General features: G+C 37.6%; 3 protein-coding genes across 7 annotated transcripts; all 3 read left to right on the top strand.

Moving 5' to 3' along the window:
- Window positions 1-50,428: 50,428 nt before the first annotated feature.
- LOC18445674 (G-type lectin S-receptor-like serine/threonine-protein kinase LECRK2) lies at window positions 50,429-52,611 on the top strand. Its single transcript, XM_088858302.1, has one exon. The coding sequence runs from the start codon at window positions 51,338-51,340 to the stop codon at window positions 52,310-52,312; it is 975 nt and encodes a 324-aa protein (XP_088714428.1). The 5' UTR covers window positions 50,429-51,337; the 3' UTR covers window positions 52,313-52,611.
- A 5,374-nt stretch (window positions 52,612-57,985) lies between these two features.
- Window positions 57,986-103,712, top strand: LOC18445675 (ARM repeat superfamily protein). Its single transcript, XM_006855764.4, has 7 exons — window positions 57,986-58,368; window positions 58,650-58,783; window positions 80,722-80,957; window positions 81,048-81,186; window positions 95,685-95,811; window positions 103,160-103,278; window positions 103,444-103,712. The coding sequence occupies exons 1-7, from the start codon at window positions 58,212-58,214 to the stop codon at window positions 103,492-103,494; spliced, it is 963 nt and encodes a 320-aa protein (XP_006855826.1). The 5' UTR covers window positions 57,986-58,211; the 3' UTR covers window positions 103,495-103,712.
- Window positions 103,713-123,804: 20,092 nt separating this feature from the next.
- On the top strand, window positions 123,805-126,576 carry LOC105421542 (uncharacterized). 5 transcript variants are annotated; one of them, XR_016049399.1, is made up of 4 exons: window positions 124,018-124,414; window positions 124,508-124,600; window positions 124,782-124,851; window positions 126,202-126,576. XR_016049399.1 is itself a non-coding variant. In XM_088858301.1 (4 exons), the coding sequence occupies exons 1-4, from the start codon at window positions 124,337-124,339 to the stop codon at window positions 126,353-126,355; spliced, it is 342 nt and encodes a 113-aa protein (XP_088714427.1). In that variant the 5' UTR covers window positions 124,020-124,336; the 3' UTR covers window positions 126,356-126,576. The 5 variants fall into 5 exon arrangements, 1 of the variants encoding a protein (XP_088714427.1); XM_088858301.1 differs by having other exon boundaries at window positions 124,020-124,414; window positions 124,561-124,600; XR_016049397.1 differs by lacking the exon at window positions 124,782-124,851 and having other exon boundaries at window positions 123,805-124,414; window positions 124,508-124,716.
- Window positions 126,577-144,179: the final 17,603 nt, after the last annotated feature.

The raw sequence follows: 144,179 nt of genomic DNA, 5'->3' as shown, positions 1-144,179 counted from the left end.
TCGTGTTCGTCAAATCGGTCCATATTCAATCTAGGCCGTTGGGCTTATACTATTCCATGAGCTAGTGAGCTCACCCAAGATTTTTCCTATATATATATATGGAAAGTCTTTCCAATGCCTATAGGCAAAAATGAATAGTGATTTCGCTTACTCTCATCACTGTCTAAATTTCATCGTGCGGTCACGATTATCTAGTAGTATTTTATTTTTAAATGTTTTTATAAAAATTAAAATGACCTGAAATTTGGAGGGTATGTACATATAACTGAGGCGCATCTAATAAAAATATAAAAAACATTATCCACAAAAACTAAATTGACCAAAATACCTCCAAAACATTTTGGGGGTATTTTGGTCAATAGTTTTCATGCAAAATATTTGTTTTATAATTTTTGAAGATTCCATATTTATAATGAATACAAGTTCCAAATTTTAGATCATTCCGATTTGTAGAAAAAAAATGAAAAATAAAATACTACTGGACAATTGTGACCGCGCTTTGGACGGTGATGGGGGTAGGCAAAATCACTATTCATTTTCGCCTATAGCCGTTGTGTAGTGTTTTTCATATATATATATATATATATGGAAAAGTCCTTCCAACATTTATAGGTGAAAATGAATAGTGATTTTGCCTACCCTCATCACTGTCCAAATTTCATCGCGCAATCACGATTGTTCGATAGTGTTTTATTTTTCATTTTGTTTTTACAAATCAAAATGACCTGAAATTTTGATAGTATGTACATCCTACTTAGGCGCGTCTAATAAAAATATAAAAACAATATCCGCGAATAACAAATTGACCAAAACACTCCTGAAACTTTAAGAGGTATTTTGGTCAATTTTTTTAATGTAAAATATTTTTTTTATATAATTTTCGATGACTCCCCTATTTTTGATGAATACACGCTCCAAATTTTACATCATTCTAATTTTTAGAAAAAAAATGAAAAATTAAACACTACCGGACAATCGTGACCAAGCGATAAATTTTGAACGGTAATGGGGGGTAGGCAAAATCACTGTTCATTTTTACCTATAGGTGTTGCGTAGTATTTTCCCATATATATATATATATATATATATATATATATATATATATATATATATATATATATATATATATATATATATATATATATATATATATATATATAGGAGTGCTAAACAAAAGCTTTAAACTCATTGAAATTTCAACCTACCCCTCTCTTCCCGCTTCCCCTGCTCTGCGAGCTTCCCTCTCTCTCTCTCACCCTCCCCTTTACGAAGCCTCTTATCCTCTCTTGACGAAGCCTTCTGTCTTGCTCGCTTTCCATCTCCGTTGCCCTTTTCTCTCACTGTGAAGCTTGTTGCTGTCAGACCCACAATCTTCAACAAACCATGTGAGTATTTCCTTGCCCTCGCTCTATGCCACACACGCAGTTCTTCTCTATTGCCCAACCCACAGTCTCTCAATAAACTCTAACCCCAAATCAAGAATAAAACCCCATGTTTTCCCAAAACCAAACCAACATTTTTTATTTATATCCCAAAATAAAATGTTCCAATAAAACCCTACGTTTTTTTCCTAATAAAATTCCAAAAATGGGAGTCGAAATTACAGATAGAGAAATAGAAAATAAAACTACATATGGGAGATGAAATTTTGGATTTGGTTTAAAAAAATTAGGTGATTTCAGTTTACCACAATTTAAATAGAACCTTATGACTAATATACACCAAATATTTTCCTTTGATGTCCAAAACAATCCCAAAGTGGAATTTGTGAATGAAGCCCTCTATTTTGTATCATTTTTCAATCAAACTTTCGGGTCTAAAGGCTGGGGAATTCACTTGTTTGATTGGGATTGGAAATGTGCAGACTGGGACTTGAAACTGCAGAAGACCAGCCCAGATTTCCATATTTAAGTTATTTAACTGATTATAGCTTTCAACGCACTATCTTATTATTTGATGTCTTTTCCAATTACCACTATTGACAATTGCATAAGTAAATACCACTGACACTTATTATCAAATGCCTCAAGTGCCTACTGCTGGGAGACATGGGTTGTGAGACTTATATCAAAAAATTAAAGGCAAACATACTTTCAAAAAAGTGTTTCTATTTATTTAAATCAAAATCATAAGAACAGTCAAAGTAACATCCAAGATCAAGCAACATATCACAAGAGCATATGATGTTTATGATCATAAAAAGTGTGTTGCCCATCCAAACTAGAATAAGTAAAAAACCAGTCCCAAAATAATTCAAAATTGAATCAAATCTTCAATTGACTACCAAAGATATTAAATCTTCAACTGACCGCTAAGACACCTCTCTATGAATCTCAAATCTTTAACTGACCCGCTAAAACACCTCACAATGTCTTCGAATTTTTCCTCAATTACTATGCAAAGTAGTGACATCAGAGTATTAATCAATATCACAAGAAAACATGTTGCATTATTGCTGAATTTTGAAGATCAAATATTATCAGCATGATGCACAAAGCAGTTGACTGAGAATTTAATGTTGTCAAAATGAAAAAAGAAATGCATTTTGTAATCTATTCTCATTATTTTATGGATCTTATTAAAGAGATATCACCATTACACAATAACTTATCCATTCAACCAGTAATAACCATTCACCATTAGCATAATCGAACTACTGAAGAAAAATGAATGTAACAAAAAATCCATTCAACCAATAGTAACCATGAGAAATTAATAACTCATAAGAGAGAAATATTAAGCTACGCTCTAATCACACTAGAAAAAGTTTTTCCCCAAAAAACAAAAACAACTCTGAATTGACCATCACACAACAATTATGAGCCCAACAAAAGGAAAAAAAAGAAGAAGATTTAAAGCCCTAAAAAATAAGGCATCTTTCACCCAATATCAAGAATATCTATTTTTAAGTATTCACCGATCAACTAAATATGCACTATTTTATGAGCTTCAAATTTCACAAGCAAAAAATAAATTTCAACAACTTGGGATATGATAATACATTCCCCCATGGTGCAACATGAAGGCATATACAGTACCCCACAATTATTTGGGAAAAGTGTAACAAGTGATTAGCACCATGAATAGAGAAACATAGCCAACGAGGAAAATAGAAGATTAAATAAATTAATCATTGTCACAGATATGAAAACAACACATTCTCACCTATTAGCATGCACGTTGGAAATATTCTCCAAGCATAATCAGGTGAAAGAAAAAACATTGAAGGGGTCAGGTATAGAAAAACATTGAATTTGGCAATGGGAGCAGTTATTCACTTTTGTATCATGGGGTATGCCACTAATTTCACATTTGATTAGCAAAAGCACCAAAGAACATGTTGTGATCAGTATCAAATCCTAAACCTTTCAAAAACGATACTAGGAATACCCCCAAAAAAGTGCCTTCTAATGTGCATTTAAATTATAATTACATGTTTATAGCCAAAGAGTGTAAGATTGCAATGACTCTCAACCAAAAGCCTAAAAATGAACAATTCCATACCCCTAAAATAAAAAAAGGTAATAACCTACAAGACAAAACCCCGAATTCCATTGGAAAATGAACATAATAGTACTAATGATAGTAATAACAATATCAACTTAGAAAAATTAGCTAATTAACAACACCTCCTTGATGGATTCTATAAATTAAAAATATAAATAACATCAAATACAAATACTCCAAAAAAAAATAAAAATAACAGGAAGCATTGTTCATTAAATGCAATGACGTATAAGAGCAAAAGGCTCACCAAATTACTATCGTCTTCGCAAAATCCAAAACCTTGATAGTGATAATCTCATTTAAAGGAAAGCACAATTCCCTAAAAAACATTCTCTCTCCCATTTGTACCCTTTGTAGCATTTTCTATAGCATTCAATTTTTTAATAACAAATTTTACATTGAGGCAGGCCCTTTTGGTGCTTTATTAAGTAAAAAGTTTTTTCTACTCACTGATTTTGTATCTAGCATTGTAAAATAGATGGATTCATTCATTAATTACGCTTTGGGATTGATTTGGACATCAAGGAAAAATATTTTGTCTGTATTTAAATTGTGATAAACTGAAATCACCTATTTTTTTTAAACCAAATCCAAAATTTCATCTCCCATATGTAGTTTTCTCTTTTATTTTCTCTGTCTGTGATTTCCTCTCCTATTTTTGGTGCTTTATTAGAAAAAACATAAAGTTTTATTGGAACATTTCGATTTGGGATTTGAATAAAAACTGTTCATTTGGTTTTGGGAAAAAATGGGGTTTATTCTTGATTTGGGGTTAGAGTTTATTGAGAGATTGTGGGTTGGGCATCAGAGAAAAATTGCATGTGTGGTATAGAGAGAGGGCAAGGAAGAACTCACCTGGTTTGTTGAAGAACTGCGGGTGTGGGTCTGGCAGCAAGAAGCTTCACAGTGAGAGAAGAGAGCAACAGAGACGGGAGCGCGAGCAAGACACAGGGCTTCTTAGAGAGAGGACAAGAGGCTTCGCAGAGCAGAGGGAGGGCGAGCGAGAGAGAGGGAAGCTCGCAGAGCAAGGGAAGCTGAAAAAGAGGGGTAGGTTGAAATTTTAATGAGTTTGAAGCTTTTGTTTCGCAAGCGTGAGTGTTTTTTATTCAATCCCAACCTCTCGTTTCATCCCATTTAAACCAACGATGAATAGAGCAGGGGCGAAATCACTGTTCCCTATAGCCTATGGGCGTTGGGAAGACTTATCCTATATATATATATATATATATATATATATATATATATATATATATATATATATATATATATATATATATATATATATATATATATATATATATATATATATATATATAGGGTGTTGCAACCTTAAACAATCGAATTAAGGTGCACCTTACAATTTTATCATAACATGTAATTTTGTTATAAAAATTATTATTATTGTCTTAAAATCTATTTTCATACCTAATTAGAAAATTTTAAATTCCAAAAATGGTTAAAATCAAGTAGACCTATAAATATATAGAATCTTAAAAAATGGACGGTCTCGATAATATTTTCCAAGATGCACTATTTTCGATATTCAAAAACATTTTTTTTTCATATTCATAGATCTAGATGTTGAGATGATTAATTAGAGAGTTTTTTCAACATTAAAACAACATTTCAGATAGATTTATGAGGTGCATCTGTGATTCTATATTTTAAGGTTGCAACCTTATATAAACTTTTCCCATATATATATATATATATATATATATATATATATATATATATATATATATATATATATATATATATATATATATATATATATATATATATATATATATATATATATACATATTTATATATATATATATATATATATATAAAGATACTACAAAATACCTATAGGAAAGAATGAACAGTGATTTCGCCTACCCTCGTCACCGTCCAAAGTTCATTGTATAGTCATGATTGTCTAGTAGTATTTTATTTTTCATTTTTTGTATAAAAATCGGAATGAACTAAAATTTAGAGCTTGTGTTCATAAAAAATATACAAATCTATAAACAATATCAAAAAAATATTTTAGATGAAAAACTTGACCAAAATACCCCTGAAATATTTTGGAGGTATTTTGGTCAATTTATTTTTTGTGAATTATTATTTTTATATATTTTTATTTGGTGCACCTTACTAAATGTACTCGGGTTTCAAATTTTAGATCATTCTAATTTGTAGAAAAAAAAAAAAATACTACGAGACAATCGTGACCTCGCGATGAACTTTGAACGGTGATGAGGGTAAGCGAAATCACTGTTCATTCTCGCCTATAGGCATTGGAGATGTACACACGCTACAAATTTCAGATCATTCTGACTTTAAAAAAGTCTTTTCATTGGCTATAGGAAAAAATGAACAGTGATTTTGCCTACCCTCATCACCGTTCAAAGTTCATCTCATGATCATGATTGTCTAATAGTATTTTATTTTTCATTTTGTTTCTACAAATCAGAATGATCTGAAATTTGGAAGGTGTATACATCTTAGTGAGGCACACCTAATAAAAATAATTGACAAAAAATAAATTGATCAAAATACCCCGAAAAATTTTCAAGGGTATTTTGATCAATTTTGTTAATGTAAAATATTTTTTTGATATTTTTCGTAGATTCTCCTATCTTTTTTTAACCCAAGCTCCAACTTTCTGATCATTCCGATTTGTAAAAAAAAAATGAAAAATGAAATACTATCAGACAATGGTGACAGTACGATGAACTTTGGACGGTGATGAGAGTAGACGAAATTACTGTTCATTTTCACCTATAGACGTTTTATAGTATCTTCCTACAAAAGAAAAGGTGTATAGTTGCATAAGTAAGTAGAGAATAAGTTCACACGAGGGTGATGCCCTAGACAAACAAATTAAGACCCAGCTCAAAATTGAGGGTAAAAAAAAAGTTACAAGATACACATATTCCACTACTTGCAATCTAATGTTTTCCTTATGTCCATGCGAATTGATTTCAAGATGATCAATTTGAGAATAATTGGCCAAAATAAAAACCTAATCTATACTCTCAATCATCAATGCCCACACCCATCTCTATTTTATTTTATTATCTATTTTATTTTATTATCAATGCCCACACCCATCTCTATTTTATTTTATTATCAATGCCCACACCCATCTCTATTTTATTTTTCTTACAAATTCTCTCTCTCTCTCTCTCTCCCCATATCGCTACCCTCTCTCTATTTTTACTATCTCGTAGCTTTTACCCATCATAGTATAAACCCCTCTCTATTTTTTCTCTCTCCTAGCCTTATCCCCTCACAGTACAAACTTATTCACGGATTTACTGATTTCCATGTTACCACGTCACTTTTCATGCACGTACATAACGCAGTAATGCAAGCTCATATGTACTTTCAACTAATTTTATATCCATTTTTTAAGATTAATGTATGTAAGTTCATCTAAATCCAATGATTGACATTTATATACTTGCATCCTGTCAGCGCACCTGGAATTCATTAAAACATTCAAACTGTTGTTCTAGCTTACAATGCCTTTGGTTGGGAAAATATAAAACGATACGAATTTACATATAATCTGTAGAGCCATTTTAGGTATGTTACAAAAAAATTTACAACCTATGAAATGTAATCAATCATCATTTCGATGAATATTTAATTCACCCGATATTTAATGCATAATTTTTTGATAAGGAGATTATAAATTTTTTTAAGACCAATTATCACATTACATATGTACTTCCATCCTGTCTACCCCACATGGAATACATTTTGAAATTCAAACTGTTGTTCCAGCACAATGGCTTACAATGCCTTTCATGAGCAAATATAAAGCGTTGCTAATTTAGGCTTGTCACAAAAAATTTTACAACCCACAAATGTAATCAAGTGTTATCATTTCAATGAATATTTAATTCATCCAGCATTTAATGCACAATTTTTTGATAAGGAGATTATAGATTTTTTAAGACCAAATGTCACATTACATATGTACTTGTATCATGTCAGCGCTATGTAGATTACATTTGACATTCAAACTGATGTTCCAGCACAATGGCTTACAATGCCTTTGGGTGGGCAAATATAAAATGGTACCAATTTACATATAACCTGCAAGGCCATTTTAGGCATGTTACAAAAAAAATTTATAAGCAATGAATTGTAATCAAGTGTTATCATTTCAATGAATGCTTAATTCACCTAGCATTTGATGCATACTTTTTTGATAAGGAGGGTATAGATTTTTTAACACCAAAGGTCATATTACATATGTACTTGCATCTTGTAAGCGCCACGTGGAATACATTTTGAAATTCAAATTGTTGTTCCATCACAAATATAAAACGATGCCAATTTCGGCATGTTACAAAATTATTTACAACCCATAAAATGTAATCAAGTCTTATCATTTCTATGAATATTTAATTCACCCAGCATTTAATGTACAAGTTTTTTATAAGAGTACTATAGATTTTTTTAAGACCAAATGTGACATTACATATGTATTTTTATTCTGTCAGTGCCACATGAATTACATTTGACATGCAAACTGTTGTTCCAACACAATGGCCTACAATGCCTTTGGGTGGGAAAATATAAAACGATACCAATTTAGTTAGAAAAGTTTTTACAACCCATGAAATGTAATCAAGTGTTATCATTTCAATGAATATTTCATTCACCCGGCATTTCATGCACAATTTCTTGGTAAGGAGAGTATAGATTTTTTAAAGACCAAAGGTCACATTATAATCACTACACCACCTATTGGTAATGTGTGATATATAATAGTGTGGGAGTCATGCCAACTCTTCGATGCCATGTGGCTGTTAACAAAGTACACCACCTTGGCCCATCTCTCACTCTCTCTCTATATATATATATTTTTTCCACTCGCTTACTCTTTCTCTATATTTCTCCACAATTGAAAATTAGAGATCCTTGTAGCTTCCAAATATTGCCATTTTTTAACCTGCATTATGTCAGATGCCACCTAGTATGCATTACGACTGAGAATAACTTTTTTTTTTCAAGAACAATTGACTTGAGCAAAAAAAAAAACGAATGCATTGGTATGGGATCATGCTTGTGAGACTAGGATGCCACTATGTAAAGCTATAAGTTAGATAGTTAATGGATACGAATAACTGTGACCCTGGGGTAATTTGTTTTCCTTGAAAATTTGAAACATAATAAATTTTTCCACATATAAGATATGTAATCATTATCACGAATAACCTTTATATAATATTGTCATGTTGTCTATTTCACGCATCTAGTGTAATTATAGTGCAAGTCAATGCATCTTTCACGCACGTAATGTAAAGACAATATAGGTCATCGTATTTAATGCATAATACTTAATATTATTGTAGATTTTGATTTATATAACATTGTCATGCGATCCTATTCACTCATAAGTATTATATGCATATTAATGGACTTCTATCATTAAATTATTATTTTCGCTCTTTCGTCTTGCATAGTGGTAAGAACAAAATAATTTTGTGATCTCCGAAGGAATACTATGCTCTCTAGCATGCACAAGGGAAAACCTATATATATATTTTTAAATAGTAAAATATAAAAATAAGTTGTTTTTTAATTATTTATGAAGTGAAAAAAAAATTAATAAAAAGTGTTCGATTGAAGACTCTGTTATATAACATGATCTCGTGGTTCCTTGCTTTTCCTTATCCTTAGGAGGATTTAAAAGTGGAGTGTGTTTTAAGAGATTGCACTCATTATTTTGGGAAATACGGACTCATGATCATTTAATGCTATCATTTCATATTTTTTGGGAAAGATATTTTTGGAAATTTAGATATGCATGATTTTGAATTCCTCACGTGCTAAGGAAAAACAAGTTTGTGCACCCGAAGGAGCACAATGCTCTTTAAAATTTACAAAGAAAACCAAGTTTTTTTGTCGATATATGAAAATAATAATAGTATTTTGTTGCTTGCATAGATACGAAGTGAAATATAAAATTAATAAAAAAATGTTTCACTGAATACATTTTTATATAACATGGTCTTGTGGTTCTTCAACATATTTATTAACCTGTATTTTGGGATATTTGGTCTTAGCCGCATTTAATGTCGGTGTGTGTTATGTTCTGGATATATAATCATTTTATTTTTGAAAATTTCAATTTATTCATTAAAATATTTTATTGATAAGTTTCAATCTTTTGCATTTAACAAAGGACCGGGTTTCTATGTGGTCAAACCCGCATATATAGAAATGCGGGCCTCTAAATATATCTATTTTTTAGATGATTTTTTTATTTAATTTTTAAGGATATGTAATCTCTATCATGGAGACCATGAATATGAAAAAATAATTAAATTTTAAATACTATAAATAATAATTTTAGTAAGAAAACATTTGGACCGTTAATTTCCATTGTTTTTAGATAGAACACCTACTTGCATCCATCTTTAAGATGGATGATTTACACTTTTTGGACCACATATGTAGTTATGCAGTCTAGCCCGCATGAGTCATTTTTCCTTTAGGGATGATTTGGCTACCAAGAAATATATTACTAGCGTACTACATTGCTGGTGTAATATGTTACCTACAAATAGATTGTTACTGTTTTGGGTAGTATCTAGATGGAACATGGAAACTTGGTTACATCTAAGAGAAATCTAGGAAGGGGAATGATTTCATACAACTGTTGTATACTGTATTAATTTTATAAATACATTACCGATATTTTGACTAGGGTATACTGTATTAATTTTATCTATAGTAATATGGTTTTTTTATAGATTCTTTTTTTTTTTTGTTGGATAAAATATTAATTAAATCTACTTTATTATCTAATATGTGATTGTGATGTCTACATGGGTTAATTTTATCCTTTTTCTTATAATTATTTCCTTAACAGGTGGATGTCATCACTATTTTCTAAAGAAATAATATAGTCATCATCGCAACTATAGCATTCAAATCTCAATGATCGTTCTTCTCTATTATTAAAATATTATATTCTCTCTCTGATGTATGTCTTGAATAGTATTAATTACAAAATATTTTGTGATACCCAAATGAGTACAATGCTCTTTAGTATGTACAAGGGAAAACTTATATATTTTTTTAAAAATGGTAAAATATAAAAATACATTTTTTTAAAATTATTTATGAAGTGAAAACAAAATTAATAACAAGTGTTCGATTGAAGACTTTGTTATATAACATGGTTTTACGGTTCCACGCTTTTTATTATCCTTAGGAGAATTTAAAGGTGGGTGTATTTTGAGAGATTGCACTCATGGGCATTTAATGCATTTTGAGAAATATTGACTCATGTTCATTTAACGCTGGCAGCGTGTATTAATTTGAGAAAGATATTTTTTGGGAAATATGGACTCATGATCATTTAATACTGGTGTTTCATATTTTTGGGGAAATATATTTTTGAAAATTTGGATATGCATGATTCTGACCTCACATGTTAAGAAAACACAAGTTTGTGCGCCTACAATGCTCTTTAAAATTTACAAAGAAAAACCAAGTTTTTTTGTCAATATATAAAAATAATAATAATATTTTTTTGCTTACTTATATGAAGTGAAATATAAAATTAATAAAAAAAGGTTTCACTGAATATATTTTATATAACATGGTCTTGTGGTTCTTCAACAATATTTCTTAACCTGTATTTTAGGCTATTTGGTTTTAGCCGCATTTAATGCCGGCATGTGTTATGTTTTGGATATGTAATCATTCTATTTTTGGAATTTTCAATTTATTCATTAAAATATTTTATTATGTCATTTGATAAGTTTCAATCTTCACATTTAACGAAGGACCCTGTTTTTATGCAACCAAGCCGCATATGTAGAAATATATTATTGGCGTACTACATTATTGCGCAATACATTACCTACAAATAGATTGTTGCTCTTTTGGGTAGCATCTAGATGCAACATGGAAAATTGTTTGTCTAAGAGAAATCTGGGAAATACATTAGTAGGTAATACTGTATTAATTTTATCTATAGTAATGTTGTTTTTTTTATAGCTTCTCTTTTTTTTTTGTTTTTAGGATAATATATCAATTAGAGGTACTTTATTTCTAATATGTGACTGTAATATCTACATGGTTTAGTTTTAACATTCTCCCTATAAGTATTTTATTAATAGGTGAATGTTTGTCACTATTTTCTAAATAAATAATATAGTCATCATCGCAACTATAGTATTCAAATCTCAATGTTCTTTTTGCTTTATTTTTTTTTTTCCTTTTAGTGTCAATGAACGCCAAACAAATCAACCATCAATAGCCTAAATTAACATAGCAAAAAAAAATAAAAAATTTAAATACACGTGTTAGTCTCTATTTCATATACAAATTTGGATGCAGCATATCGGCATTTTTATGGACAATTTTATACCATCTTATACTTAATATATTCATACAATTTCTTTCTTTAAAAAAAAAAAAAATTTAGTGAGAGAGAGAGTGTCACACATTGCTAGAGAGAGTACAGGTCATGCAAGATGCATGAAGGTGCACTAAGATTCAAATAAATGATTGTGGCTTGTGTCATAGCACAGGTTATGCTATCGATCAATCACTTTTATCTATGTTCAATTTAAGGAACATTCCCCCTTCAATTTAAGGAACATTCCCCCTACATCGTAACTCTCCCTCTAGATTTACTCTCTCGTACCATTTGTCGATCAATCACTTTTATCTTTTAGGGAACATTCCCCCTCCACATCGCAACTCTCCCTCTATTTTTACTCTCTTGTACCCTTTATCCAGGTACCCAGCAACCTAGCAGAGCAACCTCCCTAGTAAGCCCCTCCCTCTCTCTCTCTTCTCTCTCTCTCCTCTCTCTCTCTTCTCTCTCTCCTCTCTCTCTTTGAGCCCTAATGGTCCTCCCTCTTAGCCCCTCCGCTTTTTTTCCTATTCTAAACTTAACACATAACACATTAACAACGATATTTAAAGTCTTTTGCAACCTTGCCTATCCTTTCCATGGCTATACTAGATTCCTCCTCACTCAAGATTTAAAGTCTTTTGCAACCTTGTAATGTATATTTTTCTGAAATCCCATCTGTCTTTTTTTTTTTGATATCATGTTCTTTTTCCTGCATACTTTCTTTGCATTCTGGTAAGATTTCTGTTTTTTTTGTTCTTCTTCCTTATGCAAGGTTGATGCCTTCTTTTTGTTTCTTTTCATAGTTCCAATCATAGTTATTTACATAGTTAGCTATTATACAGGTGGGTTGTGTCTTGTTGCTTATGTTGGTTATCAAACGTAATCAAATGGCTTACGAAACTTTCGTCAGTTTGGTTTGATTTAACTCAATGTATTTTCAGAATTTGTTACAGATGTGGATGGGTCACATTGCCTTTGTGAAAAGAGTTGTCTTCATAAATGTACATAGTGGTGTTTGCCATATCAAGATTGTATCATTACATTGGTAAAAAGAGGTGTTTCAGTTGTCTATCTCTATAGCCATTGAAGAACTGCGGTAGTCTGGACTCTTGAGCCCTTAGCCTTTTTCAACTAAATTCTAATTCCTGGTGCCATATATCTAACAACAAGATTTTCATTTGGACTCTGGAGCCCTTAGCCTTTTTCAACTAAATTCTAATTCCTAGTGCCATATATCTAACAACAAGATTTTCATTTGAACTTTAACATGTTTTACCTTTTTCAATCTCTTTTTGCAAGATATGATTTCAATCCAAGAGCATAGAGGTTGTGAGATTAAATGAGTCAGACTGAATTAGGATAATGTTTTCTTCTCCTAGTTTAGCTACACTTTCCACCAAAGTTCCCTTTTGTGTGAAGTGTAATTTGTAAATTTTCACCAAAGTTCCGTTTCAGGCCCAAAACCCGCTGGTTAGGGTTCGAGCCAGCCGTTTTTTGTCAAACTAGCCGGTTTTGCTGTTAACCGACCGGTTATTGAATACAACGGGTTTTATGAACAAATAACAGTATAGTTAAAATAACAGTTGTTCGACCCCAAACCATCGTACCGGTTGTGAGTTGAAATGATAGATTTTCACACCTTTTGAAATTTCCACCATTTCATTAATAGCTAATGATTTTTGTTGAAATTTGAGGGTTTTTAATCCTAATCGAATCATCTACCATATTTCTCTTTCAATTTATTCAAAAACCAAACTATTGGTTTTGGGTCGAAAAGCTGTTGCTCGAATACCTTGTGTTCGATAACAAAAAACAGATTTTCGATCGATTTTTTGGTCATTTTTTATCAAATTGTTTTGTTTATTTTGATCACCAAGGCTTCATCTGTCACATAAAATAGGTATGCTTATTTATTATTGAGTAAATATTTTTATATGAATTTTTTTCTTACTCGATTTCACATATATGAATTTTTCAAGATTTTTTCAATTGAATAAAAAATACCAAATATCTTTTTTATGATTTTTGATGTATTTGAAAGGATGATCGAAACCTTTACAGGGCTTGTATATTGATTTGTTCGATTATATGAACATTGAAGGTCGTTTCTTGCTTGAAATATTGATCAATTTTAGAAGTTTTTGAGAAAACAATTTTTCAAAAAACAATTATTTTGCTTAATAAAATTAGGGAAAAGTATATATGAGGTTGCAACCTTAAAATGTAGAACTACGGAGGCACCTCAAAAATCCATAAAGATTCTTTTAATGTTGAAAGACCCAAATTGATCATCTGAACATCGAGATGTATGACTATGAGAAAAAAAAGGATTTTGAGCCCCAAAAATGGTGCATCTTACAACACATTATCTAGACCATCCATTTTCAATATTTTTATATGTTTATAGATCTACTTGATTTTAATCATTTTTCAAGTTTAAAATTTTATAATTAGATTTGAAAATAGATTTTGAGATAATCTTAAGAATATTTTACATCAAAATTATATGTTATGAAAAAATTTGAAGGTGAGCCTTAAATGAATTGTTTACAGTTGCAACCTTATGGAAACCACACCCATAAAATTATTATTTTTAGGAATATGAAAAGTGCTTTTCTATTTTTCTTAATAAAATAATATTTTATGATAAAATTATTTATTTTGATAAAAATATGTTGTTTTCATTAATATGACAAAACCTATATGTATTGACCTCTCTCTCTCTAGTGGCCTCTTGTCTTTTACCGATGAATTTTTAGATGGACATGTAAAAGTTGGTAGATCAATTTCTTTTCCATTGTTTCTAATTGTGATTAGTAGTATCTTGAAGTGTTGCAAAACTTGAAACTGGAGTGAGTAAACATATTTGTGTGATTATAACTTTTTTAGGAATAAGCATAGACTAATGTAATGTTTCTGCAATACCTGAATATCTAGAGTGCGTATTTACACTGGGGTAGTACATTTGTGATAATATATTGTAAACTTATTATCAGACTTCATTCTAGGAAACACAAAGATTCATGTGACCTGCTTGGCTAACTTGGGGCAATACATTTGTGGTTTGACGACAAATTCTCCACTTGTATAATAGCTAACTTGGTTTGTCTTCTTTTCAATTGGTGGATCAATTTCTTTTCCATTGTTGGTGGATCAATTTATTTTTCATTGTTTCTAATTGTTATTAATAGTATCTTGTAGTATTATAAAACTTGAAACTGGAGTGCATAAACATACATGTGTGCTTATATTTTTTAGTAATCAGCGTAGACTAATAAAATGTTTCTGCAACACCTTAATATCTTGAGTGCATATTTACAGTGGGGTAATACATTTGTGGTAAGGTGTTGTAAACCTACTACCAGGCTTCATTCTAGGTAATACATTTCATAGTCCAAATCTTAACTTAGTCAGTGTCTTCTTGCTTGAAGGATATGGCTTCTCAAAGGGTGATTATATGGGATGTTAAGAAACATGAGATTTTGCTTCAAGATGCTCAAACTCTCCAGGCATTGGCTCCTGGAATGGTAATGAAGAACTTATCTAAATGGGAATTACAAGTTAACTGGGGTCGTCTGTCTATAAAGATGTCGTCCCAAGCCACTACCCCGGAACATCTTCCCTAAGGTATCGTTTTGGCCCCCTCCCCAGGCATCCCTCCTATATTGGTAACTGAATCCTCTTATGAGGACGAGGACTTCTCTCCTAGATCTCATAACTGGTCCCAAAAGCCATATAGGAGGATGGAGGTCATTAGGAAGAAGGATGAAATACCTAAAGCCATGAAAGTGGAATATACGAGGGCGGTTGTTATGGTGGAGGAAGCTATTGCAGTCAAAGACTTGAACTAGAACCAAGCACCCAGATGAAGGAGGGCTCGAAGGAGAGAAGCCCAAAGATTGCTTGCAAACCCACTGTCTGCTGGAGTCTTTGGGGTCTCCAAGGGTGGGACAGAATTCCACACATACTGAAGATCGCTCTTGGAACATCAGGGGGACTCTAGGAAAAGAGCGCTTTAAGACGTCAATTGGTGGCTTCCAAACCCCATGTCTTGCTTCTTCTAGAATCCACGTTGTATTCCCCTGGTGTAACGGATGTGTGGAGTTGTTCTTATTCCTTCTTTTGGTGCCTAGTGGTTAAACAAGACAAGTCTCAAAACGACTAAGTGTCAGTTTGGATGTACCCAAAATTGTAATATTCTTAGATGCCTAGAAAAAATGATTAAGATAGAAGGTAAGAACTATTTGGATAACCTCATAAAGTTCATCAACACTTTGCCCTAAAAACAACGTATCAAAAAAATTCAAGTGAGACTCAAATCGTTTTTTGCTTTAGTCGCATTTGTTTTTAATCAATAGGAAAGCCAACATAGCAGTGGTTTCTAAGTAGGAAAACCAAGATAAAATAACTGAAGAAAAAACTCTCTTTGTGTGGAAGTTATGGCACGAGTTGTTATTTGGTGTTCTCAGGATCCAAATCGCATTTTTTTTTTCATATTATAATAAACATCCAAACAGTCTATCAACATAATAAAATAAGACGATAATGTTTCTCAATTGAAAAGGAAAAAACATGCAATTTTTTTTGTACGAATAGTTTTTTTTGTGGCATGAGAATGCTAAAAAGCTTACAGTAGATGAACATTGAGTCGTTCACTAACATGAGAATGCTAAAATGATGTGTCCAATTAGTTTCAAAAAAGAAAAAATATATTGTCGAAAAAGTTAAAAATAGTTTGTAAAAAAAAAAACAAACGCAAAAACACAAGCAACTCACAGTGTCAACAAAATGAATTAGTATCAAACAATAGATCACATTATTCCTTCCTCAACAAATATAATATCCAAGGTATATATATATATAAATATATATATATATATATATATATATATATATATACGCTGTGGCCTTGCAATCCCACTATGCTTTTATTTGACAATTCCATTTCATGGCATGCATTGCTTGAACTTAATATTTTGGGGGCCATTTTTATGTGGTACAAAAATTCTGCATTGAACTTTTGATATATATAAGTTTAATTTGGATGTGTAGTATCAAACCTTGTTTTTATCTTCTTATATATGTGTGTGATCATATTTTGAAAATATGATCTCTTTGCTCATACTACTTGCTTTATTTGTTGGAGTTTAGATTTTTCTCCTTATTTCAATTCTCTTGAATCTTGATTATTGGATCTTATTTCTTAGCTTTGTCTTATTTACTCTCTCTATTAGAGTCTTTCTCTCTCCAAGGAAAATCTCTAATTTTTGTGGAAATATTATTTGATTTATTTCACCAAAATTTCATTAGGTTTGGTGTATAGGTTGTTAGATTGCATGGGTCTAAGGCTTTTTTATATTTCAGCAAAATTTCTGCGAGTGAAAATTGGGGGGGCTGTATTTCTTTCAAGTTCTTCTCCTCAAAAAAATCGTGTACATTTGTGATATTCTTCCAGAATTCGTGCATCTATGGTTAATAACTCGTGTACATCTTGATAGGGTAGGATTCAATAGAGTTGAGGATAAGTTCCTATTACCAACTGCAAAGGCTAAAATGACCGTATAACACATGTAATTCATGTTGAGCGGAAAAGAGGAACTTTAGTTTGCAAAAATATTAAACAACGTTGCAATCTTGTATTGTTGGAGTAACGTGCACATAAGGAATAAATCTTAGAGAAGTGCCTCGATGTTGGAGAACATTTTGATTGATCATCTTGACCTTAAGATGTGAGGATATAAACAAATAATAATAAAATTTAAATTCATAACCAAGAATGAAATTGATTTTTAAAACATCATAAGATTTCAGGTACAAACAAATTTTGGTGACGCACATAACTTGTACCGTTCAGCGAGAAAGCCTTGTGCTAACCTCACCTATTAGAGTTTAGCTATGTCTATTTGTTAGAGACACATGGCTTTCTTTAAAGCCAAAAGGTTTCATGCTCCTAGGGGAGCGTATTATCCATTTACTCCCTCTATAAAAACCAAATCTACAATAGGACCCCAAATTTTTGGAGTATAACATCGTCAAGCTATATGCTATAATCATTATAAAAGTTCAAATTACAATCTCTATGGGCTTGAAAGTAAATAATACCTCAAATATGAAGCATCTTGTTGATTTAAAATAACTAACGTACATGCCACGTGTCAACACGAGGAATCATGGTGGGTGCACTAACATATGTACCACAAATTGTTTTGATAGAAAGGTCTGTTGCTGGACTATTAATCTTTAGGAAAGTATTTGATGAATCTAGTAACACCCTCAATTGTTCGAATTTCTTTTAGATTTCGTTTTAGGCTCCATGTCATCAAGATAAATGGTCTTATAGTACAAGATTCATTTTTTTAATAGTAAGTACCAGAGTAAAACGACCAAGGAAAATTGTTTCATGCGGGCTGGACCGCATTTTCATATATGCGGTCCTAAAATAAAAAGCATCTATCTTAAATATGGATCCGCATAGGCGTACCATCTGAAAAACAATTGAAACTAAAGCTTATACAAAAGGAAAACGTTTATACAAGGTTGCAAACTTAAAATGTAGAATTACTGATGCACCTCAAAAATCCATCGGAAAAGGTTGTTTTAATGTTGAAAAACATTCTAATTGATCATCTCGATATCGAGATGTATGAATATGAGAAAAAAAAAAAGATTTTGAGTTCCAAAAATTTTGCATCATGCAACACATTATCTAGACCGTCCATTTTCAAGATTTTCATAGGTTTATAGATCTACTTGAATTTAACCATTTTTTGAGGTTAAATTTTATAATGGAATATGAAAATAGATTTTAGATAATCTTAAAAAAAATTTACACCAAAATTCCATATTATGATAAAATTTTGAGGTGCGCCTTAATTGGATGGTTTAAGGTTGCAACCTTCTAGAAGCCACACCCTATACAAAATTAAGCTCTTTTTTTTTTGTGGAATTACTATAGGCACAATTAAATGCCCATTGCAGGTATGAAGCACCGACTAAATAAATAGACATGGAGTTATGGTCCGAGTTCCTAGGGGTTGCGATCTAGGATTTCATGAATTGAGGACCTTATACTTTCGGCAGTCGGATCCATATTCATCATGATGATCTAGTTTCGAAAACATCGAGATCGCGATCTGAAAATTTTGAGAGCGGGGATCTAATTTCTTCGAGGAACTACATCTACAATGTTACAGAATGCGTTCTTGAGACAATGAGAGCGAGATCTATGAAGTAGAGGGAGAAAACTCCGTTGTGACTGGGATCGAGATCCGTGAATTAACGGGAGCGAGCTCCATTGTGAATAAAAGCGAGATCCTTGAAGTAACAGGAGCGAGCTCTGTTGTGAATGGGAGCGAGATCCATGAAGTAGAGGGAGCGAGCTCCATTATGAAAAAGATCGAGAATCCTAAAAATTGGAGCGAGATCCCAAAAAGTTGGGAACAGGTTCCAGGTGAGATCTCGGCTCCGAAACGTCAGAGTTGGATTTTGGAGCAAGAGCACCACCTTAGGTGGGTGTGTTATACATCATTTTTGACGTACCTTAGTCCCTCAAGAAAATAAAGGAGAGAGCCGGCTACGACCTGGTCGCAGCGGCACGCAAGACACAGCCGTGCGGGAACAGTGGCTGAGAATAAGCCGCGAATAAGGACGATCAAGGGAAAATGCCTGCATATTCAAGAGGCAAAGTCTTATGCCGCCACCGTGTACATAGGAACTAAATAGATACACCAAACGACCGTTATCGTCATCTTCCAAAAGAAGTGGGCTCGGGCTCAGTAGGGTCAACCCAGCAGCACTAAGCCCGGACAATCTCGAAGTAGGGCAGAGGCACGCCTTCGATGTACGACCTCACCAAACCAGTCGACGACCATGGAGATTTCCGGCCACTCCTCAACGAGCTCGCAACTCCTTCCCTGCAGCAGAAGAGTGGCCAAGGCCTCAGATGTCGACGAAGCCTCAACGACACCATCCCCTTAATAAGAAAAAGGTGAAGACAAGTCTGCCCTAAGAAGGAAGAAAGACGGCCTAAATCCATGAACGTCGGAATCTTCAAAATGACATCTTGGCCCTCACAGAGAACTCGACCGCGTGAAAACTAAGACCAAAAGAATACTCCCAGAAAGAAACCCAAGCCAATATGACAAGCGGCGGTCAAAACAAAACAGAAGACGGCCCGAAACTCAAGGTCACAGAAGAAATCAAAATCCCCTATCATCAGAACCCCTTTTCCGGTGATCTCTCGAAAACCTGAAGAATATCACGGAGCAAAGACTGAAAAGCGAACTAAGACCTGTTGCAAAAACACTGAAAAGGCCTTCCCTAGGCTCACAATCAACACAGAAACACTGCAGATCAGAAAAAAACCTTCGAAGAGTTCATAAAACTAACCGGACTCCTTCCTTCATAAAAGAGATTGTCACAGCACGATCAAAAAAAGCTCAAAACGATCACAAGAAAATGAACATCGAGAATATGACAATAGATTGATTGAACTCACGTTGCAAGTACCCGGACAGAGCTCTCAAAGTTTGACAATGGCGGCGGCCACCTCAAGAAAGGACAAGTATGTCATTTTTACAAAAGAGTTTAAAGGATCTTTGGTCATTGTACCCAATTTTGGGACTTTGTTTTAATTATTTTTTATTGTATTTAGGCTTCGTTTTTTAGTATCTAGCCATGTTTGGTGAAAACTCTTTATAAATAAGCTTAAGTCAATTGTAAAAGGGGGATGAAAATTCAATAAAGAAGAGGCACTACGCTTTATTTTGCTTGTCTTTTCTCTTAACCCTAGTATCCCAAAGAGATGAGAGAGAAAACTTTTGTAAGAGAGAGAAATACCCCCAACCGCATGGGTACACACCTCTCGTCCCTTGAAGATATCTAACATCATAGGGACTTTTTCTCTTCCCTTCTAAACACATAATCCCACACACGTGTGAAACCGCGCAAGCGCAAACAAGTCAAAGGGCTCAAACAAACGCATAGATGCTTTAGCCTCCTCTTTTCCCAATTAGTTTAAACGAACAAAGGAAACCCCCCGCTCGCTCGCTCGACCATCCAAAGTGACAACATTGGAAGAAAGTCAACCCATGAGAGAAGAACTGAGACATCCCTTGAAAATTCAAACGTGAGAAAGGAGAAGAAAGTCAATGGCATCTGAAGTGAGTCCCTGACCAAACTGCACTGGTGAACAGCCGGAGGGCTTTCGTAATTGATCTAAAGAGGACAGGCCGCCCAGACGTGTCCCACAAACCCACAACGACAAGGTGAGTAAATTGACCTTCTCTCGTCGTAAAATCTCTCTCGTTGTTGGTAGCCTATCCGAACTCGAGAAAGCACGTGCACTCACGTCACCGAATGCATCACGTGAGCAAGCCTTAGGTGGTTGTTTGAGAGAGGAATTTCTCCTTACGCCCTGTGCGAGGGACCAAGAGAAAATCAGGCCCCAACTAACTGGTGACTTCACTGGGGACACACCACCTTGTAGTTGGCTCGGACTCTTTTCAAACGAAAACCCTCTTCTTGTCTTTCTAAAATTTCAATTAATTCCCACTCTTCTTCTCTCCTCCAAATCGGAGACTTTCTCATCCCCATATCAACGACTCACTCTTTCACGAGTGGGTTAGCTGGTCCTGCTCTCCTGTCCAACCTAGGATGGCTCGGTGTATGGGCACCCATGCCCCTACTCCTTCCTCCTCCCATATATGGAGAGAACCCACTAAGGTTAACTCCAAGGGTTGCGCCGCAGCCACTCCCCCATGTCCTCACAACTGGCATCTTGTCAGCCGTAAACCCAAGCCAGGGCTCCACGCCGCCCTTCCCTGTCACTCGGTGGACCCCAATAGGGCTGCCACCTACACCACTCATAAAGCAGGTCAGCCCATACCACGCGCCATCGGCGCATATCCGTCCTCCTCCACACACACCTACAGCACAGCCAATGGCCTGACCATCGCTCTGACAAATCGGGATAGGTGGCAGCCGGTCTCGATCCCTTCACCCATTGTGGGTCGCCTCAGACCCAAACTCACCACACACGGTCCGCCAACCGCCTGCACGCCACATAATGAACTCACCGCTCAGGACAATTCAGACGGTAGACCCGGGCGAGCACACGACCTTCGGACCTTGCACAAACATGTCGAAGGCCTTAAGGCCCACCAAACCAACCGGGCAGGCATTCTGAGTGCCCAGTCTCATGCAGTACGAAGGGATGGGTCTAGTACCATCCCAAACACACCGATAGATCGCACACACACATGCAGGATCAGGCGCCCCACCAACGATAGGAAGGATACACTGAAGGTCAAAGCTGGCAGCTGAGTACCACCCACAATTTGGCTCTCAAAGAAGTTCCCTACGAGCACGATTCTATCGACTCCATCCATGCTATACATGCAAGATCCCCCTCGGGGGAGGTCTCGGGGCAGGCCACGCACGAAGATTAATAGTCAGCCAGCCCCTGAGTTGAGGAAGCTCTGGCCGCTAAAGACGATTGCACGGCCTTCCCTATCGAAAACCAACCCACTCCCTCAACACAAGCAAGCAATGCGAGTGCAGACCGCCTCACGAGGAGGACAAGCAGAACCTTTGACCACATAAGGTCTGCTAAAGGAAAACCAATTCTATCTGCTATAAGACACGGGAGAGTTCACGATGGATGATGTCGTTGAATGTCACGCCATTGATGTAAGTGAGGACAAGTTCAGCCCACCTGATTCGCAAATCCGTCCGGAATCGAGCAAGTTAATAGATATGGCCCCAACGTTGTCACACGCCCATCCAAGTTGACCAATGGCCTCAAGGGCTCCAAACACTGCGCTCGACAAAGTCTCATCCTCCAAGCCGCCCGAAGCCCGTACTCACATGAGCTACGAGGCAATATTGGGCCCAGGATCACCCCTCTAGCTGAGTCGTCGAGTCCCGGCGAACAGGTCGAAGTAATGGCGGTAAGACATGAAGAAGGGGAACAGGAAAATCCGCTTGAAAGCATCGAAAGTATCCTAAAAGATATCCTTAATAGGATCAAAAGACTGGAGGACACTCGTACCGCGGTGCCTCCCCACCAGGAAGCGAATTCTCCCTGCAGACTCCAATATGATGAAAGAGACAGGTCACAGCCACCTCCCGTAGGCCAGGTATCAACACAATGTGACCCGCACACCTCCTTCCAAGATCAGCATAACACAGCCTCTCAGGCCGCATCAACAACCTTCACTAAAGAAGATGTTCAAAGGATAATCAACAAGTGCATCCAAGGCCTCCATATGTCCAAAGCACCCGAGAGCCCCCAATACAAAAAGCCTTACTCACCTTCAATTGACTAGGTCCCCTTCCCCACTGGACACCAGAAAGGGAAATTGCCAATCTTCCACTGAACGGGATCACCGCAACAACACATAACCCACTTCACATCTGCATGCCAAGAATCAGCTGCATACACTAAACTACTCTTATGACAATTCGTCGAAACACTCGAGGGACTCGCATTCAAATGGTATGCAAGGCTACCACCAAATTTTGTCCACTCTTGGGACAAGATTGAACAACTCTTCTACAAGCGCTTCTTAGAAATCGAGTTGGAAGTCCAAACTATAGAACTCCTAACCATGACGCAAGAGCCAGATGAGTCCATGGGAAAATATATCCAGAGATAGCGTGACCTCACCATGTGCTTGAGCAACCCCATGAGCAAAACGGAGGCCATGCAAACATGTGTAAGGAACATGAAGCGAGAAATCGCCTTACATGTCAATGCTTCTAACCCCACCACCTTCTCCGACATGATCACCAAAGTTGCTAAGATTGAAAGTTTATTAAAGCACCATGGAGGAGATCGAGGCCAAAGCTTAGGCACAAGCCAAGCTCGCAACACTGGGAGTAAAAGGCCGAATCCCCGTACCAACCAACCGAAGAATGTAATCAGTGCTGCTGTCACAACCGCGCCGCTTGGCGCTAAACCTGTAACTAATGTTAACCCTCTGCCATGTCACAAGGGTTACCGGCTAAAGCCCAGACGGACTCACAATAGCAAACCCCTCAGAAACAGAGTTATAATTACATGCCGCCACCACAAAAGTATCACCAAACCGAGGAGTTCTAGTGTAGACTGAATCAAAAGTACAACTTCAATAAGGAGTGGGTCCCGACCCTCCAGAAAATGCTTCCCGAACCAGAGATGTTGGTACTTTCCATCGTCAAGAGACCAGAACAAGCTGAACTCGTTGATAACCCCAAGTATTGTGCTTACCATTGGATGTTAGGGCACCCAGTCCAAGATTGCATCCAGTTGAAAGGGCACATCGAGGCCCTAATCCGAAATGGACAGATCGACCTAGAAAGCCTCAAGAAAGCTTTCGAGGCCCCAGAAGTCACGATCCAGGAGGAGTCAGCCAGCGACTTTCCTACAGCTAAACTTTCCCCAGAGCAGTTTTCTATGATATTCAACATGATGGCCCAGCACGAGATGATAGCGCCTTGTGCTCCTAAAAAATAAGGAACAAACGTTCAAAAAGGCCAAAATCCTTGGTGCAAATACCTCCAACATAAGGGTCATGACTTGGCCAATTGTAGGACATTTCGCTCCATCTTGAAAAACTACATCCAAATTGGTCAGATAGTCCTAATGGGTGAATGGCCATCACCACCACAAAAAAACCAGGAAGGGCAGACTTCCTCATAGCAAGAGTCCCACCCGACTCAAACTCTGCTCTCTACGAGCGGAAAGGTCTGAAGACCTAAGGCCAAATCGATCCTAAAGGCAAGACAAAAAAAATCATCATCGCCATCAAACAAAAACAACTCTTCTTTCATTATAGCCGAAAGGTTACAAAAGGATCAGGGCAGAGCTCAAAAGGCCCATGAAAGAAGAGAAAACAAAAAGAACAAGAAGAGGAGTAAGGAAAGCCCCACGCTTTCAGAAACGATCAAGAAACTCCTCACTCATCGCCTTCAGCTCCTCTACGCACCGAAGCATGACCTGTTTCTCTTCTCGAAGGCGAGATATCACCTGGGTGGTCAAATTGGCCAAGTTGGTGACTGCCACAGAATCAGAATCCAGCTGCTCGAGCTCGCGTGACCGCTAATGTAACGCTTCTCAGTTGGAGTCTCGACGAGAGCTTAATGAGTCCACCCGAGCTTGCAATTTCTCCATCTTAGCCTTCACGGTCTCGAGCTCCCCAGAAAGGCTTGCAACCTCTTCTAAGAAGGAGTCTTGTTCCGAAACAAGCTGAGCCCGCTCTTGTGTGCGCTACCGCACAAGGCCTTGCTGGTCGGTCAAATCCTTCTCCAAGGTATCCAAGCGCCTCTCAAAAGACGCATGTGCTGCTTCTTCACATGAAAGGGCTTCGGTTCCCCAATCACTGAGATCTTGCAGTAGCCCATTAAGGAGGTCGAAGATTTCTCCGTCAAGCCATGCACACCCCTCAAGCTGGCTACACAAGCCCTGAAAACCTCCATCCTTTCCTCAAGGTCCAATAGAGAACACCCCTTTAACCCTTGAAGACTTGAACACAACATCATCCTCACTATCAATGCTTTGGAGCTTGAAGACGGCTGCGGAGCAGCAAGAACGCCAATCACGTCAACAGGAGGCACATCAAGCATAGGATCCCTAGAGGCAAGCGGTGGCATAGCCTTCGAAACAGCATGAAGTCCAAGAGGATTACTTCCCAGAGGAAGGTCAATTCAAGGACTATGCCACCGGCAAACCGGAAGGACGAGCCCTCAAGGTGCTCACTTCTTCCTGTGTAGCTTCTGGATCAGGCATAATGGACACTGCGGGGTGTGCGGGAGCTGTAACATGTCTACTAGTGGTAGGAGTCTCACTGACTTCAACCCTTAGCGTGGGGTTTCTCGAGCCACACCCTGAACCAAGGACGCGCTCGACCACCCAGGCCAACTATCAGCCGGTCACAGTACTATTGTAAGAGTTGAAGATGATGTAGCAGGAGGAGAGTCCAGAGCCCTACGAGCTCAGCTCCAGACCGAGCCCGCCTTGCATGGGATGGCACCGAAGACATCGGTGCTAAAGACAAGTCTTCCTTATTCAAATGGCTCCCTCTTTCCCGAGAAGAAGGGACGAGCGAAGACTCTCTCCCTCTTTTTCTCTCTCTCTCTGTCTCTCTCTCTCTTTCTCTCTCTCTCTCTCTCTCTCTCTCTCTCTCCCCCTATCTTTCCTCTCATTGGGAGGAGCGCTCTTGGGCTTAATGGAAGAAGGGGCCCTTGGAGCACGACTAGCCCGTACGGACGAGCCAAAATGGGATTCACCCTCAACTCGATCAGGCGAAGTCGAGGCAAGCCCTTCTTCACAGGATGGGTTCACACTCCTTTCACTCCGACCAAAAATCACGTCTAGGTTATTAAAGAAAGACCTTGTCTTTCTTTTCAACGAGAGCAACCTCATCACCTCCTCATCCCCGCTTAATGAATGAGGCTTGGCCAGTTCCTGCCAGTTGGCGAGGCAATGATCCAAGCCAAAAATAATGGAGAAAGGAGGAGGAACTAAGCCCCTTCCGGCTCTACCGTCGCGTCTGGAGCCACTGACGACTTTCCATGGGTGAGTCGCTCCCCAATACTCAGCATTAGAGAATCCCACCATCGCTGGTAACAAGCGGTCACGTGACCCATACAGCCATGATCGAGAACCACAAACCTACTCCGCCCAGGGAGAGGAAGACAAGTCTCCCAAGCCATCCGCATGTCGAGGTCAATCCAGACCTCACTGCTCGCGCCAGGGGCCTCATAATCGTGCAACACCCCATTCTTCCCATATTTATTTGAGAAAGAAATGGCGGCGCAATAGCCTTGATCCAGACCATGTTAGCACGCAAAACGGCGAGGGAAGTAACCCTCTAACTTCTTGCACCTCATTCCCCTGAATGGAGGGATGCAACCCCGGACGCTTACGAGGTACTTGGCCTCTTTTGTCTCGGTAACCGCCTTATTGAGCATGAGGCCAAAAGAGTCGATGAAAGTATTGTCAGAGGGGCCACCGATAGGGAAAGGCCTCTCGCGAGCGAAGAAGGATGCATCGGTCAGGATCTCATGAACTGCATATGGCTCCCTAACCGTAGCCTTCATCCCAACCATCTTCAGCAGATGTGGGCATGTGGCCGTTGCGAGGTTCCCATTGAGCATGTGGCCGTTGCGAGGTTCCCATTGAGCTTGTACGCCCCAAGAAAATACGCAGAAAGCCACCTAAAGACATAATTCATAGGGAAGCTCATGGTAAAGCGCCCCGGGAAACCCTCACCCAGCCAGACCTCGTTGTTGTTGCCCTTGGAAGGGACTTTTCCACGGGCAATGGACCCTCCATGAAAGATGCTACAAAAGATCGTTTGGGCCAACACAAAGCCGGTGCCCTGGGCCATCATGCATGCCGCATAGAAGCTACCAGGCCGAATGACATAACCCTTCACCCCCGGAAGAGCAAACTTACACAAGAACAGGGCCAAGTAAGCAGCAAGGTATGCTCGGTCCCAGACATTCCACCTCGGTGGGGCAATCGCCTTCTTCAAAGCCTTGATTGCCGCCTCATGATGAGACTCGTCTGCCAATGAGATGCTTGACCCAATGTCTTCACCCTCTTGGCGGTTACCGTGAAATTAATCTCGCCATGCTTCGAAATGTACCCCACCAATTTTGAGCTGCGACTCTGAGTACAACAGTTGATAAATCTCGAACAACTCGCTGAGACTCGAAAGAGCCCGCTTAATCCTGATGGGCTCGCCCCCAAAGATGGCCCCATTGTTAAGGACAAATTCCTCGTACTCCTCCCCCAGCAAGGGAAGGCCACCTACAAAATACAAATCAAGCAGGGTGATTCCTACCTCACCCTCCTGTAAAAGCCAAATGTTGGTGCGTTAATACCATGTCTCCAGAAGAGCCTTCACGGTGTTTGAGCATTGGTCATAGTAGCCAGCCGAGCATTAACATGTCGTGGCTAGACCACACTCCTTCAAAGTACCAGCAAAAGAGTCCAACACGTCCAACATCCAAGTGTTATACCCGACCAGGTACTGATGCTCCCCTTCAAAACGAAGAGCGCCTGCAGCCCACTGAAGACCGAGCTTCGCCAGCATCCTCTTCCCCAATGTAGGCATACTCTCGTCGAAAGGAGAATGAATGTGCAGAGCATGATAAAGAGCTACACAATCTCTCTGAATGAGGGGTTCCCCATCGACATCACCGTACAGGAAAAGCTCCATGCCCTCTCCTACAAAGGTGATACGAGAGGGCCATGAGATCTCCTGGGTAGGCTCAAGCTCTCCCAAAGAAGCTTCCCTCACCAGAGATACCCTAATGTAGAGGTTCGGCCGTGGTTCACATTAAGGACCCGCACTGCAAAAAAAAAAAACATAAAAGAAAGAGAGAAGGGATAAGACAACCATGCCTGCCAGACCAGGACCAACAAAACGAGGATAAATGGAAAGTTAAGAAAAAAGACCAAGAAAGCCGGGAACATCAAAAGAAAAGAAAAGCCCTACCAGGAGGGGCTGAACTCCTACCAGCCATTGTCGCCGAGAACCTGCAGCACCAAAGATGTCCTCCCTAGAAAAGATGGAGAAGAAAGGAAGGCATGGGACAAAAAAAAATGAGAGGCAAATCTGCAAGAAAAATGAGAGAAAGAAGGGAAAATGGGAATTAATCTTCTTGAGTCGATAGTAAAAATCTTCAGTGAAAGACTGAGAAACACCTCTCCCCGTCCCTCTTACAATCACGAACGAGGAGGGGAATCACCCAAAAATTGGCTACAAGACATGTGTCTCAATCATGAAAGAACAAAAAGCAGCACGCAAGGCGAAATGTCCCACGAAAATGGGAGCCACGAAGTGTCACACGTGCGAAGCGTCACATGGTTCAGGGGTACGGCAGTACTAAAACGCATGCGTAATGAAAGCGTCGCACGAACGAGGAAGATCATGCTCATCCCAAGGAGAGTAACCATCTAGCAATTAAAAGCGTCGTGTTAACCTAGAACACACCATTAACCCAAATCACGAGTATCCCTCGCTCACGACACCCCGAAAGGATGGCATATCCATAACTGGGTCAAATATCATCCAGGTACGCGACATTCTTTCCCCACTCTTCAATGAAATTTCAGACTGCTCTAAGAACACATCGTTTATTTGCATATCCTAGCACACACTCACAAGCGAGGGTACTTTGTTCCTCATGCTGCTCACACACTCAAGAAGGAGGCATCTGAGCCATACAAGATGGGCAAATCATCCCTTTCAAAAAAAAAAAAAAGGCCCAAGAAAAAACAAAATGGGGGAAGAAGTCGACAGAGAAGGAACAAAGAGAAAATACGCTGAAGCCAAAGAGAGAGGATTTACTCATAGATAAAGTACAATTTTTTGTTACAACAAAACCATCTTTGAAATGGCCCTTCATCAGAAAGAAAAAAAATGCTGCTACGTTACGGCTTTGAAAGCTGCTTTGATTTCCTCAAGGCACAAGGGACCAGTCATTCTTTTCGGAAAGGAATCAAACACCAAAAAAAAAAATCAAAGACATAACTCGAGAAGGGCAAGATCGTTTACTCCAAAGCAACTTGGAACACCTAGATAGAAGGACCTCCCTCGTGCGAGCTATGAAGCTGCCCCTTTCTAAGCTAGTAGCTATCTCCAAGGAGAAACCTTGTTCTCTCTACACAAGGCCTTAGAAAAACCAAAGAAAACTCCTTGTTCCTTCTCACGACAAAGTGAAGTTGAAAAAGGGGCACAATCAAAAGAAAGCCAGAACAAGACACCTCTCTAGTTATAACAGGTGCCTTATCCAAGCACGAGACAACAGAAATGACCAAATTCCTCATTTGGTCGATCCTCACCACCAAAGGGATGGTCAAGTCAAAACCATCATGACCCATCCCCGGATGAGCGAGACTGGATCTATGTTCGACGATGCCTATCATGGGGTACACAGTCATAAGCATCATTCTCCAATTCTCTAGAATGCAAAGGCAACTAGAGGGCTTAAACCCACCATCAAAGGTTGGTCTACCCACCGAGCCTCTTAAAAGCAAGCTCAACTCCAAAGCAAAGGGAAACTGCTCGTGCCGACTCTCAGCCTAAACGCCCCCTTTTATTGAGGAACCGTGAGCTCGTCATTAAAAGCCTACCATTTGTAAAGAAAACACCTCGTACAACTACACCGACACGTGTCGTCAAACGATGCCTCAATCCCTCAACAATCAGCGCCTTCGTTGCCATGCCTTCCAGGCCCCATTACCACCAGATCACAAGGCGAATCCCACGTCGCTTCGCCTCCCAAAATGTCACCTCATCAAAGGAAGGCAGGTCACACCTTTCCATCTCCCGTCACCTCTTTCGACCATGTATCGCCCTAGAGTAGTATGCCCTCTGGAGCAAGCAACCAGACCAAGATCTCCCATCCTCGCTTCCTTTCCATGGCCCCTACTGTCATGGTGAGTACAAAAAAATAAAAAAAAATAAAAAATAAATATATAAATAAACGATGATGACAGACGGGCATGGCGAAAACCCAAAAAAAAAGGTGCCATGAGTAAAAATGGAAAGATATCAAAGGTGGACGTGACCTCGAAGTCACAGGTAAAAGCGCCTCAACAAAAAGAAGTCAGTGAAAACCACCATCATGGCACTACTTCTACTCCAAGTGAAAACCCGAAAAAGGCACTTGGAGTAAACAAGGAAGTCAAAAGCAATACACCTATTCACCTGCCCACTCCAAAAGAAACCTTCGACCTTAACGCCACTCCTCCAAAAGAAAACCCCGGCCTTGGTGCCATGCATCAAAAATCTTCAGCCCAGCGCCACTCTAAAATTCTCCAGCCCAACGCCACTCTAAAAATCTCTGGCCTTAGCTCCACTCCTCCAAAAGAAACCCCCGGCCTTAGCACCACTCCTCCAAAAGAAACCCCCAGCCTTAGCACCACTCCTCAAAACTCTTTGGCCTAGCGCCACTCTAAAAATTCCCTGCCTTAACACCACTCCTCAACAGAACTATTCCCCTAACGAGTAAAACGTGAAGACAAGTCTGCCCTGCAAAGGAAGAAATACAGCCTAAATCCATGGATGTCAAAATCTTCAGAAGGACATCTTGGCCCTCACAGAGAACTCGGCCACGTGAAAACTAAGACCAAAGAAACACTCTAAAAACGAAACCAAAGTGAACACGACGAGCGGCGTTCAAAACAAAATAGAAGAGGGCACGAAACCCAAGGTCACAGAAGAAAACAAAATCCCCTGTCGCCGAAACCCCTTTTTCGGTGATCTCACGAAAACCCGAAGAATATCACAGAGAAAAGATTGAAAAGAAAACCTAGACCTGATGCAAAAACACTGAAAAGGCCTTCCCCAGGCTCACAATCAACACAAAAACACTGCAGGTCAAATAAGAAATCATCGAAGATTTCATAAAACTAACCGACTCCTTCCCTCACAAAAGCGATTGCCACAGCACTAAAAAAGAGATCAAAACGATCGTAAGAAAAAGAACGTCAAGAATATGACAAGAAATCGACTGAACTCACGCTGCAAGTACCAGGAGAGAGCTCTCAAAGTTTGACAATGGCAGCGGCCTCCTCAGGAAAGGACAAGTCTGTCATTTGTACAAAAGAGTTTAAGGGCATTTTGGTCATTATACCCAATTTTGGGACTTTGTTTTAAATATTTTTAATTGTATTTAGGCTTACATTTTTAGTATCCACCCATGTTTGGTTAAAATTCTATGTAAACCAGCTCAAGTCTTAAAAGGGGGGATGACAATTCAATAAAGAACAGGCGTTATGCTTGTCTTTTCTTTTAACCCTAATAACCCAAAGGGAGGAGAGACAAAACTTTTGCAAGAGAGGGAAATACCCCCAGCTGCATGGGTGTGCACCTCTCTTCACTTGAATATATCTTTCTCTCTTCCCTTCTAAACACGTAATCCCACACCTGTGTGAAACCGCACGGGCAGAAACAATTCAAGGGCTCAAACCAACGCGCAGTCTCGTCTAGCCTCCTCTTTTCCCAGCTAGTTTAACCGAACCAAAGAAATCCCCCGCTCGCTCGCTCGACCATTTGAAGAGACATCGCTGGAAGAAATTCAACCTAGGAGAGAAGAACTAAGACTATCCATTGAAAATTCAAACTTGAGAAAGTAGAAGGAAGTCAATAGCATCGGAAGAGAGTCCCTGATCAAACCACAATAGCCGGAGGGATTTTGTAATTGATCTAAGAGGGCGGGCCGCCCTCACGTGTCCCGTGAACCCACAACGATGAGGTGAGTAAATTGACCTTCTCTCGTCGTAAAATCTCTCTCTTTGCTAGTAGCCTATCCGCGCTCACGAAAGCATGCACGCTCGCAGCACCGAACGCATCACGCGTGTAAGCCTTCTGCTATTGTTTGAGAGAGGTTTCCTCCTCGCGGCTTATGCGAAGGACCAAGAGAAAAAGAGAAAATCAGGTCCCAACCAGGGTGCTCCCGGTAACTATGATCTTAACCCAAAAAAGGTGGCTCCCACTATAGGGATGGTAATGGGCTGGTTGCCCTAGTCAACGTTGGGCCACATAATGTGGCCCGAGGGCTGGGCCACCACAATTCGAGGATTGTGCCGAGACAAGGGCCAACTTGATTCGGCGCGGCCTGGCCCAGCTCTGCCCTTTCGTTCTTTGTATTTTTTTTAGAAAAGACCAATTTATGTGTTTCCCATTGAGAAGGATGAGATTATGTGGGAACTATCTAACTATGGTATCTTCTTAGTTAAATCTGCATACCAGCTGATTTTTAATTACACTTTCATAATACAAATTACATAAACTATGCCCCAAAGCTTAAATACAACATACAACTACTCCAAAAAAATTCTAGGGAATTAAATAAACTAAAGAGAGAATTAGAATGCCAAATTAAGATCGGGAAGCCATGTGTCGAATCCCTTGTGTTGGGGCTATGCATTCTTATAAGGACTTAATTTTGTCCCTTTGGGTTGTGCAAAAATAGTTCAATCTTATAAAAGATTCTAATCTAAATGGGAATCTATTATACTCTTTAAAAACACTTTTTAACATATCAACAATTGTTATTGTCATCCAAAACATAATGCAAAAGGTTTGAATCAAATCGAATCAAAATCAAAAGAGTTATGACTAAACTACACACGGTGGTCCCTCAGACAACCAAAGCAATCTTGTGTCAAAATTTTATGAACCCTCACAAGTAAAAATGTGATAAAAATCTTATGGAAATTTAGAGATATACTATGACTAAGGTATTTGATGGATTTGAAGTAAAATAATCAAAGGATACTATGCATGATCATGGATTCTCATGCATATGGGCTATAACTCATGAAGCACCACACTATGAATAAGTACAATGAAAATAAATTATCAAACAAGGATTCTAAGATCAATAAAACTATTGTAAATTCAAAACTTCAGCAATTATAGATACTTAAGAATGTGAACTTATGTGAAGAAAAACTTCAATGGAGTTTACCTTGATGAGTGCACACCATGGACTCATACATAAAAAATGATGACCAACATAAAGATCACTAAGCTCATCAATAGAACTCTACAACTCTATGGGAAAATTGAGGTCAAACTCTTTCTTGAACTATCTCTCACAAGGGTGGAAAGAGGGGCACGAATTTTCAATATTTTGATTCCAGTGTTGAGTCTCTTGAGGTTTGAGATATTATGATGTGTTTTTATAATATGAGTGTCAATCAACCTTGATGCACTATTCCAAAAGCACATGAGATGTTAATATATCTAGCCACCCATCCTCATCCAACAACTAGGATGAAGGGATGTGATTTCTGGCTATTATCACTCACACTAACCCTAGTTATGCCACGTTTACCTTTATGTCCTTTTCCCATGTTTTTATTCCAATTGTATCTAATATGCCATTCCAAAAACAACATTGGTTTTTAAATAATATATTAGTGCAGAGATCTACCAAAGGTAATAAACAATATAATAATTGGAAAAGCTCACTCATGTAGAAAAATTGTACTTTATCAAAGCCAATCACCTTATAGATCAAAAATTTCAAACCAACCAATTCAAAACTAATGTCCACTTCACACATGTATGTGAAGATATCTTGAACGCAAAAGAAAAAATTATTTTATCTTTAATATTATTATACAATTTAATTAATCTTCACACACGCTAAGTATGGCACGTGTTTGAGTTAATTAAACATGTGATAAAAAAAGGGGCCCATAAGTTATAACATTATATAACATAATATAACGATATATAAGATAACAACACAAGCCATTATGAAACAAACAAACAAATACAAATCATGTCCCCCCGCTTAGGGATCAATGTCTAGTTGGGCGGTGATCCTAGGTGGGGCCTGGGTTGCCACGTGGCAGCTCTATGGCCACTCGGATGCCACATGGCACTTCCAGGGCAGGACTAATCTGGAACTTAGCCCAAACAATTTGTAAAACCTCATATTTTAAGCAAATACAAATTTTAAAAATTCTCCAAAATTCACAATAAATATTTAAAGTATTTATGAACAATTATTTGGACCTTTATATGATGAATCCTAATCATATCATATCTTCGTATCATGGGGAATATCCGAGCAAGTGTTATCGAGAACCATGCTTGTATGTTAAGACAGTTATCAAGAGTGCATCAAAGGACTTCACTTTATCATATTATCTTCATCAGGAATCGGTTAGAACAATCTTAGTCTTATACATGGTGACTTTGAACGTATTCAATTACCACGGCATATCTTCCGTCCCACGTCTATTAAGACAGCTTATCCAGCATTCATTATGAAACTCACACTTATCCATTGTTCTTTATACAACTCTCGCTTTTATTAATACCTCTATCAATCTTCGGTTCAAATATAGTTAGGTTCATATGAAGATTAGGAGCATACTCAACCCAATGCATATCTTCAAGGTTTTAAGCTTATCAAGCTTATTAAACCATTCATCTGGTGTGTGTTAGCACCTTTGTCTTATAATCACTTCAATTCTTATTGCGCATTTGTTAGAATGCATCTGGTCTTGTGTATGATTAATAGTACACCCAACTCAAGGCTACCTCCATCAATTGTGGGAGGGTATGGTGACCTAGGGGAGAAGGGTTTGTGGTCGTTCTGAGCAGCTCATGTTTGATGGGAATGGGTGGAGATGGTCCGACCTTCTTGAGAAAAGGGGCTTTGCCCTGAGCCTGTCCTTGAGGGCTAGCAGTTGCATGGGATATTTGGGGATATTTTAGCAGAAAACTCAGTGGGAAAGTCTTAGAGTACCACGTGCTCAAGGATTTAGGGGGAGAAGAAGGTTATGAGGCAGAGAGGGCACGTACCACCAGCCTTTGCCCTTAGAGCTCAAGGCGGTATCAGGTCCATGTGTGTGTGCACAGCTTGGGGGGTGCTTCGTGTGGCTTCATAGCCGACCCAACTAGGGGCACATGGTCCATCTTTAGAAATGTTGGCCCTACCTTGGAGTGCCTGTGAGGTTGTAGCCTTGTGACTACCGCTCATAACATGGGCATGCATTTGAGTTTGTGGTTGATGAGCACGTCGCCGGTCATGTGCTCGTTTTGCCATAGCCTTTGAGTTGTCCCATGCAGTGTTAATGTCATGCAACGTGATGAGTGGGGTGGCCTTTAGGCCACCCTTTAGTGTTGGGCCTGGTCCTAGGAGGCCCGGCTTATGTGGGTGAGTCGGGGTGACCTAGGGTTGCCCTGAGATATGGGACTAGCGGGTAGACCATTAGCCCTTGAAGGTGTGTAGGAGGGAGGGACCTTAGTGCCTCCCTTTCGTGCCGACAAGTTGGTCTCTAGTTCGGGGTGACTAAGTGTATGGGGTGCAACCCGACTATGATAGGTCGGCGGACGAACTGCCAGTATGGTGTGTGTGAGGGGTAGGGGCATATGAAGAGCCGACACCCATGTGTGAGACATGGGGGGTCGCCTTTCTACTGCCATAGGAGCAGTGGCAGGCAAACTGCCGATCGCGATAGGAAGAGGAGTGGCCTTTCGGCTGCCCCGAGCATCATGATTGGTGAGTGAGCCACCAGTGGCATGGTGAATGCAAAGGGAGGTGGCCTTTGGACTACTGATGCAAGTGACACCCATGGCGTGGCCATTGATGGCAGAAGATTTGAAGGGAGGGATTTTCACGTCCCTTCTCGCCCAAGACTAGGCAAGAACCCAGTAGCGCACAATCAGGTTTGCATGCAAAATAAAAATGGGAAGCAAGGTTTGTTAAACCCCGTTCCCAGAGGACAACTGGATAGATGTGGGGATCATGAAATCCCCGACCTGAAAGTAGGAGTTGAATAACTCTGAAGCCATATTACTATGTGTGTTAGTTGCAAAGTGTGTGAACACGCGAAGCAAACCGACTTTGGGGTGGTGTGTCCCCAGTGGAGTCACCAGCTAATTAGCCCTTGATCTCGTCACTCCTAAGGACCCAGTGTGGGACCCATCCTGAGATCGCTCTCTGGGATGTTGTGGTGCATGCGAGCTTGCGTGGGCACCTGTGCGGCCAGAACCAACAAAGAGAAAGGTTTGAAAGGGTGCAAGGTCAACCTACATCGCAAACTTGGATTCATGACACCCCCGGGCATGTGAGAAACCCTCTTAGATCACGAAACGGAACGCCCCCAACCTCACGGCTTGGTCCAGATCTAGTTCCCTTGCTTCACATTGTGCCTTGGTAAACACACATGAACAAGATGGCTAAATGATGGTTCAACGACCCTAGTTTGTCCTCGTAGAAAGGTCTTTATAGTTGTGGAGGGATGGTGGAAGGGGTTGGTCAAAAGAGGAAGAGGAGGAGAGGAAAGAGAAGAATTAGGAAGAAAAGACAGGGAGAAGAGCAAAGAGAATAAGAAATAAGCAATTCAATAGCCTTTTAGCGCCACCTCCCCTATGAGGCATCAAAGGAGGTACGAAAAGGCATCAGACCGAAGTCTGAATACCCTGGAGGATGCCTTGAGGATCGAATATTGTGGAACGAGTCCAAACAGGATGAGCCTCGGCAGAGCCTCCTAAGAGTAGTAGAAATATAAAAAAAAGAAGAGGAAGAAGTCGAAGAAGAGAAAAGAGAAGAAATAAATCATTTGACAGCCTTTCGACACCACCTCCACTAGGAGGCATCAACAGCGGTACGGAAAGGCATCATACCATAAGCTGAATACCTCAGAGGATACCTTGAGGATAGAATACTGTGAGACGAGCTCAAACAGGATGAACCTATGCAGAGCCTCCTAAGAGCAATTGAAATACAAAAGAATAAGAAGAGGAAGAGAAGAAGAAGGAGGAAGAAGAGGAGAAAAGAAAATAAGATAGAAGATAGAGAAGAAAGGAGGAGAATGGGCTATAGAAGTGAGAGTGAGAGAAATGGAGAGGTACTCCAAGGGATACACAGAGGGTCTAATATTGTGGGACAAGCAGAAAACAGGAGGACCCCTGACAGAGCCTCATAGGAGTAGTCTAAAAGAGGGACAGAGAGAGAGAGAGAGAGAGAGATGAGCAGTGAGAGAAATGGCGAGGGCCTCCAAGGGATGCACAGGGAGCCTAATATTGTGGGACAACTTGAGAACAAGACGACCCCCAGCAAAGCCTCATAGGAGTAATCTAGAAGATGGAGAGAGACGGGTGAAGAGATGGGGAGTGAGAGATTCAAGGGAGATGAAGAAGTTTCAAGGGAGATAGAGAGAGAGTTTCAAGAGAGAGATACACTTTTAGAATTTAAGATAGAGAGAGAAGTTGAGAATTTAAGAGAGAAAGAGAGAGAGGGTTTCAAGAGAAAAAGAAAGTTTAAGAAAGAAGAAGATTCAAGGGGAAGAGAGAGTTTCATTCAAGAGAAAAGAAAACATAAGAGAAGAATATTTAAGGGAATATATATATATATATATATATATATATATATATATATATATATATATATATATATATATATATATATGAAATATCTTCCCAATGCCTATAGGCGAAAATGAACAGTCATTTTGCCTACCCTCATCACTGTCTAAAGTTCATCACACGGTCACGATTATCCGGTAGTATTTTATTTTTCATTTTTTTTCTACATATTGAAATGATCTAAAATTTGGAGCGTATGTACATCTTAGACAGACGCACCTAATAAAAATATAAAAACAAATTCATTAAAATACCCCTGAAACTTTTTGAGGGTATTTTAGTCAATTATTTTCATGTAAAATACTTTTTTGATATTTTTTCATAGATTTGTCTATTTTTATGAACACACACTCCAAATTTCAGGTCATTCCAATTTGTAGAAAAAAATGAAAAATAAAACACTACCGAACAATTGTAACCGTGTGATGAACTTTAGATGGTGATGAGGGTAGGCGAAATCACTGTTCATTTTCACCTTCAGGCGTTTTGTCTCTTCCATACATATATATATATATATATATATAAGATTCAAGGGAGAATAGAGTTTCATGAATGAGCAGAAAGAATTTAAGAGAAGAAGATTCACGGGAGAAAGAGAGATTCGTTCAAGAGGACGAAGGATTTTAAGAGAAGAAAGTTTGAGAGAGAGAGTTTTATTTGAAAGAGATAGGACTTATGCAAAGAAAATCCAAGGGAGAGAGAGAGAGAGAGAGAGAGAGAGAGAGAGAGAGAGAGAGAAAGAGAGAGAGAGACTCATTCAAGAAGAAGAAGAATTTTAAGAGAGAAGAAGGTTCAAGGGATAGAGTGTTTCATTCAAGAGAAGAGAGGATTTAAGAGTAGAAGATTCAAGGGGAGAGAGAGACAGAGAGAGAGAGAGAGAGAGGGAGAGGGATATATATATATATATATATATATATATATATATATATATATATATATATATATATATTCATGAGAAGAAAGGATTTAAGAATAGAAGATTCAAGGGGGAGAGAGAGATGTAGAGGGATATATATATGTATATTCATGAGAAGAGAGGATTTAAGAGCAGAATATTCAAGGGGGAGAGAGAGAGAGGGAGAGGGATATATATATATTCATTCAAGAAGAAGAAGAATTTTAAAAGAAAAGAACGTTCAACGGAAAGAAAGTTTTTAAAGTCTAAGATTGAGGGAGAAGAGAGTTTGAGAGAAAGAGAGAGGTAGAGATTAACGGAGTTTAAAGAGTTGAAAGAGAAATTGAAGAAAGTTTAAGAGAGAAGGAAAATTTGAGAGTTTAAACTTGAGGGAGAAGAGAGTTTGAGAGAATGAGAGAGGTAGAGATTAAGAGAGTTTAAGAGAGACGAAAGATAGTAGAGAATTTGAGAGAGTAAAAAAGGGAAAGATTAAGAGAGTTTAAGAGCGAAGAAAGTGAGTAGAGAGTTTAAGAGAGAAGAGAGTTTTACGGAGTAAAAGACGGGAAGATTAAGAGAGTTTAAGAGAGAAGAAAGAGAGAAGATAGTCTAAGGGAATAAGAGAGTGAGCGACTAAGAGAGTTTAAGAAAGAAGAGAGGGGAAGAGAGAGAGTATTTAAGGGAGTAAATGGGGGAAAGATTAAGAGAGTTTAAGAGAGAAGAAAGAGCGTAGAGAGTTTATGGGAGTAAGAGAGTGAGAGATTAAGAAAGTTCAAGAGAGAAGAGGGAGAAGGAGAGAGAGAGAGATGTTAAGAGAGAAGAGAGGGGAGGCGAGCCTGGGCCGGCAGCCTGGGCCCCCATAGGGAGAGAAAAAGAGGGTGAGAATGGGGAGAGAAAGAGAGAAAAATTGGGTAGTGTATCCCCAATGGAGTCGTCAGTTGGTCGGGGCCAGGTTTTCTTAGTGAGAGAAAACCTTCTCTCAAGCAACCGCGAGAGGTGCGTGTGTGGGACGCATTTTAGGCATACGCGTGCACTCTACTTTATGTGGATGAGAACCAACAATAAGAGAGATTTTTCGATGAAGAAATCTTTTAGGTGCTTACCTCATCATTTGCAGATTTGTGGATACACTCAGGCGGATGCCTTCTTAGAACAATCACGAAGCCCTCTGGCTATCTGCTAGCACGGTTTGGACACAAACTCTCCTCAAACTTTAAGGCATCGTCTCGTCTCTTTGTTTCTACTCCAGGACTTGTAATGTGCACTTGAAGAGACCCCTCTGTTTTGGTTTGCTCGAACAAGGATAGGCTGACAAAGGAAAGATTGAGGGGAGAAGTAAAGGCAGGAACCTTTCTATCCGCACAAATACTATGGGCTTCAGCGATCAGAGCAGCTAAAGAGTTAGAACTCTCTTGATTACCAACTCAAGAAGACTTCACCCAAGTGAACGAGGCAAGAGCGTGTGTATCTCTCGCGACTCAACTCCACTGTATGGAGAGGAAGTTAGAGTGGTGAGCTTTGAGACTTTGGGATATATCAAATTGGGTGTGTGATAAATATCGGGATGAAGGCAAGAAAGGCGTAGAGAGAGACGGGATCACAGGTCTGCTGCGGTTTCGAGTTACTAGGCAAGGTAAAGAGAGAGACACGGAAAGAGAGACGGGGTTGTAGGTGCTGCGGCTCCGAAACCTATCACACGATGAAGGCAAGAAAGGCATATAGAGAGAGACGGGACTGCAGGTCTGCTATGGTTCCAAGTTATTAATTGAGGAAAAGAGAGAGAGAGACACGGAAAGAGAGACGGGGTCGCAAGTGCTGTGGCACCAAAACCTTCGTGTGACGAAGGTAAGAAAGGCGTAGAGAGAGAGACGGGACCGTAGGTCTGCTGCGATTCTGGGTTACTACATGAGGCGAAAGAGAGAGAAACATGGAAAGAGTGACGGAGTCGCAGGTGCTATGACTCTGAACTCTATCATGCAACCAAAGACAGAAAGAGTGCAGAGAGAAGGGCAGGACCGTAGGTATGCTGAAGGTCACAGCTGGTGCGCGTTAATCGTGGGGTAGGCTAAGGTGCCTGGGCTAAGGATAACTTCTCTCTCTCTAAAATTTTCTATCTCCTCTCTACTGGATCCAAGTAGAAGCGAAGTGGAGCTAATGCCTCAATTTCATTAACGAATAATCCTGCCCTCTTACAATGGACCTAAGCTTGTTTATATGGAGGAGCCACCAAACATGGGTGGAATCTTAAAACTAAGTCAAATTATAATTAAAAGAAATTACAATAAAATCTTGAATTTAGGAATAATGACCAAAATGCCCCTTAAACCTTTTGTGCTAATGACAAAACCATCCCTCTTTGAAGGGCCTCTCGTCATTGCCAAATTTTGGGAGCTTTTTTAGAGTACTTGTGGTAGTGATATGGATGATCCATCATCATAGACTTCAAGCTTGGTTGATTCTGAACACTTCGATGTCGTTTGATCGTCTTGAGGCGGACTTTTCTCGAAGAGTAAAAATCTGACTAGGTTGTAATCCTTAGACCATCAATGCAAAGCGATTCATGGTGTTCTGAATCTTCATTTTGATTGCAAATTAAAGAGGAGACCGTCGCAGTTGCTTTGCACCAACTTTTGTCCAATTTGGTTCTTGCTTGAAGTATTTCTAAATTCAGAAGGTCACCGAAAAAAGGGATTCCAGTGACCAAGAAAATCTTGTCATCTTCAACCTTGGAATTTGTGCTATCCAACTTTCAATTGAGTATAAAAGTTTGTACCAGTTTGTAGCCCTTCGTGACATAGTCGCATCGGACCCGATTTTGCGATGATTCGATACAGATCTCAAGTTATCGCTTCACGAAGCTTGGGATGCCTTTCTTTAAAAACTCTGATTTTCATGAGTTTGAGCTCATCTTCTTTCTAGAAAAGCTTTGGTTCTGGGTCACGTCATGACACGCGTCATATGTCAAAATGACGGGGTCGTCGAGACCTAGCTTGTTTCCGAATTTAAGCTTGTCCTGATTCCAAACGAGTGAACTATGAGCTCTTGAAGATCATCTTGAGACATGGAAACACAGTCCCCAATATTCGAAATTGGTATGGTGAGGCCGCATCTCAATAGTGTAAAACATATCCTTTTGTGGTAATTTGGGCCCAGAACGTTCCTAAGAGGTCCGATTCAACCCAAATTTGGTCCTTGGGGATTTTTTGATGTTCAAAATGCCATGGAAGTGGTCTAGTACTTCTTTTAAGCTCCTAGCATATGGCCGTAGTTATAAGGTCTCCTCACGTCATGATAGGAACTGGTCTTGAGAACCGAATTTTGTCCTGATCATGTCAAACCTTATCAAAATATGACAAAACTTTACGAGTATCCTTTGGGTATCCCAAACTACCATTTTCATACTTTTCAAAGTCGTTCAAGCTCTTTTTCCAAGGTTGCCCAGTTTTAGGCCAATTTTGCAGTGTTTCTATCTGGCGATGTCTTGTGTACCGGCAGGACTAGGTTGTTATTGGCTCTCTCCTTATGTGATTCAGGAATACAAGTACGTCAAAAATGACGTGTAACAACTTGGCTCACCAAATGCTACTCTTCGAGAGAAGTGAGAAGTGTAGAATTCAGAATAAAATTGACCGTCGAAGTTCATCTTTCGAATCCTTACTAAGACGTCTTTATTGCCTCTCAACACTTTTTTTTCTTCTCGCGCACCAGCATTAGCACAACCTTTGAGGATGAGATCATGTCGGGCTTTTTTCTGAAGGGGTGACCGAAATGGACTCTAGCGATCAGGGGGCTTGTTTAAGGGCTTCCTTCCCAATGCTACTGGAATCCTTTATCTGGGAGAGCGTGTTTATGGGGTGCCTCATGAAGGGCTTACCATTCCATGTCAACAACTCTTCTTAATGGACCAGTTAGTGCGTTCCCTTGTTGGGCTTTGCCCCAATCTAGCTGGTGGTGAATTTTGGCTCTAAGTGGGTGCCTTGCTTAAGGGCGTTACCCCACATCAGTGGCTTTCATTTGCAACAACTAAGGCCCTTTGGTGTATGTGACCCTAGTGTGGCGGAAACTTTGTTTTGGATCTGGGGCCTGGCTAGTGGGTTCCCTTGGTGGGCTTTTCCCCAATCTAGCTGATGGAATTCTTTGGCGCTGAGTGGGTGCCTTTCTTAAGGGCGTTACCCCACATCAGTGGCTTTCATTTGCAACAAATAAGGGCCTTAGTGTATGTGACCCCGGAGTGGCGGAAACTTTGTTTTTTACACTGGGGCCTGGCTAGTGGGTTCCCATGGTGGGCTTTGCCCCAATCTAGCTGATGGAATTCTTTGACGTTGAGTGGGTGCCTTGCTTAAGGGGCGTTACCCCACATCAGTGGCTTTCATTTGCAACAACGGAACCTTTGGTGTATGTGACCCTAGTGTTGTGGAAACTTTATTTTGGCTCTGAGGCCTAGTGGGTTCCCTTGATGGCCTTTTCCCCAATCTAGCTGATGGAATTCTTTGATGCTGAGTGGGTGCCTTGCTTAAGGGCGTTACCCCACATCAGTAGCTTTCATTTGCAACAATCGTGGGCCTTTGGTATATGTGACCCTAGTGTTGTGGAAACTTTGTTTTGGCTCTGAGCCTGACTAGTGGATTCCCTTGATAGGTTTTGCCCCAATCTAGTTGATGGAATTCTTTGGCGTTGAGTGGGGGCCTTGCTTATGGGCATTAGCCCACATCAGTGACTTTCATTTGTGACAGCTGAGGGCCTTTGGTGTATGTGACCCTAGTGTTGTGGAAACTTTGTTTCGGCTATGGGGCCTGACTTGTGGGTTCCCTTAGTGGGCTTTGCCCCAATCTAGCCGGTGGTGTTCTTTCTATGAATGGTTGAAGTCCTCTTTGGTCAAGGGCTACGCCAAACTGGTTATTAATCCAAGCGCCCTTTCGGCTTTTCAGCTGAACTAGATGGAAGTGGTGTCGTAAGAAATAGTTTTCCCAGCTTCTTTTTATTGAGGCTCTTTTACCCATGACTTCGAGGTCATGTCTGCCCTTTGATTTCCATTTTTACTCATGACACCCTTTTGGGTTTTCACCATGCCCGGTTTTCTTATTTTCAGGACACTTTTACGCATGACTTCATAGCCATGCCCGCCTATCTTTTTTACGCATGGCGCCCTTATGGGTTTTCACCAGGCCCGCCTATCTTTTTTACGCATGGCGCCCTGATGGGTTTTCACCATGCCCATTTTTTGTTTTTGCAATTTTTACCCATTGCTTCATGGCTATGTTTGCCTAAAAGCTCTCTTTTTACTCATGATGATTCTCATCATGCCCTGCTTCTTATTCTTTCTTGAAGAGACTCCTCCTCGGAGGGGTCCTGCTTGAATAAGGCTCACCGGGGTAGTGGATACCATGGGTCAAATGTCAGAGGATAGAGGTGTGACATAGCTGCATGTTTGTGTGGAGAGGCACACCGGGGCCGCATCGTGCGTGGGCTCGTGAGCATGAGGAAGCTCTTTTGAGTAGGCGAAGTGTTGCCGGTGAGGCAAGTTGTTTCGGTGACGGAGTCGCATATATGGGAAACGTCGCCAAGAAAGCAAAACTTCTTTGTGACAGGCCCGCAGATAGGGGAGACGTTGCCAGGAAGGCGAAAGGTCTCTACGATAGGTATATGGGCAGGGGAAACATTGCCAGGGAGGCGGAATGTCTCGGATGGGTTAGTGGATAGGCACGTCGTCATCTCGGGATGGGAGATGTTTCTGCGACGAGCTTACTTTCTGGAGCGGCTTATAAAAGCAATGGTAGGTGGGGAGTTAAGGGCATTCTTTCTCTTAGAGAAACTTCTTCACACCCCCCCCCCCCTCTTTCTTTGTAGAGGGAGAGGAGAGATCTCTCCCTTAAGAAGCGCTCCTCTGGAAGGCCATGTCTTTCATTGGTGTCGACATTCGGGCGCTAGGTCTCGCAGTGCGTCCAATCATCGCCCTCATGGGTGAAGATGTTCGATTCCGCAAAGGTGTTGATGATGGACCTGCACTGGACAGTGAGCTTGAGCCTTCAGATCTTCAATCTTTGTTTAATATTCTGAACGCAATGTACAAGTCTATGCACATGATTCTGAAGGTCATCAGGCATGAACCCAATCTTGTCCATCAAAAGATGATGAAGGGTCATGGTGGTTCTTGCTGACCTGTAATCCCTTTCATGGTAGTTGGTCGAATAAATGATTTGGTCAACTTCAATGTTCAGTGTTTGGGCGAACTACCAACCTGTCGAGCAGATGATCCTCTACTCCGGTCATTGCTCGTTGCTGCTCCCTTAACCACCACCTAGTTCTTTGCCTTCATTCGATGGTGAGAAGAAGAAAGGGGTCCTTTTCATTCTTTTCAAGTTCCCTTTGAAGGGAATGATACTATTCCTTTGAAGAGATCGCTGCTTTAGAAGGAGGCGGTGCATCAGGAGGCCGTACCTCTGGATGGGTGACTTATTTCAGAACGGATCTATCTCCTTGTAGCTATCGATAATTGTAACCACTGTTTTGTAATCATTTTTGTTCATGAAATGAATCCTCTTTTAATTTGAATCCTCTTTCTTGGTGTGTGGCTTGTGTCACTTAATTTTCATGGTTTTGCTGGCCTTTCTTTCTTCATGTGTTCAGTTCTTATCCCTCTTGATGGTGAGGATAAGAAATGGGCAAAGAGACTTGTTTTGCCTGGGGGGGCATGCCGACTGCCTGGCTTGAATGGTTGGAATGTCTTTTTGGGTTTTCATCCGAGCTTCTAGGGTGTGCACCTTTTTCAAGTTTTCACAAGACCCCGCAATTTTTTTTTTTTTTTTGAAGCTTCCTCGTTGAGGGCCTAGTGTGTAGGAAGCACAAGGGATATGGCTCACTTGACTACCGAGTGTGATCTTGCACAAATGTGTGCTAAGCCCCTGCCTAGGCGGGGGAGGAGGGTTTGTGTGGGTCTGTGATTGAATCTATATGTTTGCACATCTGAGAGAGGAAGTGACAATGGACCCAAGAGGAAATATTGCGTACCTGAAATAAATGGTGTTTTGCCAGAGACGCATGTACTGTTAGGAGAACAAAGTGATGTGAGCAGAGTGACGGAGCCGAATGGCCTTCACATCGAAGTGATGGAACTGTGAGGCGTTTGCTTTTCCCTGGGTCGGAACTGCGCGACGCTTCGCTTGCACGCTATTCATGTTTCCTTGTGATGGGGCCACCCATCATTTCGCATGACACTTCGCCTGCACAAAACCCATGTTTTCCTATGACGTGGTTGCACAACGTTTCGTTTGCTTGCATGACACGTCATTCCCTCATCAAAATAAAAAGACACGTAGAGGTACCTTTTCTTCATTTTTCCCCTAAGTTTTTACCTCAGGTAAAAAAGGCCCAATTTTTTTTCTTTTTGCCCCCATTTTCACCACCATGCACTAACTGCACGTGCATGCCTCTGCTCGTGTGTATGCCCCAATGGGGCATCACTTGAACTTGTGTCTTAGAGTTACGTGCATGCACACCGCGGATGCACTGATTGTGCATGCATGCATCCTGAGTGCTGCTTGAGCTCTTGTGCCTACATGCCCCTGCCGGGGTACAATTTGCAAACCCATATGTTGCTCACTCTTTCTTTTGTTCTTTACAGTGAAAATACTTGATGTAAACTAGTTGCCCAGTGCAGGGGAGCTAGGGACCAATTCTTACACATGTGCCTCCTTTGTAAGTGGAACTACTCTCGGTGTTCTCGAGCCTACTCGTGAGCTGGAGTGGCCTTTGAGCATCACCTATGTAGGAGAGGATGCTCATCTTTGCAGATATGAGGATGTCGATGGTGAGCCTCTTGTTCAAGGGGATGGTGTCCCCCTTTACCATGCCCTCCATAGGAATTTTGATTCCAGCGAGAATTTGCCTACACTGGGGAAGAGGATGCCAGAAAAGACGGACCTTCACTGGGCCCCTGGTGCTCTTTGTTTTGAGGGAGAACACCAATAAATGCCAGGGTACAGCACTTGGACATTTGATGTCCTCAATTCACATGTTAACACTCTAAGAGAATGCGAACTAGCCATGGTGTGCCAGTGCTCGGCTGACTATTATGACCGGCGCTCTAACACTATTAAATCTTTGTTGGAGACATGTTGTCATAAGACCAACAACTGCCATTTTGATAGGGGTGAGGCATGGATCACCCTCCTTGATCTGTATTTTGTCGGGGGCTTACCCATACTTGGGGAAATGTATGCAGAGTTCGTGAGCCCTCCTCTTCTGATCTTCGTGAGTTGTTTGAGATTTACCAACTTTTACATTCGGAGACCAAACTTAAGTCCGACAGAGTACATTTTAAGGCATGGAGGAATTATTTGTTTGGTGACTGCCAAGACGGTGAGGATGCTAGTTCGAGTGCCCTGTGGACGGATGAGGCACGGAGGGTGGAGGCAATCAAGGTCTCAAAGAGACCAGTTACTCCTCCTAAAAGATGGGAGAAGGACATTGTGTACCTGGTCACCTACTTGGTCCTTTTCTTGTGAAAATTTACCCTACCAGGGCCAAGGAGTTATATTATCCGGCCGGGCTGTTTTTATGCAGCATGCAAGATGGCTTGTGGCCGTGAGTGTGCCCTGGCTCAACCAGTCTTACGTAGCATTTACCATGGGCAGGGGGGCATTGCCCATGGTGGGGTCATTGCCCATGGTAGGGGCCATTCAAAAGAAAATAAGAGCGAGGTCTTGGCTGGTGAGGGCTTTCCTAGGCATTTTACAGCAAGCTTCCTAGTCCACTACGTCTTTGGGTGGCTTTCAGCATATTTTCCTAAGAGGGAGACGACTCGTGGGACGTATGAGATTAATGGAAGTATCGCAGGACACACTTGTTCCCACTTGCTAAGAATCACAGGGTTGAAGGCCATCTTCAGAGGGCCAGAAGAAGTGCGTAAGCTTCTGGCCTAAATTTCCTTTTTTTCCAGTGGTAGCCCTTTACCTATGGGCGGTCCTACTGATCATGTCTTTATAGACAGCTTTGGCGTGATTTTTGATGAAAAGCTTACAAACACAAAGGCGGCCATGTATCTCCTGAGCATGAGAGGCACTATGTTGTGCTACTGACTCAACTTGTGCCAAATTAATTTTAAAAAAGTTATCATGAATGTAGAATTCAGTTTAAATTGATTTAAAAATCATGATTTTAATCTTTTAATTTGAGAAATATTTTTTTCTTACTTCATAGCATTTCATAATTCTCAAATTTAAGGATCTATTATCCGATGGATATTTTAAATAAAAGAATTGAAATTTTAGGTTTTTTAAAAATTATACATAGGATTTTTAGTTGGGGAAAGGTTTATGTACTTCCCCTACAGCATAGAAGATATATGCTTCCCCTACCATCCAGCCATCCAATTTTGATCAAGAGAGTCATTCACCGTTTGATCTTAGATCTGACACCTTAAAGTATTTTATTTTTAATTTTTTTATACATATTGTAAGAGTATGAAATTTGGTATATGCCATCTTCTCATTAGGGCGCACCTATAAAAAATATTAAACATAATTTTTCGATAAAATATAATGATCAAAATAACCCTTGAATCTTTCAAGTGTATTTTGGTCATTTTATTTATTGGAATATTTTTTTTATATTTTTTTCTAATGCGAGTTTAACATAGGATTGGAAGTACAAAATTTGGTGTAAAATAGTTTGTAAAAAAAATATTTAAAAAAAAATAGTATGGAGACGTGACATTGTGATTGGGGCAGTCTTAGCCCTCCATTCAGACTGGACGGTTGGATAAGGGGAACTATATAAGTTTTATGTTGTAGAAAAAGCATAGAAAGCTTGCCTTTTTAGTTGAAGGATCATGTACCTGAGGAAATACACAACTTGTTGATATTTTGTAATGATATTATAATTACTTAAATACTATATGAGCTTGTAAAGTCTTATACATCTATATTGTAAAATTAGGTGAATATATATACCTATTTATTTGATCACCAAAGTGCTAAGTAAATAAAAGAAAATATATGATATTTTATAAACTTTTTATAAAAAATAATTTTATTAATGAATAAAAACTATTTAAATATAAGTTTTTTAATTAATTATGACATGAAATTTAATTTATATTTATAGATTTACATTTATTTATTAATTAAATTTGAAATCATTTTTAGAAGAAATTTATAGTTTTTTTTTTTTCAAAAGTATAATTTACTTAATATAAATTGTAATTTATTATAAAACCCATATTTATTTTAGAGAAGTTCTCTTAAGAAAGTGATAAGCATGTAAAATATTTTTTACAAAATGATAAAGACTTCGTGTATTTTCAATTAAAAAGAAAGTAACCAACTATGGCCAGACACCCCATTTCATCATATTGTACAATTATACATTTATATTGACTTTATTTATTAATTAATATTTTAAATTTTGATCTTCCAAAATTACTCATAAAGTGAAATTATTTTATATTTTAAATATTCATATTTTAACTTATAATATGGGAGTAGTAATATGCAAATTAAATTACTTACAACATATTTGCTTTATATAAAAATGAATTTTATTTTAGAGAAGTTTCATTTAAGAAATTATAAATAGGTAAAAAACTTTGTTTCAAAGAATTAAATAATATTTTATTATTTTTTCCTTCAAATAATGAGAATTAAGAAATTTTACCTTATGTATATAATTGTAACTTTTTAAATAAGGACATTGATTTCATGCAACGATTGTATCATAATATAATGCAACCACATTAAAAAAACCATATTACTATTTTCATTCTAAAGAACAATTAAAAAAAAAAGAAAATTTAGAAAAAATGCTCGAGAAAGTGTTTTTGTAGCCCAATTAATATAAGTCGTCCATTTTAGTAAGAAGGTTAGATATAGGCCTCATATAGAGTTTTGTATTCCCAAAATTTTTATATAGTGTTATCATGATTAGATGAACAATGCTAAAATGAAAAAAGTGATTTTGAATTTGTCAAGGCCTAGATCTTGAAATTCACCAAATGGACAGTCGAGATTTATTGTTGGAGGGTACTAATTTTGACCATATATAGGATGCAAATTGAATTTTTTTTTTTTTCCCCTTAAGATTGATTATGGGGATGAAGAGAATATGTGTGCAAAATTTGTAGTCACAAAAATGCCAAAAATATGGTTTTCTAGAAGTGTGGTTGCATTAAACTACGATACAACCATTGCATGAAATAATTGCCCTTTAAATAAATATTAAAAAATGTTGTAAATGTTAATTGACTAAATTAGATATGATTTGTTATTTTATAATGTAATAGTTTGATAGGGCTGCAGTTTTATCAAAATAAGTAAATCTTCACCTCATAATTCATTGAAAATTGCAATTTAAACATTGAAAAACCTTTAAATTTTGTAAAAAAAATAAAGATATCAAATTCTAATAAGAGTGTATATCGCAACAAATCATCTAAACCCATTTTGCCCAAAATATAGGTGTTCTAGTGTCGATCAAGCAACATATAGGAGATTATTATACAATTTCCATGAGTAAGACTTTGAACATATAGGAGATTATTATACAATTTCCATGAGTAAGACTATGAACATATATAAGACTATGAACATATAGGAGATTATTATACAATTTCCATGAGTAAGACTTTGAAAAATCCTCTTTATCATTTATGTGCTATGTGGCTCATTTTATTTTATTTTATTTTTATTATTATTTTTTAAGCTTGTGGGAAGGGTCCCACCTACGGCAGGAATTAAAAAATCAAAAAAATAAATAAATAATCCAATACAAAATTGACCAACAATGCAGCTGAGGCATTTCCATGCCAAGCTAGAAAGCACAGACACATAACTCTTGTTTTTGTTCCTCTTTCTTTCTCTCTCTCTCAAACACATCACAATGACATGTCTTTGTCCATTTAACAATCTCTCTCTCCATCTATATATATATATATATATATATAGAGGAGTAGTTAAGTAACTTCTACTTGCTGCCTGGGAATTAATGGCTGCCACGGCACTATTGCAGTTGCTCTTGCTGGTTGGGATCCCTGCAATAGGAGCTCAATCTCCTGCTGCACAAAACATAAGGTTAGGCTCTTTTCTCTCTACAAACCCAACTGGTAACAATTGCAGCCACTGGCTCTCCCCATCTGGTAACTTTGCCTTTGGTTTTTACCCCCTCCTTAACACCCAAACATTCTTAGATGGAATCTGGCTTCATAAACTGAAAAAACCCTGGTCTGGTGTGCAACAGAGACTCTGCTCCTCTCTCTACTGGCCACTCCATCATCCTAACCACGAGTGGAAGCCTCCTTTTTGAGAAGCCCGAAATCTAAAGGCCAAGTTGACCGCCCCATCTCCGATAATGCAGTTCCAGCATCTTTTGCAGCCATTAGAGACGACGGTAACTTTGTTCTCTATGGTTCTAATCAAATTGTATGGCAAATTTTTTATTCTCCAACTGATACAATTCTACAGGGCCAAATTCTCAATACTGATGCTCAGCTCTATTCGAGTGTCTCTGAGACTAACCATTCAACAGGGAAATATATGCTTAGTATCAGGGTCTTCAGCTCTACTACCTAGCGCATGGAAAGATGACTAGTGTCGGCATTAATGATGCATATTGGAGCAGCCAATTTGGAAGGGGCAGGGAGCAATCTGACACTGATTCTTGAACCAGATGGGCTTGCATTTCTTTAATTCATCTAATTCGTCAGTAGCTCTCAGTGGTTCAGATTTTAGAACTTTTCTGTTCAGAGCAACGCTTGGGGTTGACAGGAATTTTCGCCCTTTCGCTTATGGTTTGGAGGACCCAAATGTTACCATGACCATGAACTCGAACCCATGGAGTTGGATCCCTGATTCTGACCCATGCAAAATTAAAGGAAGATGTGGCCTGGATAGCTTTTGTAAGGCTAATGATAACTCTTATAGCTGCATTTGCCCTTCTGGTTTCGAGTTTAAAGACCCACTAGACTGGTCTCAAGGTTGCGAGAGGAACTTCAGCATTATAGATGAATGCAGAAGAGAAAGAGGGAATGGGAATTTGAGCGTCATCGAGATGGAGAGCCTAGAGATGGTCAATAATGCATACGAGAGTTTGACATTGAGCCAACAGAGGTGTACACAAGCTTGCTTGGACGATTGCTCCTGTGCTTTAGTTCTATTCATTAACATGCAGTGTAAGAAACAGGCACTTCCATTGAAATACAAGAAGCAGAGTTCAGGCACTTTGTCACAAAAAGCTTTTGTCAAAGTTGGGGGTTTTGAGTCTAACCCAACTCGATCGCATAGGCAGCCTCTATTCTGGGTTACTATTGTGCTTGCTGCTTGCTCTTTTCTTCTTGTACTAATTTTCGGCTTTTTTTGTGTTAAATCGAGGGTCCCGAGATATAAAATGCTTAGGGTAAGGAGCAATTCTGATGTAGAGGATAGCAGTCTGCAATTGTTTAGTTATGAGGAGCTCGAGGAGGCCACAGGTGGGTTCCATGAGAGTTTAGGCAGAGGCGCGTTTGGAGCTGTTTTCAAAGGAGAACTACCTAACGGTGTTAGCATTGCGGTGAAGAAGCTCCATGGGATAATTGAAGATGGAGAGAGAGAGTTTCGATCAGAGTTGAACACCATTGGGAAGACCCACCATAAGAATTTAGCATGATTACTCGGCTATTGTGGCGAAGGCTCTCATAGGCTTATTGTTTACCAGTTCATGAGCAATGGGTCACTTGCAAATCTAATGTTGAATCCAGAAACAAGGCCAATTTGGGCATAGAGAGTGGAAATTTCTCTAAGTATTGCTACACTTGCACGAAGAGTGCGACACCCACATAATACATGGCGACATTAAACCCCAAAACATACTCTTGGATCAAAATTTTACACCCAAAATATCAGATTTTGGACTTGCAAAGCTCATGGACCCCAATCAAATGAGAACCGTTACAGATTTGAGGGGCACAAGGCGATACATTGCTCCAGAATGGCACAGGAATTTACCGATCACTGTGAAAGTTGATGTGCATAGCTTTGGGATCATGTTGTTGGAGATCATATGTTGCAAAAAGAGATTGGAGATGGGTGAATCAATCTCTCTTTCTCAACCCAAACCAGTTTCGATAAAATCTCTCTCCCCCTCTTTCTCTTTCTTTTGTTGTTTTTTGCTTCATAAATACTATGATGTTTTAAAATAATTTTGTTTTTTTGTTGTATAGAGAGAAATAGTAGGTTATTTATTTCATATTGAAGTGTGAGATGAATAAACATTTCTTAAATATATGAGTTTATTTCAACAGTGAAATCGGGTGGCTAGAGGTAATAATATATCATTTATAATATAGTGTTTTGGAAAGTATAGTTTGTATTTTTTGTATAGAGAGAAGCAGTGGGTTATTCAGCTCATATTGAAAAGTGAGATGATTAAGCATTCCTTAAAGGGAAAAGTTTATATAGAGCCGAGGCTCTTAGCAATCAAATTAGAGCCTAGTACAAAAATTTCACTAAAAGATGTTGTTTTGATACCCAAATATCTTCAAATTGATCATCTTGACATCAACAAGTATGGACATGAGAAAAAAATGAATTTCAAGTTTTGGAAATAGTGTATTTTGTAACACATTTTTGGACCATCCATTTTCAAGATTTTCAAGTTTTCATAGATTTGTCGATTTACACTACTTTTTGAAGCTTTAAACTTTATAAATGAAGATGAAAATATATTTTAAGGCTATCACAAAGATTTCCAACATTGAAACCACATTTCTTGACATTATTTGAAGGTAGGCTCTAATTTGATTGTTTAGAGCCTAGGTTCTAACAAATTGCGCCCTTCCTTAAATATGAGTTTATTTCAACAGAAACGTGAAACCGGGTGGCTAACGTATGTCATTGACTAGTACATGTGTAGAACAAAATTGTTGAATACTATGGCACATTTTAAGTCATCGGATTTCACATCCGATAGATAAGGGTATTTGCCAACTCCTTGTACAAAAATTGCACGGTCTTATACTATGCCATTTCATAATATTTAAGCAATTATAGATCAAGTCACTAAAAAAAAGGGAAAATTACATAAATATATGTTTTATTTTCTGTTATTACCAAACTACCTAAAACTTTCCATTATTACACATATATCCGTTTTTTTGGACTTCATAATTATTTTTTAAAAAAAAACTGAATTGCTCATTTTCGGTTTATCAAAAACCGAAATGGGCCAAAATTCGGGTCTTGAAAAACCGAATATCAGGGCCTGCATCACACGCAAGTTTCCACATTCTCTCTCTCGTGTTTCATCCTTGATTTTGGGGTTTTGGGTTTTAAGAGAGCAACTCACATCTCTGGTTTTAGTGATCCTTTGTGCTCCAATTGTACTCTTGCTCTATCTGCTTCCTCCTCGATGATTCTCTCTCCCTCCTTCCTCAGTGAACCTTTTTAGTTTATAGTGATCATAGTCTCTCTCTCAAGAATGTTCAAAACTCGCCCAACTAAAAGTCTATGTTCAAAACTCGCCCAACTAAAAGTCTGGAGATTAATTGTTCAAAACCCAAACATGCCCAACTAGATCTCTCTCTCAAGCTGATATGAAATGCTCTGTTTTCATGGTGGGTGTCCACTCCATGGAGACTAGAAAACACACAGCAGTCATTACACTGGTTTGAAGGATCTCTCTCTACTCTCTATCTCTTCTCTCTTTCGAGGTTGACCGATACAACCATTTAGTTTGCCATCGACCCAACCAGCTCTAATAAACCTTTACCCTTACAATGGCTTGATCCAAGTATCACCACAGAGAAAATTGCATCATTTTGTTGTCTTTATATTCGGTTTTCCAAACCCTAAAATCAAGGATGAATAGCAAGAGAGAGAATGTGAAAACTTGTGTGTGATGCAGGCCCTGATATTCGGTTTTTCAAAAACTAAATTTGAGTCCATTTCGGTTTTTGGTAAACAAAAAATGGGCAATTCGGTCTTTTTAAAAAAAATTGATGTGAAGCTAAAAATTAGACATATGAGTAATAACATAAAGTTTTAAGTATTTTGGTAATAATGGAAACTAAAATAGATATTTATGTAATTTTCTTAAAAGAAATAGTGGTTAAATTAACTAATTTACTAATAAAATGATTATATCTTAAAAGACAGCGCATTTAGGTCCCTCCCTCAACCTTTTTTTACTGAGTATCTAAATTGCCCTCATTGTGGATTAAAAAATTGTGAATAAGATAAGGGCATTTGGTGATGTAGCCAGTTAAGCTACTATTGCCAAATTACCTAACTATCTCTGTTTGTTTTGTGTCACAAATCTGGAGTATGTTTTTAAGTATCTTATTCCAATCCTTTGCCTCAAGGAACTAGTATTACCAGGATCCGACCATCTGGTCTAAACAACTTTGACAAACTTCGAATCTGTTGATCAAAATTTTTATAAAGTAAAGAAAATTAGAAATAGTTTAAACATATATAATATATTATGAAAGAGAAAAGTTTATATAGAGTCGAGGCTCTAAACAATCAAATTTGAGCCTAATTCAAAACTTTCACTTGAATATGTTGTTTTGATGCCCAAATATCCTCAAATTGATCATCTCGATATCAAGATGCATGGACATGAGAAAAAATGGATTTCAAGTTTTGGAAATAATGTATTTTGTAATACGTTTTTGGACCGTCAATTTTCAAGAATTTCAAGTTTTCATAGATATGTCCATCTATATTATTTTTTAAGCTTTAAACTTTATAAATAAAGATAAAAATATATTTTAAGGCTATCACAAAGATTTCCAGTATTGAAACTACATTTCTTGACACTATTTGAAAGTAAGCTCTAATTTAATTGTTTAGAGGGTAGGCTCTATACAAAGCTAAATTTGTTTAATCAATTCGACCAATAAAAAACAGTTAGTCAAACTGACCAAAATTGATTAGAGACCTGTTTTCTATCAAATCCGGTTGCTAGTCTAGGTACCACGCGTTTCAATTCGATCTTGATAACTACGCTGGTGACTTTACTTGGCTAAATTACAATAGTAACTTTTTTTATTAGTAAAGTTCACTATTAAAATAGAAAAAAAAATACTTAGATTGGTAAATAAAAAAATAAAAAAAAATTTCTTCTCTGTTCTTTTTTCTTTCTTTTGGCATATGCTCTATCAAGGTCATACTCTCGGTCAGATCATAAATAAACGTATTTCTTCTCACTACTTATATCCAAATAATATAATTAAAAAATATTTTAGAAAAATAATTAGCTTCAAAATACAATTACAAATAGAACTATAATTATATTTTGAAGTTTATATGATGAATTTTGTATTTTTTTTTTTCTAATATTCTAGAATAATATTTACTGATGAGTAAATAATATATTTACCGATAGTTAAACAATATATTTACCTAAGATAATTAATATTAATTTTAGAGTAAATTAGTAAATAATATAATTGTAAACACAAAAATTAATTATTATCTAATAGAAGCCCATATGTGAAGATGATCCATCAAACTTTCTCTCTTCTTCGGTAATCAAATTTTATGTCTTGAAAGTTTAATTATAAGATTAAAACTTTATATTAATAATTAATATTCAATATACATGTAACGTACATGCATATTGATAGTTATTCTTACGTGGATGTGTGAGGCCCAATTTCAAAAAACAGTACCTTAAACAGCCAAGGTCTTAAAAGTCCTAAAAAAAACCTTTTCACAAAATTTAGGGTCCAAAACTAATTTTTTAAAAGAAAAAGTTTATATAGAGTAGATGTTTTAAACAATCAAATTAGAGCCTACCAAAAAAATTTCACCAGAAGAGGTTGTTTTGATGCTCAAATATCCTCAAATTGATGATCTTGACATCAAGATGTATAGACATGATAAAAACATGTATTTCAATCTTTGGAAATAGTGCATCTCGTAACACATTTTTGGACCGTCAATTTTCTAGATTTACGGTTTTATAATTAAAGATGAAAATATATTTTAAGGCTATCACAAAGATTTTCAACATGAAACCATATTTCTCTGCACTAGTTGAAGGTGCGCTTTATTTTGATTGTTTAGAGCCTCCTCTTTATACAAACTGCACCCTTTTTAAAAAGTTGTTTTTGAAACACCTACTGCTCTAGATCAACGACTGTGAATCATAACCGTATGTCTTATATCTGGATGGCACGATCTAAAATTTTTCGCGTGTTGAGAGTGAAGGGCATTCTTCAACCGTCCCTTGTTCACATAAGTGGTTGGCCCATTCCATGACGTTGTAGCTAATTTAAACGATCACATAATGTATCACTCATATGCTACCTAATATTCAAAGAAAATTACAAAAAACCCCTAAGATGACACTTTTCGCAACTTACACCCAATCTAGCTTTCTCCCTCACTTTTGTCCCCAAAATATACTTTCTATGCAAATACCCCCAACCATAAAATAAAATAAAATAAAACCTAAACTACCCTCCTTACTTTTACCTTACCCAGGCCACTCTTTTGTCTATCGGGCTCCGACATTGCGATCCAGCAGTAGAACACTCAGTAGAACACTCAGTAGAACACTGCGATCCAGCAGTAGAACACTCAGTAAAGGGCAGAGCGGTCCAATGTTACTGGATTTAGGGCTCTTGTACTATGTAAAGGGCGGTTCGGGCTGTACTCACTTTGGATTCAGTAGTTGTCTTTGGGCGGTCTGACACTTAAGTTTCTGTAAAGGACGGTCTCGCAATGCGATGGTGCGACATTTAAGTTTATGTAAATGGTGGTTTGGCAATACAATGGGTGCGCTCTGAAAATGTGCTACTAGGTCAAAAAGTCAACGTCAAATCGGGCCAAAATGATTTTTGTGTACAAGAAGGGCATTTCTGTTTAAAAAAATGAACTTTTTTCCTTAGGGGTATTTACATAGAAAGTTTGTTTCAAGGAAAAAAGTGGGAGAAAATTAGGTTGGGAGTAACTTACATAAAAAGTGTGATTTTAGGGGTTTTCTATAATTTTCTCTAATATTTATTGGACACGACGACCAAAACCCGTATAAATGTGGGCATCCTAATAAATCTATTTTTGAGATAGATTTTAAGACTTAATTTTTAAAGACATGTAAGTTCATGAGTATAAACAAATAAAAAATTTTAATAACTAAAAATAATAATACTAGTAAGAAGATGTTTTGGATCGTTAGTTTCGATTGTTTTTAGATGGATGCACTACAAGACCGCATATGTAGAACTGCGGTCCAGCCGCGCATGAAACAATTTTCCATATTTGTTTCCCGGAATCATTGTGAAGCCTCCCTCTCACCGCTCCTTATTTAAGAAGATTGCAGCCATTCACGTACGAATTCAAATCTAGGGTTCCTTCCCGTCTAAACGACTACTTCAGTCCTCAGAGGCAAGGGTTTTTCGAATTTTCTCTTTCGACGTCAGATCCTCATTCCTCAGAATATTCATCTGTTAGCGTTCCCCTTCAGCAATTGCCGACAGAAAGAAAAAAGAAACAGTAATTTCCCATAAAATATCCCTGAACTGTTCTCATGCGTTTGGGCTCTGTGATTTTCTGAAACCATGGCGTCTGGTAGTTACTTTGAAGCACCTCAGGCGACTGTGAAATTTCTCTGCGATCGATTGCTTGACAAAAGCCAGCCCATCTCCGAACGTTTTAGGGCACTCTTTTCCCTTCGGAACCTCCAAGGCCCTGCCCCTCGTGATGCCCTTATTCTTGGTATTCCTGCACCACCTTTTTACTTAAATTTTGAGTGGGAGTTTTGCAATTCTTTTTCTATGCGGTATATCTCGTTTAAATTGTCATAATATCATTGATATTTATGTTAATATTTTCTTAATTGACGAAATCAATCCAATTCCATGGGTTTGTTTCATATTCCATGTCATCAATTAGGGTTATTAATTTGTCATTAAATAGAAACATCCTCTTTCACTCTGTTGTAAGAAAAGAAAATCCCCCCTCTCTCTGTACTAATTTTCAAATGTCAATGCATTCAGCCACAAGAGATGAATCAAATTTACTGGCACACGAGGCAGCATTTGCATTGGGTCAAATGCAAGATGCAGAGGCAGTTCCTGCTCTGGAGAAGATCCTAGAGGATTATTCTCTCCATCCCATAGTACGCCATGAGGTACTTCTTCTACATATTTAATTACCATTATGTTTTCACAATCCCTTGTTTTTTAAATGTTCTCGTTTAGTCGTGTTTTATGTTTTATTCTTGAGATGAATTTCCTGCAAAGTTGGCAGAATCCATTTGTGTTCATGGACATATGAACTCAGCTCCTCACCTTTAATCTTTTTGAATAGTTACGTTGTAAATTTGGATGATACATGGAGCTCAAATTTTTTTATTTTGTGTAGTTTTTAATATGAGAAGGCTTGTGCTATTTTATGGAATGCACAATATTTTGATTAGATAATTTTCTATTGATGGGAAAATAGTTTAGAAAAAGTAGATAAAGGTGATCATGCACCTTTCATAATGTTGATGGTCTATTTATGGAATGGATGGCTCAGATCTCTCACCCCACAAGCCACACTGACCAACTGTTCACATTCAATTTCACTGGAAAAGGCAAACTATGGGAAACCCTAAAAAACCCTAAACCCAATTTTTCACTATAAATAGCAGTGTACCCTTTCCTTATTCTCTACACCTTGTCTCTTCTCTCTCATATCTCTCTCTTGCCTCTTTAAGGGGCGTGCCCCACTCTGTCTCCTCTTCCTCTCTCTAGAACTCTCTCTCCTAACATATCTCTAGAGGGGCACACCTTAACTCTAGGCCACCTCCTAAGTCTCTCTATCTTGATTAAACCTAAGGGTTGGGTAGCAGAGGATATTCTAAATTAGGTTCAAGGCTTGGGAGTTTTAAAAAGTTTTATAGTATAGTTTGGCCTAAACTTGCTTTCCCGGTTGAGATTGAAGCTAGACCGTTGATCCTGTGCCATCGGATGGTGGTGACTCGGTGTGGGGTGTAATAAGCCCGGTTGACGTAATCTCCAACACTCTACTTTTATTTCTTGCAATTTCATCTTTATATTCTCAAGCATAAGATATAGTTATTCTAATGGCATCAAGTTTGAAAATCTTGGTTTTATTGTTTTGTTGATTTTATTTTTGAAGTATATGTTATTGTAATAAGACCACTTGTAAGTGATCTTTTGCCAAAACAAATGGGGTGAAAAAAAATAATTTATATTCTTCTGTAAAAGATCACACTGGTCTTTCTTTCATTGATATCAGAGCATAGTTTCTTGATTGCCATTAGGAAATCTTTTCTAATTTTGCTTGAGAATAAAAGATATGGTTGCTCATACCTTCATCTCTGAGATCCTGAAAAACGAAAGGTTCGATGGGACCAATTATGCCGCTTGGAGAAGAAGGATTCGATGTGTTATTTATGAGGAAAACTTACATGAGATGCTCTATGAGCGTCATTCTCACCGTCCAAGTGACGACTCATCTCAAATAATCAAAGATGAGTATGCCACTTGGAAGAAGAGGAACTTGAGGTGTAAGAACATTCTTTTGTGCGCCATAACTGACTCGTATGCTTCTAATTATGATTCAATTTATACTGCAACTGGAATCTTTGATAGACTTGAGAGAGAGTATAATGATCTCTCTTATAAAGCAAGTCATGGTTATGAAAAAGTACAATGAATTAAAGATGGTAGAGGGTACTAAGTTCGCATATCATGTGCACATCTTTCGTGCACTAGTCAGAGAGATGGAAGACATAGGCATGAAACCAACTGAACTTATGCAAGTGATTCATCTCATAAATTCACTTCTTAACTCATGGGAAACTTTTGTGTCCTCACTCAAGACGAGAAGAAAAGGACCAAAGCTGGATGAACTTATCACGACAATCAGAGGAGAAGAAGAAAGGAGGCACTCAAGGCATGCACTGACAACAACTCCAAGGGAAGCCGTACACATGGTAAAATCTCCACCCTCTTTTAAACTTAAGAAAGGAAATGGTAGAAATAATTTTGGAAAGAGAGGAGACTTTAAAAAGAGATATTTTGGTAATAAAGGAGGAAAGAGAGAGACTAGGAGGTGCTTTATTTGTAAGAAGGTGGGCCACATAGCCAAGAATTGTCGGTCCAACAAATTTAGAGGGACCAACAACAAACTGACTTGTGTGGCCTTTGAGGTGTTGTTGGCCGACCCCAAGGGAGTTTCTTAGTGTCTTGACTCGGTACTACAGCTCATGTCACAAACACCATGGAAAGCTATCGTTTTTTTACCTCCATGGGGCCGGGACAACAACATATCTACATAGGAGGTAATAAAAAAACTGATGTACTTGGAGTTGGAAATTTTGAGCTGAAATTGAAGAGTGGAGTATCTTGATCCTAAAACAAGCATTTTATGCTGCTGATATGAGGAAGTGCTTGATTTCAGATCTCAAGATGTCTATGACTGGATTCATGACCACTTTCATTGGGGAGAAGGTGGTGGTCAAGAAAGGTGATAGTGTTGGCATGATTGAACGTCTTGTAGACGGGTTATTTGCTCTTGAAATAAAAGAGAACGTTGCTTATGTCTCGTCCCCTAATGAATTAGATGTTACCTCATGGTATATGAGGTTAAGACACATTAATTTCAAACGAATGTAAAGATTGAAAAAGGACTGCATTCTTCAAAATTATAAGGGAGATTTATCGAAAGTGTGCGAGTCTTGTGTGCAAGGAAAATTAATAAGGAAAAATACCATCGGGGCAAAAAGAGCTACTAGGTTTTTAAAAATCATTCATAATAACATATGTGGACCTATGAATGTGGCTATCAAAAGCAGTAAGAGTTATTACATCACTTTTATGGATGAGCACTCGCGATATGGCCATGTATATCTTATTCACACAAAATTTGAAGCCCTAGAAAAATTCAAATAATATAAAGCTGACGTAGAGAATCAAACCAACTTGAAAATCAAAGTCCTTAGAACCGATAGAGGGAGGGAATATTCATCGGAACTTTTTAAAGAACTCTGTGTTGAGAACGAAATCATCCACCAGTACATCATGCCATATACTCTCGAACAAAATGATGTAGTCGATAGACGAAATAGGACCTTAGTTGAATTGGTAAGGAGTATGATGGGGGCATACTAGTCTTTCTCTAAACTTTTGGGGAGAAGCCGTGTTGACGGCATGTTATATCCTTAATCGGACTCTCACAAAAGCTGCCCCACTTACTCGACACGAAATATTCACACAGGTCGTGTTCCCTCCTGTGATCGCCTAAAAGTTTGGGGTTTCTCAACCCATATTCTTATTCCACACCAAAATAGGACCAGACTTCAACCCAAAACTGTTAAAACCATTTTCATTGGTTACCCAGACCATGTATGGGGTATCGATTCTACAACCTTGAAACAAGGGCTCTCATTAAGAGCTGCGATGCTCACTTCTTCCAAGAAGAATTCCTTGAAGTAAGAATGAGACAGAAACAAGCCGACTTCTTTGAGGAGGCAAGAAACAAGGTTGTGCTTTGAGAACCCGAACCTGAAACTTCCAATAGACTTGAGCTTGAAACCGAACCCTCCAGACAAAATGGACCTGAACCCGAACCAAGACGAAGTAACCGAACCAGTAGACCCCATATATACCTAGAACAATTTGTCTACCTGGGGGAACATTTTGATAGAGTTAGGGAAGATCCAGATTCAGAACCTAAAGCTTACCATGAAGCCTTGTCCTGTCCTGAAAAGGAATACTGTGTAGAAGCCATGAAAGATGAATATGCTTCAATTAACCAAAACCATGTATGGGAATTGGTACCTCTACCTTGAAAACGTAAAGCCATTGGTTGTAAGTGGATTTTCAAGAAAAAATTGACTCAAAAGGGAAAATAAAACAATACAAAGCTAGGCTGGTTGCAAATGCTTTTACCCAACAAGAAGGGATAGATTATGATGAGACCTTTTTCCTTGTTGCCAAATTCCCATCTATCCAAATCCTTATAGCCATAGTAGTCCATTTTCATTTTGAGGTTCATCAGATGGATGTCAAAACAACCTTTCTAAATGGTGATTTAGAAGAAGAAATTTACATGACCCAACCCGAGGGATTTGTGGAAAAAGGGAAGGAGAACCTAGCGTGTAAACTTTAAAAATCCCTTTATGACCTAAAACAAACATCGCGTTAGTGGTACATAAAATTTCAAGAGACCTTTGCTTTTTCATGGTTCTTTGCAAATAATGAGGACTACTGTATCTATCAAAAGGTCAGTGGGGAGTGATGTGGTCTTTATTTTCTCATATATGGATGATATGCTCTTTGTTAGTAGCTTATTGCCCTAGCAGTAAAGACAAAAACTTTCTTTGTACAACACTTCGATATGAAGTATCTTGGAGAAGCTTCATATGTGTTGGACATCAAGATAATAAGAAACAGAAGAGAGAAAACTATCTAACTTTCTCAGGCAACTTACTGCAAGAGAATACTGGAAAAATTTGATACGAGTATATGTAAGCCCATGTCTACCCCAATAGACAAAAAGTCGAAGTTAAGTAATAAGATATGTCCTACTGAAGACATGGATATAAGAGCCATAGAGAGAGTTCCTTATAGGAGTCCCTTATGTATGTCATGACGGGAACAAGGTCAGGCTTGTTTTTCATTATGAGCTTAGTTAGTCGATTCCAAAGCAATCTTAGAGAGGAGCATTGGAAAGCGGTCAAGAGAATCCTCCGATATTTAAAAGGGACCATGAATTATGCGCTTACATACAAAGGGGGAACTGAAATAACAATAGAAAGATATTCAGATGCAAGCTATCTCGCGGATCCAGATGATGCGAAGTCTACATCTGGATATGTGTTTATGTTTGGAGGGGGAGCAGTTTCTTGGAAGTCAAAGAAACAGGATATAGTGACGTTATCTACCATGGAAGCTGAATATGTGGTATGCTGTCTTGCAGCCAAGGAAGCCTTATGGATTAAGAAGTTTCTTAATCAGCTAAGCTTTCATCCCGTATGTTCTGAGGTAGTGTTGATTTTCTACTACAACACGACGACAATTTGTGTTTTTAAGGAGTCGTTTTCACAAGAACTCCAAGCATATTAAACCATATTTCTATCACCTGAGGAATGAGGTGAGATTGAGAGAGATCAAGATTAGCTACATATCCACAGATCTGATGATTGTAGATCCTTTAACTAAGGGGGTTACCCCTAATGTTTTTGTAAGACATGTGAGAGAGATGGGGATAAGAGAAAGTAAAGAAGAGAGAGTGTAAGGCCTTTAAAGGCAAGTAGGAGATGTTGGGTTTGTGTGGCCATTAAAAGCCTTATGAATGTTTGTAATAAAAACATTTGATATAATTGAACATGAATTCAGTGTGAGTGTGGTTTGTCATGGACCATATTATGCAAAAAGTGTTTGCAGATACTGGATTGTGCTTGAAGGTCTAGGCCAGCTGGTTGGGTAAAACCCATATTACTTGGGCATAGAGTATAAACTGATAAGGGTTCTAATGTGTTACCCCTTGATGAGGTCGAAATATGTTCTGATGAGTGAGCTGAGGGATTACGTGACCTTGTGTGTGATGGTGGCCTACAGAGACGGGGGTCAAAGTCTCATCCATGTACTATCACACGACATGCATATTGATGGACCTTTTCGGGAAAGCAAGTCGCCTTCAGGGTGACGCGTATGCACATGCGAGAGATACCCCTATGCACTATAGGAGCTGTGGTCGAATCAGGTTTAGGTGACCTCGACTAGTCTCTAGGGAAGGACCTGTAATCCATATACTGAGATTGTTACTCTTTGGCTCACCGACCAGACTTTGGTGATCTGCTAATTAGCCCCTGTTTAGACTGTGGGTCATGAAAAACATTGGGTCGGTCTGATAAAGCAAGTGTGTCTGTAGTTCACAGTTGAAGGTGGAGTGCTCCATGATTGTTGATTCAATTCTTAAACCATATGGATCTTTTTCCCATCAAATTAATTTAATTATATTTGTTTTATGATAGAAATTATTTTAGAATTATTATTTGAATTTTTATAAACCTCTGAATATTTTATTTATAATTTTTGGATTTATAAATATAAAGATATTGATTTTACAATGGTTTAAATCTTCAAATAATATTCTAAAATTATTTTAGATTTTTGTAAATATAAATAAAATTTCATGGGGGCTTATTGTGCACATGGGCCTACCATATTGTAGGAGGTGGGGCCCATCAAGCTCCCACTAGGGTGGCACGCCCCACCCTCTTATTCTCTTCCTATTTTTTTGGGATATGGCTTGTGGCCATATAGTTGGAAGATGTTGATTTAATATTGACTTGATATATTTTTGAAAGATTTTGTGAAAGTATGAGAAGGCTTGTGCTATTTTATGGAATGCACAATATTTTGATTAGATAATTTTCTATTGATGGGAAAATGGTTTAGGAAAGGGGGCTAAGGGTTTATGCACTTTTTATATTATTGATGGCCCATCTATAGAATGGATGACTCAGATCTCTCACCCTACAAGTCACCCTGATCAACGGTTCACATGCAATTTCACTAGAAGAGGCAAACTATGGGAAACCCTAAGAAATCCTAAACTCAATTTTTCACTATAAATAGGGGTGTATCCCCTCCTTATTCTCTACACTTTCTCTCTTCACTCTCACATCTCTCTCTTCCCTCTCTAAGGGCACGCCCCACTCTCTCTCCTCTTCCTCTCTCTAGAACTCTCTCTCCTAGCCTATCTGTAGAGGGGCACGCCCCAACCCTAGGCCACCTCTTAAGTCTCTCTCTCTCATCTTGATTAAACCTAAGGGTTGGGTAATAGAGGATATGCTAAATTAGGTTCAAGGCTTGGGAGTTCTAAAAAGTTCCATAGTATAGTTTGGCTTAAACTTGCCTTCCCGGTTGAGATTGAAGCTAGGCCGTTGATCCCGCGCCATCGGATGGTGGTGACTCGGTGTGGGGTGTAATAAGCCCGGTTGAGGTAATCTCCAGCATTCTCTAGTTTTATTTTTTGCAATGTCATCTTTATAGTGAAAAATTGAGTTTAGGGTTTTCCATAATTTGCCTCTTCTAGGGAGATTGAATGTGAACCGTTCATCAGGGTGACTTGTGGGGTGAGAGATCTGAGCCATCTATTTTATAAATGAGCCATCAACATTATGGAAGGTGCATGAACCCTTATCCCCCTTTCTTAAACCATTTTTCCATCAATAGAAAATTATCTAATTAAAATATTGTGCATTCCATAAAATAGTACAAGCCTTCTCATACTTTCATAAAATCTTTCAAAGATATATCAAGTCTATATTTAGTCAATATCTTTCAAAGATATAGCCACATGCTATATTCCAAAAAAATAGGAAGAGAATAGGGGGTGGGGCATGCCACCCTAGTGGGAGCTTGATTGGCCTCACCTCCTACAATATGGTGGGCCTATGTGCAAAATGGACCCCCATGAAATTTTTTTATATTTAAAAAATCTAAAATAATTTTAAAATATTATTTGAATTTTTAAACCATTGTGAAATCAATATTTTTATATTTATAAACCCAAAAATTATAAATAAAATATCCAGGTTTATAAAAATTAAAATAAAAATTCTAAAATAATTTCTATCATAAAAGAAACATAATTAAATTAATTTGATGAGAAAATAATCCATTTGGTTTAGGAATTGAATCAACAATCATGGGGCACTCCACTTTCAATTGTGGACTACAGACCACATTTGCTTTATCAGACCGACCCAGTGTTTCCCATGACCACAATCCAAACTGGGCCTCATTAGCTGGTCACCAAAGTCTGGTTGCTGAGCTAAGAGGTCGCAATCCCAGTCTGTGTATTATAGGTCCTCCTCTAGAGACGAGTCAATGTCACTTGGACTTGATGCGACCACAACTCCTATGGTGCATAAGGGTATCTCTCACACATGCATACGCTTCACCATGAAGGTGGCTTGTTTTCCCGAAACGGTCTATAATATGAATGCCGTTTGATGGTACATGGATGTGGCTTTGGCCCTCGTCTCTGTAGGCCACCATCACACACAAGGGTCACACAGTCCCTCGGCTCACTCATCCAGGCATACTCCGACCTCATCAAGGGGTGACACATTAGAACCCTTATCGGTTTATACTCTATGCCCAGGTAACACGGGTTTTTCTCAACCGACTGGCCTAGACCTTCAAGCACAGTCTGGTATCTGTAAACACTTTTTGCCTAGTATAGTCCACGAGGGGCCACACTTCCACTGAGTTTATGTTCCACTGTATCAAATGTTTTTATTAAAAATACTCATAAGGCCTTTAATGGCCACACAAACCCAACATTTAATTGGACTATAGTGAAGGCTTGATTACCATCGTAAAAGTGCTACAATAATTTGATAGTTAAAGGTAGTGCTTATATTTGTATTAATGTAATGAATTGCTTAATATTATTATAATTTGTAAGAAGGACAAAAAGTTGAGCCAGGTCATGAATACTATGAAATGTTCTAGATGGTGGCTTGTTAATGAATAAGTGATATGTGTGTGTTTCAAAGATGGTGTTACGGCTTGGGATCCTTTTACCTTCAATAAATGCTCATTGTTTAAAGTATTCCTTGTTATTTCTGTGTGCAATAAGAATGTGTTTTCTGTTGTTTGTGTCTATTACGTTGGCTCTTTAATTTCATTCACTTTGAGGAACTCCCAGGTCACAGCTAATATGTACATCCTTATTGATCGTACTCTAGATTACATGAGGAAATGTGGTTCGCTGATTATTGATGATGTGATCAAATGATTGTTTGAATTTGTTGCTGTTGAGTGGAGAATTTTCTGGATTTGATATCTGTAAATGAAAGATTATATGGGGGTTGGTGAAGCATACTCCAACTGGTGTACCTTGTCGATTTGAATCAAGTTATGTGGGTCTAGTTTTCCTTTGCATAAAATGGTTCATTGGCACATCTATAATAGACAAAATACTGATGTGTTATGATATTGAGCTATGTAACAACCACAAGCATGCCACGTGCATTTGGGAGAATTCGACACACAAATACTCTAGACACGTGTGTCGAGACACGAGGAATGGGAAATCTGGGTTGACATGCATGTTTGAAAATATTCATGTTTTGGATTCTCAGACTTGATGTATCTGCTATGTGGACAGGTTGGACAAACAAGACAATCATGTCTGTTTTTTGAAATACGTGGGTGCACATGTCTCATATTTGGATACAATATCATTTGTTTGGACCTTTGTAAATTCATTATTGAAATTTCACAAATTAGAAGCATACACACACATGCATTCTATGGACTTGTACAATTGTGTCATATTCAACTTAAAGAATATATAGGTGCCTCAGATTCTTCAAACTCAAGTCACGCAAGGTTTCTCGCTAATTTCAAAACATTGGCCGCCCAGCTGTTTGGGTCGGCCCCACCGCCCTGCCTTGGGCCTATGTGGTCGCCCATGGAGCCGCCCAGGTGGTTGCTTGGTGAAAGTTGGATAGGGTGAACTAGCACGTTATATGTAGTTTAAATTTTTTCTTTTCTCTACCAATTAGAATACTTATAGAGGTCCAAATATTACAAAATAAACTCAAATTAAACAAAGATGAATTACAAAATCGATTCTCACTTGCTGCCACTTAATACAACTCTTTTATTTATTTATTGATAATTGTTAACATTTTTCAACCTTAGGGACCAGAGTGATGAACGTAGCATTGATGGATTTATTAAGAATCCCTCGCTGAAAGAACTCAGTGAAGAAATTCAAAAAATCTGACCGAAAGGTCTCCCAAAAGGACTTGAAGGGGGCCACTGGAAAACCGTCGGGCCCAGGGGCATTGTCTTTAGCAAGATTATCTAGAGCTATGATAATTTCCTCTTCGAGGAAAGGGCGCTCTAACCACGAGGCCTGTTCATCTGAGAGGGACAATAAATCCAGGTCGACCATGGAAGGTTTAGGGCCGGAGGGAGCAGTATAAAGATTCTGGAAGTAAGAGATGATTGCTGCTTCAATCTCAGCCGGCTGTTTTAGGAGACGGTCGTTAACTTTGATGGAGGAGATAGTATTTTCTCTCTAGTATTTTCTCTCCTACGACAATTAGCAATCCTGTGGAAGAAACGGGTATTGTGGTCTCCAGTTTTAAGCCAGTTGACCCTAGATTTCTGATACCAATAGATCTCCTCCTTCTTCAGGGTAGAGAGGAAATCAAGTTTGGACTGGGTTCTGAGGTCAGCTTCCGGAGAAGAGAGAGGGCGGTATTCTTCAAGGCTATCCAAAACTTGAATTTTCTTTAGGAGGTCATTCTTGATAAGGTTATAATTTCATGGGATGGTCTCACTCCAGGACTTAAGGGCGGCCTTGAGTAACTGAAGTTTCGACTGGAGTCGAAGCCAGCTCTACCACTGACCTAGGTAGAAAAAGAAGTCCACCAGGAAGGTATCAAAGTGGAGAGGGATAGTTCTTGCATCCAAGCCAGCTCGAATCTAAACGGTTTAGGACCTCTGTTAATCGCAAAGGTAGACAAAAGGATGGGACAATGATCAGAAGTCGGTTTAGGAAAGTTAGGGCATGAGATCCAGGGAAGAACTCTTCCCAGTCCAAAGAAAGCAGGAACCTATCCAATTTAGAGAGGACGGGCTGAGAGGAATGGTTTGATCAGGGAAACTTGTTACCTTGGAGGGGGATGTCAAGCAACTCGTTCCTAGAGATAAAGTTTGAAAAGTCCACCATCCCCGGAGATATACACGAGCTGGAATTATGCTCAAAAGACCATCAAATAGTATTAAAATCCCCACCCAGGCACCAAATAGGGTGGGGGAGAGACGCTACATAGTTGAGTTCAGACAAGAGGTGCGGTCTAATCGTGGAAGTGCATGGGCCGTAAACAGCCGTGAATTTCCATTCCAAGCCATCGAAAAGCCTTGACAGCAGGATAGAGACAGAGAATTCCCCCACAAAGGAGGAAACAAGCGTGTGGTCAGAGGGTTCCCAGATAACCCAGATGCCCCCGGATGCCCCTACAGCGGGTAGAGCCACCCATTGGCAACGGCGTCTACCCCAAATCTGACGAACTTGGAGTAGGCATGGTACAGGACACTTGGTTTTAGTAAGGGCAAGAATGAGGGGACAATGTTTGGAAGACAAGTTCTGGATGGCGGCCTTTTGTTCGGGTGACCCAAACCTCTGTTATTCCAAGAAATGATCTTCATGGAGAAGAAGAAGAGTGGAGGAGAGAGGCGATTCTGGGTGAACGCCTCAGAGCAGAAAGAGGGGGAGAGAAATAGGGCACTACGACAGAGGTCGGTCCTTGAACAGATAAGGAAGAGAAGAGGTTCAGAAGCTCCCTCTTCCCTTTGAAACCCACCTCCAAACGACTATGTGGATCGGCCAACATGAAGTGATGCGCCGAGCCTTCAGGGCCATCGTGTTGGAAGCCCATCACGAGGTAGATCTCTCAAATCCTTGCCAAGTCACGGTCTGGCCCATCACCATCGACCCCCTCATGAGCAGAGCCCATCAAGGGGGGAGAGATGGGCGTTGCAACAATAGCATTTGGAGAGGGGAGTCCATCCCCGTCGACCCCCCCAACCACGTCCCTGGGCGAGGGGGGAGAGATGGGCTCCACTAGAATTCCATGGAGAGCCGCCTGTGGGGGTGGCGGGGAGAAAGAGGGGTACATGTCCGAGGGGAGGAGGGGGAGCACACTAAGAGGCGAATGAGAAGGGGTAAAGATAGCAGGAGGAGAAGGGAGGGACAAAGAGGAGGACGAGGAGGGGGAAGAAGGCGAGAGGTAACCAGGAAGAGGGAGGGGGTGCGATAGCGAGAGGGATCCAGGAGTGGCGGTAGTCCACAAGAAGGGGAAAGCGGGGGAGAAGTTTGGGTCAATGGAGGTGAGAATGGAGGGGGTGGGGAGGTAGGTAAGTAGGTGGGAAACAGAGACCGAATGGTGGGAGAGGCAGAAGGGTCCAAGGTAGTGGTGGTGGGAATGAACCCAATGGACCAAACAATGCTAGGGATAAGGCCTTGAGAAGGGTTGGGATCGAGGGAGGTGTGCGAGAGGTCCACTTCTTGGTAGGGGGGGAAAAGGTTCATCGAGACCAGGGTAGCAGGTGTGGAAGATCGGACGGCTGCAACGAAGCAAGGAGAAAGGCAGAGAGCAGGGAGAGTGACGAGCTAGAGAGAGAGGGACGATCAAGGGCCGATGAAAATGAGGACGAAACCGAAAAAAGGGGAGGGGAGAGGAGAGAAGAAGGGCCGCCAGTATGCGGGGAGCGCCACGCAGAACTCTAGAGAGGAGAGGGGGCAGAGGTGGGGGGCTTGGGGCCATCGACGGCGGTACCCCGAAGCAGAGGGGAGGGATAGGAAGGAGGGGGGACCGACGGGTGGGTTGGCTGCCTTTAGCCACCGCCAAAAATGGGGACCAAGGACGTCTGTTGCGTCGACGAGCTTTCTTCTCCACTAGAGTCCAGGAGTCTGGTTGAGCAACGGAAGGAGTAGGCAGACCCTTATTGGCGAGGAAATGAGGGGATGGGGGAGAGGCGAAAGACCAAGAGGTCGAAATGGGGTAGAAGAGGTCGCCAACCTCTAACCACAGCAAGCTAAGAATGGTTATGGGTTCCAACATTTCGAGGAGGACACGAATCGATCCCAAAGGGAGAGATTCATTAGAAGTCCAATGGGTGGAAATGAAAGACCCGCATCTAGCAGCGAGGCTTCTGAAAGTATTAGGGGACCAGGCATTAAGAGGGATATTGAAGAAGGTAAGCCACACTCTGTTTTTTGAAGGACCCTTCCGAAAGTGGCCAGGCACACCGTGCACCGAAGAAGGTGAAGGGGACAGAACCCTGAAGCGCAAGGCTAGCGTCGGAAGAGGAGGGAAAGGAGAGAACGAATTCGCCATTAGAGAGGCACCTACAACTGAGATTAGGATCCCCCCAGTGTTTCTGCGCCACCTTCTCAATGCCTCTTACATCTCGGCGAGCAGGGTGGAAACTCCTTATGAGGGACGCAAGGAGTTTGGGGTCGGTCTTCTCGACATCGACCTTAGGGACAAAGATACAAAAGGTGATGCAAGGGGACCTAACCGCAAGAGGAGGGATCTCTGGTGGTTTCACAGGTGAGTTCAGGGGTAGAGAAGAGTTAGGCTTACGCAAAGCAGTTACCTGAGAGAAAGAAGCCTTGAAGGAGGCGGGGGGTAAGAGGAGATCGAAGAAGAGAGAGGTGGGGGAGGGGGTTTGGGGTAAAGGTTGTAGATGGCATTCCAGCTACGCGAGAGATGAGGGCGAAAGGGGGGGGGGGGCGATGAGAGAGGAAATGAGTGAAATGTCGCAGAAGAGGAGCAGGACGACGCTTACCCATCAGTCCATTCACTTTCTCACAAATCATGTCATTTTGACTAGGGCTTTTGTTGATAATACAACTCTTTTATTTCAATTATAAAAATGACATAAGACTTATATAGGAAGAAGAAACACGAACTGCATAAACAGAAAATATGGTGCTGGAAGATTACCTCAACAGGACTTGATACACCCACTTTGGATCTCCTCCTCCGATGGCACACGAGATCAAGGTCTTTCTCAGATCTTACGAATATGGGAAGCCTAGGCTAGAAACTCTTCAATGTTGAGAGCAATATGGAACAAGATCAAGACCTTAAGACTATGTCCATGGGACGTGCCCCTTTGGCTCCTATGGTTGGGGAGTGGCCCTCTTTTCTTTGTGTAATTTTTCTAAGTGTAAGAGAGATGATAGAGAGATTAGAGAGGTCAGAGAGAGAGAGAAGGGCATGAGGTTCTTTGTGGAGAGAGAGAGACTTAGGTGTGTCTTTTTGGGCCCTCACAATGAGACTATGTATAGACTCATGCTTAGGGTTCAGGTTTCTACGGTTAGCCATCCTTATGGAGATTAGATCTTGGCCATTGGAGACCTATTGGGTGAGAGATTTTAGCCTTACCATCTATAGATCAACCATCATGATCTAAAGGAAGGTGCTAGAATCTTATCATTCAGCTTTCTTAATCGAATTCCATCAAATATATGGTGTAGAGAAAATTCAACGCTCTTTCCCTTTATTTTCTCAATTCTCTTACACATGCATCTTTGAAAAGTCAAAATATGTTTCAATCACAAAACAATTCCTTTTTGATCAATTTGATTGAATGACATCTTGCATGCCTCATCAAAATAGAAGGAGAGTGCACCATGTGGGGTGTGCCACCAATGGAGGCCCAAAGTGGGCCCCACGCACCTCCCTACATGTTATATTCTAGTGCAGCCCATGGAGTATAATGGGACCCATGTGTTTTATTAATTTTAAAATAATGAAAATGATTTCTAGAAATCATTTACTATTTTATTTTTCTCTCTGAATTATTAATTACTGAAAATTCAATTTAAGCCTATTTATAAATTCATTTTTTCAAAAATAAAATATCCAGAGACTTCTTAAAGTTCATTTTATTAATCTAAAAATCATTTATAGTCAAATTAATTATTTTTAAATTAATTTGATAGGATTCGGAGCCAACTATGTTAAGGAAAAAGCAAAATTAATAAAGCACTCCATGTTTTACTAGAGACCATAAACCATGTCCACTTTTTTAAACTGATCCAATAGTTCCCATGACCTATAGTCCATCACAAGGGTTCATGATTGGGCTACCAAAGTTGGCCAATAGGCGAGAGGACTCAATCTTAGTCTATGGATTACAGGTTCCCTCTAGGGAGAAGTTCTAGGTCACACAGACCTGTGCACACATATCACAATTGGTGCATGGGGTTTATTTCTTGCACATGCATACACATTACCCTCAATGATGCTTTGCTTTTTGATATGGCTATCATGTGTACATGCCGCGTGATGGTCAGGTATCTTAGGGTTTTAGTATTCAACTGGCCTAGCTCGTCAAACTTGGTTTGAGTTTTGGCAACAATATTGCCAACCTCTATCCTTTTGGACCATACTCCCACTGGAGTTCGTTGTTCCACTATAATAAAAATGGTTACATGCTCTCATAAGGCCTTTAAATGGGCACAAAAAACCCAATACTTAGTACTCGCCTAGAGCCCTTTTGGTAACGGCTAAAATTACCCTCGCCAAAAGGGCAAGCAATGTAATTTCCCTCTACAAAAGGAGGATAATATTTGGGGGGGCACTTGGGCCCCCCCCTCGAAAAACCTAACTTCTTCCCCAAAAGTACTTTTCTAGCTTAAAATAGAGTTTTTTTTTGAGGATTTAATTCTAATTCAAACTTTTCAATTTCTTGTGTAATCGAAAGGCATTTGACTCGGAATGTTTTGAGGATTAAAGTGGTTGCCAAAGAGAGCTTTTGGCAACCAAAAGTGACCGATTCAAGCCTACTCCAATTGGTGTTTGAAAGTTTAGTAAATTTAGTTATTTATGTTTAGGGTTTCGCATTTCTCTTGAGTACTATGTTATGTTATGCTTTTTTATCATTTTCTTGTGTTTGTTTTTGAAGTTTGGCCTTCCATTTATTATGAAATTTCATGAGTCTCCTCCCCCCCCCCCCACCTCGATCTTCTCGTATCCATGCACTTGTAACATTGAGATTGAGTATTTTCCAGAACTATGTATTAATATGTTATGTGTAAAGTTGGAAGAATCTAGACCACTCTTTGTATTAGACAGTCAAAGAAGAATCCAAGCAAAAATCGATCTTTCCCAAACCTTAAAACAAGAAGAGATCTACTGGTATCGGAGATCGAGGATCAAATGGCTGAAACAGGGAGACCGTAATACGGCCTTCTTCCATAAGACGACCAGTTCTAGATGAAGAGGAAACTTTATCACATAAATCACTGTTGGCCCCCAAACTTTCACTAACCCTAACCACATTATCCGTCTTTTTATTAGATTCTTCTCTAACCTCTTCTCTAAGCTCATCCACCCCTGCCATCTGTTAGGAAACTTACCATTCAGAGCAATCTCTCCTGAAGATGCCGCCACCATACAGAGGCCTTTCTCTTTAGGAAAGCTACCTTCGATCTTCCAAAAGACAAAGCCCCTGGACCAGATGGATTCCCTATTGCCTTGTTTCAAAATCTTTGGGGTAGTACAGTCCCAGATCTCTTAGCATTTTTTGAAGAATTCTTCCTTAAAGGCAGAAGCAACTCGGCACGTAAGTGTACATTTTTAGCTCTGATCCCCAAAGTAGAAGGTGCCCATAGGATGAAGGAATTTCGCGCATTGAATTCTTCATATAAAATCTTAGCAAAAGTGTTAGCTACAAGGCTTCAACAGGTCCTCTCTTTCATTATCTCCCTTTCTTAGTCGGCCTTTGTCTCTGATCGACAAATCCTCGATGGGGCCCTCACTGCTCACGAGGCCATTCATTCGAGATCCCTTTCTCGACAACAAGGCCTTGTTATTAAGTTAGACTGGGAGAAGGCCTATGATATGGTAGATTGAGGTATCCTAGATGCCGTCCAAGCTAGGATGGGCTTTAGCTCAACTTGGAGGAAATGGATATCTGAGTGCATAACTAACCCTTCTTTCTCCATCTTAATTAATGGATCACCTGAAGCCTTCTTCTAAGCACAGAGAGGACATAGTCCCTTGTCACCCTTCCTTTTCACACTTATAGGTGAGCTCTTCAGTCAGTCGATCTCAAGATTTTATGCCGATGGGTCTCTCTCGGGCTTCAAAACTTCACCCTCTGGTCCCACAATCTCTCACCTCCTCTATGCTGACAATACACTCAATTTCTGTGATGCCAAATCCAACTCAAGTGGATAACCTTTGGCGGTTCTTGAGAACTTTCGAATTGCTCACTGGAATGAACGTAAACCTTTCTAAGACCAAAATGATGAGCAGTCCTTCTTAGTTTGGCTTCCCTTTTAGGTTGTGCCATAGAAACTTTACCGTCTTCTTATCTAGGCCTTGCCCTTTGCATAGGAAAACCTAAGAAAAACATGTGGGATAACCTCATAGAGAGATTCACATAGAAATTTGCCTCTTGAAAAGGCTTATACCTTTCATTTGGGGGTAGAATTACTCTAATCTGAGCAACTTTAGCCAGCATTCCCATTTACTACATGTCAATGTTTCAAATCCCATTCTCGGTCATCCCAAAAATTAGAAAAACTCATGAGAGATTTCTATGGACTGGGGTTGATGACACCAAGAAAATCCATTTAGTGGCTTGGGATATTGTCTGTACTCCAAAGGTTTTCAGTGGTCTAGGAATTAAAAATCTTAGAATCATGAATAGGCAAGTGGTGGTGGAAATTCTCTTCCCCCCAACCCCCTACTTTGGAAAGAAGTTGTTCAAGCAAAATATGAAATGAACGGCACTAATTGGTTGCTTAGATCCCCTCCACACAGATCCTCAGGAGCTTGGAAAAGCATATCCTCCATTAGATCTGAGTCCATAACCAGAACTCGATTACGGTTAGGCAATAGTCTGAGAATTAAGTTATGGACTGATACTTGGATAGGATCTTCTCCACTTTCCCTAACCTTCCCCTTTGTTTTCCTTATTGCTCGCGACCCAACGGCTCTTATCACCGACTATGCATCTTTCACTGGCTCCACTTTCGTCTGGACACCAATATTTAGATGAAACCTAAGTGAACAAGAATCCTCCACCCGTATTTCCCTCTTTCAAACCTTAGAGAGCTGCTTTAGTGCTTTGTCTAGACCAGACCCTCTGATTTGGTCCCCAGCCCCCTCAGGAACCTTTTTAGTGTCTTCTTGCTACACCTCCCTATTACCCAACCCCAACCTCAACCACCTCATTAACCTAACTTGGTCATTACCTAACCTCACAAAGTTCAGGCATTCATTTGGGTTCTCTTACATGGCAAAACCCTCACCTTGATCAATTAAAAAAGAGGGGTTTCACATTCCCTAATCGATGCATTCTGTGTCTCCAAGAAGAGGAGACTATTCCTCACCTTTTTCTTCACTGTGAAGTGGCTCAGTGCCTTTGGTCTTCCCTTGTTAACCTATTTGGCCTTCAATGGGTCATCCCAGCTAATTTGACCAAGTTCTTCGAAACCTACTTCTCACCTCCCGTCTCCAAAAATGGTAGGAGACTGTGGCACCTTGCTGTGGCCAGTCTCTTTTGGAGTCTTTGGCTAGAAAGAAACTCTAGGACCTTTAGAGGGGTACAAAAAACTATAGAGGCAGTTTTTGACTCTATAACTACACTAATAACCTTTTGGGCGAAATCCCTACCCATCTTTTTTAATTTGCCCATATCTCATTTTCTTAATAACTTGGATTATCTTTTGTTCCTTGCAGCCCAAACAAACAGACCAAGACCATTGTGGTCTCCCCCTCCCATAGGTTTCCTCAAGCTTAATGTAGATGGTTCCTCCTTAGGAAACCCTGGCCCTTGGGGCATAAGAAGAACATTATCGGATCCTAATTCGACCATTTGGACCTTCTCAGAATACGTCGGTCACCGTGATTCTAGCTTCGTAGAGGCAATAGCCCTTCTGGTTGGCCTAAAAAGGTTACTTGACCTTGCACCAGTAGTACAAGGCATCATAGTGGAATCTGACTCTTTTAATACAGTATGCTGGGCCACACTGACGCACCATCCTTCTTGGAGGCTCTCAGCTATTTTTGAGCACATCGATTTTGTATGTAACTCCCTTCCTCAGGTGTCCATCACCTATATCTACAGAGGGGCAAATTTGGTGGCTGATCGACTAGCCACAGAGGGTGCAAATCGAGGCTCGTGAGCAAACAATAAGAAGTGAGCTCAGTCAGTCTGCTAACCCAGCTCAGAAAGCTACAAAATTTGAAGTCTTTTTCTACCTTATATCTTCTCTCTCCTCTTTGCCCTCCTCAATCTCACCTCTCCACTCTCTCTTTACTTTCTCCTCCCCCTCTTGTTTAGCTTTGCTTCTAAAGTTGTATTCGAGGGAATAAAAAAAAAAAAAAAAAAAGTAAAAAATGAAAAAAAAACCCTTGGTTTCTCTCACTTGGTTTACCATGGTTGAATTTCTCGAGTTGAGACTGGCTTCTACTATCCTCAACAGTTCAACCTTGGCTTGGGTTTCTCAATCGGAAAACCCTTCCCATACCCCCTCAAACCTATCTCTCTCTCCTTCACCCTCTCTCTCCAACCAACCAAACCTCCTCTTCTTTAACCCTACCACAGTTCTCCATATACCCATGTACACCTAATCTCCACCTTCTCTCTCGCTTTTCCTTCTCTTGGTTTCTCGCACTTTCTTCTTTAGAATATTCTCCGAACTTTCTTTCCTTTTGTTCCCCCTTCTCGTCCTCTCCTCTCTCGTCTCTTCTCCCCTATCTTATCTTCTATACTCTATTATCTAACCAAAGACTGCTGCTCGCAGCAAAATCTCACTAGCTTCAGTTTTTTTGTCCACATATGGGCTCTAGTTTCTCTCTTCTTTAGTTTTTATAACTATAAGCTATCTCTCTTCTCCCCTCCTCTATTCTCTCTCTCCCCTTGCTTCTCTTACTTGCAGTCCCTTGATTGCTTACTGCAACCAAGGCTACCTCACCCCATCTTATTCCTCCATGTTCTTTACTCTCCTCTCTTCTCTCCATAATGTTGTAACCTACTGGTAGCCGTTTTCAGACTATACCGAGCGATTTCTAGTGGCTTTTCTTCTTCGATAGTCAGATTTGCAGTGTGGCGGCTTTAGAGGGTCTGCTCTAGATAGTTACGAATCAAAGGAGAAGGGCAATTGTGGGGGAAAACGTTATTGGAAGCCTCTCACCAATAGCCGGAGCCCTTATTTCGCACCATTATATTTCTGTTTATTCTCTATCTTATTCCTTCACCCATTTACCCCACCAACACCACTTCACATTTCCTCTTCAACTTGCCCCACTATCAAGCAAATGAAGCATATCACTATGTCGGCTAAGCTGCCCGAACTCCAAGCAAAGGTAGAATTTCAAAATGTCCGTTACTTCGCTTGCACTAGTGCAGTCAGAAGCTGAAGGTGTTTTGGAAAGTTTGCCGGTCAATAGCATTGTCTCTATATTTTGGATAATTCTCGAATGATTGTATTTTTCTTATTTCTTTTCTTTTCCTTTTTTAATATGTATCTCTCCCTCTTTTTCCTTCTTCTCCCTTTACTTCTGTTTGTCTGAGCACCCAACTTGTGGGAGTGCCTTCTTTAGTTTTCAGCTAAATGTATTCTTTCTATTCTATTAAAAAGTTAAACTTTCGCAAAACTATGTTATCTGTACTTTCGCATAGTAGTGCAATGAGAATTCTCTCAGGTCTGCTCATTGTTGGGGAAATAATAGGAGGAGAGAGATAAATATCATAGAGTTGACAAGTATGGAATGTATGGGATGTGGTGTTTACTTGTTATGTGGGATTATGACTTGGGAGATGGATGGTGAGACTAGGTTTTGGCTCCAAATTTGTGGGGGGGACATGAGGCTTTTTCTTATGGTTTTTAGGGTCATTTAGGCATACCCTTATTAGTGTTGTGATAGGGTATGTAGGAATCCATGAACCCCTCTATTAAAGCCAATAATGAGTCACCTGTATGTGAATTCCTTATAGTCAGCAGATTATTTGCATAATGTTCATATTCACTTTTTGAATTCCCTTGACATTGCAGCTTGCACTCTTTTGTGCATGTGATGCCATTCACCATTCCTTTTTACTGGTGAATCTTAACATGTGGTAATAGGTTCTCATTTGTGGTAGAACTTTGCATAACTTAGCTGATCGATCCTTTTAGTGTTTATGCTTAGTTTTCTGGGATGCCTAGTTTCTCTTATTTTAGATCTTCATTTTATAGGAAGGAAGGCTCTTGCAATTTTACTTACCCAAAGGCTCTTGCAAATTCTGAACTGTAGAGGTTTCTGATATTTATCTCTTCAATCCTTTGAGTAACACTCGTAGATGGTCAATCGCTAGATCCAATTCCTATCAAATACGACCATAGTTGCTAGGATCTCCTAACCGAGGTAGCGGTCCTGCTTCGAAATCTTGCGTTTGCATTTTGGGAAAGGGATCTTCAAAGGATCTTGATTTTAAAATTTGGGGATCTCGATACCCGCTATTAAGGATCTCAATCCCTGCCTTAAAGGCCAATATAATGACCAAAATGATGATTTTCAAGTCTGCCAGTGATGCATCTATATTTTTATTATAGTTGCATTACTTGCTAATTATGAACAAAGAGATCCTACTTTAAAAAGTATGTATAGTCCTAGACTATATATACTCTTGAAGGTTAGGAGCAAGATCCCCAAAAGGTTGGGATTGAGATCCCTTAGATTTAGGGACCTCGATCCCTAGCATATATGTTGTACGGACAACACTCCCATATGTGGGGATCTTCTAAGCTTTCATGATTCCCTTGCTTCCGATCCGTTTCCTGCTCCCCATTTGCTTCTGATCTCAACAACAATGAATATGACTTATCATGTCTTTGATACTTGGAGTCTTGGAGGTACATAAATTGCAATTTGTAATTTCTATCTGAAGTTTGTGTAGCAATGATTGTTAATAATCTGTTAAGAATTCATTAACTCACTACGATCTCCTTGAGCTTATAATTAGTTCTACTTGTGTCCACTTCTTTAGTTTTGGAAGGTTACTTATAACTTGAGTTTGAAAGTATGGTTTGTATCTTTAAATTTCCTAAGTATGAAAATTCTTTTATACATGAGCTCGTATACAATGCTCCTTGGGAGCATAGTTCAGTTCTTCTCCCTCTGTTAGATGGCCTATTTGGGAGGATTTTTCCAATCTGAAATTTTGGGAACCACCTAAGAATTACTAGAGGATTATTCTCAAAAAAAAAATTTTGAAATTTGAGTTTTCTAACACTTAGATCTCACCCTCTAAAAATTGGATGGTTTTGTCTTCAATCTTGAAACATAATTTATTTTGAAGTGTTTAGAGGGTGCAATTAGAAAATCTTTTTTATTGAGGTTAATCTATGTGTTAAAGAGGTTATATCTCCAAAATTTGGTGGCCTAAAGTTAATCCTAGGTGGGGTTTTACCTAAGGGAGTAAATGGACAGTTACTGCCGAGGGAGCAAAATATTTTTTGGCTTTATACAAATCAATTAGATTAAAGTATATTTTTTGTATGAAACAGGCAGCTGAAGCTCTTGGAGCTATTGGGTTGGAGAGTAACATTCCTACACTGAAGAGAAGTTTGCTTGAGGATCCTGCACAGGAGGTGCGAGAAACATGTGAGCTAGCTCTTAGACGTATTGATGAACAGAAATGTGTCAATAACATTGATGAAATCTCTACAGAAATGAAGTCACCTTTTCTATCAGTTGATCCTGCGGCACCTGCTTCATTTAGCTCATCTATTGATCAATTAAGGTACAAGGACAATTAGAAATAACATCAGTTTATAGATTTTTCTTGAATTGTAAATTTGGTCATTTATTATTTCTTGTGGATGCATTTAAGGGAAGTTCTTCTGAATGAAAGAAACGGCATGTATGAGCGCTATGGAGCATTGTTTGCACTCCGTAATCTTGGAGTAGATAGGGCAGTCGATGCTATTATTGCATCCTTAATTGCTGGAAGTGCTCTCTTGCGGCATGAGGTCTGTTGGTTCCTCCCAATGAACTTCTAACTTTATATAATCTTATTAGAATGTTCAGTTACTTTTGGATGCATAAATGAAAATCTTTAGATGCTAGTATGATAATAACTAACTATTTCTAATGCATCTTTGAAACTCATTGAATAGCAAAGTCACCTTTTTATTTGTCTGTATTTATTGATTATTGAGAAAACTTGTGATATGTAGTCAGTTTTAAGTTATGATGTGGTCTATGATCAACTATGAGGATACTTAATGGTTCGGATTTTAGATAACTTAAATAGAAGTATTCTTTAAAATCGTAGCTTAGATGCGATTGGCGTTACCTGTTTGATGATTTGACTCAATGACTACAACTCAATTTTGTCCAAGTCAAATTTCTATGAATCAGATTTTATGATGTTTGGCATAGGATATATGGAGGAGATGGATGGCATATAACTTTGACCATGTCTTGATAAAGGTCGTGGTTTATGGTATGGGCTATAGCCAAGTTGATGAGGTGTAGGTGGGAGAGAACTTTCTTTCTTGGGGATGGATGGCTTTTTCTATGCCAGTTTCTTAGGATTTATTGGATTTTAAAAGGAAACTTCATAAGGATGTGTGGTGAGTAATTCATGGTGTAGGCTGAGTTTGTCTGACTTCCATGATTACGTTCAAGGATATCTCTTGTATGAAAAGCATATTTTGGATAATTGATAGCACATGAATGACCCCAAATAGTTGGGATAAGGCTCAGATGATGATGATATTGATGATACTTCATGTGAATAAAAAAAGAAGAAAAATACTGTACTTGTGTCGATTTTCGTATCTTTCATTAGGAGGAATGCAGGGTTGACATAATGAAATAAATGATCATTGATTAAGCATGGTAGATGTGATATGTTATCAACACCCCTAGCTTGTCTACATGATTAATTTTTTATTAATTCTTGGTATTTGATTATAACCTATTTGCATTGTTCCTGGTCTAAAAGCCTAGACAAACAAACGAACCTCAAATATGGCTTCAAAGTTGAGTTCGTAAAACTTGTTTTGACAAGTTAACAACAAATGTTGTAGCTAACTTGGAGAGAACGTAACTAGCGAAAGGACTATAAAAAGCAAATGATCAAGTACTTTATATAAAGCTACATAATGATCTAAACCTTCCTTTCTTATAGCTTTCCAAGCTTTTTATTTTAAGGTTCTAAAAAAATTTAGCTGCAAAGAGGTGGATGATCCTTTCTCTCTCTCTCTCTCTCTCTCTCTCTCTCTATTCCTCCTTCTGTCCTATAAATGAGAAGTGGACCCACTCTATATTTTCCAAAAAAATAGAGGGCGGTCTTGCTCTGTCCTTGATTTTCTCTACCTCTTGATATTTTCTAAGGAGAGAGAGAGAGAGAGAGAGAGAGAGAGAGGGTTCTATCAAATATTCCTCGCCACAGACAGATGGATCCACAGCTAATTTCTCTCCATCTCTATACCCTAATCTCTCTTCTTGTCTCTATAATCTGTCTCCCTGTAACCATCCCTCTCTACATGAGTAAAAAAAAGTGTACGGGTCAACTTATCTCATTTCCCATAAAAGTAGTGAAATGCGAACCATAGAGTGAAATGCGTGGTTCTAAAAATAACCACCTAAACCTCCCATAAAAGGGAAGAAGAGAGAGGACAGATGGCTTCAATTCTTTTAACAAAGCAAGTTAGTGAAAGAGAACATGAAAACTGAGAAATGTAACATTGAGAAGAGAGACGAAAAGAAGAGGCTAAGACCAGTAAACCATGGGAGGACTTATAGATGATACAGAGAGGTAAAGAGAAGGAAAGATGAAACTCTTAGTAAGCTTCAAAGTAAGATCTCTATAAATCATCACGACAGCCTGCCTTTTTTTTTAACAGTCCCATTGGTTGTTCATGCTTGTAAATTTCTCTATCATTTCTTCATGAGATCAGATGTTTTCTCTTCGAAGGTTGTGACTAATGGGGTATCAAATTAATGCCCTAAATGGAGGTCTAACAGTTGTAAATTTATAATGCAAAACCCCAAAAGGGAGAACTGGTCATCAAGTTTGGCTTCTTTGATGATTGAGTTTCAAGACCCTCGAAATTGGTTAACAAATTTCTTGCTCTCCTCGTGGAGGAAATATCGTTCAATCCCCTACTTATGTAACTTTTTTTTTCTTTTTGAATAAACATGAAGGAGAGAGAGAATGAATATAGATAGAATAGGACCTGTTGGGGTTTTGTGGCCTTCAAAGGCCTTGAAACTTGGTCCTTTTTTATGGAAGCTCTTTCTGCATTCGCACTGTGTTTGTACTCACGCTTTTAGATTCCTAGTTTGAGTGGGGGTGTTAGACTTGCATGGATGAACATGCTATGTGAGCCTGCCCTACTTGGATAAAACATGCCATCAGGGTGGATGATTCTACTTGGATGAAATTGGCCATTATAGCAGGTGTGAGTGGGCTCTACTTGGATGAAACATGGCATTAGAGCTGGTTGGAATTGTCTCTATTTGGGATTTGCAGGCTTCTTCACTTGTGCTTTAGTGTATGATTAGGCCTTGGCTAGAAGAGTGAAAAAAATTTAAAATATAGTCATTGCCTCTCAGTTTGGTATCCAAGCCTACTTTTGCTGTATGTATTTCCCAACTTTTGGCTTGGTTTTTGAGTTGAAAAACCAGTCATGGCTATCGAAAATGCAGTAGCTGAGTTGCTAATGGAAGAGAAGGTTGATGGTTTGAACTAAGAAACACAAGATTTGGTATGTGTTGCATGAGGAAGGTTTGGTGCACATCCTCACAACACCATGCTCCACTGAGCCAATGCTTCAGAGGCGATAAGAGAAGCCTTTTCTTAGTAGGTGTGGCAAAATATCTCCACTGAGCATCCTTTGTTGGCCTTGATGGTGGATTCATATGCATTGGAGTGTGAGATTAATAGAATTGCATGTGAGAGCCATGAATGGAAGGAGAGCGACTTTGGTATTCCCTCTCTGATAAATAGATCCCTTGCTAAGATGATGTTTTCTAACCTCAAGATGCAAAAGGAAAACAAGGTTGTTGAGCAGATGGAAACTTTTTGAGGCATGGTTTGTAAGGTGGAAATGTTTAAACTTCAAGTGGAGGAGAATATTTAAGTGGTGGATCCCAACTGCCGCTTGTGAGAATTGTTCCTTAGCGCACCACTGAACCACCATATGGTGGCATGGCAGAGTGCAAAGGCCGCTTTGATGAATTATCTTCCTAACTCATGGGATGCATTCTTAGGGATCTCTCTCAGCTTGCCGGACTTAAATTTGATTAGATGAGATCATCAACTTCCTCAAGGTAAAGGAGGAAAGGTTGAGCAGGAAAGGAGGACCAAATTCTAGCAACACCATCCACACGACATTTAACTACTCAAGTTTTGGGTCAAAGAAGAAGAAAGGTTCTTAGAATAGTATGAATCATCCAAAGAAACCAGGATAGAGAATAAAACTAATGACAACCCTTCTTACCCAGGAAATAAGAAAAATGATTTTAGTTAAAGCAAGTGTTCAAATGTGGGAAGGGGTTCAATTGGTTATTCAAAGTAATTGCTTTCCAATCCAGATTGAAAGTGACTCGGCCTTGCTTGTGAATGTCATTCAGAATCGATGCAATGCTCCATGGAGACTTAAGACGATTGTTAACGATTGTTAATAATTGTTGCACCAGACTGTCTTTTCATCGCTGGTCCATCACACGTCTTTCGTGAGGCTAATATGGTTGCCGATGCCCTAGCTAAGAGGGCAGCTGCTGGCCCCGATGCTACTGTGTGGGTCCATAGACCACCAGATTTTCTTTTCTCTCTTTTATTACATGATCTGACGTAATTTCCCCACTATAAGGTTGTATCTGAATTGTTTTTTTCTGCTTTTTTATTAATAACAAACGGGTAGGGGGCCTTCTCGCCCACTGACTTACCCAAAAAAAAGTGTTTAAATGTGGGAACTAGGACACGAGATGGTACTCCAAGTTTGAGGGAGCTGATGAGTATACCCGAACTGAGAACAAGGAGTTAGCCTATGTAAGCTCTCAGTCTATGGTAGCACACACAAAGGACACATCTTGGTGTTTAGACTTTAGTTCTACAGCCCATGTTGCAAGTACTAAGTAAGGTTCTTCAAACCTATAGCATTGGGTGACCAAAATGTGTATATGGGAGCTTACCAAAATACGGAAGTGCTCATAGTAGAAGAACATGTTCTTAACTCTTGCTCATGACATATCTTTGGCTCTTAAAGATACCCTTCTTGAGAGGAAGAATCTTCTTACAGTCCCTGAGTTGTCAAAGGCTGGTTTTATAACAATATTTTTGGGTGATAAAGTTGAAGTCAGGTTTGGTTCTCATGAGTGTAAGCTAGTTATCTCTGGGTCATTAAACAATGGGTTGTATGAGTTTGCTTTGATTAAGATGAAATCTGTATTTGCTTATAAGGTGACTCATAAGAACAATGATAATGTTATGCACTTGTAGTGCATGAGGTTCGGGCATGTGATTGCTAAGCATATGGAGATATTGATGTGAGACTGACATTTTGGAGAATGTAAAAGGCAATCTTTGGAAAATGTGTCATGCATGGAAGGCAAACTCAGTAAGAAACCATTTTTAAAAGCCAAGAGGGCAGTTGGCTTTTTGATGTTGTCCATACTCCCTACTGACCTCTGTGGACCAATGAATGTATTTTATAGATGACCATTCTTGTCTCCTTAAGAGTAAATTTGATGCATCAAAAACTTTTAAGGAGTTTTAAGGCTAGGTGGAAAAATCAAACCGGTAGGAAAATTAAGGTCCTTAGGTGCGATAAGGACAAAGATGTTCATCACAATTTTGATTTTTGCACTCAACATAGTATATATAACCAATTTACCACATCATACACTCTTTAATAGAATGAGGTGGCTGAGAGATGGAATAGGAAACTAGTGGAAATGGTAAGGAGCATGATGGGGCGTACTATGCTCACCTTGGGCTTCTGCGATGTGAGACTTCTTAGTTCAACTATATCCTTAATAGGTCTCCCAGAAAATAATAGGTCTCCTAGAAAAGCAATGCCGCTTAACACCCCACAAGTTGTTCACTGGTTGTGTTCCATCCCTTGATCAAAGTGTTGGGGTGCTTAGTTGAGTCTAAAGATTTCCACTTCTTTGAAGATGAATTACTCGAAGGTCGCTAGATGTCCATAAGGCAGATTTTCATAAATTGAGGAGCGGCGAGGTTGAAAATTGAGCCCTTGAACCACCTCTTTGGAGAACCCAAAGGATTAGACGCTAACCTAAATAGTTTACACTCCTGGGAGAATATTGCCAGAAGGAACTAGATGGACTTGATGACGAACCGTCAACCTATCAGGAAACCTTGGCTTGGAAAATGACTTCCTGTTAGCTCTTATGAATGATGGCACTCAATCGGACGGAACCAAGTCTTGGAGCTGGTTTAGTTAACGGAGGTTAGGAAACCCATAAGTTTTAAAATAGAAAGGGTAAATAGAGAAATATAAAGCTAGACTAGTGGTGAATGATTTCACTCGAAAGGCATGGACGGATGGTGATGAGACTCTTCCCCAATAGTGAAGTTCATATCTATTCAGATGCTGGTTACCATGGCAGCTCCCTTTGATTTTGAGCTACACCAAATGGATGTGAAAACAACTATTTTAACTGGGGCACTTGAAGGGGAAATATATTTGAAAGAGTTGGAAGGATTCGAATCAAAGGAAAGAAAAGTTAGTTTCTAAACTGTGTAGATCCTTGTAAAGTTGTCTTTTAGGGTTTATGAAAGGGGTTTTCGATAGAGAGAGGTGGTGAGTAAAAGGTTTCCTTCAGTTTTGGACTCCTTGTCTTATGTGAGTGATTTGAGAGAGAGAGACAGGGAAGCCCTGCAACCAAAACCACTAATTCTCTAAAACCTACCCTAAACTAAGAGAAAAAGAGATGATCTGGTCTCCTACAAGGTGCACCATTGATCTGGGAAATCGTATGGTGTGTAACAAACCCTAGACGGTGATTCTAGGTCAATTTTCAGGTATGTGATCTTTATTCTTTTTTCTTGCTTTTGGAGCACCAAGTTAGCAATGTGGCAGCAATTTTTCCTGGGGGCCAATCTCATTTTTCTTCTGTGGTTTAAGTTTAGCTTCCCTCTTTAAAATTTCATTAGAGGCATGTGTAAGACCAAAGAGTTACACGAGTTTTAGTGAGGGGAAGAGTTTATATAACGTTGAAGCCTTAAATTGTAGAATTAAGGTGCACCTAAAAAATTCATTAAAAAAGGTTCTTCTGATGGTGGGAAGCCATCTAATTGATCATCTTGAAGTCGAGTATGGATATGGAAAAGAAAAGGATTTCAAGTCCCAAAAATAGCACACATCTTGCTACACATTATCTGGACCATCCATTTTCAAGGTTTTCATGTGTTTAAAGATCTGCTTGTTTTGAACCACTTTTGGAATTAAGATTTTTATAATTAGAGATAAAAATAAATTTTTGGGCCATCCTAAGAAATTTTGATTCCAAAATTGCATCTTATGACAAAGTTTGGAGGTGTGCCTTACTTTGATTTTTTATGGTTGCAACCTTATGCAAACCACACCCTTTAATGAAAGGTGCTCAATGCATTTTGCAGAAATTTTTAAAATGTTACACCCCATAGCACCTAATGAGCGCCTGCACAACGCACCCGTCTCTCTTTTTTATGTACATATAGAGTGGGTCCATCCGTCTTTTATTTGTTAAAGCGAAATATGAATAAAGGGAGTGTGTCAGTTCATTTTTGAGGACTTAAAAATCTTGGAATGCTGTAAGCATTAAAGTTGTATATCTTTTTGGCAGTTTTCTGCAATGTAATGGATACTATGATCCCGACAGTCCGTTGCACATTTGTGTCTTTTGCAAGCGGCTATATCATTCTTTGATTTCCTTGTCTGATGACTTTTCCTAACTTTGAAGCCGTAATTGAGATATTGGTCTCCCTTATATTCAAATTATGTCTGAATACCAGTTATGAACTGGCTTTTTGAGAGTGATGACTCGTCGATTTTCAACATTCTTATCGAAAGTAATGGGGTGTCTATAAGTCTTTATTTGTCTGATTTTTTCAGAATCTCACTCATCCCCCTTATGTCTTTGAAAAGAGTTTCCATGGTGGGTTTGCCCCTGTTGACTAAGATATGTTGCAGAGAATGGGAAACATTTGAGAGTTGCAGTCACACTGCGTGTGCAGTGGCAGGAAGTACATATACATTTACATTCACATTAATGTTACATTTACACATTTACATTCACATTAATGTTACATTTACATACATATTAACATTTCACTATTTACAGTCAATTTCGTGTTGATATTTCATGTGCAACTAGACTCAAGGTCTTTACGAGACCTACCATCATCAAGAGCCAGCTCACTCAAGTTCCTATTTTATAGGACCTGGCAAAAGAGCAGTAGAGAAGACTGCTTACAAATTAGAGACAGAAACCATGCACTATGTGCTGTTGGAGAGTCCCAAAATTCTTCTGGGATCTCAAGCCGACATTGAGGGAAGTTCAATAAAAGCCTATGTGGACTTAAGGTCAATACTCCATCTCTATCCGGTGGAGAGTTCATGGAGTAGATCTCAAGAGATATCCTCATTGGCTCGAGTCCTTAAGCTTATAAAGTGAGTTCCATAATCAACACATCGCTATATAAAGGACATCCTCTGTCCTTCTCTTGTCAATCTTTGGGCAAAAGACACATGGTCTTCCCGTCATCATCATCGTTAGAGCCTTTTCCCAACTATTTTGGGTCGGCTACACAAATCCTAGTCTGTCATTCTGCTCTATCAAGGGTTATACCCTCAGTGAGGCACTTAGATAGCATATACAAGTAATCATTGACATCTTTTTACAAAGGGAGAACAAGATCTGGACCAGCCACCCGTTGTAGAGCTTGTACTTGTGAGGATTAAAATATAATGCACTTACATACGTGGATCAGGAATTGGTCCTACTTTTGGTGGAGAGAAGTTATGGTAACAGATTGGCCTTTCTTTGGCCAGTCTGAAGCCGGTCACGCTGGTCCCAAGCCTGGAGAAAGGAGGGGGGTTGTGTTCTGTTGGAAGTCAGCGTAAAACTTTTGCCACATCTATTTTACAAATCTTGATTCAATGTGAGCGGAATGGCGGAATAAAATTTATATAGCCATCCAATATAGTTGGGATAAGCTCGGATGATGATGATGATTAGCCTTTATATACTGATGGGATTGTTTGCCCTTTAATATGACGACCAAAGTAAGTAGACAACATAAGTGGTTCTCTCCTTATCAGATAGGTGACATCTCTTTGAGTGCATCTGACCTGGGTGCATATAGCTGTGAATGTGCCCCCTTGTGGTCCTGGATGCACGTATTTGTGACATGTTTCCTTTCATGGTCTCGCCTGCTTGGAGCATGTCCTTTTCTCATAGGCTGGCTTGTTTATATTGAAGAGAGGCTTTTGTAGTAGGTTTCAGACTTATCCAATTTTGACACACCAAATGTAATCCTACCACAATTTCTCCAATGTGAGTTAAGTAGTGACTCTTTGACACTCAAATTGCTGTCCCCTTGTGATTTTTATCCACTCGTGGTACTTGGCTCTCTTTGGCATCTAAATTGTGCTTCCACTGTGGTGTTTTGTGCTGTTTGGTATTTGACCATTTTTGACATCCAAAGTGTGCTCCCATTTGTGGTTATCGTTGCTCATTTGGACCAGCGAATTCCTATGCCTTAGAACTCATTTATAGTAGGAGGCCGTTTGGATATCTAGAAATGGGTTTATGAGAGACTCATTTCCATGGAAATTGGTCATTTCTTAGTTTGGATGCCATTGGAAATAAAAGATACATCTCTGTATCGATATCTATCTCCATGTTTTGTGACCAAAATGTGGAGATGTGTATGCCACCAAAACAATAATCAAACTATTACTAATATACAACGTTAAAAAAAGCGGGCCGCTCAGCGCCTAGGCAGTCCAGAAGGCCTAAGCACATCGCCCAGGCCTAGGCAGCCAAACTGGGTGGCAGTCCCTGGGCGGCTGCTAGGGCCTGTGCCCTGCCTAGTGGCGGAATTATTTCTTCTTTAGTTGTATTAATTTTTTTTTGAAATATAAAAGGTTTGGAGGATGGATTTTATGTTTATTTCAAACCTAAACCCACCCACAAGAACCTATTTTAGAGAGAAAGAAACCTCAAGAAAACTAAATTTTGTGACTCTCATTGGGTCGAAGTGCTTCTCAAAGTTCTGGAAAACGGATTCAAACATCACCCAGGTAGATGTGATTTAGTTTTGGAGTTTTATAATCCTATTAGAGGGTGCTTTTTATTATTTTAGCACCAGAAAATATCTGGAAGTTTGGAGTTCGAGCAATCAAAGTAAGTGCAAAAATTTATTTTTTAGATTGTTTTATTTTAAGATGTCTTCTTCAGGATCTAGTCGAAATGGAGATCCGGGTTGGAAATATGGATATAACCCAAATCCAAATGACAAAAATTGTGAATAAGATACGAAATGGGGAATAAACCGGTTTAAGAAGCATCTTGCTGGTATTAAGGGGGATGTTGCCCCCTGTAAAAATGTTCTTGAAGCTATCAGAGAGGAGATTAAGCAATATATGAGTTTTGTAAAACTAAAACAGGAACAAAGTGCTTGTCATTTGAATAGATCTATTTCTGTTACTTCTAGAAGAAGTGATCCGGGTTGGAAGTATGGTTATAACCCAAAACCAAACGATAAAAATTGTATAAGGTGTAATTTTTGTGAAAAAAATATCAATGGCGGTATTAACCGATTCAAGAAATACCTTGTTAGTAGTAAAGGGAATGTTGCTTCTTGTAAAAAGGTTCCTGAAGCTATTCGGGATGAAAATGATGAAAATGAGCCTTATTTTACGAAAATATCTTCTCCAAGTTCTTCTAGAATTGGTGATCCGGCCTGGACCCCCATGGCCTCCTGGGGTCGCCTGGCGCTTTTTGAAACTATGCTAATATATAATCTATAATAATAATAAATTGTTATTATTATAATGTTATGATGGTTATTATTAATATATTGTACTATTATTTGTATATAATATTATTAATACTTTTTATTAGTAATAAAATATTAAATCATTATAATACAATGACATTAGTATTAACTATTCTTATATTAATGATATTGTTAATAATATTATTAGAATACAATGATAATATTATATTATAATATTTATTATTACTATAGTATATTAATAATATTACTATAGTACAATAATTTTAACGCAATTCAAACAGTGGATATGCATCTTGCAGTCTCTCATTAGATATTATTCAAACAACAAACACCCATATTTTAAGAGATGCCAATTCCAGGAGATATCAATTCTAGGATAGGCATCTCCTAAGACCTGCATCTCTAGGTACCCAAACGAGGCTTCGAGGGTCGTTTTTTCAACAGAAGCTGAGATCTATTTTATTGGAACACTTGTACATTAGGTACTATAGAAACATGTTTACGTTAGTTACATACATCCTGTTTGAAACAACTGCTTGCCATGTTTCAGAATGCCGGGCGGTGCCTAGGCAGTCAATTGTGGTTGGAGGTTTCTCATCTACCTGTTTTAGGGGTTGGAGGTGTCTCATCTATCTGTTTGAGGGGTTGGAGGTGTCTCATCTATCTGTTTTAGGTCCAAAGCAAGCTGCTCCACTGCATCATCCCCTCATCAATCTCATCATCATAACAAATATGAACCCCAGCCCTCAACTCTGCTATGCGGGGCTCTTTTTTCTTCTTTTTTCCTTATTTCTAAATTCATGTAATTTCTAATTTCCTCTCTAATCGCTTCAAGAACCTTTTTATAAGGGACAAGATCCCCTCTATTAGCAAGATGTTTCTTGAACCGGTTTATACCCCTATTGGTATCTCTTTTTCAATAATTACATCTTATACAATTATCTAGAGGATTCGGGTTATAACTGTGTTTCCAACCTGGGTCACCACTTCTAGTAGAACTCAAAGAAGACATTTTGGAATAATTAAAACAATTTTTTTTGAGAAAATAATTAAAGCAATTTCAAATATGAAATGTTTTCACTAACTTGGATTGCTTGATCTTCAATCTTTTTATTTTGAGTAAAGTTAACTTTTGTATTGCTATAGAGTGTTGGAGTACAGAAGAGGTATCCGAGAGTACCCACAAGTCAGGTCTCTCGATCAAAAAATAGGTCAAATGACCCTATACAAAAAATTGGGCTTATAGACCAGCCTAATTACAATAGGTATCTTTGGAGTTAGGAAAAATGGGGCTTATAGACTTGCCCCATTACAAGAAATGTACTAAGGTGTAGCTAAACACCGTTACGCCCTCTGTGGTCCAGAGCAAAAAAGGAGATGGACTGGACGGGGTCTTCTGCTTGGGCCCTAGCTCTGTCTTTCATCAGAAGATCGGTGAACTCGTTGGATGTCCTCCAAATATGCTTCCATGAGACGACCATATCCTTGTAAGTGTAAGCAATCTGATAAAAAATCGAAGATAGGTACCATGGAGGTGGTGAAGTCCCTATTGCCCAGGAAATGATATTTTGGGCATCTCCTTCCACCAGCAGGTGGGATCCCCATGAACGGTTCAAGCTTTTAAGACCCAAGAGCAGAGCCATGGCTTCAGCATACTACGAATCTTCATGACCTAAGTGTTCGGAAAAGGTGAACAAGATATAGCGATGATGGTCTCGGAGGGCATCATCGAAATTAAGCTTAATAGCACCTTTTGGAGGTGGCAGCCAGTTGTTGGGTCTTTGGACCTTCTGTGGTTGGAGATTGAAGATGTTTTCCCATTGGCTGACAAAAGTGTTTGCTGAAATCTCGGAAGGCCTTGTGGTTGGGGGCCCAGAAAGTTACTAGAGAAGTAACCTTGTGGAAGAGAGCTGAGACTACGTTTTTGTGGCCTTGGAAGAGGGGCATTCCTTTCTAACCAGATGACCCAGTGGTGGCTGCGATGGCAGCCTTCCACAAGGTTCTACCACCCTTCAGCCAATGAGAAGCATGGTACGAGGAGATAAGAGCTTTAACCGAGGGTGGAGTGACCCATTGAAGGCAGAACAGCTGTAGCACTTAGCTCCACAAGTCATAAGCGAGGCTGCAGTGAATAAAGAGGTGTGGATTTGATTCCTCCTCACTCAAACACATGGTGCATCTAATGGGATTGGAATCCCTTTCTTTTCAAGCTGGTCAACTGTGAGAGCCGTTGAGAGCAGGCAATCCAGTTGAAGGTCCATATTTTGGGAGGAGCAATGGTAGACCAGACCTTGGATAGAACTGAGATGCTTGATCTTCAATCTTCCACCTTTGAGATGTTTCCCAATCTTAAATGCTTCCTAAAACTGCTTTTAAATTCTACAAAATAAAATCGAAACCAAAAGGATGATGTTTGGTTTGATTTTTCAAATCTTTGAATTACTCAATCGATCTTACAAAAATGCAAAAAATGCAATTTTTTCTATTTTTTTCACTCGAAAAGTTAAGAAAAAGGAGGTTTAGGTGACAATAAAACCTAAACCCCTCCCTTTCTTTTTCCCTGCCTTATTTAGGGGAAAAAGGCCTAAAATGCCCCTCCGCGAGGGGCATCTTTGCCCTTGGGCGGGCAAAGTCTCTAGGTGTCCACCTAGCCCTAGGGTCCGTGAGCGGGTGTCTGGGGACCTAGTATCCAGAAGGGCTGCCTTAGCCATCGCCCAGGCTCCCTTGGCCCACTTAGGTCCTAGATGGCCTGCTTTTTGAAACTATGGCTGCTCATAATGTGATGTGTCAAACATAACGCATCCCATGCAAATCCATAAAATGGATATGTCTATATATATTTATCAATAAATGTAGTTTGTGATTCTAAATAATGAAATTTAACTGTAAAAAAGTGTATTTCTAAATCATAAATGTGTTGTATTGTGCAGCAGTACTGGCTTTTGGATGCATGTTTGTGATAGACATGCGTGTCCAGATATTAAGCCACGTGTCGAGTATTGGACTTATGTGTGGATATTTGATATGCCAAGGGACACATCTCTCACACAGAAAAGGTTCTGTCTTGTGGCTTGTCGAGACGCATGTCGGACATGTGTGTCTTGTCAGGCCCACCAAAATGTGCCTGGGACTTGTTGCTTTGGTACATTGGCTGAGACAGGTCATTCCCTTGGCTTTGGAAAGCAATTTTCATGGCATATTGATGACCACATCAAATCTTCGAAGTGATGATTTGATTAAGAATAAAGTTTATCAAAACCAACTTATTAGTCATTGATTAAATAAAGAAATTAGACAAGATGCCTATTGCCTTGGTATCCAATTAGACTATGGACATGTATAGATGTTGCAACATTGCTGAATATAATTGCTTAGTTGAGCTGTGTTTTTCTAAATATTGAGGTGCTAGCCTAGGCATTGAACTTATGTGAGATGGTAACCTAGTGGTTCAACTGGTGCTCCTTGGCTAGAAAACGCAGGCAGTGACACCTAAAGGTACAAGCCACTCCTTTGCATGTGCCTGGAGCCTGCCCCACTTGCCTCTAGAGTGCCCTTGAAATAATCCCTCAAATCTCAAGTATGTCCCCTGCAGTTTCAAAGCCTGGTTGTGCCTCCATGCTATGAGTTTGCAAGGAATATTTTGATCTGATTGTCTATTTACTTGTAAAGAGAAAAAGTAAATGTTTGGATGCTTATGAGTAAATGAAATTATGAAATTAGCTTAATTACAGACGGTGACTTAAGCTAGTGCCAGAGGTGAGGTAGCCCTATCTACACTGCTTGATTGTTTTATGCATTGGCAGCTACAGAAGTGCCTGGACCTGCTTGGACTTTATTTGTTGTTTTATGGTTTCCTTTTTGGTTATTATTTATAATCTATACTTTGTGGTAGGTTTGTTTGTGTTTTTTACAGTATCAGTATTACATTTATATTTTCTTTGGTGGGTTAGTGGTAGGATTTGCCCTTGGGGCAACCAAAGAACACTTTTGCTCATCCATTTTGACAATGGATGGTTGAGGTTCAGTGAGCATAGTGTTATGCTGCTTGCATAAATGCGCCATGGTATGCAGAATCAGACTCTACACTGTATTAAGTTTTTTAGCTGCTTGTTTGTCAAAAACTTATTGGAATTCTTGAATTTCTTTGATTGTTGGAGCAGGAGTTGAACGGGCAACCTAGGGTGCCAAAGTAAAAGCTTCAAAGCACTAGTCATTTACATGAATTTCAAATATCTTATTCTCCTTTACGGCTTTACCAGGCCCTTTCTGCTCCACATCTCATTATGCATGATGTTGAATTCTTCAACTTCTAAAAATGAAAAAGCATGGAATTTCTAACAGTAGTACTATAAAATGCCGAGTTACTCATTTTAATGCTTGTATCTTGTTCTTAATGTCTTATGCTGTTAGAGGTCAGCTGTAATATGTTTATAGTGTCCTGTTTTCAGTATGTTTGTAATTTAGAATCTCTAAATTTTGTAGGTTGCATATGTATTGGGTCAACTACAAGATAAAGCTGCTTCTGCCGCACTCTCAGACATACTTAGGAATTCTTGTGAGCACCCAATGGTTAGACATGAAGCTGCTGAAGCTCTGGGTTCCATTGCAGGTAACTGCTTTCGCTTTTGCTATCACAATAGGCAGCTTTTCTATTATGATAATCATTTCTTATTACTATCAGCCAAAAAAGGCTGGTTGAGAGTTTGTGACAATGCGACTATATGCATGACAGCATGATTCTTAGCTCTGGCTTATGAGTGAGGACTTTTTAACAAGTATGTCTATCTGAAAGGTCTATGCAATGGTGTACGAAGAGTATACACTTAACAATTTTATGCATTAAGTTGACATATACCCATGCACATAAACATGTCTAATGCAAATAACAGCCAAACCAATGCAATGAGACTCAAATTTACAACAAATCTGACTGCTACAAGGCCCAAGATACACCTATAATATGTCACCACTCAATTTTAAAGAAACAATTGAGATTGCTTTGTATAAAACAATTCACATGCAAGTAAACTTTCAGCACAAGTATATCAGAGCAAGTGCATAAAAATTACATAGACATCACTACAAGCACTTTGATGAAAATCTTAACATTACATACTCAAATTCATGCAAGTCACTAAAGTTACAAAATCTAATGGACCATGGGGAGCCATATTTACAAAGAGAAAGTGCCCAAGATTACCTCAAGGGACTACGTGCACCCCATGTCAGATTTCCGCCTCTAATACCACAGGGATCCGAGGCCCCACCGAGTTCTAAATGTAGGAAGACTGAATAAGCAGTCATAACTCTCTCAAATTGATGGAGAAAAGGATCGATTTCTGATGCAAAATGAGTAGGGTGGCGTGCCAAAAACGTGTGCTCTCAAGTGTTGATCATGAGCATAACATGGACCACAGCAAGGGAGCATGAAGGGGCTGCCACATACACATACAATGTTCAAGAAAGCGGAGGCGTCCGTCTAGGTATTTTGGGTGCACCTGCCTAGGAACAAGGTCAGGGTAGGAAGAACCCTCCCAAAAACAAACAACCAGGGGTCTAGGTCCTAGGGAGTTGTTAGGGCAATTTAAGAGTCCCAAACCCCTCACGATAAAGAAAAAAAAACAAATATTACAGGTATTGAGAGATTGTAAGACACATCAAATTGCATCAAATCCCAAACATCATTGTAGAAATAATAAACAAAGTCACAAAGGGGTAACTAGGTAAGTCTGCCATCAAAAGTCAAAAAGACAAAAACAAATATATCTCACCACCGCGAAACTTAAATGTCAACTCTCAACTGTAAGCCATCACCACCCGGGGTGCTCAAGTGCTTCATTTTGAGCAGAATCTGATGATGATGCCATGCCATCATCATCAGGGTTATCGCCCTCCTCAACACATTGAGCATCATCCCTTCTCTCTTCTGAATCTGCTTCATCCTCCTATCTTAATCTTGTAGACCTTTTGCCCTTCTCCTTTACCTTCCCTTTTCCTTCCTTTGGCTTTGAGATTGAGCTCGAGTGGTCCGCACAAGGTTCATTGTTGTCCCAACAGCCTCATGAACCTGGCCCTAGGTCATGGTCTCTCCAAGGAATACCTCATCATCCTTGGCATCAACTAGCCACCTGCATGTGTCACCCATATCAGTAGTTTCAATAGCCTCCTTTTCATTGTGCTCCAGCTGTTCATGGCGCTCTGGCAACATCTGATTATATTGAACAAATATTAGGTCATTCAATCGCTTTTCCTCTAGGCGGTTTCTCTTCTTTGTATCCACCTATTAGATAAAAGTTGAATGAACAATTAAAATTTACGAAAACATAAATACATAATATGCTAATAAACTAAGAAAATACTATGTAAGTAACTAAGTATTTAGTAATATTACCATTTCAAAGGTGTTGAAGTTGTGCTCACATCCAAATGACTTGCAAATCAGATTCAGTATGTGCATTGCCATCTACTGCAAATTTGGGGTGCTCCCCCCGTGGCCATCCACCATGCATCTATTTCACATGCATGTAAATGTAGTAAATTAGGTGTCTGTGTAAATAAAATTTAATACTCAAATTATAAAATCAAAATGAGGAAGTTCTAATCTCACTGGGAGAGATCTTGGTCCTCTACCTGATTTCCTGCTCCTTACCAAGAGACCTAGTGGAAAGCTTATACCTTTCTAATTCCATGATTACCTTGTCCTGCACTTTGGGATAAGGGTTGAGCTTCATATTGCACTGGTTGAATGCTTCCATGAATTCACTCTTGCTATGTATTTCTTGATCTGTATAAAAGTGAGCAGGGTTAAGGTAGTACCCTGCTAAGTGTAGGGGCCTCTTAAGCTAGTAGTTCAATTTATCTTTAACAATCTTCAAACATTCCCCATACTTTTTCTCAGCATTCCTAAAACATTCTCTTGATTTCTTCCTTTGCAGTCCTCCATAGGTTTGTAAATGTGCCTTGTAGTTGGTTTCTTCTCAACGTCGACCATCTTGAGAACCCTTTTAAATGGGCAAAAACATACGAGGCTTACTGGACCCTATTCCAAAATCATAAGTCCAGGTTATATCCAAAACTGCTTTCTCATCGGCTTTCTTGGGCCACTTGGAATTGCTCCAATCCTCAGATACAAACATCAACCTCAGCTTTACCTTCTGATCATACAAGGATTGCAAGGACAAGTAGGAGGTGGCAAATCTAGTCACTCGAGGACTCACCAAGGCTTTAAACTCAATGAACTTCCTCATCATGATTAAAACTTGACCAAAATAGATTTCCCTAACTGTCAAACTTTCAATGATTCAGTGTTGAATCAAAATAATTAACAAATAAGCATAAAAATAGTACCGGTCAGGTTCTTACTTGAGTGTGATTGTATAAATAAACTGTAATGGTCCTCACTTTTTTTATGGTTGTCTGGATGGACTTCCTCTTACCAATTGCCTCAAGCATAAGGTCTATGCACCGAGACTAGAAAAAATGTCGTGTCTTCTCCATCAATAACCTAGTGGCTGCTATATTGACTGAGTACATATTGATCACTACTTGGACTATTTTATCCCCCCTTACCTCCTCTATGCACCTCTACCAAGTTCCAAATGACCTCCACATCATGGGACTCGTCAGAAGCATCAATAAACCTTTAGAATATTGTCCCTAATGAGACATGTCACAATCAAATTCAAAATGCTTATATTCCTCTTATCGCTCCAACCGTCAGTCATGATAGTGCATGCATATATCTGCGCATTCATGTGGGTGTTCAAAAGGTTATTAGTGAGGTCTGCTTCTTTCTTAAGCAATGGCTCCTTAAGCTTATATGCAGTTGGAGCCTTCATCCCTAGCCCAAATTGGTTAATTGCTCCCAACATATAGCCTAGAAGCTATTCAAGTTAGCGGTGTTAAAAGAAATGCTTGCTTGAAAGAACCATCTGGCCACATATTGTGCCACCTTTCTCTATCCTCTTTTTTAATGTGAGTCTCTAAACTTCTTTGATCCCTTTCTTATGGTAAGTTCTCAGGATCGAGGGGGAAAAAGTAAGCATCCATAAGCCCTCTTCTTTTGGGTCTCTTATGCATAGATACCAATGGCCTATTAGAAGATCCAACCTCACCATAAACGTCTTATTCCTCTTTCTGAACTTCAAAAATATCTCGACTCCATACTAATTCTTCATATCTTCTCTTGACCTTCTCTTTCTTATTTTTCACCCCCGCAAGTGCTCTTTCATCTCTCTCCTAGCATCAGCTGGAACTAGAGTTCATGGGGCCACATCGCCTCTAATGCCAGCTAAATCTTTCTTTCTGTTAATGCTAGCATTATATGATTTTTTGCATTACACTCCACCCTATTCTTGTCAAGGGGATATTGATATGTTCCATACTTACAACCTAGATCAGTTTGCTTACTTGATCAGTTGATCCGGTGGAACAGATTGTCATGACGTAGGACTTAATTCTCAACTCATAGGTACAGAGTAATTGACATAGTATCAATGTACTGTATCACCTAATCAACAAACCTCAACATGCACAAGGTAAAATTATTAAAAAAAGACAAGAAAAATTCAATTCAATCCTTAGTGTGTTGGATTTACTTTGTATTTTTATTTCTTCATATGAAAGTTACTCATGAACAATACTATGAATAATGTTGTGAACAATACCGTGAACAGTGCTGTGAACAATACCGTGAACAGTGCTGCGAACAATACCATGAATAATAAAAAGTGTCAAAAGTAGAGAGAGAAAGGGAAAAGAATAGGAAAAGAAAGAGAAGAGAGAAAAGGTGAAAGAGAAGAGAGGAGAGAGTGAGATTACTACGCCCCCTAGAGTTCCTGGGTGTGTTTGCTTTGTTTAGGTCTTAGGACCTAGAATAGACAAATTACATCCCCGAGGTATTAAGTGTGCATTTTTAAGGTATCGATAGACAATATTTCTCTCTTCTCTTTTTCTTTTGCTCTTCTTTTCCCTCACTCTCTAGTGTTAATACTTTTTACTGTTTAGGATATTGTTCACTATACTGTTCAAGGTATTGTTCACCATATTGTTTATATTATTGTTCATGAGTACTGTTCACATGAAGAAATAAGAATACAAGTAAACCCGACACACTAGAAAGGATTGGATTGAATTTTTTTGTCCTACGTTCTCTTTTAATATTTTCATCTTGTGTATTTTTAGGTTTGTTGATTAGGTGATACACGTATATTGGTACTTTGTCAATTACTTTGTCTGTGTGATTGAGATTTAATCCGTGAGCTGTGACAATGTCTTCTACTGGATCAAGTAAGCAAATTATTCTTTGGGGAAAAATTTCAGCAGCTTAACATTACTTTGAGATGGGTAAGAAATGAGCCGACCTCTCTCTATAGATGAGAGTAAGAGTTTGTTGTCGGCCTGGCAGCTTCTTTATTTAGAGCAATGTGGGCCATTGATCTAGGAAATCAATGGGGGTGAAGAGAGGCTTCATCCAGGCCATTCAAGTATTGATGAGCTATCATCAATCAGGGGTTGGGATGATACCATAACCCCTTGCTTTGCAAACACTAATTCCCCTTGATTTAAAACTATATATATTTCTATGTTGTCATATCACATTAACCAATTGAAAAAACTTTATCCTTTAATTGAAACACATCTGTTAATGAAAAAAAGGTATAGAGAAAAAGAGGAATGGCGTGCCACACATGGACAGCCCAGTTCTCTTCTTTTACACGAGAAGAGAGATATAGAATATTCTATGAGGCTTCTCTCTCACTTTAACAAACTCACAGATATGTTGTAATCCAAGGGTAACATGCATGCAATGGCCATTTTGTGACATGTGTTCAGGCATAGACCAAAGAAAAAACTTGCTTTTTGACCTCTGGTGGAAAAGAACAAAGTTTGCCCCTCATCTCCCATTAAATGTGCCTTAAAATCAGAAGGGATTGTCTAGAAAGAGACCATTTATCTTTTGTACAAGGATATTGCAACTATTCTCAGGATCGCAACTATTCTCACTCATTAGATGGCATATTGGATGGTTTAGGGTGAGTCACGAAGTTCGAGAATTTTTTTTTGGAACTTTATGTCTATTCAAAGACACTCTCACAACCACCCATTTTGAAATTTAAGGGACAAGAGTGATTGTGACCTTCTTATACAAAAGATAAATGACCTCTTTGTAGACAATCCCAAATCAAAATACCACATGACTCCACAAACGACAATTACGAGTATACCAAGGAGATCCTTGGCGCTCACTTCATTACTACATCATGACGTCATGGCTCACCAAGGGGCCTGTGCCTAGGCCCATATACTCAAGTAAGGTACATTGGCCATTTGGACCAATGGACCATGATTGGCCCATCAAAGCCAACCAATAGGCAGTGGAGTTCTGGGGTTTAGTGGACTCTAGGTGTACTTCGAAGGATAAGTACACTGAGCACAACACAAGGATGTGGGGGTTCCTCTCTTCGCACATGTGCATGTCCTATCACCTACGCTCTCCCAAGAAAGTGGCTTCCCATCAAATGCAGTTGACATATGCACATGGCATAGATGGGTCTATGTTGAGGGTTTGCCGTTGTTGTCAAATGCCGCCTCTTCCTCATGGGAATACGCTGTCCTGGCTCTGACCATGGCACCTGCCAACCTCGACTGAGGTATTACCCTTAAATCCTCACAATAACCAGGCTCCTGCCCAAAACCTATGATCAAGGGTTTCCGTGAATCATAGACACCTCTACCAGGCTTCAAACTGCATTGGCATGGTGAGTCACAAAGGGTAGGCTAGCTACCCATGTCCCATTTCAGAGCTCCAATTGGAGCCATCAAAGTAATAAAAGGGCATGAGTTACATGATGTCTAGGCCTTGGAAGGTTGCACAAAACTAACACTATCTTGGATTTGTTTGGGTGCAGCATGAGTTTCATGATGTCTAGGTCTTGAAAGGTCACAGAAAACCAACATTGTCTTGGATTTGTTCGGGTGCTGCTATTCTTCAATGCATGCATTACAGAATCTTTTTTGGCTTGGTTATGTTTTGGATTTGTAAAGTTTAGTCAACGAATTTTTTGGGTCTCCGTAGCACAGAGAAACAGGACAATTTACCCTTTTATCAGTTGGCAAACCTGGAGTCTTTCGTGATTTAATAGAGCAATATAATTACATCCACTGAAAGTCCAAGTTCTAAAAATTGTGCTATTTTTTAAGTTTTTGGCCAATAAACTTTGGTCTGTTCCAGGGCAAACTTTATAATGCTCCACTATGGAATCACTTTCTGAGCAACTTTTATCCAAGTGATTATTCATAGATCTCTGTACTCCAGTTGGCAAGAAGTCCTTGATTTATCTGCTTAATATTTTGTAGAAAGTCTCTCAGAATAACTCTAGATGCTACTCCACTTAGCTGTCTAAATCTGATGCTATTAATAAGTTTGAAAGTCATGGGAGGAACCTTTGAGGATAACTACTGGCAGCCCCTAAAACCTGTGTGGTAGTGTCATGTTGCCCCACCTTCTATTGATTAAATAGATCACTGTAATTTTGCAAACTATACAGGGTTTAGCAAATTTTCAAAGAATCAGTAACTTAGATATCTGTTTTCCTGAATATTTTATAAATTCTGTGATTTGTGTGTGTGTGTGTGAGAGAGAGAGAGAGAGAGGCGCATGCTCTCTCAAAAAGGCAGGAGCATGTCCTTCAGCTAGTGCAAGTATTGCAAGCAGATTTAATTGAAGTATCCTTTAGATTTAACTGAATACTAGCAAAATTATGCATGATTAGGTTTGTTCTTAGTAAAAGAGTACTAGTATCATATTTGTTGATGGCACCATATACAAATAGTTCAGTGAAATTTTCTTTCTTTCACATGGCACAGATAGTTGTGTAGTTGCCTTTTGGGTTCCTTATTTTTATCCTTTTTGTCATTTTAAAATCTAGTCCTTAATCTTGGGGCTTTTATTGCAGACCATGACAGCATCTCACTTCTTGAGGAATTTAAAGCAGACTCTGAACCTATTGTTTCTCAAAGTTGTGAAGTTGCGCTAAGTATGCTCGAGTATGAACAGTCTGGCAAGTCCTTTGAGGTAATATGCACACATTTATGTTTATTATGTGTGCACTTATTTACATATGTATGTATGTTTGTATGTATACATGTATGTATGTATGTTGTAAATGCATGAGACTTTCCTTTTGCCCATAAGATATTTTTTACTTGCCATCTCATATGGACTCTTGAATTGGTGCAGTATTTCTTCATGGAAGCGCCAGAAGTTCATCAGATCATAAATGAAGCTTGAAGTCTCCTAATAAGTTAGCCTTATCACAAATTAACATTTTAAGTTAATAGACTGTTGCTCAATTGGAAGCTATTGATTTCCCTTTAGGCTTCTAAATTAAGCCCAAGTCTGCACTTTGGAATGAGTGTGAGAAAATCAGGTTTCTGTAATAGGTCGAAAGTTTTAGGAACTGTACAACTCATTGTTTCTGCAATCTATATGATTTAGTTTGAATGTCCTTTTCTGGCCACGAGTCTCATTCATATGGCTCAGACTATGGTTTTGTAATTAATTACCCATTGACTGGTGTAGTATTCAAAAACTCGGTGAGCCAACTCGGATTCGTTAGGGTATCCTTGAGTTGGGTAGTCCAACACGGGGATCTTAAAAAAAAAAGCTTAAAAAAAAAATTCTAAAAAAGAAGAAATTTATTTGTCATTTGTTTTTTATATATATTTTTTATCATTTTGGCAAAGATTGAAAAGTATTTTGGCCAAGAATACTTATTATTATTATTGTTTTCCTTGTTTTTGGATTATTTTTAAAATATCTCCCATCACAAATTGATTTTTTAAAATCCACATTTTTGCAATTTTTTAGACCTTTAGATTACTCAGTTTGGCTAGCGGGTTGAGCCCCGTGGTATGGTCTTGTTTTCGAACACTGGTTTTGTTTGTGTGATTGAACAAGTGGCACATGCTCCATACCCTCAGATAACTAGTGAACTTGATATACAGCGGTAGAGAACACCGGCGTGACAGATGGGTCCGAGTATTATTTTAACAGATTGTTATCATAATTACTTAAACAAAATGGTTATGTTAAGGTAATAAATTTAAGTCCATGAAACAAGGCGGTCCCTAAAATTAAAGGAAAATAATTTGGTAGGGCTGCAACCCTATTAAAATAAGTAAAGTCTTACTTAATAACTCATTAAAAATTGTAATTCAAGCATTGGAAGATTTTTACATCGGACATTATCATTTTTATTAAAAAAATTAAGGATGGCAAACTCTAAATCATAGTTTATAATTTAACAAATTATCTAGATCTGGATGATTTTTAGAGTTTCAAATTTATTGTCGATGTTGAAAATTGATTTTAGAACCATTATAGCGTGCTTCCATACTAAGATTTGAAAGTCTTTTTATTTGCTTTTCAGGCTTTATAGTATCCAAAATTAAAAGGGATTGTGAGGTTATTATAGGAAGGGCTACCCCTCCCCACAACCGTTTGTTCAGTCACCATGTTACGACTAAACAATGTTTGTCTTTGATTTTTTACTAATAGATTGACGTGCGTTGCATCTGTAAATGTAATGAGAAATAGAAGAATGACAAAAATACTACAGAGAAAAAACGAAATTAGTAATACATTTTACTATAAAATGTGAGCATAGATAAATTAAAATAAAAATAAATAAAAGAATAAAAGAAATCAATAATACAATTTCAATATACTATTCTAATAATAGATGGAGGTTAAAACATCCTTATTTCAATATTCCAAAGAATTATATAAAAATATTAGAGTTGTGAGCATTTAGAAATTTGTTGTAGAATACTTTAAATGGAATTATAAACAAAATTTAAAATAAAGAAAATTTGCGTAAAATAACCTCAATTTATATTCGAAAGCTCTTATAAAAAGGAATGTCATTAATGAAAGTTTGAAGCATAATAAATTCAATATTTACAAAATGCAAGATATCTAAAACTGATTTTACATTTGGTCCAACATATTTTATTTAGGACACTTTAAAATTTCAATTTTTCAAAAATTCAATAAAATCGGTACCCTTTTTAAAGTGATTAAAAAAATCCTAAAAAAATAAAGCTGGTTTCCTGCTTTTGGTCAAGAAAAATGCAATTAACTTCAAACTGTTAGAAAACATGAAGAAAGGGGAAAAAAAAAGAGAATGGTATTAGTCATAGAGATTATTGGGAATATGAAATTTATAGATTAAAAATTAGTATGCCAGTTTGGAATAGTTATAAAATTTATAATAAAATATTTAAAATCATAATTTTTTTGAGAATCATGAAAATTCACAATTAATTTTTTAATGAAATGAAAATATTTAATTACAAAGAGAAATGCAATGATAAAATCTATTGGAAAAGTATAAAAAATGTTATTTGGAATGAACTTTTATGCATTTAATTTTTTTTAAAAATTAGTTTCATATAATTTCTAAAGTATTAAAATAGTAAAAATTAGAAATAATTTGGTAGTAAAAAAAATATTGGAATAAAATATAGTTTTCTTTTATCTATTTTTGTGAAGAGATTAACAAGGCATATACGTGGTAAACTAGTATCTCATTTATAGGGATTACTCTGGTTTATCAGAGATATATAAAGTTACAATTCTTGCCATTCAGGAAATAAATCTTATTACAACTGTAATCCCACAAAATAATAAACTCAATATAGGAAGCTATAGGAAACTCAATATCTTGTAATCCACAAGATAAGAAGATTAATATCTTGCATCTATCAACACTCCCCCTCAAGTTGGTGCGTAGATATCCAGGGAGCCTAACTTGGACAATTCTAATGGAATTTTGTCTTTGCAATAGTTTTGGTAAAAATGATTGCACTTTGGTTTAATTCGAACATGAGGAGTATTAAAAAAATTTTATTGAACCATTTCTCTCACAAAGTGACAATCAATTTCTATATACTTGGTTCTTTCATGAAAAACTGAATTGGAGGCTATATGCACAGCTAGTTAATTATCAGAGAACATCTCTACTGGATTGATATTTGGAACCCCATATCTCAAAGTAGTGATTTTAGTCATATTAATTCACTTGTAGTAGAGGCAGTACCTTTATATTCAACCTCTTTGTTTTTTTCTTTTTAACGTAACTAAGTTTCTTCCAACCAACTTATAATAGCCAATAGTGGACTCGTGTCAATTGGATTACCCACCCAGTCAGCATCAGAATAACTAATAATATTAGTGTGATCATTTGGTTTTATTCAAACACCTCTGCTAGGTGACTGCTTAAGATATCTGAGAGTCCTTTTGATAGCCTTCTAAGAGCATGCATAAATCAACTCACAAGGCTATCCGCATACGTTATATTTGGTCGTGCCATAGTCAAATAAATCAATCTGTCCACAAGTTCCTAAAAGCGATCCAGATCTTCAAGAGGTTGTCCATTTCTTGAATTAAGCTTGTAATTAATATCAATAGCAGTGTCAACATGTTTGACTCCCAGTTTTCCAGTTCTTTCAACATGTCTAAGATATATTTCATTTGATGAATGAAAATCTATTTTTTAAATATGCCAATTCAATACCAAGAAAATACTTTAGTTGACCAAGGTACTTGATATCAAATTTCTTGTAAAGATAATTTTTAAGCTTTATGATTATTTCTTTATCATCACCTGTCATGACAATATCATCAACATAAATGTGTGAAACTGTTGTATTTGAAGTTCCTCTTTTTATGAACATCTAAGAATCAACTAAACTTCTAAGAAACTCGACATTCATTAAAGCTTAGCTGAGTTTGGCATAGTGTGCGCAATTCGATTGTTTAAATCCATGTAAGGCTTTCTTTAATTTACATACAAGACCTTTCTCTTTTGGTTTAGAATAACTTGGAGGAAGACTCATATAGACTTCTTCTTCAATGTCACCATGTAAGGAGGCATTTTTAATATCCATCTGATGTAGAGACCACCTCCAATCAACTGTGATAGACAAACGAATACGAACCGTATTTCATCTTGCAACTGGTACAAAAGTTTATTTATAGTTAACTCCAGAAGTTTGGGTAAATCCTTTGGCCACCAACCTGGCCTTATACATCTCAACAGACCCATCACTATTATATTTTATTTTAAAAACTATCTACATCCAACTGCTTTCTTCCCTTTAGGTAACTTGACAATGTCCTATGTATGGTTCTTGTCAAGTGCTTGAAGTTCCACTCTCATGACCTTCCTCCACACAGGTTGGAAAATAACATTTTGAAAATTAGTTTGCACAAAATTATTAGACTAAACAACAAAAAAATTGGTTTTCATAGGAAATATGATTTGAAAATTGGTTTGCACAAAATTATTAGAAGAAAACACAAAAAAAATAGTTTTCATAGGAAATATGATTTTGAACAAGATAATAAACTGCATAATAAGCATAAAACTCTTGAAGTCTAGAGGAAGGTTGCGAGATAAGAGAAGGCTTGTGCAAGGGGGGATCAGGTGGGGCCACAGTGGAATCTTCTTCTTCTAAACTAGTTTGGTGAGTTTCATAGGTATCTTCAGCTTCACCTTGTTCACTATGACTTGTTTGGGGTGTATTGGACACATCACTGGTACTAATATTAGGCAAGGGCAAACTAACTCTTGAACTCTCTCATTTAGTCATATTTTCCAGACCACTACCAATGTGTCATGGAAATATAACATTGTATCAACAAATTGAACATATCGAAAAATATACATTTTTCTGGTTGTGGGATCATAACATTTGTATCCCTTTTGAGTAGAGGAGTATCCAAAAAAGATACATCTCCTAGAATGTTTAATAAGTTTATCCCGGTTATGCCCATCCACATGAACATAAGACACGCATCTAAATACACATAAATGAGACAAATCAGTTTTTTTATCTTTCAAAACTTCAAGGGTTAATTTATCCTTAAGAATTTTTACTCGGAAGTCTGTTAATCAAGTAGTAAGCACTTAAAGCAGTTTCAAACTAATAAATTTTTGGAACATGTATCTAAAACATCAAAGACCTCGTAGCTTAAAAAAAGTGTCTATTTTTCCTTTCAGTAACTCCATCATGCTAAGGTGTTCCAACATAAAATGTTTGGTGTATAATATTAAGATTATATAAATGCTCAAAAAGCGCTTTGTTCACATACTCTGTGCCATTATCAGTTTTCAGAATTCTACTATTGCCATTATATTGAGTGAAAATTAGTTTGAAATTTTTTTTAAATATACGAAAAACTTGTTTTTTTATTTCAATAAATATACCCAAGTAGCACAAGGCCAATCATTTGTAAAAGTAACAAAATATTTAAAACCAGCATAAAAATCAACTAGGGTTGGTCCCCACACATCATAATTTATCAAATAAGAGGGTTCATTTGAAATTTCTATAGAAGACTGAAAAGGAAATCTCGTTTGTTTCGAGAATCTGCAAACTTCACAAAAATGAGAGTTTAAAGATAGAGACAACATTAAAATTTTCAAAACTTTATCTGAAGTGAATAAAATTCTCCAATCCCACAAATTATTAATATCAAAATTATTTTGATAGGCAACCAAAGCCTTATTATCCTGATTAATAAATATAGCCTAGAAGACAGTCTTCCTTCATCAATCTTCTTCCCTGTGCCCTGATCTTGTTAAGACACAGAGTTGAAAGAAAAAATAACATTGTCGTTCATGCTTTGAGTAATTCTATTAACAGACATCAAGTTAGGGATGGCATAAAAAAACTTCAGAGTTATGAGACTTGGAGAAAAACTTTGTCTTACGAACACCATAGATAGGGATTAAAGAACCATTAGCAATAAATATAGAGTTCATATTTTCATTAATTTTGAGGTTGGATAAACAATGCAAGTTGTCAGTCATATGATCTGTGGTTCCTAAGTATAAGGAAAAGTCTCACGGGAAGACATGGAAGCATGACCTGTGTTCGGGAATAAAGAAGAAAGATTATGTGTGAATGAAGAACTATTGTTGTTACTTGGTTGCTGATAATGATCACAGTTCTAATGATGAGTTTGAGTGGTTGCTATCTGAGCAATATATCTGTTGGTTGTCCTGTTATTAATATGCATTAAGTGTGGGTATATACCCACATCTATCTTTCATATGTCCTATATTGTTGCAGTGATCACATCTATGACGTCCATTGTAATAATTGTTGAAGTCTCTACTTCCACTATTGTTTTGAGGCCTTTTTGTTTCATATTGCTCATTATTAGCAACCAGGAAAAATTTTTTAACACTTACTTCAAAGGTTTTGATATCAAGATTCATGATTTTCTTCCTAGCTATGAGTTAAACTTTAGATTTTTCGAAGAGAGAACAAAAACCAGCTTTTGACCAAGCAAGATAATTAAGTCCATTCAAAGGACCAATAGTAAGTTTTATGTTAGAGTAATGATCAGAATCAATAATTATAAAGAGATAATAAGAACCATAAGACTGACCAAATTGATAACCAAGGCGATTAAAGAATACAAGATGCCTCAACAAGAACCGATCGAAGATCCGAATGAGAATTAATGTTTCTCTCTTTTTCTCTCTCCAGAAAATGCCGATGTGCATACAACTGCCTCACAAGAAGATACCCAATGAACCTTTTTCATGCCAATTAAGTTTGAAGAGAGGGTTGTTGCATCACACGTTTGTAGTAAAAAATATCTTCTCTGACCCTCTATGCTTATTGCAAGTTCCTTAATTTTGTTACTTGCCAAATAACATATAGCGGGGAAACGTCCCACTATATAAAAAAAATCCCACTATGGAAAGCTGTAACAAGGCCATCAAAAATCGCCTACAAAAAACGAGAGGGATACAAGCCAATTTTTGTTTTCGTAGATAATGTGATTTGTTAATTGAAAGCAATAGAGGATGTGATGGATAACATAATAACCCACAAGTACATAGAGTTGTGAAGGTGCCTTTGACCTTTCAACACATACTCATGCTCAACAAAAAAGCGGATCAAAACCTCATCTAACAATGAGAGAGATGCATGAAACAAAAAAAACACCCTACTATGGAAACAAGATAAAGGTCACGGTGCTTGCAAAAGTAGGAAAAAAATGAAAGAGAGAAAGGAATGGCTTTAACTCGCTCCACGACTATAAACGAACCCATAAGGTATGGACGATCAAGAGAGATGAAGCAACCACCGGTGAGCAATGGATCGCTACTGATAAATCGGCTCGCTCTGGTACCATGTAGAATTTGCAGCAAGAGAAATAGTGATGAGAGAGATATAAAGATCAACAAGACTGATACGTGGTTCGGTAATGATGCCTACACCAATAGAGGGTAAACTAGTACTTCATTCATAGGGATTACTCTAGTTTACTGGAGAGATATAAAGTTACAATTCTTATCTTTTAGGAAGCAAATGTCATTACAACTGTAATCCCACAAAATAAGAAACTCAATATAGGAAACTATAACAGACTCAATATCTTGTAATCCACAATATAAGAAGCTTAATATCTTGCTACTATAACGGTCAACATACATGTATGAGAAAGCCAAAAGAAGAAAAAAGAAAAAAATTAACTCATTTCCTCACAAAATGAAATTTTCGATGATATTGAGAAAGAAGTAATATCACTGACTACAAAAGAAAATAGATTAGATAACATGCATAAAAGTATTGGAATAAATTTGAATAAAAATCCAAAATAAATCAAAAGAATAATAATCAAAAGAATACAAATCCAAAAGAAAAAATAAATAGTTGAAGTATATATATTAATTAAAATGATGGATCAAAATAATAGCATGTTTTATTTAAATATTGGCTTTAGAGAGAAGAAAGATTCACCTTAATTACTCGAATATTTAAGTACATTTAAAAAAAAGAATAGAAGCATGATAAATCAACTTATAATATATACAAATACTGATAAAAGAATATTGGTAAATAAAAAATAATATTGTTGAGAAAGAAATGTTACATATATATTTTTTGGGTAAGTCAGTGGGGGAGAAGGCCCCTTACTCGGATTTTCATTAATAGAAAAAAAAATGACATATTATTTTACAACCCTATTATAGGGTTGTTGCATCAAATCATGTAGTACAAGAAGGGAAATAAAGTCTAGCAGATGACTGTGCCAAATCGCGCCGCCCGAATAAACCGTTGCTCTCTTAACGAGAGACTCAACTACCATGTTTGCCTTGCGAAAGATATGAGCAATAGACCACCTACGGGGCAAGAGCCTCGCACGACAATTATCAGCTATTGTATGTAATCTCCAAGGAGCATGACGTCAGTTCTGAAATGCATCAATTAGAAGAGATAAGTCACTTTCAATCTGTATCGGGAAGCAACCTGTCTGAATAACCAATATAATATTTTTTTCTAGAGAGCCTTGAATATTGTACGGTACACGAAATCTTTATCAAATGCCACCACAAACCACCTTTACAATTTCTTATAAGCCCACCACCTCTTGCCAAATCAGGATTGCGCGAAGACGCACAATATTCAACTTATAACTCTTGGCCTGAGGAAATGACAATGCAATTAGGATCTAGCGTTTTGACTTATACTGGAACCAAGTAATTTTTAGATCCCAATAGATCTCAATAATAACCTTTTTTGATCGATGAAATGCCCATTTTTTTCACTTTTGCTAGAGCCTTAACATGAGTAGTACCCAATTGACAATCTGCTCTCTTCTCATTGTGTTCGATCTAAAGATTCTTCTGTTTCACTCCTCCCAAAGAAACTAGATAATAGTAAAAAAAATAGCCATCCAGATATTGAGAAACTCATCTAATTTGGGCTAACGAACTACGAAGAATATCCTGAGCTGAAGATCTGATAACAAATCTCTTACCACACCACCGTGCTACGGACCGCGAGACACCTTGGGAAAAGGTACAATGAAACAAGAGATGACATATGTTATTCTCATTGTTCCTGCAAAAAGGGCAAATGTTGGCCATATGAATAACTCATTGCTAGAATATGGCTGTAATCAATAACCGACTACGCATTGCAACCTAGGAAAACCACTTAGCCTGTGGATAACATTCACATACCAAAGAGTATGAAATAAAGGTTGAGATGGACGTATATATCGAATGAAGTTCCATATTGCCTTCATAGAAAAGATTTCATTGGCAGAATCAATCCATACAAATAAATCCTTCTTAGGCTTTAAGGGGAGAGTATAGCTCACCACATCACTCCATATGTTGTTTAAGATAGTTGAAGAAGAAGAAGGCAATGCCCATGATTGAGGGTTACCATCAATAAAATCAGCAACCTTGCTACGTCTTGCAATTTCCCCCCAATCCATCTATCCATTTCCATCAAAGGAATCCCTAATCAACTGAATAGATTGCCAAAGGCCCATCAACAAGTTTACTATCTGACCATTACCAATCACCACTGAACATTATCCCTTAGCTGAGATAGGCCAAAGCGAATGCCCTTCCAAGTATGGGAACAACCCCTCTTCGCTATAGACTCTCAAATGAAACACATTTTGAAGTACTTGTACTTGAAAAAACATGCGACTAAAGAAGATGGATTTGCTATAATCCTACAGGCTAGCTTCATCATTCCTGCCGTATTAGAATCTGCCATATCTCTCACCCTAGCCCACCCTCCTCCTGAGGAAGGCTAACTGTCCTCCATTTGACTAGATGAACACCCTTAGTCTCTGCAACTTCGGCCCATAAGAAGTTCGGTTGAAGCCTTTCTATCATGTTACAGGTTTTCTTCGGTAGCATAAACGATAATAACTAGAAAATGGCCGAGGCACTGAGAACTGACTTTTGCAGTTGCTGACGTCCGACATAAGATAAGTATAAAGATCGCCATGTACCTATCCTACCGATCACCTTTCCAATCAAGCGCTGATAATAACTGTGTCGAAGATGGCTCTGAAATAAAGGTAGCCCCAGATAACTCACCAGTAAGGCACCCTCATTGAATCCCGACTTTCTTAAGATATGACCTCGACTGCCTTGAAAAACTCCAAATAAAAATTCCTTGCTTTTTGAAGAATTAAGCAACTGACTAGTAGTATTTTCAAAAGATGTAATAACCCTCTTCATGGAAGTGGCAGAAAAAAAAGATACCCCACAGAAAATAACCATATCATCAACATAAAATGAGTGAGAGACCTCATAATCACACCTAGACGGGCAGGATTTAGGAATCAATCCCTGCATCATAGCCTGATCTAGTTGCCTGCTAAAGAAGTTCATGACAAAAATAAATAAATAGGGAGAGAGAGGATTTCTTTGTCTCAAACATCTTTTCCCCTTAAAAAAACGTTTAGGGAAGCCATTTCTCAAAATTGAAAAAAAAATAGTCGAAATACATAAATGAATCCATGAGATAAAAAGTTGTGGGAACCTAAGGCATGTAACCTACTCACAATAAACTCCCAAGAGACCCTGTCATAAGCACTGCTCAAATCAATCTGCAAACACATTTTCGGTCATGTCGAATTCTTATGACAAAGAGACATGATCTCATCTGCCATGAGAATATTATTTGTGATAAGCCTATCCTTCAGGAAAGCAGCTTGCCTAGGATCAATGATGCTCTAAAGGACAACTCTTAAACAATTTGAAATTATATTGCTAATGATTTTATAAAGTACGTTACACAAACCAATAGGCCGAAAATCTTTCATTATAGAAGGGGCATCCACCTTTGGAATCAAACATATGAAAGTATAATTAATTTGCTTTAGGGACATACCTTTATTGAAGAAATCCTTTAAGGCCTTATAAAGATCCTTATTGATGATCTCTTAGGAGAATTTACAGAATTGAACTGAAAACCCATCCGGACCAGGAGCATTCTCACTTCGCAGGTCCTAGGTAGTAGCCTTAATCTCCTCCATGGTGCCATCCTCAACCAAGTTTTTAGTCCGGTCAAGATTTAACGTACATGGCAGTAGAAACTGATATGCCAAGAGTGGATCAATATCATTTTCTTGAGCAAGCAATTCCTAAAAAAAGGTGATCATATGCCTATCAATGTCACCCTCAAAGGCTAGTAAGGTTCCATTCTGGTATTTCAGATAATGATCCTGTCATTTTTTTTTCTAATCATAGTGGAAAGATCGAGGAACTTAGTATTGGAATCCCCGTCCTTAATCCAATTCTGTCTAAACTTCTGTCTACATAGCCTTTCTTCATGCCCCAAAAGCGTTTGAAGCCTCTGGGCACTTTCCTGCTCTTCTAACATCAATGCCTCGTTCAAAGATCAGCAAATAAACTATCATGCAAAGAAGATAATTGATGCCTTACTGCTATAATGGATTCACTAACATAACCGAAGACCTCCTTTTTCCATTTATGTAGATTAGTCCTCAATGTCTTCAGTTTAGTCACAAACCAATACATAGCCGTGCCTCCAACTCTAGTTTGCCATGAGGTAGAGATCGCATTCATGAAGCCCGGGTGCTTTTCCCACATAGAAAAATATTTAAATGGCTTTGGTCCAACCGGTCTCTCATCAGAAAATTGTTACCAGTAACGAACATTGATCAGAGTTTCATTTGGCAAGGAGCTCCACCTTTGATTTCGAAAACGCCAGAACCTAATCGGTAGTTGCCATTGCACGATCTAATTTGGTTCTTATTCACCTCCTACCGATCTGGCTAATAGACTAAGTAAACCACCCCCTAACTAGCCCGACATCAGATAAAGCACAATTCGACATGACTTGGGCAAAATCACCCGAGTCTAATGGTAAAGAGTGGCTTCCTCGTAATTTTTGCGAGCTGTTCCATAAAGTATTAAAGTTCCCCTAAAACTCACGAAGGCTCTGCCCTATAGTCATCATATGATTCCACAACGGAGCTCTCTAAGATATTGAGTTGAAGGCATAAACCCTCAAGATAATTGACACTCGACTATTACATATTCTAGTGGCTTCCACTGTTATCATCTGGTCATTTATGTCGAGGATATTGATAGAGTATATTAATTGATTCCAAAGCATCAAAATTCTAGATTTATCATTACTCTCATTTGCAATAAAGTTATTGTAAAAGCCCATTTTTTTTGACAAAACCCGATTCAACTCTGCAGGCAACTTGGTTTCTAAAAGAAATAAATTACCAATATTTTGTTGGTTTTTAAGGGTTATTATGTCAAAAAATCTACCCGGGCCTTGATGGTCCCTTACGTTCCATGATACAACAGCAAAAACTTTAGGATTTTGGGTGCTTAGTAAGGGAAGCCTTAGCTTTTATGGCTATTGGGTGATGATGAACCATATGAAAACCCCCTTTCTTGATATTAATAGCTGCTGTATAACCCTTAGCTTGAGAATGAATCCAACACCCCCTCTGTAGGAGTATGAACTTTCACGCGCTTGCTAGAACGTCTCACCTTGTCAGCTCCATCCACAGAAGGAAAATTGAAGTTGATGACATTACAAATCAATTAGATTCATTTGAATTAGAAAACCAAATATGAATTTTTTTCATACTTTACATCATGGAGAAAACTTGCATAGGCATAATGCACAAGTTAAAATTAGATCATCAACAGACATAAAATCAATAAATAAAAAAATTCAAAAACGAATATTTATGTAATAACAAAAAAATAATTCTTAAAAATTATTGCTAAATGACTTTAAAGGTAAAAAAATTCTAAAGAAGGTGATGAGCTAGGGAGTTCTCTCTTCTCAAATTAATATCTCTCTTCTCTTCTCCTTCCGTACCCCTCTCTCTCTATAACTCCCTCCATACCCCCTCTTTCCCCATAAGCCCCATCCGTCTCACGCCCTCTCTCTCTCTCTCTCTCTCATGCCTTCACTTTCTTTATCTTTCCATATATTTTTTATTTGAACTCATTAATTTAGTTAGATTAGGAAAAATAATTTTTTCTAGGATAAATATTATAGTTTTCAAAAAATGTATTGGATTAGGATAAAAAAATCCATCCAGATTCTTTATATTATATATATAGTTTCTAAAATACATCTCTAGAGTCTTTCTCAAAAATTTTAGGATATTTGAAAAAAAAAAATTCTATCATTTGTTATATCCTGACTCTTTCTTTTTTATGTAATCTCTCTAAAACCTAAAAAGTGAATTTGATATTAATTAGAAAGATACTCTATTTTAAACTCTCTTTACTTCTATGACATATACGTAACCTTATCTCTATGTATAGGGCTCATTTTTATTCTTTTGACACATGTCTACCCCTTAACTTGGCTTAGTAATGTAGTATAGATAAATTATCTCGACTTGAAATTTGATGCTTGCCCTCCTATCTTAAAAAGAAAGATTTTAGATAATAATATCGAATAGATAAATCATATGATTTGGTTGAATTAGTAAAGGTATGAAAAGCACTAAAAAAACAAGTAGTTCTCCAAGTTGACTAATGAAGATGAGAAACAAGTGAAGTATAAAGCTTGTCTAGTCGTAAAACGCCTTTGACAGAAAAAAGGTATTGAGTTTGACAAGATATGTTTGCTTGTTATAAAGATGTCATCTATTTGTGTGATTCTAGATCTACTGCAAGCTTGGACCTAAAGATGAAATTATGAGATGTCAAAATTGCCTTTCTTGAAAGTGACTTGAAGAAAGAGATTATATGGAATAACTAAAAAGCTTTGAAGGGTAAAGAACACTTGGTTTATAACTTGAAGAAAAAAACTTGTATGGATTCAAACTCACTCCCAAGCAATTATATAAGAAGTTTGATTCATTTATGTCGAGTCATGGGCATAAAAGGACTTTGCAGATCAGCATATTCATTTTAATTATGCTTCTGCTTTATGTTGATGACATACTAATCGTTGGGTACGATATTCATAGGATTCACAGTTTAAAGAAAGAAGTAAACAAGTATTTGTATATGAATGATTTGGGGATAGGGCATTAGATTTTAGTTATGAAAATAAAACATGCAAGGCAAACAAAGAAATTGTGGTTATCACAAGAAAAATATATTGAGTACTTGAAAAGTTCAATATGAAGAATACTAAGCTGATTAGCACAACATATCATGCTAGGATAAAGCACATCTGTATCTGTTATCATTAAATAAGGAATGTCTTAGAGAATTAGTTGATGCAAATACATAAAAGCCCTATAGATCATAATCCATAAAATAGGATAACCAAGGCCCTAATAAGGATAAGCAAGAGCTTCGTATGCTCTTGGCAAGCATGGATACTACTTGAGTATGGGTATACTGGCTGCAAAATCTACTAAGTAGGGAGAGATTTTTATATAGTTTTTTTAAAGGTGCTTCTAGTCTCATGCGGAGTGGGGGCTATTTTTTGAAAAAAATTACAAAAGGATAATTTTTAGAAAGAAAAAAGAATTAAGATTTAGAGTTTCTAATAAAAATAAGTTTTCTTATTTATGTGGGAGGGGTAAGTCAAAAAATTATATTGAGAGATTGAGGTCTTTTATTTATCTTTTTAGGACTTTTTGAGGTACAGAAAATTGACATAGAGTTTTTCTTCTAAAAATCTTAAAAGCTTTAACTTCTTGGATAGTTGAAGGCAGTGTACTCTAATAAGGTTGGAAATAAATGCTTGTTTTAAAAAGAGAAGAAAATTGATCCCATAGAGGTAACTTTGTACTCTTTTTATGTCTTTTCCCAAATCCTCAAGTAACGATTAATTAATTTGGGAATAATGATTTTAATTAGTTTTTTACGTAGTGGATTTCATTTGTGGTGCCCTGTGGTTTTTCTTTTCTTTTGATGGGTTTTCCATGTAAATCTATGTGTTTGGTTGGTTTCTAGTTTCATGTACATTTGCATATTTTTATTTCTTTGAAGTTTAATAATTGTTTTGAATCACACATAGATGGGAAGGCATAGTTTCCCAACACCAACTATAGACACAACTTGAAGCTTAGGTCAAGTTGACTCTTGGAGTGCTGACCCACACTCTAGATTTGCCTCATGGCTCCAGAGTGCAGGTCAACAGTTGTAGTGCCGACCAACATTTTGGGTTTTCCATAAGAATCCATAGTGCGCGTCGTCACTCCAACTACCGACCCAACTTGAGCTTTAGGTTAGGTAAGCATTCCAAATGCCAACCACATGTTGGGTTTGCCACGAGGATCCAGAGTATGGGTTAATATTCGAAGTGCCACTCGGCCTGTGATAAATTGGCATGGAAAATGGGTATTTTCACAATACCACAGTTTGACAGCCTAAGTCAAGAATTTGCTCGCAGGCATGGAGAGGTATAGCTTTGGGCATCAATAGGTTGCAATCTAATGTTAGATGGGTGATCGATAATGGGAGACAGATAGATTTCTCGAATGACCTACGGTTATCAGAACATTTATTGTTGGAGGTCTGTGGCATAGATAGTATCTTGGCGACTGGCTCTTCGATCTTTGTTAAGGTGTCTGATCTCCTAGACACTTAGACGGAATCTTCTTTCATCCTTTTCTAGTTTTCTCTTATGGGAGGTTCTTTCTCATGTTACCTATTCACCTACTTATGGATCACCTTGTTTGGATTCATGCAGCTGATTCTTTTCTCGGTTAGGAGAGCTTGAGAATATATTAGAAGGGATGCAGCTGTGAAATCTTATTTCAGAGTCTTAATATCTACACCATCTCTCCCAAGGGCAAAATGGTTCGCCTGGTTAGCTTTACAATTCATGTTAGCCACTTTGTCGCTACTTCAATTGAGGGGGGCCTTGCTTCGGCCTCCACCTGTCCCTTATGTTTTCATGATGAGGAGTACTCACACCACATCATTAAGCAATGTACATTTTTTAGCTCATCTAGAGATATATTATAAATAGATTTGAGAAGTGCTTCCCCCTAGAGCAGACACTATGACCTTGATGACCACATGAATTGAGTTTATACTTCGATCCACATGAATGAAGTTTGTTTGGAATTGTGTATTTTTCATTATTATTTAGTGCCTTTGGATAGAGCAAAGTTTTCAAGTTCATAGTGAGGGTAACACGCCTAGAGAGCTACTGCTAAGGTGTAATCGTTGGGTTAGATCGTTGGAAAAAGCTAATGATTGGGCATTCCATTCTGTTGAATCTAATATAGCTTCCAACCTAACCTACATTAGAGATTGGTTCTTTCTCATGTTCACATCCATGTGGTGTGGTTGCATTCTCGTTTAGGCTTTTCTAAGCTTAACATAGATAGGGCCTCTAGGCACAATCCAGGCAATACTGGTTGTGGGGTCATTATCATGAGTGATAGAAGTAGATTTATTGCGGTATTTGCAGCCCCTTTGGGTTTTATTTCGAATAACCCAATAGAATTCCTCACACTTGAGAAAGGTCTTCCCCTAGCAAGGGAATTAAACTGTGTACCTCTTGTCATTGAAGGCGACTCCAAGCTTTTTGTTGATTCTATGAATCGTTGCTGCAGGTTACCTTAGAGATCGTGCATAATTTTGGCTAACTGTATATCTATGCTTGCATCTTTTGCTGACTATCTATACATAATCCAACATGCTTATAGAGAAGCTAATACAGTTGCCAACTCTTTAGCAAAAGAAGTGGTCTCTATAAATGAAGAAACCGTATGGCGTGCTCGTCTCCTTGAATTTGTAATACATTTCTACTAGTATTTCTTTGCCAAGAGTTGTATGATTGCTTATGTAACGACTAAATAAATTGGGCAGGTGCCCGATATCCCCATTGATTCACCCAAAAACACAAAACAAAGAAAGTTGAAGTGGTCTCACGTCTTGGTCCCAAGGCAAATAAAGTTGAAGCAATATGATTCTTTCCTAATCCTAATGCATTTGAATAAATCTGAATCATACATGGCTTTGCTCAAGCGAAAAGATTGAAAAGTCAACCCAAACCCATAGATGCCACAACCTATTTTCTAAACTTGAAAGTATCTAAACATTACTTTTAATTTTAAAACCTGTTTGCTAAAACATCTATTTCTAAAATCCACGACCCTATCTTCAAAAGCTTTCGATACACTCAAATATACATTTAAAAAATCTCTCATTGTTTTCTAAACCTTTGCAAATGTTTTCTAAAATGAAGAAATGGAACCCTGCAAATGATGATTGTCTCGTTTGTTTATATTCATGGTCATATGCCCAATAACAGGTTGCTTCATTCCAGCAGTAGATTGAGGCAAAATCTTCCTGGGCCTACCAAACCTTCTTAAGCCTAACTATTTTAATGTAAAGGGTGCAGCCTATTATCTTTGACAAGACACTACCTTCTCACTGAATTTGAATTAGTGAAAACTCCCTGTATTATTCCTGCATAATTTGTTCTTTTTGGACTCGGTGATGATGCCATTCTCCTAGGGTTCTAAGTGGTAGCATTAGCTAAACAATTATTTGACATTCCTTGATGGTTTGGATAACTCTCACAAGAGGGGCTACCATAGACACCTGAATTTCGACCAGAACATTGGAACTGTCTAGAGCACATACATAAACCTCGCAAGCCACATAAGTTCACCTAGAAGGGCCATCATTCTCTACTACAATCCATGCCATGCCTCCTCAACACTTTCACAACACCAAATCAAAAACTACTTCCTCTGCAGTCCAAATGGCCTTAGACAAGGAAAAACACATCGTAACAGCACCTGCAATAGTGCGAGTCATGATGGTAGCTCGTGTTCGTATGTCAGCCGCTTGTAGTTGTACATTGGTCACAAGAAACCGACCTATGGCTGCTTGCAATTGAGCATGACCGTAAGCAGTTAGGCCCTAACATAAGGCCATGTAGCCTTGCAGTCAGGGCCTGACCACACATGGTCCACCCGTAACCGAGTGTGGCAGGTGTCTCCTCGTGGCCAATGAGCCTCGTTTTCCACGCCCCACTAGGGGGGTCGGGGGGTTAAATCTTTCATTCGTTCGATCAATCTCACCCTTAATAGTTGGTTGTTCATTTGCATTCTAACTTTGGGGACACTCCATTAATGTGGTAACCCTCTATGAGGGCACATTTTGGTCATCTATCTGATGTTTTGGTCCCCTTCCAGATAAACTCTCTCATTCTCCTTTATTGCTGTTATTTGCTATTTTCAATGCTTTTTTGGACTCGGGATTTCAAAAACAAGTCAATATCACGAGGGCTGAGAATTTAGTGGATCTAAAACTCGAAATTTGGGTCCTATCCGGATTTGGGTATGGATCTTGATCCGAAATTCAGATCAGGATCCAAAATCTAAAGCCGAATAGTAATTCGGGCGGGATCCGGGTATAGTGGATCCAACCCAGTATTTTAAAATGATATATATTATTTTATATAACTACACATATGTTATAATATATCTACGAGTGCAATTTGTATAGATCCTAGGCTTTAACAAATCAAAGTAAAGCTCACCTTCGAATAATGTTAAAAAATGTAGTTTCAATACTGGAAATCTTTATGATAGCCTTAAAATATATTGTCATCTTTAATTATAAAAGTTAAAGATTAAAAATCGTGTAGTTCGAGCGGATGGACGAAAATTTGAAAATCTTGAAAATTGATGGTAAAAAAATATATTACAAGATGCACTATTTCCAAAACTTGAAATCATACTTCTCTCCTTTCCATGCATCTTGACGTTGGGATGATCAATTTGAGGATATTTGGGCATCAAAACAACATCTTCTAGTGAAATTTTTGAGGTGGGCTCTAATTTAATTGCTTAGAGCCTCGACTCTATATAAACTTTTTCTTTTATATATATATATATATATATATAGGAAAAGTTTATATAAGGTTGCAACCTTAAAATGTAGAATTACAAATGCACCTCAAAAATCTATCGGAAAGGCTATTTTAATATTGAAAACCCCTCATTTTGACCATCTCGACATCGAGATGTATGAATATATAAATAAAAAAAGTTTTTGAGTCTCATAAATAGTGCATTTTGCAACACATTATCTTGGCCATCCATTTTCAAGATTTTCATATGTTTATAGATCTCCTTGAGTTTAACTATTTTTGTAGTTTAAAATTTTCTATTTAGATATGAAAATAGATTTCAAGGTAAACCTAAGAATTTTTTACAACAAAATTACATGTTATGATAAAATTTGGAGGTGCGCCATAATTGGATTGTTTAAGGTGTTTAAGGTTGCAACCATATAGAAACCACACCCATATATATATATATATATATATATATATATATATATATATATATATATATATATATATATATATATATATATATATATATATATATATATATATATATAAAGAAGTCTTCCCAATACCTATAGGCAACAATGAACAGTGATTTTGTCTACCCTCATCACCGTCCAAAGTTCATCGCACAGTCACGATTGTCCAGTAGTATTTAATTTTTCATTTTTTCTGTACAAATTGAAATGATCTGAAATTTGGAGCATGTGTATAAAAAATTGATCAATTTGGTCCATATGTAAGACACACCTAATAAAAATATGAAAAACATAATTCGCCAAAAAACTAAATTGATCAAAATACCCCAGAAACATTTTGGTGGTATTTTGGTCAATTTTTTTCATGTAAAATATGTTCTTGATATTTTTCGTAGATTCATATTTTTTTTATGAACATACTCTCCAAATTTCAGGTTATTCTGATTTGTAGAAAAAAAATGAAAAATGAAACACTACCGACAATCGTGACCGTGCGATGCACGTTAGATGGTGGTGAGAGTAGGCCAAAATGAACAGTGATTTCGCCTATAGGTGTTTTGTAGTATATATATATATATATATAAGGCATGGATGATTTCAGCCCACAGGCTGATTGATATAGTGTTAGCCAATGGCCTAGATTGAATTTGGGTCGATTTGACCGTCTACAAATCAAAATCACTTAGAAAATTTTGGCGTAACACTTAATAAAAATGTAAAAAAAAATTCATAAAATATAAATTGATCGAAATACCCTTAAAATATTTTGGACGTATTTTGGCCAATTTGTATTTATCAAATGATTTATATTTGTATAAAAAAAAACATTACAAATTCAAATATGAAATGAGGTCGTGACCATAGGATTGGACCTAGATTCAATCTGGGCCGTTGCTGACATTGTACCTATCAGCTCGTGGGATGACAAGATCATTTCATATATATATATATATATATATATATATATATATATATATATATATATATATATATATATAGGAAAATTCTTTTCAACGCCTATAGACGAAAATGAACAGTCATTTTGCCTACCCTCATCACCGTTCAAAGTTCATCGCAAGGTCACGATTGTCCAGTAGTATTTCATTTTTTTTACAAATCAGAATGATCTGAAATTTGGAGCATGTACATCTTAACGAGGCACACCTAATAAAAATATAAAAAAAATAATTCTCAAAAACAAATTGTCCAAAATACCCCAGAAATATTTCGGAGGTATTTTGGTAAATTTATTTCATGTAAAACATGTTTTTGATATTGTTCGTAGATTCTTCTATTTCTTATGAATACATGCTCTAAATTTCAAATCATTCCATTTTGTAGAAAAAAAATGAAAAATGAAACACTACCGGACAATCGTGATCGTGCGATGAACTTTAGACAGTGATAAAGGTAGAAGAAATCACTGTTTATTTTCTCCTATATGAATTTTGTAGTATCTTCCGATATATATATATATATATATATATATATATAAAGAGAGAGAGCGAGAGAGAGAAAGAAAGTAATGATGTTATAGGACCCTCCTACACCAACAAGTGTGGGAACCCTACCGATCACCGTAGGATTTTGATTTAGATGTGAAGGTAAAATTTGAATCCCTCTCCTTTTCTCATTAAAAAATATTTTCTTTCTCGTACCCCTGCCCTTTTTAGTTGTACTTCTTTTTGACCTCTCTTCATTTGGTTTCTCTCTCGCCTTTCTATCTCTACTGTCCTCACTCTCATCGTCCCGCTGGATCTCTATACCCTTTTCTTCTCTTTGCATCCCATTCTCTCCTCCTCCAATCTCTCTCTTCTTCTTCTTCTTCTTCTTCTTCTTCTAATAACCCATCAAGCCCTAGACGGATCTCTATACCCTTTTCTTCTCTTTTCATCCCATTCTCTCCCCCTCCAATCTCTCTCTTCTTCTTCTTCTTCTAATAACCCATCAAGCCCTAAACGAAAAACTCCTTTCTCTTCTGCTTCCCCAAAATTAGCCACAAATCAAAGCTGATTCCTTCCAAATATGGAAGATCAAGAAAATGGCTCAGGATTTCTTCAGTTAACAAATCAAAGAGCAAAGAAACAATACAATCAAAATCACGTATGTTGACTCCTTCCATTTTTTTTTTGAGAAAAGTCAAGTTTTTTTTTGAGTTATAAAAATCTAATCCCTTGATTTTGGGTGGCTTGTTAGCTAATTCAATTAGCTAAAAGCCCTTGCTAAAGCTAGAGGCGTGTTGGTTGCAGTTGTCTATAGAGGAGGGAAACCTCATTTCTTTAAAGGCAGGTAAATCATGATAAAATAGAGGTATCTTATTGTAAATCTGATGAGCGAGAGATGTAGGAAAAACCTACGCGGATCCTTCTCAATGATCATATCAAAAAGGCTCTCATTGCTATCAGGTGAGGATTGAAAAGTCTCGGTCTCTCATTTGAGTTTTCTGATTGTGGTTCTTTTCATTTTATAGTTAGCAGACTCACTCTAGGCCAAAAAAAAAAAGAAAGAACTCTTTACAGGAGTGGATCAGATGAGTCAATGTAAGTTAGCCCTTTCCCTCTAAGATAAGAATGTGCTATTGAGGAGAAACAAGAAACATAGTGGGAAGTGGTTGTTGTTCAGCCACCCAATTATGATGAGAAAGTTGAATAATCAGTTGTAGTTTTTTATTTTTTTGAATTTTTAGGTTGTAGATTTCATGAGCTTCTGGTTAAAAAAAAAAAATTGATTTTGTTTTTTTAATTATTCTTACAGGAAATTAATGTATTTTGGGTAAAAAATAAATGATTTTCTTTATAAGGTATAATGCCCTAGTCACGATTTTTGTAGTGTGTAACCAGTGCGTTCTGATGTTTTTGTTTGTTTGTTTGTTTGTTTTTTATGTTGTGGATTTTGTGAGCTTCTTTGACAAATGACTTTGAAATGTTTTTGGATGAACTCTATATCAAGATATCTGTGACTTTTTATTTGATTTGTGAAATTCTGTATCTTATTTTTGTGGTTTTTTATTTTATTTGAATTTTTAAGTTGTAAACCCTCGACCTGATTTTTCGGCTTGAACATTTTCAAGTTTTATCTTAGTTTTGTTGATTGGCACCTTTCTTTATATGCAACATTTAGCTTTTCTCTTATGGGTGCAAATTGTCTTAGTCCAATTGTATGTTTAATTGTCCATGGAATACAAAATCTATATTTGATTAATTTGATGAACGAGGGTTCTAATTACCATTGATTCAGTGATTCAGCTTATCAATTTATCCCTTATCATGTATAGTAAAGGTTGATTTTTTTTGTTTATTATATATTGTTGATTAGGGAATGGTAGATGGTAGGGCAAAGATCATGGATATCATGGACCTACAAATAGCTGTTGAAGAATCAAACAGTAAACTTTAAGAGTAACAAAATTAGCTTGGAATCTGATTTTTGTAATGAGAAAAAATCAAAGTTTTCTTGTTTCGTATATGTTGGTTATCAAAAGAGATAATTTTGATTGAATCTGATCAGATATTGTTGGGCTCTGTGTTGTGTGATTGATGAACATTTCTTGTCGTTTGTTCCTTGATTAGCTCTAATATTTAGATTAGTGAGCTACATTGTGGGAACTTGGGAAGAAATCATAGTATTCTTGTTTTGTATATGTTGGATACAACTTGCTTGGCAATAATTCTGGGTCCATGGGGAATCCATTGTCTTTGTTAGTTTTGGTAGATATTCATTGTTACCTTTCAATTTTTTTCCAAGCTTTATAAAGCATAATGTTTAGAAAATTGAAGCATATTTCTTAAGAGAAAATTAGGTTTACCTTGTGATTACTAAACGTGAATACCTTGTTAATTGGTGCTGATTAACAATGTTTTGAAATGAATTTTCTTGTATTAATTAATCAGAGCATCGTGTGGCCAAATCCAAAGGTCTAGCTGCAAGCAATTGCAACAACTCGGTTTGATGATGGGTTGGAAGATGGAAGTTGGATTCGAAACCATTCTCGATAATTTGACATTAGGTCTGAAGCCCTGTGAGAGAAGCTCAAGCTCCCCATAAGCTCTATGTACAAAGCAGAAGTGTAATTTTCTACGGAAGAAACTTTTAGCGAGAAATTATCTGTATAAATTCATTGATGCGTGGGGTGTTACGAATGTAATAATGAGTGATCATTGTATTCTAAAGCACTACATTGGGGTTGTGAAAGTTTGTATCAATTTGCAAACATGGGTGCTCTTTGTTCTCAATTTTAAACAAGGATTTTTACTTTTTTTGTAGCATGTCTTGTGGCAATCTCTGTGAAGGAACTGTTTCTTGTGTATATCTTCTCTAACTATGGTTTTTGTCATATAAATTCAACAAATTAATTCAATTAATGATCCACACTGAGAAGTCTTAGATGCCCAAATTGTGGTCAACTGAATGTGCATATTGAGTAGTTTTTCATAATCTTCTTTTGACAAGCATTTGATCTAGATATGAAATAAATGACATTTGCATGTGAGGAAACCAAGGACCATAACATTGTAGATTCAAACTTTGCATTTGGATCCGAGATATAAAAATAAAACTCCCCAATTAATGTTTGTTCTTTTTGGTCACTCATCCAAATCTATAAGCTTTCTGATACATTCATTGAATACAAATTAATGACGTCTATTTATAATGTAATTTAGCTCTATCCATGTGATTTTTAAGCTTTCCTGAAGATGGGTTTTGCTATAAAATGTTATCTGTCTCTCTCATATGGATTTCATTCTCATATTGAGCAATATAAAAAAAGCGATGATGAATATGCTACAAATTCCATGGTTGAAGTAAACTATTGAAGTTTAACATACAGACCCAAATTTCTTTTTAATGTGTTAATTGTTGTGTTAATATAAAGAGTAAACAAAATACAAGTATTAGGCAGCTCACAAATAAGTTGCTCTATACAAAAGCCCCCATAAAAAGACTAAAATAAAAGTTTTACATCCAAAATATAAACAATAAGTTAAGATACAAAAAATGGGGGACCCTGTGCTAAAAAAGGTTCCCAAAAAAATCTCATGTTTACTGTCTTGTGTTGCTCCCTCTTTATAACATTGACCTCTTTAGAACGATCATTATTGCTTCTTTTTACCTGTGATTCCAATGGTGCATGTAGAATTTTCATGGGTACTTAATGTCATTCAAATGATTATTGAAAAACCATAAGAAATCTATGGTATGTTACTAAATTAGAGCCTTATATAGAGAGAAAGATACACTAACTTCCATACAAATGCTAGCAATTCTAAAGCACTCAATACCTTGATAGTACTATCAATTTCTTTTGTATTGGTACCATACCATAAAGGATTATCCTCAATGGTTGCCTCCATCGTTAAGAGGAAAATCAATTTCTAGGTCAGAATTCCCACACAAAATTACCTTTGTTTTAACCAATGGAAGCTTTGCAAGGAGAAAACCAACAAATATAAGGGGTTATATAGAAGCAAGGAGAAAACCAGTAATTGAGCACCATCGTGTAAGAAATGTTTTATCTTCTATTGGAAATACGACGTTATGATGATATAGAGCATACCCAAAACTCATATTTTATCTCCAACAGTTTCGGGAAACGGAAATCTCTTTTGCATTTTTAGACAAGCTCATTAAGCCCATAACCAGAAAATTCACAAAAAAAAAAAAAACCCAGAACCCATTCTTTATAGTCCTATTTAAAGTCCCCACTACAAAAATCACGTTCAATATCATTTTGTTACTCTCAAAGTTTACGGTTTGATTCTTCCACAGCTATTTGTATCCATGATCTTTGTCCTACCACCTACCACTTCCTGATCAACAATATACACAAAGAAGAAGAAGAAGAAGACAAGAAAAAAAAAAAACATCATTTACTATACATGATAAGGGATACATTGATAAGCTGAATCAATGGTAATCAGAACCCTTGGTCATCAAATTTATCAAATATTGATTAAAAAGATACAAGACAATATTCCATGGACAATTGGACTTAGACAATTTGCACCCAGAAGAGAAAGCTATATGTTTTCACAAGAACCAGTGCAATAAAAATTCATTTTGGCACATTCGTTAAAACTGTTATCCCTGTAAACAAATGTGTCAATCAACAAAACAAGATAAAACCTCAAAACCCAAATGATCAGGCTGAAAAATCAGGTTCAAGTTTTACAACCTAAGAAAATAAAAATCCACAAAAATCAGGTTCAATGTTTCAAAGCTCAAAAAAAAAAAAAAAATTCTTTTGACAAAATCTCATATATCTTTTTCTTTTTCTTTTTTTTTTCTAAGAAAAAATTCACAAATATCTTGATATAGGATTCGTCCAAAAAACTTTTCAAAAACATAAAAAAAAACGCAACCCACTGGTTACAAAAATCATGACTAGGATTTTATAAATTATAAAGAAAATCGTTTATTTTTTACCCAAAATACATTGATTTCCAGTAGGGATGATTAAGTAAATAAATCGTTCTTTTTTTTTTTTTTTAGCCAGGAGCTCATGAAACCTACAACCTAAAAATTCAAAAAAAAAAAAAATCCACAACCCATTCTTTGGTATCAGATTTTGATAGCTCAAGCCTCAAACAAAAATTTGGCTTTTTCCCCAAAAAAATAAAAAATGGAAGGAATCAAAATACCGGATTTTGATTTTTCTATCTCTTGCTCTTTGATTTGTTAGCCGAAGAAATTCTAAGTCATTTACTTCATCTTCAAAACCCATTCTCGAAAGAAATCAACATATGTTTTGATATGTTAGCCAAAGAAATCCGTAGCCCGTGTGGCTGATTTTGAGGAAGAAGAAGAGAAAGGGGATTTTTGGGAAGGGCTAGATGGGTTATTAAAAGAAGAGAGAGACTGGAGGGGGAGAGAGCTGGAGGAAGAGAGAAGGAAAAGGGTATAGTGACCCTGTGGGAAGAAGAGGGCGAGAGGAAATGTAGAGAGAGAAAGGCAAGAGAGAGTAAAGAGGGAGAGAGACTAAACAAAAGTATCGAGAGAGCTAGTAAAGAGGGAGATAGAGTACAAATGAGGGAAGAGAGGGTCATTTAAAAAAAGTAATTTTTTTAAAGAAAGAGGAGGATTTGATATTTCACCTTGAGATTTGGATAGAATTTCAACGGTGATTTATTGAGATCTTATGCTTATAAGTGTGGGACCTTCCTATAAAATCATTACTTTTTATAATTTTATTTTAATTTTATAATATACAAAATTAGAATTGATCTGAATTCAGATCCGGATTTGGATTTAGATCATATATATTGTTTTGGATATGGATCATGATCCAATTGGATCCAGCTCCGATGTATAATTACTAGATTTGGATCTGGGTGGATCCAGACCCGATCCGAAAATTCTCAGCACTTCAAGTCACTCTCTAGTGGCGTGCCAAGGCAACACAACAAAATTTTAGTGCAACCCACTCGACCTTACGCTCACCGTCAAAAAGCCCATTTTCTCCAGTTATCATTTCTCTCTCCAACCCAATTCTCGATAGTTAGCTCTTCTTGGGGACCTCTGCTACCCCACTGCCCTCAGGCAAGTGTGGCAAGGAGAGCTAGGGAGCTGTCGCAAACAGGAATTGTAGCTTTTTCTTCATGGTAAATGTTCATCTTGTGGTTCTAAGGTGGATCCAAGATTTCATATAAAAGAGTTTTTTTTTTTTCACAATGACTATGTCGAAACATGATAGACGATTTACAATGTACTTATATGACTATCATCTACCTATAGGTGGATGGCTGGATTGCTCTGCCATTCCCCATGTTTGGGGAGTTTGTTTTACCTCAATAGTGGTACACATCCACTTGTTCCCGATGAAGAAGCTCACTGAAAAAGTTACAAAAAATAAAAAAGAACATTTGATAATTGTTTTTATAGACTTGATAAACACAGATTGCCTATTCCATGTTTGATTAATCTAGTTCTCTAAGAACAAAGAATTAATTTCAACATTTGCTTCTAATCTGTTTATCTGGTTGTGATGAAACAATCTACATAATTTCAGGTCAAATAAATCATCTTAGGGACTTAATCTGATACCTGTTTTTCTTGACTAAAATGGACGACAATTATTCATAGTTTTTCTAACCTCAAAAACCAAAATTTCACTTTGATGATTGATTTGGTCTTAATTACTTTGATGGATGGATGCTCATTTATCATTGTTTTTATGTACCATCTAATCTAAAATCAATATCTCTCTTTTTTACCTTTGTCTCATGAAAAAAGGTACTCTAAAACACCTAGCTTTCTTTCTAACCTATGAATTTGGGAAGCCAAAGATTATATGCTTCTGTAGAAGCATATCGGTTGCTCACTCACTTCGACAAAACCCTAGGGAGAGCACATTCTCCATTCACTTGCTTAACTAAAACTATAGTCTAAAAGTAATATTAGGTTGCTCGTACTATAAAACATTTCATAATTGTACTCCACAAATTTTGGGCACTTACGTACTCTTGTTTTTTAATACAATATTTTTTTAGTAAAGGTATTTTTGGTCATTAGGAAGGGTGTACCCATGTGACATTACATATATAAGTATTAAATGTCACTAGTGTGCTTCATTTGAGTGATCTCACACCCCATGTGGATGTTGTTACATCCATCTTAATGACAAAAAATACCCTTACTAAAAAAATATTTCAAGTACAAAACAATGGGACATAAATATCCAATATTTATTTAGTACAATTATAAAATGCTCTACATTGTGAGCCCGCTAATATAACCTTTTTAAATATGAAAAATTTCGGGTGGCAATGACCTCCACCTAACAAACTAATTCAAAAAAGAAAATGAATAAAAAACTCCACATGCCCTCTAAATGTGTCCAAAAACGTTATTGCCTTATTACAAGGTCAAATATAAGTGCTTAGGTACCCGATTTACATTTTACTCCATTTGTTTTTGAAAAGGTAAATGTTTCTATACTTCTCCTATGGCGCAGAAGATCTATAATTTCCCTACCATCCAGCCGTCTAATTTTGATAAAGAGAGCCACTGACCGTTTGATCTTAGATTCAACGTCTCAAAGTATTTTATTTTAGTGTTTTTTATACAAATTATATGAATTTAAAATTAGGTATGTGCCATCATCGCATTGGGGCTCCCCTATAAAAAAATATTTAAAATAAATTTTCGATAAAATATAATGACCAAAATACCCCTTGAAGCTTTCAGGGGTATTTTGGTCATTTTATTTTAGTGAAAATATTTTTTTTATATTTTTCGTTAGTACGTGTTTAATAGAAGATTAGATGTCCAAAATTTGGTATCAAAATAGTTCATAGAAAGAAAAAATTAAAATTAAATAGTGTACAGACGTGACATTGTGATTGGAGCAATCTTAACCCTCCATTCAATATGGACGGTTGGATAAGGGGAAGTATATAATTTTTGTACTGTAGGAGAAATGTAGAAAGCTTGCCCTTTGAAAATACTCAATGTAGTAATTCTTAATTGGCTTCCAAGATTTTATCATTTAATACTTACGGCCCTCCTACAAAAATGCCAATATCTTTATTACTCACTTGTTCTTATTTAAAATGATAGAACATAATTTTATACTCTATTACTCTTTTCTGAATCTTCTTCTCCTAGTTTTCCACCAAAAGAAAACTCTTTACTTGTTTCTTTAGTGATAAGGTTGGGAATGGACCCAAATCCGATTCGAGACCTAAGGGGTAGACTTGATTTGGGTCTAGGTAGGGGTTTAAAAAGTGGGCCCGATAGGTCGGATCTGGTTCAAATTTTTGACCCAAATACTATTCGTATAAGGGTCTGGTAATATTTTTCAGATCATAATATGTGAAACACATTCAACTATAGTTAAATACATAGATATTTTAATTTTTGGATCGGGTCCGATTAGGTCTGGGTCCTGTGAATTCTGGTCCAATTTGACTCGTTGCCACCCCGACCCAGTGATGAACAAGTCCAAACGCCCCAGGGCAAACTTGGAACCCAGGGAAATTCCAATGGAACCCTTCATCTCACCATCCTTACCTAAAAGTGGCAACGGGCAGGCCTAAAACAAAATAAACAAATAAAAAAACAAGAAAAAAAAAAGATGTCCAACCCGGGCCCTACTTTTCTAAGGCTGGCTGGGCCACCCAGCCCATTGCCAGCTCTATGACCTTATCTAACTTGAGAAGACCTCCAATTCTTTATTGTAGAGTAGGATTCGTAGGGTGGGTCTATACATGGTTTCCACTTCCAAGCCTCATCCATATGTTGGTCCAAGGCTAGAGGCTCCCAGGGAATCTTCAAACTGGGTCAAATTCATTCTTGGGTTCCATTTCCATTTTGTAGGATTTCCAGCTGTGTTGAAAATGAACTGAAAAGCATCAAAACGTTGTTTTGACAAGACAACTAACCATGACTTGAGTAAGTTTTTTGAGAAAAAAATTTATATAGAGCTGAGGTTTTAAACAATCAAATTAGAACCTACCTCAAATATTTCATTAGAAGAGATTATTATGATGTTCAAATATCTTCAAATTAATCACCTAGACATCAAGATGCTTGGATATGAAAAAAAACAAAAAATTAAGTCCTAAAAATAGTACATATTAAAACGTATTTTTGAACCATCAGTTTTCAAGATTTTCAAGTTTTCATTGATAAATTTGATCTTATTCTCGAAACTTTAAATTTTATAATTAAAAATAAAGTTATATATTAAGGCTATCACAAAGATTTAACCGTATTTGTTGATACTATTTGAGAGTACGGTCCACTTTAATTATTTAGAACCTCGGCTCTAAAGGAACTGCGCCCTTCTCTTGAATTCAGTAGTTATGGAACACCTTTGCAAAACGTACGGTTTTCTCCATTTCTAGAAATGGTCAATTGAAATAGGGACACGGTTTCTATGCGGTTAGCCTTTTTTAAATATAATTGTATCTTAGTTTTTAGTGTATATATAATTTAAGATGGAGATTATGAATATAAAAAATAAATAAATTTGAAAACAAGAAATAATAATTATATTAAAAAAATATTTGGATGTTAGTTACACTTGTTTCTATTGGACCACCTATTTGCATCCATCTTTAAGATGGATGTTGTTGTATACCTCTGGAGCGCATATTATAGAAATGCGGCCCAGCCCCGTACGAAATTATTATTTTTGAAATAAGTAAAAATGTAACAAAGAACCAAAATATAAATAAAAGGAAAAAGTTGATATAACGTTGCAACCTTAAAATGTAGAATTAAAGATGCACCTAAAAATTCCATGAGAAAATGTTGTTTTAATATTGAAAAACCCTCTAATTGAACATCTCGACATCGAAATGTATGTATATAAAAAAAAAAAGAAAAAAGATTTTCAGTTCAAGAAATAGTGCATCTTGCAACACATTGTCTAGACCTTCCATTTTCAAGATTTTCATATGTTCATAGATCTACTCGAATTTAACCATTTTTGGTGTTTAAAATTTTATAATTAGATCTGAATATAGATTTTCAGATAATCTTATGAATTTTTTACATCAAAATTAGAAGTTATGATAAAGTTTGGAAGTATACTTTAATTAGATTGTTTAAGGTTGCAACCATATAAAAACAGGAAAGGAAAACCGTTGAGACTTACTTTATTTATGTACCTATTTTTGTAGAAGTTATTGACTATCTTCTTGATCAGTTAATCTTCCCTAACAACACCTCTAATATCGTGTCCCAAAAGCTGTTGCGCCTTAGTTTTTGATTTACAGTAAATAAAAAGGAAAAAGTACGTTCATACGCAAAAAAATAAACGTGAAAATAGTCAAAATATAGAAGGAAGAAGTTTATGCAAGGTTGAGGCCCTAAACAATTAAATTAAGTCACACATCAAAAATTCATTATAAGAAGTTGTTTCGATGCAGAAGAACCCTCAAATCCAATCATCTTGACTTTAAGATACATAAACATAAGAAAAAAAAAGAAAAAAAGGACTTCAAATATTGAAAATAGTGCATCTTGTAATGTATTAGCTAGACCGTTTATTTTTAGGATTATTCAAGTGATCATAGATCTGCTTGATCTACACTATTTTTAAAGTTTTAAATTTTATAATTAGAGATGAAAATAAATTTTCAGACCATCATAAAGATTTATGTTATTGAAGCAACATATTTTGACATTATTATTAGGTGAGCCTTACTTTGATTGTTTAAGGCATCAGCCTTATAGAAACCATACGCAATATAGAAAGGTTCATATTTTTCCCAATTATTATGTGCAGTCTTGGTCCCTTCACATTTTCTTTTATGTTTCCCAATTTGTTCCTCAATATGATGACACCAACATAGGACTGGTTTTATTTTTTTATTCTTTATATTTTTCTAGAATGTAAGGTTGTGACCTATGTTTTAGGTCTCCATGAGTCCCGTCCAATGTCCGAAATATTGTACTGTCTTAATGTGGGTTGTCCGATGTTGGAAACATTGGACATTCTGAAACTCGATGTCAATCTCTTGTTAAGATATTTCTGACATAGGGCAGGTTTGAAATCCTATTTTGAACAATCAAACTGATTTGATGTGAAAGTATTGGTCCTGGAAATGAACATTGACTTTTAGACTGGTCCGATGTTAGAAATAATAGATTAGGAGCTAACTTTGAGTTCCAGGTGGGTTCAATGTCTACGACATCAAACAATTTCCGAATTTTAAAGAAGTTTGAGATTTCGAACATTAAACAACCTGAGTGGTATTTGGAAAAATCTGGAACTTTATAATTTTCCATTTTGTTTCTATGCATGGGCATAAATAAGTATTACATGTCCATCTAAACTCTCCCAAAGCCTTTTCATCAATGAAATTAGAAATGTGTGCAGTTGTTTTTTTATGGAAGCAAAGTAAAGCCTTACCTGGAATCCTCGCCCAAAAAGCACTCTAGGCATCAGAAATCTTCGGGATGACTCTAAAATCAATTTTAAGCACCAAGTATGAAATTTGAAGCTTAAAAAATATTACAAATCTTGCGGATCCACAAGCACATTTTTTAAGGCGAACTGACGGTCTAGAAAATATATTACAATACATACTGTATTTAGGGCTTGGAAAGAATCCTAATTTTTTTTTCACAAACATAATCGTCAAGGCCGAGATGATCAATTTGAAGTTATTTAAGTGCTAAAATTGCAATTTTGAGTGAGACTTTATTTATTTTTTAATACATAATCCTACCTATTCGGATAAGAAAAGAAGAAACACATCCTTTATTTGGTGACTTTTTTTTATCGAGTGTTGCTTTACATGGATCATGGATAGGTTGACCTTTGTCCAATGAGAATAACCTTCGCTGGGTTATTGCCCTTTCATTAAGGAGAGAGAGGGGCCTTAATTAATAAAATAAAACAAAATCTCAAAGCAAACTCAACAAACCTAATTTTTAAATTAAATTGAGTGTTATTAGTATGGTACCCATATTTGGAAAGTACTACAAACTTGTACCTTTCTTTGACGGTCAGCTACAAGTCCTATTTATGCCAAACTACAACCAAGGAAGTTAAAATTATTATTTGCTTTGTAGTTGGCTTTTTATTGCTGCTTAACCTAAAAGGTATGCATTAAGTATAGTGTCCTCCTTTTGAAGGAGTCGTGATAAGGGACATAAGACGTCCCCTCATGGGCTCCTTAATCTCCACATCAGTTTAAATTGAAGTATTGGACACCAAAGATAAATTTATTTTCAGTAGTTGAGTTGGAGAATCGCTGTGGTCCTTGGGCAAGTAACCAATAACATACTATTAAAAAAATGGGGCCTTTGGGTAATCAATGCCTCTTAACCACTCTCTAATATCAAAAACTGGTAGGGATTTACGTCAGAACTCTAAAATTTTTCTTTTCCTAAAATACGAAATGCTCCAGGTGGAAATTATAAAGAAGGTCGGACAACCTATTTTTTTTTGTTTTTACAAATTTGCCTCTCGATCCGAAGACATCTTAGGACCAAATTTTAATTTTTTTTATTAGTCGGACATTACCCTAAAGCTTGGGGCACTGCTCTGCTAACAAATAAACAAAAAAAAAAAAAAACAAAACAAAAATTAAAAATTTGGACCGAGGATTCCATCTTTAAACCGAAATGGCAATTTTGAAGGACAAAAAAAAAAAAAAAAAGGCATTTTGTATTTTAGAAATTTTTCTAGGGTTTGTATATTAATCGCTCAAAAACTAACAATCATAAGTGGGACTGTCATTCCTTTGGAAACCTTGAAATAATTTGGAATATGGTTATGTACAGTGATGTGCATGTTATACATGGGTTGGAAATAGTGAACAGACGGCCGTTCATGTCTGAATGTCTCCCTTGTGTGTTTGTACGGCATGCAAATTACGAGTTTGAATTATAAGTGCCCTAATCATAGAGCATACATGTTTAAAACACTGTTAACTCACTATTTCATGAAAATAATTGTATTATGCTAACCGGGATTGCAAAAGAACGTGATAGTTCAATTTCACTTCCCCATTGTGAGGGGGAATCCAAGGATTTGATCTTGAAATGGGCGGTGGTTTTGACATCATGATCAATTGAGAATCACTGATCAGGCCTTGAACTGTTTCGTATGTCGGGCCGAAAATATCAGAAGCAATAATTTGCTGTCTTTTAATATTCTGCTCTTCCTCTCTAACCAAACGCCCGTTTCGGGAGGACGTAAGCCAAACAGAGAGGCGTGAGAGGGGGAAGGGTATGCAAATTATGCTGAAAACAATAGTTGGATTGATTGGTTGTTGCCGAAGTGCTCACAAATTGATGCTTATATTCATTCTTCGTCGGGGCAATGAAAAAAAAAATGATCAATAGACTCCAACATAAAACATATTTTAGTATAATTTTCCCCCATTGAAGGCCAACATTTTTTGAAGAATTTTTTAGCATCACAGCCAAATGGCCTTATGTGATTTGATCAACATATTGCCCTTCCTTGAAGTACCAAATTATTATTTGGGCAGATCACTGGGGAAGTAACCCTCAAATTGTGGTACGAATGGAATTTAAGATGCCGTGTTATGGCACCCACTACTCTCATGTCCTATGCCTTGGAAGTCATTAGTTTTATTTATGTCATAGTTTTTCTAATCTTTTTACCCATAATATATTAATATTTTAAAATTGTATACCAATTGTCATAAAATTATAAGGGCGTACTAGTTTTGTGATTTTTTATTAATCGAGGTATTTGGTGCAAGATGTTTTTTGATGAAGGGAAGAAATTAAATTACGATGAAGTTTCTTTGAGGCCTAGGATTTATGAAAACGAAATAAAGTCTCATCTCAAATTCTCTTCCCGAAAGCACTTTCCATGACAGAAATCTTCATGATGGCTCTAAAATCAATTTTCAATACCGAAAATAATCTTTGAAACTAAATACTGGTACAGATCTTGCAAATCTATGAACACTTAATCTTAGGGCGAAATGAACAGTGTAGAAAATTTGTTACAATATACATTATTTTTAGAGCATGAAATCTTATTTTTTTTCACAACCATAATGCTCAAGCGGAGATGATCCGTTTAAAGGTTTATCAATGCTTGAACTATAATTTTTCGGTGAGTTATGAGGTGAGGCTTTACTTATTTCAAGAGGGTTGCAGCCCTATCAAACTATTTTCCATTAAATTATCCATCCAAGCCTAGTAGAAACGTTTGGCTTAGTTGGGGGAACTCTTATTTTCTTATATAGTGATGAAAATAAATCCAAATTCGTGTAAATTGATTGAAATAAATAAGGGTGTTGGTATATTAAATGTATATATCAATTTATTGGTAGCCAAAGGAGCTAGGCTCGGTCAAGGCTAAGATTGGATCAGAAGCAGCAAATTGTTGATTTTTCCTCCTTGAGAGGCACAAGGTACTTCTTCAAGCCTTAAATGCCATGTTGATTTTTTCTTTCCTGCAGGGCCTACAAGATGCTTCTTCCAGAGTTGGCCCTGGTATAGCCTTAAATGTCTTGTTGATTTTGTCCACCCCAAGGGGCATAAATACTTCTTCAATAGCAGGCTTTGGGTTTGCTTTGTTGATTTTTTTCCTCCTGAGGGGCCTACAAGATACTTCCACTCTAGGAAAATACAAGGGATTACAAGCGCTTTCTCTCAAGCCCTAAAATATGACATCTCTTTAGAACACCCATTAAGTGACTAAAAAATACTAATCATTTTCTCTTTATTTTTGAATCTCTCTTTTTTCATCTATTTTCTATGTCTACAAAACTTAATTTTTATAAAAAAGAAACCACAAATATACCCATGTGGGGCTCATCCTATCTCTTCCCTTCAACTTTGGACCGAGAAAGTCTATCTCCCTTTGGCTTGGGAAGCACAAGATACTTCTTTAAAAGCAGGCCTTGGTTGAGTCTTACATGCTTTGTTGATTTTTCCTCCTAGAGGGGCCTGCAAGATACTTCCATTTTAGAAGAATACAAGGGATTACAAGCTATTTTTTTCAAACCTTAAAACTATGTATTTCTCTTTCTAGAACACCCACCAAATGACAAAAAACTAACCCTTTTCTCTCTATTTTTACATCTCTTTTTCCATCTATTTTCTCTCCTTACAAAACTTAATTTTTATAAAAAAGAAACCCCCAACGATACCCATGTGAGGGCCATTTGATCTCTTCCTTCATTATTGGAGTGAGAAGGCCTATCTCCCATAGGCTCACGTACCTCCTTTCCTTATTTTTTACTTATCACCTCAATGCATATCCCATGCAATAAGGAAAGCACGATTAATTGGAAAGCCACATATTTATCACATCGCATAGAGTTTCCTCAAAAGAAGGTCTTCCAATTTTATTGGAAATATGGCTTTACACATATCCAACATTCTCCTACTTAAAGTCATGTTTCTATTCTAACTAGTCTACTCCAAAAATTACTGCCCACAAGTTACTTATCATCAAGTAACCTCAAGCCCCAAGGAAGTATTGTACCAAGTGAACCTCCATTTCTTAATGGGCTTTGTCAATATATCTATTGGATTGTCATCGTTATGAATTTTCTGCAATAAAATTCTTCCATCTTCTAGCACATCACGGATAAAGTGATACTAATAATCAATATGTATAGTCTTGTAATAGAAAGTTGGATTCATCGCTAAAAACACGGCACTCTGGTTTTCACAATGAAGCGATTTACCTACTTGCACAACTCAAAATTCACCAAGTAACCTATTTAGCCAAGTTGCTTATATAGATGCATCAGTAAGTGTCATATACTCAGCCTCTATAGAAGACAAAACCATCACAGTCTGCAACCTTGATAGTCAGTTAACTGTACTACCTCCCAAAGAGAAAACATACCTAGTAGACTTTCTTTTATCTAAGTTACATGCAAAATCTGCATCAATATAACCAGTGACATTCAAATTTATTCCATTGTAACAAATAACTGCATCACAAGGTCCCTTCAAATACTGAAAGATCCATTTCACAGCGGTCTACTGATCATGGACAGGATTTGTCATATATCTTCTTACAAGTTCTACTGCTTGTGCTATATTAGGTCTGATGCTACCCATAGCAAACATGAAGCTCCCTACTGCTAATGAGTTTGGTAATTGAGATATCTGTGCCTTCTCTGCTTTAGTGCTAAGACATTGTTTCGAAGACAACTTTAAATGCACAGGAAATGGGGTGCTAACCGGTTTTGTAATTTGCATATTGAAGCGCCACAAAACCTTTTGCAGATAAGTCTTTTGAGTTAACCAGATTTTCATGTTCTTCCTATCTCTAAGTACACTCATCCCAAGAATTCTATTAATGTCTCCCAAATCCTTCATCTCAAATTCCATAGCCAACTGAGCTTAAAGAGTTGTAATATTTTTTTTCTTTGGTCTCGCAATAATTATGTTATCGACATATAATAACAAGTTAATAAATCTTTCATCACCATAACCACGAAAATAGGCACAATGGTCAGCTTCACATCTTGCAAAATTCAAGCTCAACATGAAAGAGTAAAATCGTTTATATTAATACCTCGTCATTTGTTTCAAACCATACAATGCTTTCTTGAGCCTACAAACCAAATTCTCTTTACCTTCCTCAATAATAGCCTCAAGTTGAGTCATATAAATTTCTTCTTTTAAGTCATCATATAAAAATGCAGTTTACATATCTAATTGTTCCAACTCTAAATCAAGAATAATAAACATAACTAAGACAACTCTTATCGTAAACACGCGCATAATAGGAGAAAAAATCCAATCAAAATCAATACTTGATTTCTAACATACCTTTCACAATCAATCGAGCGATGTACCTTTCAACAATATCATTAGGACCTTTCTTCTTCTTGAAGACCCACCTGCAACCAATTGTCTTTCGCTTATCTGGTAATTAGACGAGATCTCATGTTTTATTTTTGTGCAAGGCCTCCATCTCTTCTTCCATAGATGCTCTTCATTGACAAGCTTCCTCGACCTCATATGCCTCATGATAAGAAATTGGCTCACCCTCATCTATTAGGTAAGCATAGGACAAAACAATCATTAACCATCATACAAGCCTTTTTAGGTCTATCATATTTTCTTATTTCAATACTACCTAAACATTTTTCAAGCTCTTAGACAATTTCAGGTTCTTAATCTTGACTTCTATCTCGCTGGTTCTTATAGGTGCATTCCACCTCAACTGTTTTGCATCTGGCGTATCTTTTTTTTTTTGCATGAAATTTTAATTGAAAATATCATTTCTGCTAACTATAATCTTGTGGTCAGTAGGATCCTATAATATGTATTCCTTTATACTATCATCATAGCTAAGAAAAACACATTTTTTACTTTTTGCGTACAACTAAACTCTTTTCTCATTTGGATTCAAAGAATAGGCATTACAATAAAAAAAACATGAAAAAAAGAATAATCAACAGGTTTACCTGTCCAAACACCTTATGGTATCTTGTAGTCAATAGCAGAATTGGGAGAATAATTTATTAGAAAACAAGCTATATGAACAACTTCTACCTAAAAACACTGCCCTAACCTAGCAACCCTCAACTTACACTTGACATGCTCCATAATGGTACAATTTATCCCCTCAACAATGCCATTTTTGCTGAGGTGTTCCAAGAACTATCAGCTGCCTAACTATACCATGCTTACTAAAAAAATTAGCAAAATCATCAGAACAAAAGTCTCCCCCATGATCAGTTCTTAGACATTTGATGCTCTTACCTTTATGATTTTTTACCAGGGCCTTAAATTTTTAGAAACAACTAAAAACATCTAATTTCTTTTTCAGCATATAAACCTACAATTCTTCTGAAAAATTATTCATAAAAGTGACAAAATATGCAGCACTCCCTATAGAAACAATAGGTGGTTGACATATACCCAAATGAATCAATTTAAAAAATTCTCACTTTTAGTGGTGAATAAAGCAAAATGCAATTTGTTCTGCTTTCCAAATAAGCATGACTCAAAAATTTAAATTAAAATATTTTAAACTAGGAAAAAGGCTTTTATCTAGAAGTACCATGATTCCATGCTGGTTTATATGACCCAAACGTGCATGCCATGTCATTATGGAGTCTACCTTTACAATATTGACCTCTAGTAAAACTGTTTCTCCAACAAGTTTGTACAATTTGCCTGCTAACTCTCCTTTTGTAACCACTGGTGCTCCCTTTGAAATTTTCAAACATCTATTTTTACCTGTAAATTTGAAATCTTGCTCATCAAATTTTCTCAGGGACAAGTTGTCACATCTGGTACTCCCTTTGAAATTTTCAAATATTTATTTTTACCTGTAAATTTGAATTCTTGTTCATCAAATTTTCTCATGGACAAGAGACTCTTGAGATCTGTAGTATGTCGACACCTCGGATTGTGCATATGACTCCATTGAATATCTTGATTCTCCCATCTTTTACTCCCATTATTTTACATGAGTCATTATTTTTCATTTAAACAATACATCCATCATATGGTTGGTATCTATAGAACCAATCCCTTTGTGGAATCATGAGAAAGGCTGCACTTGAATCAAGTAGCCAATAATGCAAAACTACCCCCTATCCATAGATAAAATTTCTCAATTTTTAGAAAATTTAATTTCTTCTGCTATATTTCGTTGAGAATCACTTGAACTAGGCTTCTCATTGGAATCAGATTTATGGGCATCCTGATTTCTTTTTTGTTCCTTACAATATTTCTTCATATGACCTAGTTTTCCGCAACTCCAATGTTTCACTTTCTTATGCTCTCTTGATTTGGATTTTGACTGATCTCTTCTTATAGTTCTCTCCATTTATCTTCCCTGTGCTACAAACAAATATTTAGAAGAATCTTGACCAGACTTTAGCCTAGACTCCTCTGTTAGAAGTGTTGAAACAACGGAATCAAATTCAAGAGATTTCGCACTATTGAAATTCATGATCAATCTATCCCATGATTCCAACATAAAACAAAATATTATAGCTGCATTATCTTCTTCATCAACTTTTATATCTAGTAACATGAGGTTGCTAACAAGGCATTAAAATCATTTACGTTCCTTTTCAAAGATGCACCATTACGTATCTTGAGATTATAAAGTTTCCAACGAAAAATTTTTTATTAGGAAGAGACTTACCTTCACAAGTATTTCTTAGCCCGTCTCATAAATTTTTCACTATAATTTCTGAGGATACATTGAATAAACAGATTCATCAAGGGCCAATAAAATATCTTACTTGACCGATTCATCATTCTCATTAAATTCCTCATCATTCATCTTTGAATGTTTATTTTCTCTGCCTTTCAAAGTCACTACACAACCATCTTTCACCAACACCGTATGCATATTTAATTTTCAAGTTGAGAAATTCAAACCTTTAAAATTTAGGACTTCATATTTGGTTGAACTTCCTCTGCCATCTTCAATGATCTACGATCTACCACAAACCTTGTGTCCAGTAAGGATCTTAACTAAAGCTTTGATACCAATTGTAGAAGATAGAAACCAAGGTTTGATAAAAATAAGGGAAAGAAAAAAAATGCAAAAAGTTAAAAGAAAAGAGGAGCACATATTTATGTTGTTTGGCAAGTTGCCTACGTCCACAGGATAGATGCTATGGTACACCGATTGGTGTACCACTACAGTAAACACCGAACGGCCCACATCGAATCTGGGCCGATCTGACAATCACGGATGTCTGATAGTGTTTTATTTTTTATTTTTTTATTTACAAATTGGAATGATTTGAAATTTGGAACGTGTATTCATAAAAAATATGAGAATCTATGAAAAATATCAAAAAAATATTTTACATGAAATAAATTGATAAAAATCCCCCGAAAAATTATAGGGGTATTTTGATCATTTTTTTTTTTAGAATTTTTTTTTTATATTTTTATTAGGTGCGACTCACTAAGAGTACACACACTCCAAATTTCAGATCATTTTGATTTGTAAAAAAAAAATTAAAATTTAAACACTCTCAAACAACCGTGACCATCAAATCGGGCCATATTCGATCTGGGCTGTTGGGCTTTTACAGTAGCGATATGCACATGGACGCATATGAACTTTTTTCATATATATATATATATATATATATGGTATAAATATATTATATAATAAGATATCGTACCTCACATCTTAATGGAGAATATAATTTGGCTCCTCAAAATCACCCAATTGATCAAGTCAACTTTGAAAATCATGGATTTCAAAATGGAAAAGGAAAATAAAAATAAAACAGTTTTCTGTACTCATAAGATATTTTCTCAAGCATCCATTTAAAGTGATATGAAATCTGCCAATTCTGTACTAATTATTGATATTGATTTCTAACAACCGTTTGAAAGAGATTTGCAGGTGTTTACAACCCTCAAATTATACTTTCCAATGGGGTCATGCGGTGTAGTTTTAGCACGAAAGCCACAC

This window comes from Amborella trichopoda, chromosome 2 (assembly GCF_054954075.1).
Source record: "Amborella trichopoda isolate Santa Cruz 75 chromosome 2, AtrichopodaSantaCruz75HAP2 v2.0, whole genome shotgun sequence".
In the NCBI taxonomy this organism is placed as follows: Eukaryota; Viridiplantae; Streptophyta; class Magnoliopsida; order Amborellales; family Amborellaceae; genus Amborella; species Amborella trichopoda.
The sequence above is the reverse complement of the archived record's forward strand: the minus strand, read 5'-3'. Positions and strand labels throughout refer to the sequence as shown.

What these genes read in the sequence shown, in the direction of transcription:
- LOC18445674 (XM_088858302.1), top strand. Translation starts at nt 51,338, where the DNA reads ATGGGCTTGCATTTCTTTAATTCATCTAATTCGTCAGTAGCTCTCAGT.
- LOC18445675 (XM_006855764.4), top strand. Translation starts at nt 58,212, where the DNA reads ATGGCGTCTGGTAGTTACTTTGAAGCACCTCAGGCGACTGTGAAATTT. An exon ending in TCGTGATGCCCTTATTCTTG is followed by an intron (nt 58,369 to 58,649) that starts GTATTCCTGCAC and finishes CAATGCATTCAG; the next exon opens with CCACAAGAGATGAATCAAAT. An exon ending in AGTCTGGCAAGTCCTTTGAG is followed by an intron (nt 103,279 to 103,443) that starts GTAATATGCACA and finishes GAATTGGTGCAG; the next exon opens with TATTTCTTCATGGAAGCGCC.
- LOC105421542 (XM_088858301.1), top strand. Translation starts at nt 124,337, where the DNA reads ATGGAAGATCAAGAAAATGGCTCAGGATTTCTTCAGTTAACAAATCAA. An exon ending in CCTCATTTCTTTAAAGGCAG is followed by an intron (nt 124,601 to 124,781) that starts GTAAATCATGAT and finishes TTCATTTTATAG; the next exon opens with TTAGCAGACTCACTCTAGGC. An exon ending in AGTGGATCAGATGAGTCAAT is followed by an intron (nt 124,852 to 126,201) that starts GTAAGTTAGCCC and finishes TTAATTAATCAG; the next exon opens with AGCATCGTGTGGCCAAATCC.